This window comes from Pseudorasbora parva, chromosome 8 (genome assembly GCF_024679245.1).
Source record: "Pseudorasbora parva isolate DD20220531a chromosome 8, ASM2467924v1, whole genome shotgun sequence".
Lineage (NCBI taxonomy): Eukaryota > Metazoa > Chordata > Actinopteri > Cypriniformes > Gobionidae > Pseudorasbora > Pseudorasbora parva.
The window spans coordinates 47,042,941-47,165,440 of NC_090179.1; the positions used below are offsets into that span (position 1 = coordinate 47,042,941).

General features: G+C 41.9%; 11 protein-coding genes across 18 annotated transcripts in view; 9 read left to right on the forward strand and 2 right to left on the reverse strand.

The window, feature by feature from the left end:
• zmp:0000000529 (WD repeat-containing protein 20) overlaps positions 1–4,756 on the forward strand; it is an 8,307-nt gene extending 3,551 nt beyond the window's left edge. Inside the window, exons 3-4 of the mRNA XM_067451902.1 lie at positions 1,741–3,081; positions 4,292–4,756. Of these exons, the coding sequence (XP_067308003.1) occupies positions 1,741–3,081; positions 4,292–4,351 (1,401 nt within the window). The 3' untranslated portion in view covers positions 4,352–4,756. The remainder of the gene's footprint in view (positions 1–1,740; positions 3,082–4,291) is intronic.
• Positions 4,757–15,241: 10,485 nt separating this feature from the next.
• Positions 15,242–32,389, forward strand: si:ch1073-429i10.1 (delta(14)-sterol reductase TM7SF2). The gene is made up of 11 exons (XM_067451903.1): positions 15,242–15,366; positions 15,473–15,602; positions 15,972–16,156; positions 16,375–16,429; positions 19,663–19,860; positions 20,342–20,445; positions 20,568–20,687; positions 23,895–24,063; positions 24,179–24,259; positions 26,972–27,094; positions 32,080–32,389. Exons 1-11 carry the CDS (start codon positions 15,316–15,318, stop codon positions 32,238–32,240), a joined length of 1,377 nt encoding a protein of 458 aa, XP_067308004.1. The 5' UTR covers positions 15,242–15,315; the 3' UTR covers positions 32,241–32,389.
• Positions 32,390–35,548: 3,159 nt separating this feature from the next.
• Positions 35,549–40,199, forward strand: si:ch1073-429i10.3 (uncharacterized protein LOC100331798 homolog). Its single transcript, XM_067451468.1, has 4 exons — positions 35,549–35,696; positions 37,994–38,141; positions 38,289–38,442; positions 39,398–40,199. Exons 2-4 carry the CDS (start codon positions 38,014–38,016, stop codon positions 39,524–39,526), a joined length of 411 nt encoding a protein of 136 aa, XP_067307569.1. The 5' UTR covers positions 35,549–35,696; positions 37,994–38,013; the 3' UTR covers positions 39,527–40,199.
• A 1,401-nt stretch (positions 40,200–41,600) lies between these two features.
• eif3k (eukaryotic translation initiation factor 3, subunit K) lies at positions 41,601–50,426 on the forward strand. Of its 2 annotated transcripts, none has more exons than XM_067451905.1 (8): positions 41,601–41,803; positions 43,417–43,515; positions 43,892–44,012; positions 46,927–47,004; positions 48,487–48,553; positions 49,479–49,556; positions 49,775–49,900; positions 50,326–50,426. In XM_067451905.1, the coding sequence occupies exons 1-8, from the start codon at positions 41,742–41,744 to the stop codon at positions 50,355–50,357; spliced, it is 663 nt and encodes a 220-aa protein (XP_067308006.1). In that variant the 5' UTR covers positions 41,601–41,741; the 3' UTR covers positions 50,358–50,426. The 2 variants fall into 2 exon arrangements, with proteins under 2 accessions (XP_067308006.1, XP_067308007.1); XM_067451906.1 differs by having other exon boundaries at positions 46,930–47,004.
• Positions 50,427–51,674: 1,248 nt separating this feature from the next.
• kbtbd3 (kelch repeat and BTB (POZ) domain containing 3) lies at positions 51,675–60,419 on the forward strand. Its single transcript, XM_067451907.1, has 3 exons — positions 51,675–52,057; positions 54,962–55,127; positions 58,459–60,419. The coding sequence occupies exons 1-3, from the start codon at positions 51,765–51,767 to the stop codon at positions 59,863–59,865; spliced, it is 1,866 nt and encodes a 621-aa protein (XP_067308008.1). The 5' UTR covers positions 51,675–51,764; the 3' UTR covers positions 59,866–60,419.
• Positions 60,420–63,392: 2,973 nt separating this feature from the next.
• On the reverse strand, positions 63,393–63,945 carry LOC137085348 (sarcolipin). Its single transcript, XM_067451910.1, has one exon. The coding sequence runs from the start codon at positions 63,868–63,870 to the stop codon at positions 63,772–63,774; it is 99 nt and encodes a 32-aa protein (XP_067308011.1). The 5' UTR covers positions 63,871–63,945; the 3' UTR covers positions 63,393–63,771.
• Positions 63,946–64,977: 1,032 nt separating this feature from the next.
• Positions 64,978–76,582, forward strand: sfrp2l (secreted frizzled-related protein 2 like). 2 transcript variants are annotated; one of them, XM_067451909.1, is made up of 4 exons: positions 64,978–65,107; positions 73,175–73,653; positions 75,731–75,811; positions 76,185–76,582. In XM_067451909.1, exons 2-4 carry the CDS (start codon positions 73,284–73,286, stop codon positions 76,484–76,486), a joined length of 753 nt encoding a protein of 250 aa, XP_067308010.1. In that variant the 5' UTR covers positions 64,978–65,107; positions 73,175–73,283; the 3' UTR covers positions 76,487–76,582. The 2 variants fall into 2 exon arrangements, with proteins under 2 accessions (XP_067308010.1, XP_067308009.1); XM_067451908.1 differs by lacking the exon at positions 64,978–65,107 and having other exon boundaries at positions 72,980–73,653.
• A 1,415-nt stretch (positions 76,583–77,997) lies between these two features.
• tomt (transmembrane O-methyltransferase) lies at positions 77,998–84,319 on the forward strand. Its single transcript, XM_067451911.1, has 4 exons — positions 77,998–78,529; positions 80,274–80,548; positions 81,189–81,385; positions 83,979–84,319. The coding sequence occupies exons 2-4, from the start codon at positions 80,287–80,289 to the stop codon at positions 84,297–84,299; spliced, it is 780 nt and encodes a 259-aa protein (XP_067308012.1). The 5' UTR covers positions 77,998–78,529; positions 80,274–80,286; the 3' UTR covers positions 84,300–84,319.
• A 5,181-nt stretch (positions 84,320–89,500) lies between these two features.
• Positions 89,501–93,407, reverse strand: anapc15 (anaphase promoting complex subunit 15). 3 transcript variants are annotated; one of them, XM_067451475.1, is made up of 5 exons: positions 92,840–92,990; positions 92,166–92,287; positions 91,830–91,889; positions 91,599–91,736; positions 89,501–89,928 (listed from the first exon to the last, which is right to left on the reverse strand). In XM_067451475.1, the coding sequence occupies exons 2-5, from the start codon at positions 92,283–92,285 to the stop codon at positions 89,881–89,883; spliced, it is 366 nt and encodes a 121-aa protein (XP_067307576.1). In that variant the 5' UTR covers positions 92,286–92,287; positions 92,840–92,990; the 3' UTR covers positions 89,501–89,880. The 3 variants fall into 3 exon arrangements, with proteins under 3 accessions (XP_067307576.1, XP_067307578.1, XP_067307575.1); XM_067451477.1 differs by having other exon boundaries at positions 89,501–89,958; XM_067451474.1 differs by having other exon boundaries at positions 91,599–91,889; positions 92,840–93,407.
• On the forward strand, positions 92,249–101,186 carry folr (folate receptor). Of its 4 annotated transcripts, none has more exons than XM_067451469.1 (6): positions 92,249–92,371; positions 94,323–94,447; positions 97,392–97,521; positions 97,626–97,814; positions 97,915–98,050; positions 100,832–101,186. In XM_067451469.1, the coding sequence occupies exons 2-6, from the start codon at positions 94,428–94,430 to the stop codon at positions 101,095–101,097; spliced, it is 741 nt and encodes a 246-aa protein (XP_067307570.1). In that variant the 5' UTR covers positions 92,249–92,371; positions 94,323–94,427; the 3' UTR covers positions 101,098–101,186. The 4 variants fall into 4 exon arrangements, with proteins under 4 accessions (XP_067307570.1, XP_067307571.1, XP_067307574.1 ...); XM_067451470.1 differs by having other exon boundaries at positions 92,253–92,371; positions 94,326–94,447; XM_067451473.1 differs by lacking the exon at positions 94,323–94,447 and having other exon boundaries at positions 92,290–92,371; positions 97,448–97,521.
• A 6,571-nt stretch (positions 101,187–107,757) lies between these two features.
• inppl1a (inositol polyphosphate phosphatase-like 1a) overlaps positions 107,758–122,500 on the forward strand; it is a 65,693-nt gene continuing 50,950 nt past the window's right edge. The window contains exon 1 of the mRNA XM_067451478.1: positions 107,758–108,111. Within this exon, the coding sequence (XP_067307579.1) occupies positions 107,960–108,111 (152 nt within the window). The 5' untranslated portion in view covers positions 107,758–107,959. The remainder of the gene's footprint in view (positions 108,112–122,500) is intronic.

Here is a 122,500-nt window from a genome sequence, read left to right on the forward strand (position 1 = left end):
TTGGACTAGAAACAAGACAAAAATACTGAGTAAGAAGAGCATTTTTTGCAGTGTATAGTAAAGTGTGATTTATTCCTGTGATCAAAGCTGAGTTTATCATCATTACTCCAGTCTTCAGTGTCACATAATCCTTCTCTAATCACTCTCAGATGAGGATGCTCAAAAAAAGTTCATATTTTTCAAAAAAGTTCTGTGATGTGTTTTATTCTTCAGGATGAAAAGAGAGAATGATTATTAACATTATACATCAGTGTATAATTATCATATGGTCATATTGCTGATATTGTGTGATCCCCCAGAGATTGATTGACATCTATATTTGTTTATAGATTTTTTTTAATTATTATTATTTTTAATTATTTGTTCCCTTTGTATTTGTTACACTGTATTTAGTTGTTCCATTTGTATCTGTTTCATTGTTATTAGCGTTATATCTTGTTACATTTTTTGTTTCATTTTATTAGTTTACATTTTTTTCATTTTTTTTTATTATTTTGTTTTCTTTTTTTAACCATTCACTGAGAATTTACAGTATTTTTACAGTATTGTTTAGGAAGAAGTCTCTTCTGATGTGAATGTGTAGTAAAGTGTACACTCTAAAAACACCAATTAATAAAATGTTGGAAGAGCAAAAAAATATCTGTTGAACTAATTTTCTTACTTGTGGTTAGTTAAGAAGACATATTATATTAAGTCTGAAGAAATATATTTGAAAAACATTAAATTAATTGATATTTTCAAATCCAGTTAACTTTTAGAATTGCAAATGTATGACTGGACTAAAAAACACAAATCTAGTCAATGTTTTATATAAAAATAGGCTATTAAGGCCAAAACAATATTTTACACACATAGTTTATTACAGTAAATAGATTTCTGTTTGTGCTGTAGAAATAGGCTGTAAGAAACATTCGGTAATAGCCTATATCAGAACAACATTTGTGAAATGAGATGTATTTTCCATGTTTGTTTTTTTTATGATGGTATCTGCATTATGATGGATCCTACAACACTTCTATTACATATTTAATATAATTTTAATATTGAAGTCAAGTTTGAGCCAAAAACAATTTTTTTAATTCAGGTTACAATTTCTAGAATGAAATTGAGTGAAAGTAAAAAATCTGTGGAACTAGTTACTAAATAATAATTAGTTAAAAGCACTTCACTTTTTTTTTACAGTGTAATGAATTCCTGAGATTAAAGATGAATTTAGTACCCGCACTGCAAAAAATGCTTTTCTTACTCAGTATTTTTGTCTTGTTTCTAGTCAAAATATCTTAAAATTCTTACATTAAGAAACATTTACTTGACAAGCAAAAGTAATTGTCTTGTTTTGGGGAAAAATAACTCAAAATGAAGAGAGTTTTTGCTTAAAATAAGATAAATAATCTGCCAATGGGGTGAGGAAAATAATCTTAACTCAAACAGAAAACAAGATTATTTTTCTCACCCCATTGGCAGATTATTTTGCTTTCTTAATTTTGAGTTATTTTCCCCAAAACAAGAATATTACTTTTGCTTGTCTAGTAAATACTTCTTGTTTTAATAATTTTTAGATGTTTGGACTAGAAACAAGACAAGTAAGAAAAGCTTTTTTTGCAGTGTAATATGAAAGTTCATATTTTTCAAGAAAGTTCAGGATTCTTTGATGTAAAGAAAGCACGATTAGTAACATTATAAATCAGTATAAAACTATCATATGTTCTTATTGCTGATATTGTGTGATTTCTCCCCCAGAGATTGATTGACAAATCGAAGGTGACGTGTCTAAAATGGCTGCCCAAGTCGGAGAACCTCTTCCTGGCGTCCCACGCCAGCGGCCATCTCTACCTCTACAACGTGGAGCACCCGTGCGGATCCACGGCGCCTCAATACTGCCTCCTCCGGCAGGGCGAAGGCTTCTCCGTATACTCCTGCAAGACCAAAACGCCCCGCAATCCTTTACTCCGCTGGGTGGTCGGCGAAGGAGGCCTAAATGAGTTCGCATTTTCGCCCGACGGCGTTCATGTGGCGTGTGTGGGGCAAGATGGCTGCCTCCGTGTCTTCCATTTCGACTCTATGGAGCTGCAAGGAGTGATGAAAAGCTACTTCGGAGGCTTGTTGTGTGTCTCATGGAGTCCCGATGGGAAGTACCTAGCCACTGGCGGAGAGGATGATCTGGTTACGGTGTGGTCGTTCGCGGAAAGCCGAGTCGTTGCGCGAGGACACGGGCATAAATCTTGGGTAAATGTGGTGGCGTTCGACCCGTTTACAACGCATCTGGAGGACGATGAGCCGATGGAGCTCAGTGGGAGCGAGGAGGATCTCCAGCAGGGGGCGCTGCATTTTGGGCGCGTACGCACAAGTAGCACACTTTCCCGCCTTTCCCGGCATAGCTCGAAAGGTGGTGCGTCGTCCGTATCGTACCGATTTGGATCCGTCGGGCAAGACACCCAGTTTTGTTTGTGGGATCTGACGGATGACGTCCTGTATCCGCGGCTTCCGCTATCCCGCGCGCTAACGAACACCTTCGGCCCATCGGCGACATCCGCGGCATTAAACAACACCAGTGGAAGCAGCGGAGTCGAAGGTCACCATCATCCGCCGCATCAAACGTCTACATTGCCGCTACCTTTACCTCGCTCGCTTTCGCGCTCGAATTCCCTTCCGCATCCGGCCGTCGCGAACACCTCCAAAAGCCAGGGGGCGACAGAGAGCGTGGTCGGCACAACCGGATCCGGCGCCGGAGGAAGCGCGCCTTTTAGCATCGGCCGCTTCGCTACGCTATCCCTGCAAGAGCGAAAATCGGACAAATCCGGGGTGGGAGGGGAAAAGGAGCACAAGCGCTACCACAGCCTCGGCAACATCAGCAAAAGCAACGATAAGATCAACGTGGCGCCGCGCAGCAGCCGATTGGACGGCGCGAAGGTCTTGGGAACCACGCTGTGTCCGCGCATGAACGAGGTGCCGCTTCTGGAGCCGCTGGTGTGCAAGAAGATCGCCCACGAACGCCTCACCGTACTCGTCTTCATGAACGATTGCATCATCACCGCGTGCCAGGAGGGCCTCATCTGTACTTGGGCTCGACCCGGCAAAGCGGTGAGTCCCGGTCTGAACGTAAAGCCTTTCAAAATGCACACAATTATAGCTGCAAACAGCATTTAACAGGGTTCAGTCCTGTAACCACCTGGCAATTATCTAAGAAAACAAAGGTTTAGAAGCTTTTTACCAGTTATCGAGGTTTAACCAATAGCTTAGGACTAGTTAGTCCCGATCTAAACGTAAAGCCTTTCAAAACACAAAATGATAGCTGCAAACAACATTTAACGGGGTTCAATCCTGTAACCACCTGGCAATTGCAGGAAATTTACTAAGGAAAAATATGTTTAGAAGCTTTGTATCAGTTATCAAGGTCTTACCAATAGCTTATTACTACTTAGTCCCGATCTAAAGATAAAGCCTTTCAAAATGCACAAAATTATAGCTGCAAACAGCTATAACGGGGTTCAATCCTGTAACCACCTGGCAATTAACTAAGGAAACATAGGTTTAAAGGCTTTTTATCAGTTATCGAGGTTTAGCCAATAGCATAGGACTAGTGAGTCCCGATTTAAACGTAAAGCCTTTCAAAATGAACACATTATAGCTGCAAACAACATTTAACGGGTTTAATCCTGTAACCACCTGGGAATATTCTAAAGGAAACATTAGTTTAGAAGCTCTTTATCAGTTATCAAGATTTAGCCAATAGCTTAGGACTAGTTAGTCCCGATCTAAACATAAAGCCTTTCAAAACACACACAATTGTAGCTGCAAACAATTTTAAAGGGTTCAATCCTGTAACCACCTGGGAATTAACTAAGGAAACATAAGTTTAGAAGATTTTTATCAGTTATCGAGGTTTAGCCTATAGCTTAGGACTAGTGAGTCCCAATCTAAACGTAAAGCCTTTCAAAATGCACAATTATAGCTGCAAACAACATGTAACAGGGCTCAGTCCTGTAACCACCTGGCAATTAACTAAGGAAAGAGGTTTAGAAGCTTTGTATCAGTTATCAAGGTTTTTATCAAAGACTCAAGACCCATATTTTGCTGCTGTTATGTGACAAGTGATATTAGGACAACTGCGTCTGAAATATATCACCCGGTGGCTCTTTTTGGTACTGCAATCTTACAGGAACCTACATTTTTGTGATATCAACTTCAAATTTGGAACACAACTTGCTTAGACATGAAGTACCAATTTAAGATTCCAACTCATTTAGTGAAATGTATATAACTCGTGCTGTTTCTTGTGTTTTTGCTCTAGCATCCGCCTCAACCGCTGTCAGCACAGAATGGAAACTCGCCGAGCGGGACTGTCGTATAGCTGAAGCCTCATCCCGAAAGCTTCACCCAAATGTGTCCTCCATCCACGCTTTAGTTGCACATTAACGCCACATGTAAATGCACACGGGACCACGACGCCCAGCAAACGATCGAAGATCGAGACTCTTCTTTGCAGGAAACCCTGCTGGCCTCTTAATAACACTGCAACAGCCACGGCCATTTTACTCTTTATTTATTTATTTGATCGTTAAGTCTTCTATTGTACATATTTAGACTACTCTATAATGGAATAATTAATATATGAAGATCCTATATTGTACATAGCGACGGATGCATTGAATGTTTGCAGACTGTAGGAAGCTGAGCACTGCAAAAAATGCTCCTTATTTAGTATTTTTGTCTTGTTTCTAGTCTAAATATCTAACAATTCTTAAATCTAGATGCGGTTACTAGATAAGATATTTTTGCTTGTTTTTAAGGGGGGGCTAAATTAATCGTATTTCTGTTCGGAAACAAGAAACAATATTTCAATCAGAAATCAGATTATTTTTCTCACCCCATTGGCAGATCTTTTTGCTTGTTTTAAGTTAAAACTTACTTCATTTTGATTTTATTTTTGAGAAAACAAGGAAAAATATCTTATGTCATTTTACTTATCTAGTAAATGCATCTTGATTTAAGAATTTTTAGATATTTAGACTAGAAACAAGACTAAATGACTAAAGTATGAAGAGCATTTTTAGCAGTAAGGATGTGTTGTGCTAGCGCTTCGATGCAAAAAATGCTCTTCTTACTTAGTATTTTTTTCTTGTTTTCCAGTCCACGTATCTAAATATTCTTAAGTAGATCAGTAAAATGACATAATTTTCCTTGTTTTCTTAAAAATAATATAAATAATTAATTGTTTTTTAGCTTAAAACGGGCTAAATTAACCGCCAGTGGGGTGGGAAAAATATTATTTCTGATTGAAATCTTGTTTCCAAACAGAAACAAGATTATTTTTCTCACCCCATTGGCAGATTATTTATCTTATTTTAAGCAAAAACTCTCTTCATTTTGAGTTATTTTGTCCCAAAACAAGACAATTACTTTTGCTTGTCTAGTAAATACTTCTTGTTTTAAGAGTTTTTAGATATTTAAACTGGAAACAAGACAAAATTACTAAATAATAAGAGCATGTTTTGCAGTGTTCATAAGCTGTGGGATGGTTCGAGTTTTCCGCCTCTTAGATTAGAGATTAACACGGTTAATGTCGTCTAGAAATGGTGTAGGAATCGTGAAAGTGAGATTTTATATATATTTGGTACGTTTTTTTGCCAAGCAAGCACCATCGCCGCTGAATGAAATGGTTTTGGACTGTTCAGATTTGGCCTTGTTGAAACTCGTTTAACTCTCGTAGCATCGGCTGGTCCACACACTGCAGAAAATGCTCTTCTTACTCAGTATTTTTGTCTTGTTTTCAGTCCAAACATCTAAAAACTCTTAAAACAAGAAGTATTTACTAGACAAGCAAAAGTAATTGTCTTGTTTTGGGAAAAATAACTCAAAATGAAGAGAGTTTTTGCTTAAAATAAGATAAATAATCTGCCAATGGGGTGAGAAAAATAATCTTAATTCAAACAGAAAACAAGATTATTTATCTCACCCCATTGGCAGATTATTTATCTTATTTTAAGCAAAAACTCTCTTCATTTTGAGTTATTTTCCCCAAAACAAGACAATAATTTTCTCTTGTCTTGTAAATGTTTCTTAATGTAAGTATTTTTAGATGTTTGGACTAGAAACAAGACAAAAATACTGAGGAAGAAAAGCATTTTTTGCGGTGTACACCTGCTTATGCCTCTTGCTAAATTTTGCACATTTCCCGGTTGATTTGAGCTCGACTATATTAAGAAGTGTGTGTGTGTGTGTGTGTGTGTGTGTGTGTTGCGTCATGCAGACTTCTCGAACGGCGTTCAGCAGCAGATGGGCTTTAGCTGTGTTTCCATCGACTCTTCCTGGGGATATTGTGTAAGAAACGCTGAGATGCGCAGACGCTTAAACGTATTTTCATTATCTTTATTATGCGAAGACAGGCGTATAAACACACTACTGAATATATCCCTCACAAACTCAGGCTGTGATTGGAGGACTGGCCTAACCAACGGACCAATGGCGTCACAGCGTCTCGAATGTTGGTTTGGTGGCTCTAAAACGCCTGAGTCAAAGTGTGTGTGTGTGTCACCTGACGTGCTAAGACAACACTCATTTATTGTGTGTGTGTGTGTGTGTGTTTCACCTGACGCTCTGAGACGACTCGTGTGTGTGTGTGTGTGTGTGTGTGTGTGTGTTTCACCTGACGCTCTGAAACGACTCGTGTGTGTGTGTGTGTGTGTGTGTGTGTGTGTGTGTGTGTGTGTGTGTGTGTGTCACCTGATGTGCTAAGACAACACTTATTGTGTGTGTGTGTGTGTGTGTTTCACCTGACGCTCTGATACGACTCGTGTATGTGTGTGTGTGTGTGTCTGTCACCTGACGTGCTAAGACAACACTCATTTATTGTGTGTGTGTGTGTTTTCATCTGACACTGAGACGACACTCATTTATTGTGTGTGTGTGTGTGTGTGTGTGTGTGTGTGTGTGTGTGTGTGTGTGTGTAATGTGTGTGTGTGTGTGTGTGTGTGTGTGTGTGTGTGTGTGTGTGTGTGTGTGTGTGTGTGTTGAGGTGATGACTGCTCTCTTGAGCACATCGGATGGAAACGCTGCTTTATTCGCAAACGTTTTATGCCATATTCCATTTTACGCATAAATTATATTCGCTAGTTTGGATGTAAACACAGCTAATGTCTTATCCTGTCAGTTCCGAACGTTAGGCCAACATTCCGTTTCATCTTCAAATTATCGGAACGTTACTTTTGAATGTTCTGTGAACGTTCCGAGTTGTAACATTTAAAAAAAAATCGTCAGCTGATCGTTCCATTAAAGATGTTTCTGTGTAAACGTTTCAGAGACCAGATAACTGAAGGTGAGCGACGCACACACACTCTCACACACACATTCACACACACACACACTCTCTCTCTCACACACGCACACTCACTCACACACACTTACTCACACACACACTCTCACACACACACACACACACACACACACACACACTCACTCTCTCACTCACACACACACACACACTTACTCACACACTCACACTCACACTCTCTCTCACACTCACACTCACTCACACGCACTCTTACACAAACACACACTCTCTCACAAACACACACTCTCTCACTCACACACACTCACTCTCACACTTACTCACACTTACTCACACTCACACACACTCACTCTCACACTTACTCACACTTACTCACACTCACACACACTCACTCTCACACTTACACTTACTCACACACACTCACTCTCACACTCACACACACGCACATACACTCACTCTCACACACTCACACACATGCACACGCACACACACTCACAGACACTCTCACACTCCCTCTCACACTCACACACACTCTCTCACACACTCGCACACACACACACACACACACACACACACACACTCCCTCACACTCACACACTCGCACGCACACACACACACACACTCCCTCTCACACTCACTCACGCACACACACACACTCACACTCACTCACACTCACTCACACACACACACACACACACACACTCGAGAGGCAGCTCGTGTTTTAGCCAGAACTCATTCCCAGCTAATCACAGAACATGTGATGGACGGTGTGTGTGTGTGTATGCTTAACACTTGCGTCTCATTTGTGTTTATTATTATTATTATTATAATTGTTTTATTCTCAGATATTTTGGGACTTTAATGTAATTGTCTTTGCTGTTTAACTGGAGAGGCAGTGGAGCGATTCCTGGATTTTTTAAACTTCTGCGTAAATGACGCCACCTCTTGTGTTTTTATAATTGTTTGCTCTTCTTTTTTTGCACATCATTCCGTTCTGATGTTTTGTCTCATTGGTGTGTGAGTGTGTGAGTGTGTGAGTGTGTGTGTGTGTGCATCAGATGTCGACATAGGAAAATGGAGGATTTCAGTGAAGCCATCCCTTCACTGCAAAAAATGCTCTTCTCACTCAGTATGTTTGTCTCGTTTCTAGTCCAAACATCAAAAAATTCTTAAAACAAGAAGTATTTACTAGACAAGCAAAAGTAATTGTCTTGTTTTGGGGAAAAATATCTCAAAATGAAGAGAGTTTTTGCTTAAAATAAGATAAATAATCTGCCAATGGGGTGAGAAAAATAATCTTAATTCAAACAGAAAACAAGATTATTTTTCTCACCCCATTGGCAGATTATTTATCTTATTTTAAGCAAAAACTCTCTTCATTTTGAGTTATTTTTCCCAAAACAAGACAAAAATACTGAGTAAGAAAAGCCTTTTTGCTGTGTTGACACAGCTTTCCTTTACTATGGTTGCGTTTCCGCTGCATGTGTTTTTATTCAGCACACGGTTATATGCCTGAGTCCGGCCAATATCACAATATACAGTTTGTAAATGAGAATCTGTTATTAAAACATCAAATACTCCTGCAGTGCCGTGTTATTCTTCATGACTGCACTACAGAACACACTTCATTCAGACGAGAGGAAGCGCTTTTATTCTGCAGGTTCTCCGAGCGTTACTTGAACGTCCTCCGAGCGTTACGTGAACGTTCTCCGAGCGTTACGTGAACGTTCTCCGAGCGTTACGTGAACGTCCTCCGAGCGTCACTTGAACGTCCTCCGAGCGTTACGTGAACGTCCTCCGAGCGTTACTTGAACCTTCTCCGAGCGTCACTTGAACGTCCTCCGAGCGTCACTTGAACGTCCTCCGAGCGTCACTTGAACGTCCTCCGAGCGTTACTTGAACGTCCTCCGAGCGTTACGTGAACGTTCTCCGAGCGTTACGTGAACGTTCTCCGAGCGTTACGTGAACGTCCTCCGAGCGTCACTTGAACGTCCTCCGAGCGTTACGTGAACGTCCTCCGAGCGTTACTTGAACCTTCTCCGAGCGTCACTTGAACGTCCTCCGAGCGTCACTTGAACGTCCTCCGAGCGTCACTTGAACGTCCTCCGAGCGTTACTTGAACGTCCTCCGAGCGTTACTTGAACGTCCTCCGAGCGTCACTTGAACGTCCTCCGAGCGTTACGTGAACGTCCTCCGAGCGTCACTTGAACGTCCTCCGAGCGTCACTTGAACGTCCTCCGAGCGTCACTTGAACGTCCTCCGAGCGTCACTTGAACGTCCTCCGACCGTCACTTGAACGTCCTCCGAGCGTTACTTGAACGTCCTCCGAGCGTCACTTGAACGTCCTCCGAGCGTTACTTGAACGTCCTCCGAGCGTCACTTGAACGTCCTCCGAGCGTTACTTGAACGTCCTCCGAGCGTTACTTGAACGTCCTCCGAGCGTTACTTGAACGTTCTCCGAGCGTTACTTGAACGTCCTCCGAGCGTTACTTGAACGTCCTCCGAGCGTTACTTGAACGTCCTCCGAGCGTTACTTGAACGTCCTCCGAGCGTCACTTGAACGTCCTCCGAGCGTCACTTGAACGTCCTCCGAGCGTTACGTGAACGTCCTCCGAGCGTCACTTGAACGTCCTCCGAGCGTTACATGAACGTCCTCCGAGCGTTACGTGAACGTCCTCCGAGCGTCACTTGAACGTCCTCCGAGCGTTACTTGAACGTCCTCCGAGCGTCACTTGAACGTCCTCCGAGCGTTACTTGAACGTCCTCCGAGCGTCACTTGAACGCCCTCCGAGCGTCACTTGAACGTCCTCCGAGCGTTACTTGAACGTCCTCCGAGCGTTACTTGAACGTCCTCCGAGCGTCACTTGAACGTCCTCCGAGCGTCACGTGAACGTCCTCCGAGCGTCACTTGAACGTCCTCCGAGCGTCACTTGAACGTCCTCCGAGCGTCACTTGAACGCCCTCCGAGCGTCACTTGAACGTCCTCCGAGCGTCACTTGAACGTCCTCCGAGCGTCACTTGAACGCCCTCCGAGCGTCACTTGAACGTCCTCCGAGCGTTACGTGAACGTCCTCCGAGCGTTACTTGAACGTCCTCCGAGCGTCACTTGAACGTCCTCCGAGCGTCACTTGAACGTCCTCCGAGCGTTACGTGAACGTCCTCCGAGCGTTACGTGAACGTCCTCCGAGCGTTACTTGAACGTCCTCCGAGCGTCACTTGAACGTCCTCCGAGCGTCACTTGAACGTCCTCCGAGCGTCACTTGAACGTCCTCCGAGCGTCACTTGAACGTCCTCCGAGCGTCACTTGAACGTCCTCCGAGCGTCACTTGAACGTCCTCCGAGCGTCACTTGAACGTCCTCCGAGCGTCACTTGAACGTCCTCCGAGCGTCACTTGAACGTCCTCCGAGCGTCACTTGAACGTCCTCCGACCGTCACTTGAACGTCCTCCGACCGTCACTTGAACGTCCTCCGAGCGTCACTTGAACGTCCTCCGAGCGTTACGTGAACGTCCTCCGAGCGTCACTTGAACGTCCTCCGAGCGTTACGTGAACGTCCTCCGAGCGTTACGTGAACGTCCTCCGAGCGTCACTTGAACGTCCTCCGAGCGTTACTTGAACGTCCTCCGAGCGTTACTTGAACGTCCTCCGAGCGTTACTTGAACGTCCTCCGAGCGTTACTTGAACGTCCTCCGAGCGTTACTTGAACGTCCTCCGAGCGTTACTTGAACGTCCTCCGAGCGTTACTTGAACGTCCTCCGAGCGTCACTTGAACGTCCTCCGAGCGTCACGTGAACGTCCTCCGAGCGTCACTTGAACGTCCTCCGAGCGTCACTTGAACGTCCTCCGAGCGTCACTTGAACGCCCTCCGAGCGTCACTTGAACGTCCTCCGAGCGTTACGTGAACGTCCTCCGAGCGTTACTTGAACGTCCTCCGAGCGTCACTTGAACGTCCTCCGAGCGTCACTTGAACGTCCTCCGAGCGTTACGTGAACGTCCTCCGAGCGTTACGTGAACGTCCTCCGAGCGTCACTTGAACGTCCTCCGAGCGTCACTTGAACGTCCTCCGAGCGTCACTTGAACGTCCTCCGAGCGTCACTTGAACGTCCTCCGAGCGTCACTTGAACGTCCTCCGAGCGTCACTTGAACGTCCTCCGAGCGTCACTTGAACGCCCTCCGAGCGTCACTTGAACGCCCTCCGAGCGTCACTTGAACGCCCTCCGAGCGTCACTTGAACGCCCTCCGAGCGTCACTTGAACGTCCTCCGAGCGTCACTTGAACGTCCTCCGAGCGTCACTTGAACGTCCTCCGAGCGTCACTTGAACGTCCTCCGAGCGTCACTTGAACGTCCTCCGAGCGTCACTTGAACGTCCTCCGAGCGTCACTTGAACGTCCTCCGAGCGTCACTTGAACGTCCTCCGAGCGTCACTTGAACGTCCTCCGAGCGTCACTTGAACGTCCTCCGAGCGTCACTTGAACGTCCTCCGAGCGTCACTTGAACGTCCTCCGAGCGTCACTTGAACGTCCTCCGAGCGTCACTTGAACGTCCTCCGAGCGTCACTTGAACGTCCTCCGAGTGTCACTTGAACGTCCTCCGAGCGTCACTTGAACGTCCTCCGAGCGTCACTTGAACGTCCTCCGAGCGTCACTTGAACGCCCTCCGAGCGTCACTTGAACGCCCTCCGAGCGTCACTTGAACGTCCTCCGAGCGTTACTTGAACGTCCTCCGAGCGTCACTTGAACGTCTTCCGAGCGTCACTTGAACGTCCTCCGAGCGTTACGTGAACGTCCTCCGAGCGTCACTTGAACGTCCTCCGAGTGTCACTTGAACGTCCTCCGAGCGTCACTTGAACGCCCTCCGAGCGTCACTTGAACGTCCTCCGAGCGTTACTTGAACGTCCTCCGAGCGTCACTTGAACGTCCTCCGAGCGTCACGTGAACGTCCTCCGAGCGTTACGTGAACGTCCTCCGAGCGTCACTTGAACGTCCTCCGAGCGTTACGAACATTACTGGAATGTTCTCTAACGTTACTTGAACGTTCTCTAACGTTACTTGAACGTCCTCCGAGCGTCACTTGAACGTCCTCCGAGCGTTACGAACATTACTGGAATGTTCTCTAACGTTACTTGAACGTTCTCTGAGCGTCACTTGAACGTCCTCCGAGCGTTACGAACATTACTGGAATGTTCTCTAACGTTACTTGAACGTTCTCTGAGCGTCACTTGAACGTCCTCCGAGCGTTACGAACATTACTGGAATGTTCTCTAACGTTACTTGAACGTCCTCCGAGCGTCACTTGAACGTCCTCCGAGCGTTACGTGAACGTCCTCCGAGCGTTACGTGAACGTCCTCCGAGCGTTACTTGAACGTCCTCCGAGCGTCACTTGAACGTCCTCCGAGCGTCACTTGAACGTCCTCCGAGCGTCACTTGAACGTCCTCCGAGCGTCACTTGAACGTCCTCCGAGCGTCACTTGAACGTCCTCCGAGCGTCACTTGAACGTCCTCCGAGCGTCACTTGAACGTCCTCCGAGCGTCACTTGAACGTCCTCCGAGCGTCACTTGAACGTCCTCCGAGCGTCACTTGAACGTCCTCCGACCGTCACTTGAACGTCCTCCGACCGTCACTTGAACGTCCTCCGAGCGTCACTTGAACGTCCTCCGAGCGTTACGTGAACGTCCTCCGAGCGTCACTTGAACGTCCTCCGAGCGTTACGTGAACGTCCTCCGAGCGTTACGTGAACGTCCTCCGAGCGTCACTTGAACGTCCTCCGAGCGTTACTTGAACGTCCTCCGAGCGTTACTTGAACGTCCTCCGAGCGTTACTTGAACGTCCTCCGAGCGTTACTTGAACGTCCTCCGAGCGTTACTTGAACGTCCTCCGAGCGTTACTTGAACGTCCTCCGAGCGTTACTTGAACGTCCTCCGAGCGTCACTTGAACGTCCTCCGAGCGTCACGTGAACGTCCTCCGAGCGTCACTTGAACGTCCTCCGAGCGTCACTTGAACGTCCTCCGAGCGTCACTTGAACGCCCTCCGAGCGTCACTTGAACGTCCTCCGAGCGTTACGTGAACGTCCTCCGAGCGTTACTTGAACGTCCTCCGAGCGTCACTTGAACGTCCTCCGAGCGTCACTTGAACGTCCTCCGAGCGTTACGTGAACGTCCTCCGAGCGTTACGTGAACGTCCTCCGAGCGTCACTTGAACGTCCTCCGAGCGTCACTTGAACGTCCTCCGAGCGTCACTTGAACGTCCTCCGAGCGTCACTTGAACGTCCTCCGAGCGTCACTTGAACGTCCTCCGAGCGTCACTTGAACGTCCTCCGAGCGTCACTTGAACGCCCTCCGAGCGTCACTTGAACGCCCTCCGAGCGTCACTTGAACGCCCTCCGAGCGTCACTTGAACGCCCTCCGAGCGTCACTTGAACGTCCTCCGAGCGTCACTTGAACGTCCTCCGAGCGTCACTTGAACGTCCTCCGAGCGTCACTTGAACGTCCTCCGAGCGTCACTTGAACGTCCTCCGAGCGTCACTTGAACGTCCTCCGAGCGTCACTTGAACGTCCTCCGAGCGTCACTTGAACGTCCTCCGAGCGTCACTTGAACGTCCTCCGAGCGTCACTTGAACGTCCTCCGAGCGTCACTTGAACGTCCTCCGAGCGTCACTTGAACGTCCTCCGAGCGTCACTTGAACGTCCTCCGAGCGTCACTTGAACGTCCTCCGAGCGTCACTTGAACGTCCTCCGAGTGTCACTTGAACGTCCTCCGAGCGTCACTTGAACGTCCTCCGAGCGTCACTTGAACGTCCTCCGAGCGTCACTTGAACGCCCTCCGAGCGTCACTTGAACGCCCTCCGAGCGTCACTTGAACGTCCTCCGAGCGTTACTTGAACGTCCTCCGAGCGTCACTTGAACGTCTTCCGAGCGTCACTTGAACGTCCTCCGAGCGTTACGTGAACGTCCTCCGAGCGTCACTTGAACGTCCTCCGAGTGTCACTTGAACGTCCTCCGAGCGTCACTTGAACGCCCTCCGAGCGTCACTTGAACGTCCTCCGAGCGTTACTTGAACGTCCTCCGAGCGTCACTTGAACGTCCTCCGAGCGTCACGTGAACGTCCTCCGAGCGTTACGTGAACGTCCTCCGAGCGTCACTTGAACGTCCTCCGAGCGTTACGAACATTACTGGAATGTTCTCTAACGTTACTTGAACGTTCTCTAACGTTACTTGAACGTCCTCCGAGCGTCACTTGAACGTCCTCCGAGCGTTACGAACATTACTGGAATGTTCTCTAACGTTACTTGAACGTTCTCTGAGCGTCACTTGAACGTCCTCCGAGCGTTACGAACATTACTGGAATGTTCTCTAACGTTACTTGAACGTTCTCTGAGCGTCACTTGAACGTCCTCCGAGCGTTACGAACATTACTGGAATGTTCTCTAACGTTACTTGAACGTCCTCCGAGCGTTACTTGAACGTCCTCCGTGCGTTACGTGAACGTCCTCCGAGCGTTACTTGAACGTCCTCCGAGCGTCACTTGAACGTCCTCCGAGCGTTACGAACATTACTGGAATGTTCTCTAACGTTACTTGAACGTTCTCTGAGCGTTACTTGAACGTTCTCTGAGCATTGCATAAAATCATAAAGAATAATAATGAACCAACCATTAAAGCAATTGCTGCCCGAACTATAAAATGCTCACGGGCGTCCATGAGGGATTTGAAAGTGGAAAAGTGGAAAAGAAGGAAAAACTCCTAAAAGTTGATTTTTAACTTTTATTACCAGGGTAGCCAAACGTCAATTAACCGGTGGGAAGATTTCCTCACTGTCACATCTCTAGAGTCCAGCAGCTCCATGAAGTGTGTGAGGTTTACATCAGAGTTTCTCTCCGATTGAGGGAAGTGTGTGTAACTCAATGCTGGCGTCCGTTGAGCGCTCACTCTTGCATCAGTGGTGTAGTAACAGCTGAAGCATATAAAGCTCTCACACACACACACACACACTCTCTCTTCTGGTCTCTTCTGCATCTGGGCCGGCGTGATGGTTTTAGACGAGTTCCTTCACACACACAACCTCAATCCAGAGCTTCAGGTGAGTGTGAGAAATGAAACACGCTGTTGCTTCCAGATTATGTGTGTGTGTGTGTGTGTGTGTGAGTGAGTGAGTGTGTGTTCACACACCTCTGACTGTCCTGCAGCCGCACAGGCGCTCCAGCTCACGGATGCTCCGGCAGGAAAAAGAGAAGGAGGAGAAGAAAGATGAGAAGGAGAAGAAGAATGATGAAGGTCAGGCTGTGGTGCAGGTCCACAGTAAGTGGAACCACATCCGTAAGTGCTCTAGTGCTCATCTTACAGAGACCGACTGTTGTCTTCAGTTCACATCTGTGCGTGTGTGTGTGTGTGTGTGTGTGTGTGTGTGTTCTTTAGGCACTGGTCATTGTTTTTAAAGCACTGGTCAGTTCTGTTCTATTTGTTTCCAGAATAGTGTAAAGAAAAAAATTACAGATTTAAAATAAGTGAATATTTAATTCAACAATGCCTAATTTTATTATTTCAACATATTTGCGTGTGTGTGTGTGTGTGTTTCTCTCTGTGTGTGTGTGTGTGTGTGTGTGCGTGCGTGTGTGTGTGTTTCTCTGTGTGTGTGTGTGCGTGCATGCGTGCGTGCGTGCGTGCGTGTGTGTGTGTGTGTGTCAGATCTGTGTGTGGTGTGTGTTCTGCTGGGCGTGTCTCTCATCACTCTGCTGGACGGCTGCCGCTCCTCCTCTGAGCCGTGGCTTCTGCTGAGCTCTGCCGGCTCCGTCTGGGACTGGAGCTCCGTGTCTGTGGTTCTGCTGTTCACCGGCCTGCAGGCGGCGCTCTACCATCTGCCTGCGGGACGGGTGAGGACACACACACACACACACACAGAACCATAAACACAACCACAACTAGAACCAGAACCACAACTAGAACCAGAACCACAACTAGAACCACAACCAGAACCACAACTAGAACCAGAACCACAACCACAACGACAACCAGAACCAGAACCACAACTAGAACCAGAACCTGCAGTCCAGTATTCAGGATTCATGTTCATCAATCCTCTTTTATGCAGGTGACAGAAGGCAAGATGGGCTGCAATGGAGAACGCTTAAAATACAAGCTCAATGGTGGGAAACATCAAATATCCACATCCATCCAACATCTGACCCCTTTCATCCATCATCTGACCCCATCCATCCATCATCTGACCCCTTTCATCCATCATCTGACCCCATCCATCCAACATCTGACCCCACCCATCCATCCATCATCTGACCCCATCCATCCAACATCTGACCCCATCCATCCAACATCTGACCCCACCCATCCATCCATCATCTGACCCCATCCATCCAACATCTGACCCCATCCATCCAACATCTGACCCCACCCATCCATCCATCATCTGACCCCATCCATCCAACATCTGACCCCACCCATCCATCCATCATCTGACCCCATCCATCATCTGACCCCATCCATCCAACATCTGACCCCACCCATCTATCCATCATCTGACCCCATCCATCCATCCATCATCTGACCCCATCCATCCATCATCTGACCCCACCCATCCATCCATCATCTGACCCCATCCATCCAACATCTGACCCCATCCATCCAACATCTGACCCCACCCATCCATCCATCATCTGACCCCATCCATCCAACATCTGACCCCACCCATCCATCCATCATCTGACCCCATCCATCCAACATCTGACCCCATCCATCCAACATCTGACCCCACCCATCCATCCATCATCTGACCCCATCCATCCAACATCTGACCCCATCCATCCAACATCTGACCCCACCCATCCATCCATCATCTGACCCCATCCATCCAACATCTGACCCCATCCATCCAACATCTGACCCCATCCATCCAACATCTGACCCCACCCATCCATCCATCATCTGACCCCATCCATCCAACATCTGACCCCACCCATCCATCCATCATCTGACCCCATCCATCATCTGACCCCATCCATCCAACATCTGACCCCACCCATCCATCCATCATCTGACCCCATCCATCCATCCATCATCTGACCCCATCCATCCATCATCTGACCCCACCCATCCATCCATCATCTGACCCCATCCATCCAACATCTGACCCCATCCATCCAACATCTGACCCCACCCATCCATCCATCATCTGACCCCATCCATCCAACATCTGACCCCACCCATCCATCCATCATCTGACCCCATCCATCCAACATCTGACCCCATCCATCCAACATCTGACCCCACCCATCCATCCATCATCTGACCCCATCCATCCAACATCTGACCCCATCCATCCAACATCTGACCCCACCCATCCATCCATCATCTGACCCCATCCATCCAACATCTGACCCCACCCATCCATCCATCATCTGACCCCATCCATCATCTGACCCCATCCATCCAACATCTGACCCCACCCATCCATCCATCATCTGACCCCATCCATCCATCCATCATCTGACCCCATCCATCCAACATCTGACCCCATCCATCCATCATCTGACCCCATCCATCCAACATCTGACCCCATCCATCCATCATCTGAACCCATCCATCCATCCATCCATCATCTGACCCCATCCATCCATCCATCCATCATCTGACCCCATCCATCCATCCATCCATCCATCATCTGACCCCATCCATCCATCATCTGACCCCATCCATTCATCATCTGACCCCATCCATCCATCCATCCATAATCTGACCCCATCCATCCATCCATCCATCATCTGACCCCTTTCGTCATTCATCTGACCCCATCCATCCATCATCTGACCCCATCCATCCATCCATCATCTGACCCCATCCATCCATCCCCCCATCCATCATCTGACCCTATCCATCCATCCATCATCTGACCCCATCCATCCATCCATCATCTGACCCCATCCATCCAACATCTGACCCCACCCATCCATCATCTGACCCCATCCATCCATCCATCCATCCATCATCTGACCCCATCCATCCATCCATCCATCCATCCATCCATCCATCATCTGACCCCATCCATCCATCCATCCATCATCTGACCCCATCCATCCATCCATCCATCCATCCATCATCTGACCCCATCCATCCATCATCTGACCCCATCCCCCCATCCATCATCTGACCCCATCCATCCATCCATCATCTGACCCCATCCATCTATCCATCATCTGACCCCATCCATCTATCCATCATCTGACCCCATCCATCTATCCATCATCTGACCCCATCCATCCATCCATCATCTGACCCCATCCATCTATCCATCATCTGACCCCATCCATCTATCCATCATCTGACCCCATCCATCCATCCATCCATCATCTGACCCCATCCATCCATCCATCATCTGACCCCATCCATCCATCCATCCATCCATCCATCATCTGACCCCATCCATCCATCCATCATCTGACCCCATCCATCTATCCATCATCTGACCCCATCCATCCATCCATCCATCATCTGACCCCATCCATCCATCCATCATCTGACCCCATCCATCCATCCATCCATCCATCCATCCATCCATCCATCCATCCATCCATCCATCATCTGACCCCATCCATCCATCCCCCCATCCATCATCTGACCCCATCCATCCATCCATCATCTGACCCCATCCATCTATCCATCATCTGACCCCATCCATCCATCCATCATCTGACCCCATCCATCTATCCATCATCTGACCCCATCCATCCATCCATCATCTGACCCCATCCATCTATCCATCATCTGACCCCATCCATCCATCATCTGACCCCATCCATCTATCCATCCATCCATCCATCCATCCATCCATCCATCATCTGACCCCATCCATCCATCCATCCATCCATCCATCCATCATCTGACCCCATCCATCCATCCATCCATCCATCCATCCATCCATCCATCCATCCATCCATCCATCATCTGACCCCATCCATCCATCCCCCCATCCATCATCTGACCCCATCCATCCATCCATCATCTGACCCCATCCATCTATCCATCATCTGACCCCATCCATCATCTGACCCCATCCATCTATCCATCATCTGACCCCATCCATCCATCCATCATCTGACCCCATCCATCTATCCATCATCTGACCCCATCCATCCATCATCTGACCCCATCCATCTATCCATCATCTGACCCCATCCATCCATCCATCATCTGACCCCATCCATCTATCCATCATCTGACCCCATCCATCCATCCATCATCTGACCCCATCCATCTATCCATCATCTGACCCCATCCATCCATCCATCCATCCATCCATCCATCCATCCATCCGTTTCTGGATGTTTGAGTGTGTTGAGCCTCTCTCAGGTTGTGCTGTGTGCTGCAGGTGTGTATGCGTTCCTGCTGAGCGCAGGTGTGTGTTGTGCGCTGTGGTTCTGTGGCGTTCTGCGGGCCGGCGATGTGACGGATCGGCTCTTCTCTCTGGTCAGCGCTGGCATGGCCGTCTCTCTGCTGCTCAGCCTGGCGCTGGTCCTGTGTCCCGTCAACACACACACCTCAGCACAGGTGCACTACGACAACACGGGTAAGATGACCCTCACACAATAAACACCGGCCGGCTTGTAGTGCGCTTATTCATTCATTTGGGCGTGCGTGTGTGTCTGTGTGTGTGTGTCCGTCCTTGTTTATTTTACATTACACTTTTCAAAAGGCTTATTAATCATATAGGATGATGTTTTTTGAAAATGTAAAAGTGCAGAATGTTTCCCGTGATGGTTAGGTTTAGGAGCTCTGTGTGTGTGTGTGTGTGTGTGTGTGTGTGTGTGTGTGTGTGTGTGTGTGTGTGTGTGTGATGGGTAGGTTTAGGGGCAAGGGCAGTGTAGGGGGATAGAATGTATAGTTTGTAAAACCATTACGCCTATGGAGAGTCCCCACAAAGATAGTGAACCAGACGCGCGCGCGCGCGCGCGCGCGCGCGCGCGCGCGCGCGCGCGTGCGTGCGTGCGTGCGTGCGTGCGTGCGTGCGTGCGTGCGTGCGTGCGTGCGTGTGTGTGTGTGTGTTATAGCGAGTCCCCTGCTGAAGTTCATTCTGGGTCAGAATATGGATCCTCATGTGGGCATCATCGACGTCAAGCACTTCGTCATGGTCAGGATCGGGTTCATTGGCTGGGTGAGTGAGTGTGTGTGTGTGTGTGTAGCCGTTGTTCTGACCGCAGGGAGCGGCCGGTGGCTGATGTGTGTGTGTGTGTGTGTGTGTGTGTGTGTGTGTGTGTGTGTGTGTGTGTCCTGCAGGCCATGATGGATCTGATCTACCTCCTGACCGCTATAGAGTCGAGGAGCTCGCTGTCTCTCTCTCTGGTGCTGGTGATCGCCTTTCATCTCATTTACATACTGGACTTCCTCATCGATGAGGTCAGCGCCGTACTGATTTACTATTGGCTGATTATGTGTGACAATGATTTCTGTGTTTCCGTTATTTATTCTTGTTTTAAGCACAAATTAACTTCATTTTAATGACTTAACACCAGCGTTGGGTAAGTTACTCTAAAAAAGTAATGAATTACTAGTTACTAATTACATCTTCAATAGTGTAATTAGATTACTGTACAAATTACTCCCGCCAAAAAGTATTTAATTACTTATTACTAATTACTTTTTAATTACTTTCTAAATCCTATATCAACCTCGAGTTAAGCGATTCAAGGTTAGACATAAAAACTGCTCTTTTAATTCATTCAGATACACATTATAAAACTACATGAATTACTCTTATTAACTGACCAGAGTATTACAAATGTGAGAAGGAGACATAAAAACATGCATTTTAAAGTTAGACTTTAAATGTTGATGTTATGTCCACTATTGGATTATGTATAATTATATTTAGTATTTAGTTTAATTACATCAGAAGTAACTGAAATTAAATTACAGAAAAAATAAGAGTAATCCCTTACTTTACTTTTTCAAGGGAAAAGTAATTAAAATACAGTAACTAATTACACCAACACTGCTTAACACACACATCATAAATGAGTGTCGTCTCAGAGTGTCACACTTCTGGACAGAAATGTAATAAATGTAAATATAATACCTTTTTTTTGATTGCATCTCTTGCTTTTAATTCTGTAAGATATCAAATACACTGCTGATCAATAACCTCTAATATCTATAATATTTTTCTCCTATAATTTATTGGAACGTCAAACACTTGTGCATTTAAGTATCCATAGATTTTATGCAATGTAAAAAATAATAATAGCTGTTCTCTTTAAAGGGGCGGTGAAATGCTGTTTCCTGCATCCTGAGCTCTTTACACTGTTAAAGATTCCCATCCTAAACATAGACAAAGTTTCAAAAACTAATGTTGGACGTTTGATGGAGTATTTCTGTGTTAAAAATACTCCTTCCGGTTTCTCACAAGTTTCGGAGAGTTTTTTCAAGTATGGCTCGGCTTGACGTTAATAGAGCGGAAGGTCCTTGTATGGGCCGTACGGGCTCTTCTCCCGGTAGGGTGTGTGTGCGCGTGACTAGAGCGAGAGAGGAAACGCACGCCCATACACACTCTCAGCTGCAGATCCAGTCGTCCGTGAACACTTCTGTCGTTATAGTCCGCGCCGCGCTCCACTTTATTCCTATGGGTGACGTCGAGCGACTTCAACGCTTCAGCACAGCATTCTGGGAAGGCAGCGCTGCATTTGAACCGATTTGAACGCAGAAATGACGGGAAGCTTCACAACATCGCTTCAGTCGCGTCTCAAAGTGGATCTCCACGGTCACTGCTGTCAGGACTTCACCAAATCATACCAAAGAAGTGTGTTTCTGACGGAGCGGTCCCAGCGATAAAGGTTCGGTCCTGCTCTGGAAGCAGCCGGTGAGTTAAACTGCTTCAGATGTCTGTGCTGTCGGCTATCGTCGCGTGAGTAGACATCAGTAAACGACACGATCGCGTGCTTCGTCAGTCAAATGCGCTAACGGACTCCATTGCTGTTCTCTGTATAACGTTACACTAGTCTGACGTGCAAAACCGTTTTGCTTGCTACTGCTAAGGTTTAGTCGCATACAATAGTCCATAAACCGAATCATGTCCTCATAAACTGCGAGTAAACACACACAAATGTTGACAGGCCACTAAATACAGTCCATACCACAGAGACGGACGTCCTGCTGTTGCCGTTTCTCCTGTTCAGTTTATTTCAGCCTCCGGATCTGATTCTGGATCATTATCTGTATTAGCTGAGATAGCCATGGGTTTCTCCACGCTTGAGGACGTCACCGCTTTGGGTGCGCTCGTCATTCTTTAGCTCCGCCCACACGATACGCCTCTTCATTCTTTAGCTCCGCCCACACGATACGCCTCATCCTTCTTTAGCTCCGCCCACTCGATACGCCTCATCATTCTTTAGCTCCGCCCACACGATACGCCTCGTCATTCTTTAGCTCCGCCCACTCGATACGCCTCATCATTCTTTAGCTCCGCCCACACGATACGCCTCGTCATTCTTTAGCTCCGCCCACTCGATACGCCTCCAGGCGCTCGGTTTTTTCCGGAAAGACTCGGTACAGCCCATATTTCTTTTATAAATATAATAAAACTAAAGACTTTTCGGAGATATGAAGGATGCAATACTACTCTATAGGTACTCAAGATTGACATGAGATTGACTGAAACTGAGTGTTTCACCGCCCCTTTAATATAGTAAAGTGTGATTTATTCCTGTGATCAGCTGATTTTATCATCATTACTCCAGTCTTCAGAGTCACTCATCATTCTCATGAGGATCTGATGCTCAACACACATTTATGATTATTGTCAGTGTGTAAAAGTTTTTATGGAAACCACCACACCATTATAAAATTTGTGGTACAATGAAAAAAGAGATCTTTTTTATTTTTTTATTTTTTTATCAGACATGCATTAAATTGGTCACAAGTGATATTTTGAATATTACAAAAGATTATTTATTTAATAAATGCAAATAATTGCTGTCCATTGAAACTTTCTATTCATCTAAGAATCCCGAAAAATAAACTGTAGGCCTGTCATGGTTTCCACAGGTTTTTTAAGCAGCACAACTGTTTTCAACATTTTTGGTAATAATCATAAGTGTGTGTTGATGATCAGATCCTCATCTGAGAGTGATTAGTGAAGGATCATGTGACATTAGAGTCTGGAGTAATGATGATAAACTCAGCTTTCTGTTTCCATGTTAATACACCTGCCTGTGACTTTAAGAGGCGCGCTGTAAAACGAGTTTGGAGGAATCTGTTTTTAAAGTTAACTTTCCCGCCGCCGCGCAGGTAACGCCGGTTCCAATCCCGCTCGGAGCGGGTCGATTAGGATCGGTGAGACCCAGTTAAAGTGCGGCGGACGAAAATACATTTTATGAAAAGTGCGGAGAACATGTCCCCCCTGTCCCCCACGAAATCTATGCACATGCACACACACACGCACACACACACACACGCACACACACATGACGCCATTGGTCCACTGGTCCAGTCATCCAATCTCAGCCGTGTGTGTGTGTGTGTGTGTGTGTGTGTGTGTGTGTGTGTGTGTGTGTGTGTGTGTGTGTGTGTGTGTGTGTGTGTGTGTGTGTGTGTGTGTGTGATGTTCAGGGCTCTGTGCTGACGACCAAAGAGTTCACAGACGAGCCGATCGGGTTCATCATGATCCTGGGCGAGTTCATCTGGATCCCGTTCTTCTCCAGCCTTCCGGTTTACTTCCTGCTCCAGAGGCCCAATCACATGCCAGTCCTGTGGGCCGCGCCCATCTGCCTGCTCTTCGGTGAGCGGCACACACACACACACACTCACTCCAGATAACACACACACACACACTCTACCTTTAGAGAAACACAGTATCACAAATGAAAAGCTCTAAAAGCTCAGTGTGTCCACAGGGATCGGCTTCCTGATCTACTACCTGTCCAACGAGCAGAAGGACGGCTTCCGCAGGAATCCCAGCGACCCAGCGTACACTGGTACTTTATTTATAGAGGCGATCCGTATATTTGGCTTATTTAAGGGCAAACATGGTCCAGATGCAGTTTTACAGGTCCATTTGCAACCCTATAAATTGTTCCTAGGATGTAATGCTCTGTTTTTGCCTTATTTGGAAGGGTCATGAATATTAATGTTGAGCTCTGCTCTGATTGGCTCATTTCAGCAGCTCACAGCAGTTCAGTGAAGCGGCTTGTGAGTCCTGACAGAACACAGACCGACTGAAGGACACTTACAGCAGCACATCTCAAACGGAGATTGATCAAATGCAGTTTACGGGTTTATTGGTGTTTTCAGATCATCTGCGAGAGAAAGAGCTCGGTTGCCAGATTTCAGTAGTTAAGGGTGCGTTCACACTTGTCATGTTTGGTTGGATTAAAACGAACCCTGGTGTGATTGCTCGGTTAGTGCGGTTCATTTGAACACATGTGAAGGCTGCCATCTGAACCCTGGAGCGCACCAAACCAGCGGACCGAGAGCGCTATAAAGACGGGTCTCGGTCCGCTTCCAAACGAACTCTGGTGCGGTTCGACTGATATATGAACGCAACACGGACCAAAGACATGTAAACAGACCAAAAACAGGACGTAATGTCACAAGATGAGACGCATAGTCAGCTGATTTGACGACGCGGAAAGATCGGTGTATCCAAAATGAGTAACGTTAACGTTAGAGGGCAAACGTGGAGCAACGAGGAAGAGCCTCATTATTATTTGGTCCGACGAGCATGTGTAGAAAATGCTAGAAAAAACACACACAAGCAAACCTGGCTCTTCTCATCAGAGGACCTGTTGGCCATTAGTCGGTACAGACGACAGAACGGCCGTCTCTTTTCTGCACAACGGAGGATATCCTGCTGCTGTTTTGAATGTTTTGAACATTTTATGAGCTCTTCATGAGTTCTCAGCGGGTAAATAATGCTATATGTACACGCATAAAATGCCCACGCGTGTAATCCGCACACAGCGTTGTTCTGAATGTTCGGTAAGCAGCTCCTACGTCATATAAGCCGACCAATCAGGTTGTGAGCGTCTCCCTGTGCCTTTGGTTCGGTAACTTTAGGTTCGCTGTTAAAAATGCCCGTGTGAACGCTAAGCGGACCAGGACTATATGTTTGGTTTTGTTTTTTGGTCCGGACCAAACGAACCAAACGAACCGAACTACAAGTGTGAACGCACCCTCAATCCCCCAAACAGAGCTTTTTTGTGGAAAAAAAAACCCCTGTATGCTATCTGGTGTTTTTACCTAAACATGTCCAATCTGGCAACCATATGCACCATATCTCTCTCTCTCTCTCTCTCTCTCGCTCGCTCTCTCGCTCTCTCTCTCGCTCTCTCGCTCGCTCTCTCTCTCTCTCTCGCTCTCTCTCTCTCTCTCGCTCTCGCTCTCTCTCTCTCTCTCTCTCGCTCTCTCGCTCGCTCGCTCTCTCTCTCTCTCTCTCGCTCTCTCGCTCGCTCTCTCTCTCTCTCTCTCTCTCTCGTTTTCAAGGCTAACGTTACGCAGTGACCTGTGATGTAGTCTAATCTGAAACACAAATAGGCAGAAACATCATACTTCAGTTCTCAAAAATATAGATATATAACTTATATTTTTCCTAAATGAATAGCCTTGTCAAATGACTGTCGTTTTAACTGATATGGTGGAGAAGGTGACGTTTGCTAGAAGGATCGAGTGAACGATCTGTAAGCGAAGTATCTACGGCTGTATTTTGTAATAGAAAATTATATTCCCCTTTGTCATCAGACACACTATTTAGTTTGGTATGGTACTTGCCGTTTCCTATTGTTACTGTACTAGCATCTTCCGTTATCTAGACAATGCTGTCTCTCTAAGAAACTTTCAATTTAATCAGAAATTGTTTAAACAGTCAATAAGTGGATAAATCGCTGCTCACTGCTGCAGGAATACAGTCTCCCTTTCTTCAGTTTAAGACGCTGAGCGAAGCTTGAAATGGGCCGAACAAACGAACGATCTTGAATTAAATTGTGTTGAGTGACTGTTGAGATGTTTTATCTGTGGGACGGGTAGACGAGTCTCCTGCACCGCCTGAGCATGACGTGTGTCCGTGAGCAGCTTGTGTTGATGATTCGGCTCCGTCAGTTCCGCCTGATAATGAACATGTTCGGACAGATGCAGATGTTGGGGTCGTGCATATTAATGATCCCCAGCGCTCGCGTCACGGTTGGGTTTATGTTGAGAAGCACTTATTTTCCCGTGGTGTTTTTGATTTACGAGATTTACATCAGAAGGAGGAGCCCAATGGTGTCTGAGACTCACAGTGTGTGATGTCTGCGTACTGAACTCTTATTATTCCACCATGGCGAGGTTAATTACATTCTTCATTCTACAGCACCTTTAAGTCAGAATTTATTCGTATCATAATTTGAAAAAATTTCATAATTTCGATCTGTCATAATTTACTTTTTAATTCATAATTTTGTAATTATTTCGACTTTATTTTTGTCAGTGACTTTTTACTGTCATAATTTCATTTTGACTGTCATTATTTTGACGTTTTGTCATTGACTTATGTCAGAATTAATGTATGTGTATCATAATTTAAAAAACGTTTTTAATTGATAATTTGACTCGTTTTCCCGGATCTGTGTGAACGAACCGGTCCCGTTTTTCCACAGTGTTGCCGTGTACCTTTGACCTCAGCAGTTTGTCTTTTCTTGGCCGCTGTCCCGCAGGTCTGCAGACGATCCGGAGCCCGTCTGGAAGGCCTCTGCTGGTTTCTGGATGGTTTGGATGGGTCCGACACCCAAATTACCTGGGAGACATCCTAATGATGCTGGCCTGGTGTCTGCCCTGCGGTACGGTCACACCTGTGAGCTCATCACACACACACACAAACACACACACACACACACACACACTGCCCTGCCCCTAAACCACATCCAATACAAAGAGTGACGTCCTACAAATACTGGGTATTTGGTTGGATGATAAATATCTTTTGCGGTGCATATTGAGAGCCTTTTAAAAAAACTCAGACCCAAGTTAGGGTTTTATTTTAGATTAAAGGGATCCCCTGGTGTTGAGACTTGTATGGCTTAATGTAACATAAATGATGTCTCTTACTGAATTATGTAGTAGAAAACCCATGAAAGATCTACGTTATTTTAAAAATCGATTTTATATTTGGACCATGGGCGGCGCCATTTTGTTTGCGTTCTAGGTTGATGACGTAGAATGGTTGCACTCCTCAATCAGCTGGCGTTACCCGTAGCTATTTTTACCACAACGCAACTCGAAAATTGTTTCAGAGTTAAACAAAACCAATGAATTCCTTTGTAATTGTACTTAAAACACACTCAAACATACATGTGCACACAAACTCACCTACACAAGTCACAAACAGATCGGCGGCCGGGCACACACACCTGACAGGCGCTGTCTCAATCGAGATTTTGGGCTGCTCAGTCTCCACGACAGGGGCTGAATCTGAAATCGACCCCCTTTACCCTGAAATAGGGCATTATTTGAAGGGACGGCCATTTGTAGTGTTGTCCGACACCATAGGGACATGTTCGAGTGCAGTCATTCAGTCTCACGTTCACCGCAATAACGAGTGTACAGCCGATTTACACACAACAGCTGTCCGACTTCACGCACTCGATCGTCTTCATTCACTCCTTCAAGTTGTATTAGTGAACAAAGGTAGGGAATGTTATTTTTGTCTTAAAAGTGAAAGTTTAAAGATTGAGGTTAATTCACTGAGCTTGTGCTCAAACTTTAATGCACAAACAATCCCATGCATCATCACCAAAACATCCTGCCTCTCTTCCTCATGCCCCCTATCACATCGTCCTATAGACCCTTTTACTGTTTGTATACAATGATGACGTAGCAACGAATGCGCGCGCATTTTGGCAACAAACTGTGGCGAGAATCAGCAGCATGTCAAGCTACGCGAGCGGATTAAGCAACACAAACCGCGAAAGTTATTTTAAAAAGTTGACTTTATCAAATGGTATTCGGCTACCAGATCTGTGTACTATAGTGGAGTGGAGAGAAGACGTTAGCAGATGGCCAGATATTACGTTAGTGGTCGGATATATACGTATTTAGTTGAGAAACCGAGCGTGTACACCCGAGACAAGCATATAAATCACCGGATGCTTATGAATACGTTGTCTGTGGGCATGTAAGTTACAGAATGTCCAATACAATTTTCTACATTTATTCTTATTCTTCACACAGACATACATTTATCATTTTCCTTACATTTTATGTTATTGATTCGTGTCGACACTTCTGTTTAAAGTTTAATTTTGTAATGCTATAACGTTAGTACTTTAAAGGTGCACTATGTAGTATTTTTGCAGTAAAATATCCAAAAACCACTAGGCCAGTGTTATATATTTTGTTCAGTTGAGTACCTACAATATCCCAGATGTTTCCAACTGTTTGTAAATTGTGAGAAAATTGCTATTTTAACTGAGGACCGGGACGTTTCAGCATAGCGTTTGAGGGAGTCGCCTGTCAATCGCGTCATATCTGCGTTACCCTCGGTTTCGGGTTTTATTTGGCAGGAGCGCTTTACTCTTAGCAGTGTGAACAAGTGAACGCACGGAGTAACGTCATAACATCGTTTTAAACACACTTAAATGTATCTAATATGATAAACAGAGCTCCATTACCTCAAAATCATAACCGGAAGAGCGGATCAGTGCAGGCGCCCGGCGACTGTGTCCCGTCCCGTCATAATAAAAGTCCCAGTATTCGCAAGGCGGGTATTTGTTTAACAATCGCTCCAGCAGCCGTGCTCAGCTCCACAACACTCAGTCCTGCTCTGCTTTACACTACAGTAACGTTAATAACCGCATGCATGAACGTGATTTCTGCCTGAGTCCTATTTTCCACCGGCTGTGATGTGAAGACCACATCTCCCAAGATGCTGCGCTCACACTTGGCGTCATCAAACTACGCCTTTGTTTTGCATAGGCGCCCTCCAGTGGACAAAAGCTGCATAGTGCACCTTTAATAGCAACTATGTTGCTTGCATACATTTCTCAGATGGTTATTTTGCAATTAAACTATTAATAAAATCATTACAAATGAAGTTGATAAGTACTGTGATTATTGATATGATAATCTGGGGGTGGGGGGTACATTATACACACCAGTGGCAGCCAATGTTGGGAGGTTATAAATAATTAAGTTTCAAGTGCAGTAAATGTTTTACAAATGAATTTTTTTATGCGAGCATTTTTATGTCTTCGTTCCAATCAATGCATTTAATCGCCTGCGTACCGCCGGTTCTTCTGAAACGGCCGTGATCCTGTCGGAATTATATAAAACTGAAGCCCATTGGTGGAATAGCGATTAGTGCAACCGAAAACGCAACAGCCAGATGCTGGGAATACATTTTGATGCTGGGAAACCGTTTTGATAAACTTCGGAGTTGCTAACACGTTAGAACCACTAGGGAACAACACCACTTCCGTTGCCAAAATGCGCACGCAACTCTTTGATCACGTGGGCTGTAAAAGGGTCTATACCTAGATATTTCCCTCTGCTGGATACATTAGGCATTACAGTTAATCTACTATCAACAGTCTATCTATGATATCAACACAGGGAATAGATTGAGGGTTATGTATGCGCGCACGCAGTGCGTGTGTGTGTGTGTGTTCGCGCCGATCTGTTGGGGTGTGTGTGACTCTGTGAGAGAGAGAGTTTGTGTGCACGTGTGTTTGAGTGTGTTTTAAGTACAATTACAAAGGAATTCATTGGTTTTGTTTAACTCTGAAACAATTTTCGAGTTGCGTTGTGGTAAAAATAGCTACGGGTAACGCCAGCTGATTGAGGAGTTCAACCATTCTACGTCATCAACCTAGAACGCAAACAAAATGGCGCCGCCCATGGTCCAAATATAAAATCGATTTTTAAAATAACGTAGATCTTTCGTGGGTTTTCTACCACATAATTCAGTAAGAGACATCATTTATGTTACATTAAGCCATACAAGTCTCAACACCAGGGGATCCCTTTAAAGAAGTGCTTTCCTTATTCTGCAAGGAAAAGGTCGGTGCAGAGCACATTTCTATCAGTTTTTGATTATGGTGATGGTAGATGCACTTTACTTCATTTTTATTTAAAAAAACTAGATGTACTAAACCACTCAGCCTTACGTTTCATTACAGGTGCAGCTAGGACTCACCGCTGCACTTTATATGACACTGTACAGTGGTCCTTCCTCTCCCTCAGAAGGAAATACAATTTATTGATTTTTATTGCTAAAGCACTAATGGATAAATTACCCATCTAAATCTCTAAAGCTCCTTTCATGCACGTCGGACCCGCGATATTCCCGGAGCATTGCCGGGTCGCCTTCTGTGTGAAAGCAGCACGTCCCGGGATTGATTACCGAACTGAACCCGGGTCGGGGCTCTAGTAATATTGCGGTATTCGACCCGGGACGAGCGCTGTGTGAACAAAAGCCGAAACTAATGCCGCAGCGTGTGCGTAGTTATCGTGCGACTCCTAGAGCTTGTTTTTTCAATAACACAACCCTGCAGTGCCAGAAGAGCTCGTCGGTGTTTTAAACGCAGAGAGTGTTCGTCTACAAAAGAAACTAAAATTAAACAAGCAGAAATGAGCGCAAACTGGACACAAGTCGAGACCACGGAGCTCCTTACTATCCGCGCTGAAGCGGAGATCACTCGCCGTTATACGTCACATCCGGATGTCACGTGTCAACTCGACCCGGGACCGTTACGGGTTGTGTGTGAAAGCGCACATATTACGGTATTTCGCTGGCAGTGTGAATGGACCAAATCTAGCGGCCCGGGAACAAATGCCGGGTCACATGATCCGTGTATTTGCCGGAATCGCAGTGGGAAAGGGGCTTAATTTGCTTATTTACCAAAATAGTGTTTACAGGACAAGGTCGTCAAAGAAAATAATATTAACTAAAAACACATTCTCATCATTTGCACCAAACATCTAGCCTAGAAATCTAGACGCACCCTAGCGGCAGCAAATCTAATCTGCCCGCGAGTGTCGTCTAGCAACTCTCAATACACGTCTGAGCTGTATTTGCCAAACTCTGGACGGCCCAATCACATCGTGTATAGAGTCGGTGGGCGGGGCCATAATGACGACGGCCGAGTTGCGTTTGTGTGCTTCTAGTAAACACAGAAACTGGCGAACGGCGGTCTGTCGAATCAGCTTTGACCGCGACTCTGGAAGACTTGAGTTCAGCTTTTCTCTGAGAAAAGAACAAAGAACGGCACTGAAGTCATTCTGGAGAAGGGAAGATGTGTTCGGAGTTTAGCCGACCGGATACGGCGAATGTTTAATCAGCGAGCTCTGCTTCACCTTCGTTGCTCTGGTTGGTGTAGCGCTATCCTATCGCGTGCAGAGGGAGTTTGACAGACAGCCGTTTATCCGCCCGTCGGATTGAGCCGTCAATGGAGAGTTTCCAGACCAAACATCTGGATGTGGATCTGGCTTGTCAGGCTACCAAACATCTGGAATGAACTTCAAAATACCTTAAACCTAGAATCACTTCCATCTATAAATACTTGTCAGCTCTGACTGAACAGTGCACTTGTATGCTTGTATTAGATAAACGTTAAGTACAATGACGCGTTTGTGTAGTGTGTGTAGAGAAAGTAGTGATGTATTGTGTAATCTCTGCCTTGTCTTTTTTTTGTATATTTTATTTTCTTGAAACTTTTGGCGGCCAGTCTTGGCCAGCTCTCGCTGGGAGAAGAGTTATTGTAACTCAATGGGACTTTCCTGGTGAAGTAAAGGTTAAAGTTAACCCTGTCCCTGTGCTCCTCCTCAGGCTTCACCAGCCTCCTGCCGTACCTGCCGGCGCTGCAGTGCGCTAACCTGCTGAGGCAGCGGGCCAATGAGATCGAGGGGGCGTGTCTGGAGAAGCACGGCCACGCCTGGAGGGAATACTGCCGCCGAGTGCCGTATAAACTAGTGCCGCATGTGTACTGAGCCCGCTGGGTTATCATCAGGAAAAACAGCTGATCAGTCACTGATTACACTCTAAATGTTGGGCTGTTTTAACCCAATGTTGGGTCAAATATGGACTAACCCAGCGATTGGGTTGTTTTAACCCAATGTTGGGTCAAATATGGACTAACCCAGCGATTGGGTTGTTTTAACCCAGCGATTGGGTTAAATATTTGCTTAAGACAACCCAATCGCTGGGTTAAAACAACACAATTGCTGGGTTAGTCCATATTTGACCCAACATTGGGTTTTTTTTTTACCCAGAATTTTTTTGAGTGTACAGCTGTATTAGTTTCTTTCCTGTTTCTTCCAAAATTATGATGAGAAATATTGAATTTATGCAATAAAAGGTCAAAATTATGGCATTCTGTGATAAATTGAAAGTGTGACATGAATCTAATTGTCATGATTGAGTTCATTCATAACTCCAAAATCTGTCATCATTAAAATGTCATCATTTTTGCTTTAAGTCTGAATTTAGTTTTTTGTCTTTGACTTTTTATTTGATAATTTCGAAATTTGTCATAATTTCAATTTATGTCGTAATTTACTTTTTAATTCAAATTCAGAAATCTGTTATTATTATTTTGACATATTAAGTCGTAATTTTGTTTTTTTTGTCATACTTTTGAGTTTTCCTTATGAATTTAATTTGTCATGATTTGCTTTTTAATTCATAATTTTGTCATTATTTCGATAATTATTTTTGTCATTGACTTTTTCAGTCAGAATTAATTTTTTGTCATAATTGCGACTTTTTAATGTCATAATTTCATTTTGACTTTCATAATTTGGACTTTTTGTCATGATAGACTTTTTCAATAAAAACACTTGATCTAACTATATTAGCGCCTTTCCTGTGTCTTCCAAAACTATGATGAGAAATATCGAATTTATGCAATAAAAGGTCAAAATTATGGCATTGTGTGATAAATTGAAATTGACATAAATATTAATTGTGGTAATTGAGTTCATCCATAACTCCAAAATGTCTCATCATTAGTATTTCATCGTTTTGACTTATTTTGTCAGAATTTAGTTTGTCATACTTTTGACTTTTTAATGCATAATTCCGAAATCTGTCATCATTTTGACCTTTTGTCATAATTTACTTTTTAATTCATAATTCATGATGTCATTGTCATTATTTCGACTTTAGAAAGTTTTTTTTTTTGTTATTGACTTTTTCAGTCAGTATTTTTGTCATAATTGACATTTTAATTCATATTTCATAATTTTGACTTTTTTGCTTATGACTTGTCATAATTTAGATTTTTTTATGTCATAATTGACTTTTTAATTCATAATTTCCGAATGTTGTTATCATTTTGAAAAAGTGTCATAATTTCGACTTTTTAATGTCATAATTTTTTACTTTTGGTCATTATAACTTTAAGTCATATGTTTTTGTCATAATTTCAACTTTTTAATTTTCGAATTTTGTCATTATTTCAATTGTGTCATAATTGTTACTTTTTGTCATTAATTTTTAAAGTTATAATTTCAATTATCATAATTTACTTTTTAATTCATAATTACAAAACTTATGCCATTATTTCAACTTAGTGTGTCATAATTTTGAGTTTTTGTCATTGCTTTAAATCAGAATTTAGTAATGTCATAATTTCAATTGGTCATAATTGTCTTTTAATTCATAATTCTGAAATTAGTCATTTTGATTTAGTGTTCTATAATAACTTTAAATTTAAAACAGAATTTGTTTTATCATATTTTGTGTGTGTGTCAATTTCAGCTGTTTGTCATGTTTTTGTTCATGTTCATGTGTTTGTCAATTTCCGAAATTTGTTATTTCGAAAAAGTGTCATAATTTCAACTTTTTTGACTTTTGATGATCCCGAGTCTGATCATTTACACAGGAGAAGGCTTATTGTAAAATAAAATAAAAATATATATATTTTTAAATAAAGTAAATATATAAATAAAACAAATCGACTTAAATACACTTGATTAAAATAAATAAAAACTGATTAAAACTAAATACCGGTATATGATTTAAGGAACTAAATAGAATTGGTTTAAATAATGAACACAAATACACACAATAAAACAAATAATTGATTTATATGAAATAATGCAATTGATAAATTAATGAATATATGAGTAAATAAATAAATCGATTTAAATATATACATTTAATATATATATATATATATATATATATATATATATATATATATATATATATATATATATATATATATATATATATAAAACATAATAAACTGTAAAAATAACATTGGCTAGTATAAATAAATAATAAAACTTATATAAATAAATGTATCCAAACGAATAATAATAAATTAAAATGTAAACATATTTGATTAAAATAACAGAAATGTATTTAAATAAATAACAGAAATTTATTTAAATAAATATATTTTATGAAAATAAATGATTAAAATAAATAAAACTTGATTTAAATAAATTGTGAAAATAAATAAAAACATTTTAAAAACAATAAAATTGACTTAAATGCATTTAATTAAAATAATTCATATTTATTTATATAATTGATAAATAACATTGGCTTAAACAATTTATTAAGATATAACACTTGATATTATTATTAATATAAAAAAACTAATTTAAATACATTTTATCCCCAAAACATTTTTTAACAATATTTGATTAAAAACAAACAATAGAAATGTATTTAAATGAATACATTTCATAAAAATAAAAACTGATTTAAATAAAATGGACACATTCATAAATAAAAAAAATCGATTTAAATAAATACTATTTTTAATAAAATAATCCAAATGGATAAATAACACTGGCTTACACATTTCATTCAAATAAATAATAAAAACAATCATAAATAGAAATTGATTTAAATAAATAATATACATTTATTTAAATGAATACATTTCCTGAAAATAAAAACATTTAAATAAGACAAATTAATAATATAATATAAATGGCCTGGAATACATTTGATGTAAATAATATCATTTAAATAAGTACATTTTATAGAAATATATTTGATTAAAATAAAATAATCATTGTCAAATAAAATAAAAAATCCAAGTACAGTGCTATAGAGATCAGGAAACCATAATAATGTAAAGTATATATAATATTTTACACATTTATTATGTTATTTTGTCACAATATCGGGTGTTTATGAATGAAAATAGCGTCTTTTACATTTAAGAATGAGGGTTGATCGCACAATGACGATCATATATGACCCAAAACCCTGTTTTAAAGAGCATAAACAACCAATATTATATTATTACCATCCGTGGGTTCAGTCTCACACACACACACACACACACACACACAGCAGAGACTCCGCCGCGATGCATTGTGGGAGCCGCCGATTGGCGCATTTCCGCTGCCATTGTGCACGAGAGACGGTAAATAACACTGAAGCTCAACTCTAAACACTCTTTAAACACAATTTACTCCAAGGTAAGACCGTCAACGCCATAAGAATACACATGTGTGGTGTTTAATTGTTATTTTAAGCTGAGAAAATCGCGTTGTGCGGTATTTCGAGTGAATTTGAGCGGGTCTGCGTTTATATCAGAGAAATAATGAAGCGCTTCAGCCGCGCGCGCTCTAAAATCCATCCCAAATAAACGGATGTTTCACAAACGGAAAAAATCCACATAAACGCCTACATTCCCGCTTTAAACGTCCGATAAAGCGTCCCTAAAGTGTTTTCTGTGCTGTCCGAGTGTGATTGGCGAGAATAATGGAGCGATTCCGAGTGAAATTGTCGAAGTTTGGTCGTTAGTTCGGTGTTTTCTCCCTGTGTTTTCGGTTCGTATCAAACAGGCGCCATGATGTTCGCAGATGAGGGGCGGGGCGAGCGACAACCGTGGGGTTTATTTCCTGTGCTCTGATTGGGCGGCTCATGAATATTAATGACCTGAGGGTGAAATGATTGACGTGATGAACTTGATGTTGTTCAAACGCGATCCTGAAACGTTTGTGATGGATTTACACTTCAGAAATAGTGTTATTCTTATTAAAGGGTTATGTAAATTCTGTCATTAATTCCTCTGTTCATTAATGATGGGCAGAATGAGGCTTCGTGAAGCCATCTAGTGGACACTTGCGTGTGTTTATCTGAAATAACCTTGACAGTGATCATCTACTGTATGTACAAAACAAAAACACGTTTTTAACATCTGTCTGACAACTACTTGGTTTTGTAACCTGTAGCTTCCTCATTGTAAATAACTTTAGTCTTTTGTTTTTTGTCATGAAAAATTACGATTATTAAAGAAATAAAGCCACAACGTGTCGTTACATAACATTTTTATTCAAAAACTATGAATTGCTCTGCTGGTGAAGGATTTAATCAACTTTATATATGTCAGGTTCGCGTCAGACCTCCGCTCATCTTCACACACAGATGAAGATATTAGTGTTGAAATCCGATGGCTCAGAAAGGCCTTCATTGACACCAATGTCATTTCCTCTCTCAAGACCCATAAAGGCACTAAAGACGTCGTTACAAAGCCCATCTCACTACAGCGGCTCTACAATCATTGATGAAGAGGCCAGAATAGAGTTAGTGCGCAAAAACACTAAATAACGACTTATATAGTGATGGCCGATTTCAGAACAAAGCTTCGAACCGTTATGAGTCAGTGAATCGATTCATGATTCGAACCGTTATGAGTCAGTGAATCGATTCATGATTCGAACCGTTATGAGTCAGTGAATCGATTCATGATTCGGACTGTTATGAGTCAGTGAATCGATTCGTGATTTCAGCAGTTTAACAAGCGATCCGAATCATGAATTGATTCACTGAGTCATAACTGTTCGAAGCTTTGTTTTCACTGCAAATTACTTACTATTTTTGTCTTGTTTTGGGGGAAAATATTTCAAAATGAAGAGAGTTTTTGCTTAAAATAAGATAAATAATCTGCCAATTTCAAACAGAAAACAAGATTATTTTTCTCACCCCATTGGCAGATTATTTATCTTATTTTAAGCAAAAACTCTCTTCATTTTGAGTTATTTTTACCCAAAACAAGACAATAATTTTTACTTGTCTAGTAAATGTTTCTTAATGTAAGATTTTTATTATATTTTGACAAGAAACAAGAAAAGCATTTTTGTAGTGAAAACAAAGCTTCAAACCGTTATGATTCAGTGAATCAATTCATGATTCGGATCGCTTGTTAAACTGCTGAAATCACGAGACGAAACATGAATCGATTCACTGACTCATAATGGTCCGAATCACGAATCGATTCACTGACTCATAACGGTTCGAATCATGAATCGATTCACTGACTCATAACGGTTCGAATCATGAATCGATTCACTGACTCATAACAGTCCGAATCATGAATCGATTCACTGACTCATAACGGTTTGAAGCTTTGTTCTGAAATCGGCCATCACTATATAAGTCGTTATTTAGTGTTTTTGCGCACTAACTCTATTCTGGCCTCTTCATCAATGATTGTAGAGCCGCTGTAGTGAGATGGGCTTTGTAACGACGTCTTTAGTGCCTTTATGGGTCTTGAGAGAGGAAATGACATTGGTGTCAATGAAGGCCTTTCTGAGCCATCGGATTTCAACACTAATATCTTCATCTGTGTGTGAAGATGAGCGGAGGTCTGACGGCTGGCCAACCACAGGAGGAATTAATCACACTATTTACATTTATCGCTGAACTAACGCTTTACTGGTCACTATTAGTATGTTCTTAGTGTCATGTGAATGTGTGTGTGTTTGTGCAGTTTGAGGTGTGTGTGTCAGGATGGCCCGTACTAAGCAAACCGCCCGTAAGTCGACTGGAGGCAAAGCTCCGCGTAAGCAGCTGGCCACTAAAGCGGCCCGTAAGAGCGCTCCGTCCACGGGCGGAGTCAAGAAGCCGCATCGCTACAGGTGAGCTCCGGCGGGGACACACATCTGAGGCTAAATCTGGGTTTGTTGAAACAATCGGCATTGTAGAAGTGCGATAGAAATAAAGTTGATTGTGTGTGTGTGTGTGTGTGTGTGTGTGTGTGTGTGTGTGTGTGTGTGTGTGTGTAGGCCCGGGACCGTGGCTCTGCGTGAGATCCGCCGTTACCAGAAGTCCACTGAGCTGCTGATCCGCAAACTTCCCTTCCAGCGTCTGGTGCGAGAAATCGCTCAAGACTTCAAGACCGACCTGCGCTTCCAGAGCGCCGCCATCGGAGCGCTGCAGGTGTGACGAACACACACACACACACACACACACACACACACACACACACACACACACACACACACACACACACTACATCACACACACACACACACACTACATCACACACACTACTACTACCCATCACACTCACACACACATTACCCCTACACATCACACACACACACACAGCCCCTAAACCTACCCATCACACACACACACTGACACACATACACATGTTTGTTTTTGTTAAATGTGGGGACTCTCCATAGGCGTAATGGTTTTTATACTGTACAAACCGTATTTACTATCCCCTTACACTGCCCCTAAACCTACCCATCACACACACACACACACACACACACACACACACACACACACTAACCCTGCCCCTAAACCTACCCATTACACACACCCACATTCTCTAAACCTACCCGTCACACACACACACACACACACACTACCCCTACCCATCACACACACACTAACCCTGCCCCTAAATCTACCCATTACACACACCCACATTCTCTAAACCTACCCATCTCACACACACACACACACCCACATTCTCTAAACCTACCCATCACACACACACACACACACCCACATTCTCTAAACCTACCCATCACACACACACACACACACCCACATTCTCTAAACCTACCCATCACACACACACACAGCATTTTTACTTTCTCATAAAAACTCCTCCTGTGTGATTTATAAGCCTTTTGTAAAGTGGGGCCATGGGTAATGTCCTCATATTTCACCCTCTCCTGTAATACCTGTGTCATACCCATGGCATTATACACATTTGGGTCCTCATATGTCACAAAGACAAGCGCACACACTCCCTACATCACACACTCACTGACATTATCCTAAAACAGCGCTGCCGTCTCTGATGTGTTCAGGTCATGTGACCCGTGTGTGTGTGTGTGTGTGTGTGTGTGTGTGTGTGTGTGTGTGTGTGCAGGAGGCCAGCGAGGCGTATCTGGTGGGTCTTTTTGAGGACACTAACCTGTGTGCCATCCATGCCAAGAGAGTGACCATCATGCCCAAAGACATCCAGCTGGCGCGCCGCATCCGTGGAGAACGCGCCTAACCTCTTTCATCCCTCTCTCTCTCTCCTTCATCCCTCTCTCTCTCTCTCTCTCTGTTTGTGGGTAGTTTAGCGTGCGGTGGGGTGATGTACGTGATCGTCTCTCTGTTTTATGGCAGCAGACTATTAGGGTACTTCCTGTTTGCATGTACCAGCTGGTGACTGATCGACACACACACACACACACTTCACACACACACGAAGCGGTCAGGGCTGATGTCTGCGTTTAGGGTGTCAGGGCCTCTCATGCAGGGTGCTAGAACAGCCCTGACCCTTCCCAGAATCCCCTGCTCTGTCCACCGCGAGCACACGTGTGTGTGTGCGTGCGCGATCAGTCCGAGCATCTCTCCAGCAAATGTTTAATATTGCAATATTATTATAAATTGTTTCTTTTTTTAAAATGAGCTTGTGTAGATCTAGAGCGTATTTTTCAAGAGGTGGAGATTCTTATAAAGACGTTTTTACATCACGAATCATGTTTATTTTCTCAAGGCAGTCGGGAATAATAATAATAACCCCACACACACACACACACACACATGGGCTTGTTTTCTACTCTCATCCCGTCACAGGATTCCTCAGGCAGATCATTAGCATTAACCCTTCAGGTCTTTAAATAAACAGATCTTTGTAATTCGAAGTTTCTCTTAATTGCGTAATAAATTGATGTGTCACACTTCTCTGTTGGTTTGTGTTTTATTGTGCTGATGATGTTTCATTTTAATAATAAATCTTTGGTGTGTGTGCGATATCACACTGAATATGAGCACGGCTGTGATTCGGCCGTCGATAATCACTAATAAATGCTCATAACGCATGGCTACGAGTGTGATATTTTATTTATAACACACTTCATTCTGAAGAATCGCAGTGCAACAAGGGAAAAGTAACAATAATTAATCAGTAAACATATAGAATAATACAAACAATCAACATATAAAAGCCTTTCTGAATAGAAAAGTCTTCAGTTCTGCGTTTATGCAACAGTTCGACGGCACACGGGAGTAAATAAATAAGAAACAACAACTGAGTGTGTTTAAAAACCATAGACTGTATAAAAAACACTATATTTGCGCGGAACTACTTTCTTCCGCCACGGATTCACATCTCCAGTTGAGCCCAAGCGACCGTTAATAATCCTTAAAGCGTGACGTCACTTTGGCGCCGAGCAACGAGATCTTGAATCTGATTGGCCGAGAACCTTTTCCACTGGAGCCGCATCACCGTGTGTATCGCTGCGCTTGCGGCAACGGTCGAGATATCCATCACAAGTTTTATTAATATCACGGTGGTTGTGTCACGAAATGTAGTTTTTAGGCAAACATATAGTTATGTAGACCTTAAATATGTGCCTCATATGATAACTTAAGCTCCAGCGGTCGGTCAGCGCTCGTGCCCGCGGAGAGTCACTTCATCTCGGCCAGCCCTCAGGGAACTTACCGCTGGCTCATTTTTTTATTTATTTATTTATTAAACGGGACGTTAATCGACATTCATGAATGTGAATGAACCCAAAGTAGTTTACATTGGTAGTCCCTTTCCCAGATGTTATTAAACTAGAGAAAATAAATGAGAAAACGACAACAGTATAAAACCATGGTGAATAAACATGATAATTCATTTGGGGTTTATCAAACGGCCAATCTTTGTTCTTATTAATCGATAACATGTTCCAGAGCAAACTGATTTAGGTTAAGGGGGAAATTAAGTTTCATAACTTTATATTTAGGCTCTATTTAATTGAATCCTGTACTATAGGCGCTGGTTTGCTTGTGTGTATTTCCTATTGTCGTTCATGGCTTGTGCTGTTGATTAAAATATTATTGTGCAATAAATATTATTTTATATAGTAAACAGCGACTTTACGAACAATTTACCACACGGGACTTGAATAAGGCTTGTGATTAAACGTACACCCTCGTGAAATGTGAGTTTAATTGCTGACACTGATCCAGAGTGCGGTGTTTTGTCGATATTGTTGTGTTTTGTTTGTGCAACACGCATTTGTTTGTGCAATCACTCCGCTCGTGCACGCGGCGGCGCTCTTCGCCTGAAGCTTGGAGTCGCGTGACCGTCGCGCGGTTGATGACGTCGGTCTCTGCCGCCCGCACGCGCCGCTGTGTCGCTCGTGAGGATACGAGTGTCTGGAAAAAACACCAAAAATACATAAAAACGCACATTAATCTTTTTTAGATAAATATATTTATATAAACACATCATGGCCACGACATTTGAGCAGATGAGGGCGAACGTCGGCAAGCTCCTGCGCGGCATCGACAGGTGAAGATCGGCGCTTTATTATTCATCAATACTAATGTCGGACAACTGAGCCTGGCACTAACATAACGGCTGGTCTAGGGTGGTCTAGGCTGGGTTAAATGGGGTTTGGACAGTTGGACAGTTTTTATTTGGTCTAGGTTGGTTTTAGACCATTTTAGCTGGTTTTAAATGAAGTTAGGACAGTTTATAGCAGGTCTAGGCTGGTTTTAGCAGGTCTAGGCTGGTTTTAAATGGGTTTGGACTGTTAGCGGGTCTAGGCTGGTTAACTAGGCTGCTTTTGAATGGGGTTTGGGCAGTTTTTAGATGGTCTGGGCTTGTTCTTGAAAGTTTTTAACTGGTTTAGGCGGGTTTTAAAATGGGGTTGGACAGTTTGAGCTGGTTTTAGAGGGGGTTTGAGCTGGTTTTAGAGGGGTGTTGGCCAGTTTTATCTGGTCTAGGCTGGTTTTAGAGGGGTGTTGGCCAGTTTTATCTGGTCTAGGCTGGTTTTAGAGGGGCTTTAGACAGTTTGAGCTGGTCTAGGCTGGTTTTTATGAGGCTTTGGACAGTTTTAGATGGTCTAGGCTGGTTTTTGAGGGGCTTTTGACAGTTTTAGATGGTCTAGGTTGGTTTTACAGGGGCTTTAGACAGTTTTAGCTGGTCTTGGCTGGTTTTAGAGGGGCTTTAGACAGTTTGAGCTGGTCTAGGCTGGTTTTTATGGGGCTTTGGACAGTTTTAGATGGTCTAGGCTGGTTTTTGAGGGGCTTTTGACAGTTTTAGATGGTCTAGGTTGGTTTTAGAGGGGCTTTAGACAGTTTTATCTGGTCTAGGCTGGTTTTAGAGGGGCTTTTGACAGTTTTAGATGGTCTAGGCTGGTTTTAGAGGGGCTTTGGCCAGTTTGAGCTGGTCTAGGCTGGTTTTAGAGGGGCTTTGGCCAGTTTGAGCTGGTCTAGGCTGGTTTTAGAGGGGCTTTGGACCGTTTTATCCGGTCTAGGCTGGTTTTAGAGGGGCTTTGGCCAGTTTTAGCTGGTCTAGGCTGGTTTTAGAGGGGCTTTAGACAGTTTTAGCTGGTCTAGGCTGGTTTTAGTTGGGCTTTAGACAGTTTTATCTGGTCTAGGCTGGTTTTAGAGGGGCTTTAGACAGTTTTAGCTGGTCTAGGCTGGTTTTAGAGGGGCTTTAGACAGTTTTATCCGGTCTAGGCTGGTTTTAGAGGGGCTTTAGACCGTTTTATCCGGTCTAGGCTGGTTTTAGAGGGGCTTTGGCCAGTTTTATCCGGTCTAGGCTGGTTTTAGAGGGGCTTTGTCCAGTTTGAGCTGGTCTAGGCTGGTTTTAGAGGGGCTTTGTCCAGTTTTATCCGGTCTAGGCTGGTTTTAGAGGGGCTTTGGCCAGTTTGAGCTGGTCTAGGCTGGTTTTAGAGGGGCTTTGGCCAGTTTGAGCTGGTCTAGGCTGGTTTTAGAGGGGCTTTGGCCCGTTTGAGCTGGTCTAGGCTGGTTTTAGAGGGGCTTTAGACCGTTTTATCCGGTCTAGGCTGGTTTTAGAGGGGCTTTGGACAGTTTGGTCTGTTTTCTTTAGTAGGGTATTTCTGAAAACGCTTCAGTATCTCTGATTGGTCATTAATGAGCCACCCATCCGCACAGGTATAACCCTGAGAATCTGGCCACACTGGAGCGGTACGTGGACACTCAGGCCAGAGAGAACGCCTACGACCTGGAGGCCAACCTGGCTGTGCTCAAGCTGTGAGTGGACCCGAGGAGAGAGAGACTCACACACACACACACACACACACACACACACACACACACTGCAATGGGTTTATCACACACACACACACACACACACACACACACACACACACACACACACACACTGCAATGGGTTTATCACACACACACACACACACACACACACACACACACACACACTGCAACGGGTTTATCACACACACTGCAATGGGTTTATCACACACACACACACACACATACACACATCTGTGCACATGTGTTTGGTGTGTCAGGTGTAATAATGACCGTGGCTGTGTCGTGTTTAGTGATTCTTCACACGTGTGTGTGTGTGTGTGTGTGAGATTAACAGGAAGTGCCCTTGTGTCCTCAGGTATCAGTTTAACCCGGCGTATTTCCAGACCACCGTCACGGCTCAGATCCTGCTCAAGGCTTTGACCAATCTGCCTCACACTGACTTCACTCTCTGCAAGTGCATGATCGACCAGACCCACGTATCCTTCAGGAGACAGAACGTGTGTGTGTGTGTGTGTGTGTGTGTGTGTGTGTGTGTGTGACATATGAGGACCCAAATGTGTATAATGCCATGGGTATGACACAGGTATTACAGGAGAGGGTGAAATATGAGGACATTACCCATGGCCCCACTTTACAAAAGGCTTATAAATCACACAGGAGGAGTTTTTATGAGAAAGTAAAAATGCAGAATGTGTGTGTGTGTGTGTGTGTGTGTGTGTGTGTGTGTGTGTGTGTGTGTGTGTGTGTGTGTGTGTGTGTGTGATGGGTAGGTTTAGGGGCAGTGTGTGTGTGTGTGTGATGGGCAGGTTTAGGGGCAGTGTGTGTGTGTGTGTGTGTGTATGTGTGTGTGATGGGTAGGTTTAGGGGCTGTGTGTGTGTGTGATGGGCAGGTTTAGGGGCTGTGTGTGTGTGTGTGTGTGTGTGATGGGTAGGTTTAGGGGCTGTGTGTGTGTGTGTGTGTGTGTGTGTGTGTGTGTGTGTGTGTGTGTGTGTGTGTGTGTGTGTGTGTGTGTGTGTGTGTGTGTGTGATGGGTAGGTTTAGGGGCTGTGTGTGTGTGTGTGTGTGTGTGTGTGTGATGGGTAGGGATGGGTACCGAAAACCGGTATTAAACGGGCCCCGGGGCTGAATTTTGAAAGACCGTTGTATCGATAAGCTCGGACGTTATCGGTTCTGCTGTCGGTACTTTTGAAAATACACGTGACGAGAGAGAGAGAGAGAGAGAGAGAGAGAGAGAGAGAGAGAGAGAGAGAGAGAGAGAGAGAGAGAGAGAGAGGGAGCTCCGCAAACGACAGCCGAGGACAGAACCAAACATTCAAACGTAGCCTGGTTACACTTTAGATCTGTGATAGTCTGCTTTTATTTTAGATTTTGTCTTCCAAGGATTATAATAATAATATTTATGTCTAGCCCAACTTGATTCCCTTTGCAGCAGTAGCCTACGCTGTCATTTCTCCATAAAACTCAAACGTAATGACAGAATCAGCACGATCAGTTATTGTAGTAAAATACAGTCTAGCCACTGTTGGTAAATTGTGGGACGCGTTTAATAATAAAAAGAGCGATTAAAAGCACAAAAATGTGCGCAAGAGATTGTTCCCAAGTCGACGCGCGCGCTCTGAAACAGCCCGCGACGAGACGAGCAAATTACACTTTCGGTTTCACACTCGCGTCTAAACGATCAAATGAACACAAACATATGTGTCAAAATGACCGGCTTGGAGAGTCTCTTAAACACAACACAGTTTGTGTCTAAAATGGACGTAGTTATTATGGATATAGTCAGGAGAATATATAGCTCATCTGCCTATTATCAGTCGCCTATAGATCTGCACGTCTGTCTTAAAGAGGCAGCGGTGTAAATAAACATGCTGACGGATTACTGCGAATTAAACAACCAAATGCAAAGAGAAAATCACTCACAGCTCTTGCATGAATAACTTCAGCTTTAATAAGCATTAATTTGGCTATTTATGATGAACAGTGTTATTTTACATTTGATTAGTAGAATTCTTCCAGAAATGAAAGCACTGCATGTGTAGGCTGTGTATTTTTGTTAATTGTGTGTGTGTGCATATATATATATATATCCTATATATAAAATCTCAAAAAGTACCGATAAGAATACCGTTAAAGTACCGGACCGATAAGCAGTATCGATAAGAGTAGTAATACCGTTAAAACCTTAACGATACCCATCCCTAGTGATGGGTAGGTTTAGGGGCAGTGTAAGGGGATAGTAAATACGGTTTGTACAGTATAAAAACCATTACGCCTATGGAATGTCCCCACATTTCACAAAAACAAACGTGTGTGTGTGTGTGTGTGTGCGTGTATTCAGCAAACATCAGTAAACGAGAGGCTGTCACTCTCTCATACTCTTCTGCTTTGTTTGTAAAGCTCAGATTAGGCCACACCTTTCTTCACTCTTACAAACAAGTCTGACAGAATAAAAGGGATTTGGCCCGAACACACACACTGCAGAAAACGCTCTTACTCAGTATTTCTGTCTTGTTTCTAGTCCAAACATCTAACAATTCTTAAAACAAGAAGTATTTACTAGACAAGCAAAAGTAATTGTCTTGTTTTGGGGAAAATAACTCAAAATGAAGAGAGTTTTTGCTTAAAATAAGATAAATAATCTGCCAATGGGGTGAGAAAAATAATCTTAATTCAAACAGAATCTTTGTGAATGTCCATTGGTGTTTACGATCCTCCACTCTGCTGATTGGTTGACAGCTGGCTGGAATGACATCATGATTGGGTGGATCATCTGAACATCCTGAGGCCTGTTGGATGAAGCTAGAGCAGGTCTAGATGGAGTTCAGCCGTTCCTCAAAGCTCGGTGTAAACGTCCTCCGTCAGCTCGGGTTTAATCCAGAGTTAGCGATCGACTCTGAAGCGCGAGCACCTGAGAGTGTGACACGTGTGGCAAACAGCCAATCACAGCGGGCGCTTGATTCACTTCTCTTCTGAAGACTGAGATCATTTTGAAAATGATTATGAAATTTAATCTGTTTATGCGGCAGGAATAAACACCGCTGCGGCGGCGAGAGTTTGAGAAGGCGCTGAAGGAATATCTGACTATGTATAGACATGCAGGGGGCGTGGCTTTAGTGCGTCTTTACTGGCTGCTGATTGGCCCAGTGTGGGTTTGCGATCTCTAACCCAGAATAAGCCTTAGCTGTGTAGTGTGTGTTACCATGGCGATGAACACCGCTAAAAACCAATCCAGCTTGAGCCCGAGGAACCAGAGTTTGCTCAGACTAATCTCGAACTGACCTTTGGGGAACCGGCCACTGGAGTTAGTTTTTTAAGAAACAGCATTTGTTGTTATTATGGGCTGTCGTGTCTCTGGAGTGATGTCATAGGTTTCCTTGACTACGGTGTCGCAGCAAGAGGAGCGGCCGATAAGACAGATCCTGTATCTCGGCAACCTGCTGGAGACGTGTCACTTCCAGAGCTTCTGGGTAATACACACACACACACACACACACACACACAAACGCACACACACCTGCACATACACACATCCTCTCACACACACACACACACGCACATACACACATCCTCTCTCACACACACACACACACCTGCACATACACATATCCTCTCACACACACACACACATGCTCACACACACAAACATGCACATACACACAAACACACTCATACAGTCATTCTCACACACACTCACACTCAATCACACACACAAACACGCACATGCACTTATTCTCACACACACACACTCACACTCAATCACACACACAAACACGCGCATACACTCTTTCTAACACACACAAATACACAGACACACACACGTTCACACACGTGCTCACTCAGACACACACACACACGCACAAACACTCGCATACACTCTCTCACACACACGTTCACACACATACTCTCACACACACTCACACTCAATCACACAAACACGCGCATACACTCTTTCTAACACACACAAATACACTCACACACACACGCGCATACACTCATTCTCACACACACAAATACACACGCACCCACACACGTACACGCGCGCGCACACACACACGCACATACACTCATTCTCACACACACAAATACACACACACACTTACACACACAAACACGCACATACACTCATTCTCACACACACAAATACACACGCACATACACTCATTCTCACACACACACTTACACACACAAACACGCACATACACTCATTCTCACACACACACAAATACACACACACACTTACACACACAAACACGCACATACACTCGTTCTCACACACACACACAAACACGCACATACACTCATTCTCACACACACAAATACACACACACACTTACACACACAAACACGCACATACACTCATTCTCACACACACAAATACACACGCACATACACTCATTCTCACACACACACTTACACACACAAACACGCACATACACTCATTCTCACACACACAAATACACACACACACTTACACACACAAACACGCACATACACTCGTTCTCACACACACACACAAACACGCACATACACTCATTCTCACACACACAAATACACACACACACTTACACACACAAACACGCACATACACTCATTCTCACACACACTTACACACACAAACACGCACATACACTCATTCTCACACACACGTACACACACTTGCTCACATAGACGTGCTCACACACACACACATGCTCACAGCACGCATGTGCTCATTCTCGCACACACATGCTCACACACACACTCACACGTGCTCACATGCACCTTTACTCTCACTCACTCTCTCACTCACTCACACATGTACTCACACACACGCTCACCACACTGTGTTAAGTAACAGTAGTCTAGTTCTGCTTTGTGTTAAACTGTGTGTGTGTGCGTGTGTGCGTGTGCGTGTGTGCGTGTGTGTGTGTGTGTGTGTGTGTGTGTGTGTGTGTGTGTGTGTGTCTCAGTCCAGTCTGGAGGAGAACCGAGATCTCATCGATGGAATCACAGGATTTGAGGAATCTGTGCGCAAATGTAAGTGATTTAAATATTATATTATAGGGAAACAAATGATTGTGGGATATAAAGTCACAATCACTATGGAAACAAGCTTCCATACTACACCGATCAGGCATAACATTATGACCAGCCGAATAACACTGATGATCTCTGTTAGTGGGTGGGATATATTAGGCAGCAAGTGAACATTTAGTCCTCAGAGTTGATGTGTGTGAAGCAGGAGAACCGGCCACAGGGTCATGGGCGGCCAAGGCTCATTGATGACCGTGGGGAGCAGATGTCTATTATGAGCGACGGATGAAACTTCTGTTTAATGAGTTTATAGAATAGAATAGAAGTTTATTGTCATTACAAATGTACAAGTACACAGCAACGAAATTACGTTTGGAGCAAGCCTCCGGGCTGCAGCCAATTGCGGCGCTGCCACGCGCTCTCCGGAGAAAAAAATGCAGATTTTTGCAAAGCATAGCATACGTACATACAAGAAACACAACACAACATAACACAGCACACGTGGTCACGTGATGGGATTTTTAGTTTGGTTTGGGTAAGGGAGGAAGAGGGAAGGAGGCAGACGGATGGAGGGGGGATGGGATCGGGGTGGGTGTGTATGGTGCGAGTAAGAGTCTGAGTTTATAATGCCGTATTTTCCGGAGTATCAGTCTAAAACTGCCTCATGAATGGGACAGAAGTGTGTGTGAGACTCGTTCCTCCAGCTCTGGCCATCTTGCTTTCCGTCCGCGATTAGCTTCCTTCCTGCCGCTCTAGCGCCCCCTCACGCCTGTGGAGCTAAATGTTTAATCTGTCCGTCAGTAAGAGTTCAATTTGATATAAGTCGCAGGACCAGCCGAACGATGAGGGAAAAGTGCGACTTATAGTCCGGAAAACACGGTAATCGTAGTTTAATAAAAATATTAATGTCCAGTATTTCTGTCTCTAGTCATCTGTCATGTTGTGGGAATCACGTATCAGAACATCGAGCACAGACTCCTGGCGGAGATGCTGGGAGACCCTCTGGGTGAGACACACACACACTGCACCCATCTCTCTCTCCCTCTCTCTCTCTGTCTCTCTCACACACACACACTCTCTGTCTCGCACACTCTCTCTTTCTCTCACACACACACTGCACCCATCTCTCTCTCTCTCTCTCTCTCTCTCTCTCTCTCTCTCTCTCTCTCTCTCTCTTTCTCTCTCTCTCACACACACACACTGATGGTGTTCATCTCTCCGCAGACACACAGGTGAAGGTGTGGATGAATAAGTACGGCTGGACGGAGAACGAGGACGGTCAGATCTTCATCCACAGTCAGGAGGAGTGTGTGAAGCCCAAGAACATCGTGGAGAAGATCGACTTTGAGAGTGAGTGAGTGTGTGTGTGAGAGAGTGAGAAAAATGTGTGTGTGTGTGTGAGTGAGTGAGAGATAGAGATGGAGTCTGTGTGTGTGTGTGTGTGTGTGTGTGTGTGTGTGTGTGTGTGTGTGAGAGAGAGAGAAAGTGCGTGTGTGTGTGAGAGAGAAAGTGCGTGTGTGTGTGTGAGAGAGAGAGTGCATGTGTGTGAGAGAGAGAGTGCGTGTGTGTGTGTGTGTTTATTTGACAGAGAGAGATAGACTGTGTGCGTGTGTGTGTGTGCGCGCGTGCGCGTGTGTGTGTGTGTGTGAGTGTGAGAGAGAGTGTGTGTGTGTGTGTGTGAGTGTGAGAGATAGTGTGTGTGTGCTTGCATGTGACAGACGGTGATTTGCTGTTCCTCAGAGTGTGTGTGACTGATGTTGTGTTTGTGTCCACAGGCGTCTCCAGCATCATGGCCACATCGCAGTGACGACACACACACACACACACACACACACCTTTTCGATTCCCCAATAAACCGGTTTGAGTCCAGACTCTGCTCAAGTCTTCATTTGCTCTGTGTGTTGCTCTCAGAGGAGTGTGTATTGTGCTTTCTGCTCATTATGTTTGAGTGTGTGTGTGACCGCACCAGCGTGATCTGGTCTGAGGACAGATGCTGCTCTTCCCTGAGGTTTGAACACACACACTCACACAAACACACATGCTATCACACACACATGCTCACATACACACACACTCACATACACACAAACACACATACACACACACAGACGCGCACACACATACACACACTTTCACACACACGCACACAGTCACACACACTATCACATAAACACACTATCACACACTCACATACACACACACACTCGCAGTAACACACTCACGCATCGTTTCTGCTGCACAACAACATAATGAGCTTTGATCAATCATAATCGGTTATCGTTTACTCAGCATGTCCTCATTTTATTTTAGCATGTCATAATTTAGCCTTCGTCTCATTAATCACTCGTTTCCTCTTTAAATCGTTATTTAGACTTTCGTTCCTTCACTCGTCGTCATATTTATCTTTTGTTCATCTTAATTTCGACTCATACTTTAGATTTATTTTGTCATGTTTGTATTTTTTATCCTTTTTCTCATGAATTAGTCGTAATTGTCCTTTTAAAGTCATAATTACTCATGATATTTTAAGTTATAATTTAGACTTTTTCAGGATAATTTTGATTTATCTTCTCAGTTTTTGTCTCAGACTTTAGACTTATGTCATAAATGTCCTAAATCTGTTTCGACTCATTAAGATCATAAACTTAATCTCATAAATGACTGCCATAATCGTCCTTATTTCCATTTAGTATTTCATAATTTAGACTTTTTATAATTAAGACTTTTTAAAATCATAATATAGACCTTGTCCTTTTTATTTTATTTTTTGTCAGTCATAATTTAGACGTTTTATCATAATTTTTATATTTTCAATCATAATTTAGCCTTTTCATCTCATAAATTACTGTCATAATTGCCCTAAGTCCTTATTTCCATTTAGTATTTCATAATTTAGATATAATTCATAATTATTTTTTTTTTTTTGTCATTTTATGAGAATTTAGATTTTTGTCATAAGTAATAATTTAGTCTGGCATATGATATTTTAAGTTGTAATTTAGGCTTTGTATGTCAAATAATTTAGTATGTCATAATTCCGATTTTTGTCACATTTGTCTTTTTAAAACTTAATTTTGACTCATAAACACGAGAAGAGAGCCAATCATCAAGCTCGGAGTCACGTGTTCCGTATTCTGAGCTTACATTCTGCGCATGCGCGGTGGAGCCGCAGCGCTGTCCTGCGTGCTGAAGTGTCGCTTCTTCCTCATCATTTATGAATAAGTGTGTGTGTGAGACGGTGTGTGTGTGTCTGGATCAGCTCGCATTAATAACGCTGATAATCATCGCTCATAATGTCAACACACGAGCCTGTGCGCGGAATCTGATGGACGGGCGTCCCGAGGCGCGCTCCGTGTCGCTGGAGTGCGCGTCACACGGTCAGCGCGTGCTCGCTGTTCTTCAGGTCATGCGGGAGCGGCGCACGCTCTTCGACTTCAGCATCCGCGTGCACGAGGAGACGCTCCCGTGCCACCGCTGTGTGCTCGCCGCGTGCAGTGACTTCTTCAGGTACTCACCGCGGAATACACGGAGTAACGGATACCGTGTTCCGTTACATTACACGCGTTTAGGAATAATAAAACGCGCACAAGAAGGAAACAATTCATATCTGTGGTGTGTGAACTTTATGAATCAGATAAACAGGGTAAATTCATCCTATAAATTAGAACATTTACAATTATATAACTAATAGGTATTATAATATGAGCATACGGTAATTATGTTTTATGGTATCATTTTGATTTGTCAATTTAGATTTTGTCGTAATGTAGATTTTTCATTTCATAAATGACTTAGTAAGTCATCATTTGGATTTTGTCACATTTGTCTTTTTTAAATCTTTGACTTTATCATAAATTATTGTCAAAATTACATAAATTGATTTTATCATAACTATAAACTCATAACTTCAGTCATAATTTTGACTTTTCATCTCATAAATGACTGTCATAATTTATTTTAAGTTGTCATAATAATGTCATAATTTATTTTAATTTGTATAATAATGTCATAATATATTTTAAATTGTTTAAATAATGTCATAATATATTTTAATGTCTTATGTCATAATTTATTTTAAATTATCATAATAATGTCAATTTATTTTAAATTGTTTAAATAGTCATAATTTATTTTAAGTTGTCATAATTTCATAATTTTTTATATTGTTATAATAGTTATAATTTATTTTAATGTCTTTTTATGTCATAATTTATTTTAAATTCTCATAATATATTTTAATGTCTATAATTTAGAGTTATAATTTAGATTTTTTTGTCAAATGTCAATTCTAATTTTGATATTTTAAGTCATAATTTTGTCTTTTCGTCCTATAACTAACTTAGTAAATCATAGTTTAGTCATTTTAAGTCATAGTTTTGACTTATCATTTAAATTTTTAGACTTTTGTCTTAATTTTGATATTTTAAATAAAAATTTAGACTTCAAAAATACATAAATTGATGTCATAAATTTTAGACATTTTATGTCCTAACTATATTCAGTCATAATTTAGACTTCTTATCATAAATTACTGTCTTAATTGTCATAAGTCCTTATTCCCATTTAGTATTTCATAATTTATTTATTTTCTTTTTTTTGGTACATAACAGATATTAGTATTTCAATGTTGGTGATTTAACATTATTTCAGTTAATGAAATATGATTGTTTACTGTGAACTTAACTCAAATCTGTAAAACCTAAAATGTTGCTACTGTATTTTTTATGGTAAACAGCTGCCACACTGTAAAAAAAACCCTGTAAAATTTACAGTAAAAAAAGGTTCCCAGAACTTTACAGTAAAAAAAAGGTTGCCAGATATTTTTCAGTAAAAACGGTTGCCAGAATTTTACAGTAAAACAACGGTTCCCAGATCTTTACGGTAAAAACGGTTGCCAGAACTTTACAGTAAAACAACGGTTCCCAGATCTTTACGGTAAAAACGGTTGCCAGAACTTTACAGTAAAACAACGGTTCCCAGATCTTTACGGTAAAAACGGTTGCCAGATCTTTACGGTAAAAACGGTGGCCAGAACTTTACAGTAAAAAAAGGTTGCCAGATATTTGTCAGTAAAAATGGTTCCAGATCTTTACAGTAAAACAACGGTTCCCAGATCTTTACGGTAAAAACGGTTGCCAGAACTTTACAGTAAAACAACGGTTCCCAGATCTTTACGGTAAAAACGGTTGCCAGAACTTTACAGTAAAACAACGGTTCCCAGATCTTTACGGTAAAAACGGTTGCCAGAACTTTACAGTAAAACAACGGTTCCCAGATCTTTACGGTAAAAACGGTTGCCAGATCTTTACGGTAAAAACGGTGGCCAGAACTTTACAGTAAAAAACGGTTGCCAGAACTTTACAGTAAAACAACGGTTCCCAGATCTTTACGGTAAAAACGGTTGCCAGAACTTTACGGTAAAAACTGTTGCCAGAACTTTACAGTCAAAGCGGTTCCCAGAACTTTACAGTCAAAGCGGTTCCCAGAACTTTACAGTCAAAATGGTTGCCAGATCTTTACAGTAAAAACGGTTGCCAGAACTTTACAGTAAACAACGGTTCCCAGATCTTTACGGTAAAAACGGTTGCCAGAACTTTACAGTCAAAATGGTTGCCAGATCTTTACGGTAAAAGCAGTTGCCAGAACTTTACAGTAAACAACGGTTCCCAGATCTTTACGGTAAAAACGGTTGCCAGAACTTTACAGTAAACAACGGTTCCCAGATCTTTACGGTAAAAACGGTTGCCAGAACTTTACAGTCAAAATGGTTGCCAGATCTTTACAGTAAAAGCAGTTGCCAGAACTTTACAGTAAACAACGGTTCCCAGATCTTTACGGTAAAAACGGTTGCCAGAACTTTACAGTAAGCAACGGTTCCCAGATCTTTACGGTAAAAACGGTTGCCAGATCTTTACGGTAAAAACGGTTGCCAGAACTTTACAGTAAGCAACGGTTCCCAGATCTTTACGGTAAAAACGGTTGCCAGAACTTTACGGTAAAAGCGGTTCCCAGAACTTTACAGTAAAAATGGTTTCCAGAACTTTACAGTAAAAAAAACAGTTGCCAGATCTTTAAAGTAAAAAGCGGTTCCCAGAAATTTACAGTAAAAATGGTTCCCAGAACCTTTCAGTAAAAAACGGTAGCGACATTTTAGGTTTTACAGGACAGCACAAAGTTTGCTGTCTATTTTATAGTTCAAACCTGTATAATTTAAAGGTTTATATTGTAATAATTACAGCTGGCAGGTTTTTTTAACTGTAAATTTAACAGAATGTTTTTTACAGTGTAACTAAGCTACGTGTTTCGTTTCTCCACAACCCTGACCACAAGTCACATGTATCCGATGTGTGCGTGTGTGTGTGTGTGTGTGTCCTTGTGCGTGTGTGTGTGTGTGCGTGTGTGTGTATACAGGGCCATGTTTGAGCTGGACATGCGGGAGCGCGGCGATGGCACCGTGACCCTCAGTAACCTCTCGACCCCGGCCGTACGCTCCTTCCTGGACTTTGCCTATTCCGGAGAAATAGAAATCAGAGAAGACAATGTGGACGAGCTGTTTCAGCTGGCAGCTTTCCTGCAGGTCAGGCAGAACTCATGACCACAGGATTCATATGAGAACTACACAAGTCAAACCTTCCTCTTTAAAGCTCCACTGTGTGATATTTTCCCCCATCTAGCGGTGTAAAGGTTTATGACCATCCAGTGAATATTAGTTTCTGTTCCTCTCAATTCTGATTTCGTTTTAATTCCTACGGTGGCTGATTTAGTCCAAGATTAACATGGCTTCCGGTTGGACCTCGTCCGTGAGTGTTCCTTCAAGTGATGAGGTTACTTTAGAACAGGGGTTTTCAAACTTTATGTTGCCAAAGACCCCCAATATGATGAACCTGAGGCGTGGCTTTCATATTATGACACGTGTCGCTCTGTCTGTATATAGTTCTCTCTGTGAGCAGAGATCAGTTGATGTGACGGATGCCACTCCAATATTCCCTCCTGTCTTGTTGATTTGCCCGTTGCGTGGCCGTCTTAGTTCTCTTATTCGCTTCCTCTGCGACTCTGATACATATCCTCGAGAATAAGAGTGATCCTCCATCAGCAACAGACTTTCAAAAAGGCTTTCAGGTTTTCATAAAGCCCTCTTCACATTCGACACGGTGCCATCGAGTGTTAAAACGCGAAAGGCGAAGCTTGAATTTACGGGTATGTCCCTCTTTGGCTACAGTACTTTCAAGATGGAGGAGCAACATGGCGGCCGGCATTTGAACCCCTCACCCGTATGTGTTTTCAATGGCATATTATAAACTTTCGAGAATACTTTATTACTTGAAAGAAGTAAATATACAATAATGAGCACATATATTTTTGAAAGAACTAAGTGTTTTTAGCTAAGAATAAACTAAAAGAGTTACACAGTGTAGCTTTAACAATAACTTTAAAAACCTTAAAAGTACGGTAAGTGCTCTAGTCGAAGGCTTCAGTCTGTATTATTAACCGTATTTGTTGAATAATCATGTTTAACAGCAGAGTTCCTGACACATTAACTGTAATTATTACACGGCTCTGTGAAATACTTGACTCTGATTGGTCAATCGCGCATTCCAGCGGTGTGTTATTTCCAGATAACACACACCGCTCATCCGGGTACTGCGAGTTATCTTGACCGGTTCTACTTCTGTGCTTAACGCTGGCGCCATCTTGTGGCTTAAACAGCCGTGGGTTACAATGGAAGACTTCAAGGCGGGTTTCCTTTATAACGTTTTAAATATGGATATTTTTCTTACACAAACGCATCGACTGGAATCAGACGGCTCTATTAACCCATCGGAGTCGTGTGGAGCGCGTTATTTGACGGACAGCTGCATTTAATGGACTTCAGAAACAGCTCCAACTACTGCTGGGATTAACGTTAGCCTGGACTTTTTAAATATAACTCTGATTGTATTTGTCTGACAGAAGAATGTCATAAACACCTATAATGACCTGAGGGTGAGTAAATCATAGGCTTGGGTTCATCTTTGGCTGAACTAACCCTTTCAGCATTCATTCTCAACATTTAGCAGCGATAGATAAAGGCTTAAAGCTGTCTGGAACTGTTTTTCTTCGCGGAAGCTTTGCGTACGAGCTGATAAAATATTTAATCTCGAGACAATATTTAGTGTGTAATTTATTTGAGACTAGTAGCCGTGTAATAAGCGGGATAATGTCCCCCCAGCCGGTTGTTATCGCAGAATAAACCCCTTCAGAGTGACGCTCCGCTTCGCCTCGGGGTCCTGATCACTCTGGAGGGGTTTATTCTGTGATAACAACCGGCTGGGGGGACATTATCCCGCTTATGAGCCCGATTTAAACCCGACCATTGTATAATACGTGAGCGTTCTGACGAGAAGAGCCTGTAATGAGCGAAGCGGATCGGTGTACTTCACTCAATAATCTGCCGATAAAATGATGTTCGCTCAAATCCAGCTCAGACATTTATCTGTAGCTTACTATACTGCTATAGCCATTAAACAACGTTTCATATTTAGGTTTAAATATTATAATATTTTTAATTCAATCTGATTATGATGAGTGCAAAGATTCAAGTGGGTCAGAAATGATTTTGGTGGTTATATTTTGTTTAGTGTTTTGTTTTGTTGAAAGCTTTTCTTTAAAGTGAATTTCGTTTTGTATAAATTGTATCTTAATTTTAATAAAGGTTTGTTCAGCCAATTACCTGTTTTTAATAAATAAGAAGCAGATATCAGACTATAATCGTGACCATGGGCGTCGGAAGCAAATAAAGAGTGTGTGGGTCAGTAGCGGCTAGGACAAAATATGATCGGTGGGGAAATAGTTTTGCGGGGGGTCTGGGGGTTCTCCCCCCCATAAAAATGATTTCATAGATGTGATTTCCTGCATTATGGTGCGTTTGAGGCCATATCCCTTTCCTATACCAAAAGAGACCTCAAACCAGTCAATACCAATAGTCTAATAAAAGGCTATATTCATCTAACTGCCATAGACATCAACAGTTTCACAGATAATGATAATGTCCAGACAGAAGAAGTGCCGTTTACTAAACGATTGATTGGGCCAGACAAAATGACAGAAATCACTGAATTACTTACCGTGGCTATAATGTAGGGGTAACACGCATGGCATCAAGTTGACGCATATCGCGAGCATTTGTTCGAATCCGGCACACTCGCTCTACTCCCTTTCCCCATCACATATCAGATCAGAAAGGTATTTATTTTCAATTTAAAAAATAGAAAATATTAGAAAAGGGGAAATAAAGCGTTTAACGTGTGTTTAATAATAAGTTTCTCGGTTAAGGGGTAGTCAATGTAAGCAGACATGAGCTGAATTAGAGACGATACAAGTGAGTGGGTCCAATATCATTGGTCTTAAAAAGTGGGTGGGTCTTGTCCCACACACACAATGGTTCCGACGCCCATGATCGTGACACTTCCATCTGCGAGTTAAAAAGTCTGAATGGCCTAATTTGGTGATTTGATTTCGCCCGGCAACTCAGTCTGGAAACCTGTACATTAATTTCTACTGGTTCTGGTAGACTTTTGTGGGAACCAATCACAGACTGGCCTATCCACCTGAAGCGCTATTGGCGGATTTAACACGATGACGGATAGAGAAGCGATGGGTCGTTGATCACTTTATTAGCTTATTTTAAGCAAAAACTCTCGTCATTTTGAGTTATTTTTTCCCAAAACAAGACAATTACTTTTGCTTGTCTAGTAAATACTTCTTGTTTTAAGAATTTTTTTGATATTTTGACTAGAAACAAGACAAAAATACTGAGTAAGAAGAGCATTTTTTGCGGTGAAATTGACTTCTCTTTTCGCTGTTGAACTCTATGGGGTCGCTGTGTCCATTTCTTTATCTGTCTATGGTGTTTCCTCTTGTGTTCACAGGTCAGTTTCCTGTCACATGCTTGCGCTGACTTCCTGGCCCAAACCCTGTCGCTGTCCAACTGCCTGCAGCTGTTAGCGTTAGCGGAGAGCTACGGCTCTGCGCACCTGCAGCGCCGCGCCAGCGACTTCATCACGCAGAACTTCCACACGCTTTCCTCCGCGGCGGAGTTCATGGAGATGCCGTCGCGCGTGCTGGAGCGCTGCCTGGAGTCTGACGCGCTCGCGGTGCCGGATGAAGCCGCCGTGCTAATCGCGCTCCTCCGCTGGACACGACATGACCCACGGACGCGCGAGAACGTGCTACCGAAGCTCCTGCCGCGCGTCCGTCTGCACCATCTGCCACTCGCCGCGCTGGAGGAGGCCGCACGCGAGCCGCTGCTGACCCGTAGCGTTAGCACTGTTAGCGAAGCACTCGCCCGCGTCCGAGAATCCAGCGGGTTGTTTGATGACGCACGGCCTTCGACCACGTCTAGCTACATTTTTGTGCATAAAACGGATGAAAGCGCGGGGATACGTTACGCGTTCTGCTACGATGTTAGCGGCGATCGCTGGATGGAGCTTCCCGGAGACGCGCCGCGGATTATAGACCTACCCGGTTCGGCGATCGTCGGCTTCGCTGAAAAACTGTTCGTAATCGGCGGATGCCGCGGGAATTGTAGCCGCGCAATCCGCCTGCACATCGCCGCGCCGGCGCATGACGCAACGGATGAGGTTTGGTGCTATTGTCCCGTCGCACGTAACTTCACGCCAGTTCGTCGAATGCACCACGCACGGAGCATGCACACCGCGGTCGCCGCGCTACGTCGCATCTATGCAATTGGTGGGAAAAACGTCCTGCACGTGGAATGCTACGACCCGCTAAACGACACATGGACACGCGTTAGCCCGCTTCCAAAGCAAATTTATTTTCCCGAGGCGAGCGTGTGCGGAAGCGTTATCTACACTCTCGGATCCGAAGTGGAAATATCCGACGCCTTTAATCCGTCGCTGGATTGCTTTTTCCGCTACGACGCGGCCGTGGATCAATGGAGTCAGCTAGTGCCGGAATTTGGCCGTTTTTTTCACGCCACGCTCGTGAAAACCGTGTCCGTTAATGCCACGCTGTTCCTGTGCGATCTGTCCAGCTATAAGCTCTGCAGCTTCTGCGCGGACGGCTGCGCGTGGACCGATGAAGGCTCGTTCGAGTGCGCGGGCTTTAACGCGGCCACCATTGCCGCGGGCGATCAGATCTTCGTCCTGGGCGGAGATTATTCTCCTGGCGAGATCTCGGACGAGGTGCAGGTGTTCGACCGCGAGCGTGCCGAGTGGCGGGAGCTGAGCCCGATGCCCCGCCCACTCACAGAGTTTACCTGCCAGGTGCTGAGCTTCAGCCGCTACAGAGACCCCTGGAGGACCAGTGCAGACTAAACACACACACACACACTCTCTCTCTCTCTCTCTCACACACACACACTCACACTAAACACACTCACACACTCTCTCTCTCACACACACACTCACAAACTCTCTCTCTCTCTCACACACACTCACACTAAACACACTCACTCTCTCTCACACACACTCTACACACTCACTCACTCTCTCACACACACACTCACACTAAACACACTCACTCACTCTCTCACACACACTCGCACTAAACACTCACTATACACACTCACTCTCACACACACACTCACACTAAACACTCACTCTACACACTCACTCTCACACACACTCTACACACTCACTCTACACACACTCTCTCTCTCACACACACACACTCCCACTCTAAACACTCTCTTTCTCTCTTTCACACACACAGACTCACACTCTCTCTCTCACACACACACACTCTCTCTCTTTCTCTCTCTCACACACACAGACTCACTCTCTCTCACACACACACACTCTCTCTCGCTCTCTCACACACACACACACACACACTCACTCTCACACACACACACTCACACTAAACACTCACTCTACACACTCACTCTACATACACTCTCTCTCTCACACACACACACTCCCACTCTAAACACTCTCACTCTAAACACACACACACTCTCTCTCTCTCTTTCTCTCTCTCACACACACAGACTCACACTCTCTCTCTCACACACACACACACACACACTCACTCACACTCTCACACACTTACACTCACTCTCTCTTACACTCTAAACACTCACTCTAAACACACTCTCACTTTACACACACTCTCACTCTAAACACACACACTCACTTACACTCACTCTCTCTCACACACACTCACACTCTCACTCTAAACACACACTCACTTTACACACTCACTTACACTCACACTCTAAACACTCTCACTCTAAATACACACACTCACTTTACACATTCACTCTCTCACACACACACTCACACTCTAAACACTCACTCTAAACACACACTCACTTACACTCACACTCTCTCTCTCACACACACTCCCTCACTCACACACAAAACACTCTCATACACACTCTCACTCTAAACACACACTCACACTAAACATACTCACTCTCACGCACTCACTCTAAACACACAAACTCACTAACACTAAACACACACATACTCACTTACTCTAAACACACTCACCCTCACTCACACACACTAAAAACACACACACACTCACTAACACTAAACACACACAAACTCACTTACTCTAAACACACTCACCCTCACTCACACACACTAAAAACACACACACTCACTCACTCACTAACACTAAACACACACATACTCACTTACTCTAAACACACTCACCCTCACTCACACACACTAAAAACACACACACTCACTCACTAACACTAAACACACACATACTCACTTACTCTAAACACACTCACCCTCACTCACACACACTAAAAACACACACACACACTCACTAACACTAAACACACACATACTCACTTACTCTAAAAACACACACCCTCACTCACACACACTAAACACACACATACTCACTCACTAACACTAAACACACACATACTCACTTACTCTAAACACACTCACCCTCACTCACACACACTAAAAACACACACACACTCACTAACACTAAACACACACAAACTCACTTACTCTAAACACACTCACCCTCACTCACACACACTAAAAACACACACACTCACTCACTCACTAACACTAAACACACACATACTCACTTACTCTAAACACACTCACCCTCACTCACACACACTAAAAACACACACACTCACTCACTAACACTAAACACACACATACTCACTTACTCTAAACACACTCACCCTCACTCACACACACTAAACACACACATACTCACTCACTAACACTAAACACACACATACTCACTTACTCTAAACACACTCACCCTCACTCACACACACTAAAAACACACACACACTCACTAACACTAAACACACACAAACTCACTTACTCTAAAAACACACACCCTCACTCACACACACTAAAAACACACATACTCACTCACTAACACTAAACACACACATACTCACTTACTCTAAACACACTCACCCTCACTCACACACACTAAAAACACACACACTCACTCACTAACACTAAACACACACATACTCACTTACTCTAAACACACTCACCCTCACTCACACACACTAAAAACACACACACACACTCACTAACACTAAACACACACATACTCACTTACTCTAAAAACACACACCCTCACTCACACACACTAAAAACACACACACACACTCACTAACACTAAACACACACATACTCACTTACTCTAAACACACTCACCCTCATTCACACACACTAAAAACACACACACACACTCACTAACACTAAACACACACATACTCACTTACTCTAAACACACTCACCCTCACTCACACACACTAAAAACACACACACACACACACTCACTAACACAAACACACAGATACTCACTTACTCTAAACACACTCACCCTCACTCACACACACTAAAAACACACACACTCACTAACACTAAACACACACATACTCACTTACTCTAAACACACTCACCCTCACTCACACACACTAAAAACACACACACTCACTCACTAACACTAAACACACACATACTCACTTACTCTAAACACACTCACCCTCACTCACACACACTAAACACACACATACTCACTCACTAACACTAAACACACACATACTCACTTACTCTAAACACACTCACCCTCACTCACACACACTAAAAACACACACACTCACTCACTAACACTAAACACACACATACTCACTTACTCTAAACACACTCACCCTCACTCACACACACTAAAAACACACACACTCACTCACTAACACTAAACACACACATACTCACTTACTCTAAACACACTCACCCTCACTCACACACACTAAAAACACACACACTCACTCACTAACACTAAACACACACATACTCACTTACTCTAAAAACACACACCCTCACTCACACACACTAAACACACACATACTCACTCACTAACACTAAACACACACATACTCACTTACTCTAAACACACTCACCCTCACTCACACACACTAAAAACACACACACACACACTCACTAACACTAAACACACACATACTCACTTACTCTAAACACACTCACCCTCACTCACACACACTAAAAACACACACACTCACTCACTAACACTAAACACACACATACTCACTTACTCTAAACACACTCACCCTCACTCACACACACTAAAAACACACACACTCACTCACTAACACTAAACACACACAAACTCACTTACTCTAAACACACTCACCCTCACTCACACACACTAAAAACACACACACTCACTCACTAACACTAAACACACACATACTCACTTACTCTAAAAACACACACCCTCACTCACACACACTAAACACACACATACTCACTCACTAACACTAAACACACACATACTCACTTACTCTAAACACACTCACCCTCACTCACACACACTAAAAACACACACACACACACTCACTAACACTAAACACACACATACTCACTTACTCTAAACACACTCACCCTCACTCACACACACTAAAAACACACACACTCACTCACTAACACTAAACACACACATACTCACTTACTCTAAACACACTCACCCTCACTCACACACACTAAAAACACACACACACACGACTGCATCATCAATGAGCTGTTTATTAAAACAATACATTGCTAGTCTTTCGGCTGTGAGTTACTCTAATTAATCATCCAGATGAGCAGATGATGGACGTCCTGCAGAAACATCACTGGAGCTCGTGATCAGCGGACCGTCAGGAAGAGGAGGATGAGGATGAGGAGGAGAGGAAGAGGAGGATGAGGAGGAGCTCTTCATGAGTCCTGATATTGTTTGACCAGTAGCCACATGAGCAGGACTGTGATCAACACAACCATAAAGTTCAGGAACAGCTCCTGTGCGGATCGGTCCATCTGAGCCCTTCAGAGACAACAGCTGTGTGTGTGTGTGTGTGTGTGTGTGTGTGTGTGTGTGTGTGTGTGTGTGTGTGTGTGTGTGTGTGTGTGTGTGTGTGTGCGCGTGCGCGTGCGCGTGCGCGTGCGCGTGCGTGTGTGAGAGAGAGAAAGAGGTGGAATAATGATCAGTATGTTGGTCATTATGAATATAATCTTGCCGTCCATCTGTCTGTTCATCCATCCAAGTCTTGCCACATTTCAAACACAAATCTATCATCTGTTTAACTGCTGTGAGTCACACACACACACACACACACACACACTCGCTCACACACTCTCTATCTCTCTCTCAATCACTCACACACTCTATCTATTTCTCACTCTCTCTCACACACACACACACACTCTATCTCTCTCAATCACTCACACACTCTATCTCTCACTCACTCACTCACACACACACACACACACACACACACACACACACACACACTCTATATTATTTTCGCGATCATAGACTCCTATCGCTTTTGTATACAAATCATTATAATAAATTATAGAAAATAAAACAGCATTTTCGTTTGTTTTTAAAACATGTACGGTGATGTTCAAAAGCTCGAGGTGTGTGTGTGTGTAATATTCCCTCAGTGTAAATCATCTGTTCTCTGTGTGTGAATATAGTAAAGTCTCATTTATTCCAAAAGAACAGCATTTATTTACATCTTTGCAACATTATAAATGTCTTTTCTGACACTTAAATGAATCCCAAATTCCAAAATAATATGATAAGAAATGTTCTCCTCAGAGTAAAACTAAACACACACACACACACACACACGTTTGTTTTTGTGACATGGGGACATTCCACAGGCGTAATGGTTTTTATACTGTACAAACCGTATTTACTATCCTGCCCCTAAACCTACCCATCACACACACACACACACATTCTGCATTTTTACTTTCTCATAAAAACTCCTCCTGTGTGATTTATAAGCCTTTTGAAAAGTGGGGCCATGGGTAATGTCCTCATATTTCACCCTCTCCTGTAATACCTGTGTCATACCCATGGCATTATACACATCTGGGTCCTCATACGTCACAAACACACACACACACACACATGCTCGCTTCAGGTGAGTCTTACCTGCGCAGTGTTCGGGTCTGCGGATTAAAGCCTCCGCGAGTCCGGCGGGCTCTTAAAGCGGCAACACCGGACCGAAGCGGATTGGACCAGCGCTCAGTGACGTCATGGGTATTTATATTATTAGTATTTTATATTCATAATGTATGATCATTTTAAAATTAAATGTGCTTTTCTAATTATATTTTTTATATTGCTATTTAGGTTGAATTTATTGATATTTATTTGTGTTTTTGTTGTTTTTATTTCCATTTAATTGTCGTCTCCAACACTCATCACTCTGTTCTGTTAACCCTCACCCTCCCTTTGAGTATAACTTAAATGATTGTAATTCATTTTATTTTATAATTTATGATAATTTTAAAATGAAATGTGCTTTTCTCGATTTTTTTATATTGCTATTTAGGTTGAATTTATTTATATTTATTTGTGTTTTAGTTGTATTTATTTCCATTTAATAATTTTAGTGCTTCGATTTAAAGTCGGCATTAAACGGAAGGTGAGATCGTCTTTTTCTCCTTATTGTGATGTATACCCGAGTGAAACGGCCTCTGAAATTAGAAAAAAATGTAGGGCGGGGCTTGTTTTCGTACTTCGTGATTTGATTGGATCGTTGGAAGTTGGGCGTTGCTAACAAATGGAGGCAGATTTGAAGCGACCGGCGTCTGAGAGGCGGCGAAACGAGACGGAGCGTGATAGCCATATTAATGTATTTGATTAAAGATTATAAGGGTAAATAAAAATTTTAAAATTAATGAAGTGCACAGATAAATCATTTATAGTAAATATTACAGTATAATATAAAAATACGAATTGTAAAATTTGATTTTATGCCGTTTTTAAAGCTGTGTAAATTATTTTTATTTCAAATTGAACATAATTTTAAATCGTGGGAAATTACGCACATACATCATACGATGGAATTCATCCCCAAACGTTTTGGACTTTCGTGAATCTTCGTGAGTCTGAGGCCGCCTCCCACGCCGGAGACTCGGGTTCGAATCCTGCTGATAATGCTTAACATTTGCAGATAAATAACGTGACAGCAATACCCTATTTGAATAAACGATTTGGTTTTTAATGTACGGCTCCCATAAACATGCATCCGTAGGGGCGGCCATTGTTGTTTCACGGGATATGTGACGTCAGAACCATAGACCGTAAATAAATATGGCCGTAGTGTCCGTGACGGATTCTGATAAGCCGTTCTGAAGCGTAGAGTAGAGACGAGCTGGCCGCCATCTTGTGAGCGAGTCATCACGTGTCACTCCCGGATAACAGAAAATGGGCAAAGGGGCGGGATGTGGGCGGGGCTTAGGTGATGCAATGACTATAGACGGCAGATAAATGGCTATCCACATGTCACTCGAAGTAACCACGCCCTTAATTATGCAGAACTTTAAGGCTTTATATAACGTAAACGAATGAGTTATAAATAAATAAAAATCACCCCCTCACAGTCGTCATGAAGGGCAAAATTAGTCATATAGACCAAAACCACAATTTAAACCAGACTGTAAACATGTGTTTTTTTGCTGTAAAGTTGGGAATTTTAACATGAGGCTCAATGAGATTCTGCTCCTTCTGGAGCCGCTCTAGTGGCCAGATGAGGAACTGCAGTTTACACTACATCCGTATCGGCTTCATGAGAGATCGCGGGAGGTGACGCTTGGTCAGAACTCGTAACTAAGATGTAGAACGATATAGTACGAGTTCACGGGTGGAAAGTCACGAGTTTAACGGGCGTTCCGGTGCACTTTTACAGGTAGAAAGTTGGAAAAACACGGGTTACGGGGATGCTTGGAACGCGGCATAAAATTCCCTAAAACACCGTGACGCGTTAAGCAACTATTTTTTTTTTTTTTTTTTTTTTTTTTATTTAGTTCTTTTTGGTCAACAATCAAAATTCCAGTTGCAATCATTTTACACAAAATAGCACTAGTCATATGGGTACATACATACAATACTGCATATGCATGCACACATACATAACCATAAAATAAATACATTTTTATTAAATTACATTTTTTTTAAACAAAATAAAAAATAAAATAAAGTTTACACTCTTATTGACCAAAGGTGTAGGCTGAAGCTAAAGTTTATTATGCCTACCCTTAACTCCACACAAGCTGCACTAATTGACATTAATTTAATACATCAAATATAAGATATTCTCAATGTGTGTTTGGAAGAACATACATCGTTATTATTATATTTTTCATATTTATTATTATTATTATTACTATTATTATTATTACCATTATCATTTCCATTACCACTACCGTCAGTCATCATTGCCATCATCATTTGTTATATTTTTTCATAACTAGTCCTTTATAAATTATTTTAAACTGTATTAATGAATTAGCCTTTTTTAATTCATCAGGGAAGCTATTCCACACCTGAACACCTTTATATGATGGGCAGTTTCTTCTTAAATTGGTTCTACAATATGGTATATCAAACACATATGTCCCTCTAAGAGCATAATTACTGTCTCTCAAATTAAACATAGCTTGCAAGGACTGTGGGAGTAAGTGTTGCCTTGCCTTAAACACCAATATAGTAGTATACAAATCTACCATATCATAGAATTTTAATGTTTTCAGCTCAGTAAACAAAGAATTTGTTGGGGTATTATATGGAGAATGTGTGATTATTCTTATGGCTTTTTTTTGTAATAGAAAAACTGGAGTAGTTCTAGATGTATATGTATTTCCCCAGATTTCTATTCCATATGTTAAATATGGAGTGATGAGAGTACTGTACAATATATATAATGCACTTTTATTCAAAATATATTGCAATTTATATAAAATTGCAATTGTTTTTGATATTTTCTTTTGAACATTTTGTATATGATATGTCCATGCCATTTTATGATCTATAATCACTCCTAAAAACTTAATGTAATTAACTCTTTCTAATATATTATTATCAATTTTAAGTTTAATATCATTTTCTATAATTTTATTACTAAATACCATGAATTTTGTTTTAGATAAATTTAAAGATAATTTATTTGAATCGAACCAACTCTTTAGTTTGTACAGTTCTCTCTCCACTACCATTACCAACTCTTCCAGATTTGGACCTGAGCAAAAAACACTGGTATCGTCAGCAAACAAGATATAATTGAGTACATCAGACACCTTACAAATCTCATTAATATAGAGCAAAAATAACTTGGGTCCCAACACCGAGCCTTGTGGAACTCCACAACTTATTCTCTGCAAATTACTAAACTATTGACTCAACCAATCATGTGAGTTTGAAGGCGGGGCTAGGTGTTTGCTCGACCAATGAGCAATGAATTGGGAAACGTAACTAGCAGTTGGATTGGACGCAAGCTACAATTAGTTCTGGAAGATCCAGCGAGGCCAACTTTCCTGAAACCGAGCGGATCCACAAATAGATTCATCTACATTAAAGCGTTAGTTCACCCAAAGAATGAAACTTCTGTCTTTAACTCCTCCCCCTAATGTCGTTCCACATCCGTAAGACGATCAGCGAATTGATTCAGATCGCCAATGTCTCGTGATTTCAGCAGTTTGACTCGCGATCTGAATCATGAATCGATTCACTGATTCATAACCGTTTGAATCTTTTTTAGAGGATTGAACACAAACCCAGAAGAGAAGCCAATGCTGAATAAAGTCGTAGTTTTTGTTATTTTTGGACCCAAATGTATTTTGGATGCTTCAAGAGACTCTAATTAACCCACTGATGTCTCATATGGACTACTGTGATGATGTTTTTATTCCCTTTCTGGACATGGACAGTATAGTGTGCATACACTTGCATACGCTCTCGGACTAAATATAAAATATCTTAAACTGTGTGTGAAGATGAACGGAGGTCTTACGGGTGTGGAGCGACATTAGGGAGAGGAGTTAATGACAGACATTTCATTTTTGGCTGAACTTACCCTTTAATCCAGGTCTCTCGTTACATAATCACTCATGGTGAGCCAATCCAGTGATTCTAATTCAAGATCAGGTCATGGATTGATCGTCCATCATTTCTATTATCATGATGGTCAGAATCGGGCAGTTTATTAAAGATGACCACTGAACTTTAGACCCGGTCTGTTTAGTGTTAGTACAGTTGGCAGGGTGTTTGATCTCACTGAATGTCTTTCACAAATGCTTTGCTGCATACCTCGGTTGTAACGAGTGGTTATTTCAGTCAAAGTTGCTCTTCTATCAGCTTGAATCAGTCGGCCCACTCTCCTCTGACCTCGAGCATCAACAAGGCATTTTCTCCCACAGGACTGCTGCAGACTGGATGCTCTTCCCTTTTCACACCATTCTCTGTAAACCCTAGAAATGGTTGTGTGTGTAAATCCCAGTAACTGAGCAGATTGTGAAATACTCAGACCGGCCCGTCTGGCACCAACAACCATGCCACGCTCAAAACGGCTTAAATCACCTTTCTTTCCCATTCTGACATTCAGTTTGGAGTTCAGGAGATTGTCTTGACCAGGACCACACCCCTAATGCCCTGAAGAACTGCCATGTGATTGGCTGATTAGATAATGGCATTAATGAGAAATTGAACAGGTGTTCCTAATGATCCTTTAGGTGAGTGTGTATGGAGTAATTATAGTAAAATTCCCTACGCGTTTAGCAACTTCTGACTCGACCAATCATGTGAGTTTGAAGGCGGAGCTAGGTGTTTGCTCGACCAATGAGCAATGAGTTGGGAAACATGTAACTGTAGAAGTTGGATCGGACGCAAACAACGATTAGTTCTGGAAGATCCAGCGATGCCAACTTTCCTGAAACCGAGCAGATCCACAAATAGATCTCCATTAAAGGTGACATTAATCCGGGTCTCTCGTTACATAATCAGATTGATGTCGGATTCAGGAGCCAGTCCGGTTATTCTCATTCAAGATTAGCTCAAGGATAATTTCCATAATCATGATGGTCAGAATCGGGCAGTTTATTGAAGTATTAAAGATGACCTCTGAACTCTAGACCCGGTCGGTTTAGTTGTTGTACATTCGGCAGGGTGTTGCTAGTGTTTGATCTCACTCAATGTCTCTGGTGTCCGACTATAAATACCGCTATGATCTTCTGCTATCGCTGTTCCACGGGAGTCTCGAGAGACGAGCTCTATTTAAAAGCCTGGCGGTTTTTACACGAGGATTTGCCAGAATAATCAACACATGCCGGAGATCCGCTGGCAGCGAGACAGAACGTCACCCCACTGAGGGATATGGGTATTAATATAGTTGTGCTGCTTCAGATGTTTGTGTAGGCTCTTATTTATTCCAACATTTTGGATTATAGTGTACACATTTGAAGCTGTGATGTCATCTGTTAGTGGGTGGGATATATTAGGCAGCAAGTGAACATTTCGTCCTCAGAGTTGATGTGTGTGAAGCAGGAGAAATGGGCAAGCGTAAGGATTTGAGCGAGTTTGGCCAGATTGTGACGGCTAGACGACTGGGTCAGAGCATCTCCAAACTGCAGCTCTTGTGGGCTGTTCCCGGTCTGCAGTGGTCAGTATCTATCAAAAGTGCTCCAAGGAAGGACCAGTGGAGAACCGGCCACAGGGTCATGGGCGGCCAAGGCTCATTGATGCACGTGGGGAGCGAAGGCTGGCCCGTGGGGTCCGATCAAACAGACGAGCTACTGGAGCTCAAACTGCTCCAGAAGTTAATGCTGGTTCTGATAGAAAGCTGTCAGAATACACAGAGCAGCTCAGTTTACCTGAGGAACACACGGCCCCAGGATGCACTATGGGAAGAAGGCGAGCCGAAAGGCAGTGTGATGCTTTGGGCAATGTTCTGCATGTTTGAACATATTAATGTGTGCCTGCTAAACGACATTGCATACATGAAGATGGAGGAGCTTCTTTTGTCAGCGGGGCGTTTGATTGGAGGAGGATCCGAGACCGGATGTCTTTTACGATTCCACCCCGTATTATTTGAGTATAATGCTGCCTTCGCGTGCTATCGGAATAATCGTAGTTTAAAAAAATTAGGACATGACGCCCTCTAAAGTGAAAATTTGAATGCTAGGTATGTCAAAACCTATGACTTCAGAAGTGGAGGAAATCTCTGATCATTAAAGTCACACACTCCTTTATAAAGCCACACATTTAGTCGTGTGTGTTCCTACCACATGTATCCAGAAACCCCCGCCGCTCGTTCTCAGTAAAGGCTGACAGGCTTTGGGAAGCTCGATATCAGATGCGGATTGTGTTTGTGGGTTAAATATAAGCCCCTTTCACACTGCGATTCCGGCAAATACACGGATCATGTGACGCGGCATTTGTTCCCGGGCCGCTAGATTTGGTCCATTCACACTGCCAGCGAAATACCGTAATATGTGCGCTTTCACACACAACCCGTAACGGTCCCGGGTCGAGTTGACACGTGACATCCGGATGTGACGTATAACGGCGAGCGATCTCAGCTTCAGCGCGGATAGTAAGGAGCTCCGTGGTCTCGACTTGTGTCCAGTTTGCGCTCATTTCTGCTTGTTTAATTTTAGTTTCTTTTGTAGACGAACACTCTCTGCGTTTAAAACACCGACGAGCTCTTCTGGCACTGCAGGGTTGTGTTATTGAAAACACGAGCTCTAGGAGTCGCACGATAACTACGCACACGCTGCGGCATTAGTTTCGGCTTTTGTTCACACAGCGCTCGTCCCGGGTCGAACCCCGCAATGTTACTAGAGCCCCGACCCGGGTTCAGCTCGGTAATCAATCCCGGGACGTGGTTGCGCTCACACAGAAGGAGACCTTTCACACAGAGGTCCGAAAATCATTACTAAAGCCCCTTTCACACTGCACGTCGGACCCGCGATATTCCCGGAGCATTGTATATATGCAAATAGACGTGTTTATCTCTGGATGCGTATCTCAAGCCAGAGTCGCTGGGACTGGATTGTGTATTTTTGACTGTACAGAGTTTACAGCACACAAACACTTTCACTATCTGCACTCTAAAAAATTATGGGTTGTTTTAACCCAATGTTGGGTCAAATATGGACTAACCCAGCAATTGGGTTGTTTTAACCCAATGTTGGGTCAAATATGGACTAACCCAGCAATTGGGTTGTTTTAACCCAATGTTTTACTCAGAGTTTTTTAGAGTGTACACACTCCATACAATGTGTTTGACACACATCCAGCCGTTCTTTATGCGCTACTCCGTTATATTTTATTTTACTTTATTTATTAGGATCCGCCATAATCATTTTATTTCGGTTTGACTGATTTAACCTCTGCTTTCATTGTATGTTGAATGTGTCCATCTTGTGGCCATCGTGAGGAACAGCCACTTCAGAAATGAAGCTGGAGAATGAATATCACTATCATCACAAGAAAACAATCATTTTCTGTTTGACACGTCATTGTTTTCCGGATTTTTATTATTTTTAATTAGTGCCGTCAATTTGATTAATTGCAATATATACACTCTAAAAAAGGCTGGGTTGTTTTAACCCAATGTTAGGTCAAATATGGACTAACCCAGCAATTGGGTTGTTTTAATCCTGCGGTTGGGTTACATTTTTACTCAAGACCAACCCAACTGCTGGGTTAGTCCATATTTGACCCAACATTGGGTTGTTTTGTACTCAGAATTTTTGTATGTGTGTACATTGGTCCTTTAATTAAACGATATATCTATACATACTATTGCAATTAATCAAATTTACGGCACTAATTAAAAATAGTAAAAATCTGGAAAACAATGACGTGTGTGTGTGTGTTATATTATTTTATTATTTTTTATTATTGAGATGTCTTAAGCAAATATTTAACCCAAATCGCTGGGTTAAAACAAGCCAATTACTTTGCTGGGTTAGTCCATATTTGACCCAACATTGGGTTAAAACAACCCAGCATTTTTTAACGTTTGCATATTGGATTGGGACCATTGAGGACCAAGATTTTAGTAATTCATAAATTTATCAAGCACAGGGCACTTTCTAGTGGTGTGTTTTTAAAAGCCTGAACTAAAGAAGATTCCCAGAGACCAACGCTTCACACGGGCCTCTCAAGTGTTTTACTGCCGGTAATAAAGACCTGATGCGTTTGATTCACAGGATGTGGAGACGCCACACACACACACACACACACACGTAAGTGAGTTTGCACGCGCGTCTCTATGATGTTTAATATTAATTCTGTGTGTGTGTTTGTGCTGCTGGTTTCCAGTCCGTCCAGAGCAGCTGATGATCCTGATGAAAGTCTCCCCGTGTCTGACGTCGTCGCGTCGGCGGAGATCGGCGCGGTGCGCTCGGTGTGTAAACCGGTTCCGAGCACGATGGGTTTGTGCTCCGGTATCGGCTACGGAGAGATGCGCGTGCCCAACCTGCTCGGTCACGACAGCGCGAGGGAAGCGCAGCAGCAGTCCGCCGCGTGGATGCCTTTGCTCGGTAAACACTGCCACCGGGACACGCGGCGCTTCCTCTGCTCGCTCTTCGCGCCCGTGTGTTTACCGGAGGTCGCGGCCTCGGTTGGCCCGTGCCGGAGTCTCTGTGAGGCGGTGCGGGACGCGTGTCTGCCCGTCATGAGCGCGTTCGGGTTTCCGTGGCCGGAGATGTTCAACTGCAGCCGGTTTCCGGACGGATCGGAACTCTGCATTCCCGGAGAAAGAGACGCCAACCGGGCTGAAAGCACCGACGCGCCAAAAGGTTTGAACAAGTCACGTTATACCATGTGCCGGTAACAAATTTTCATGTTGCGATTATTTGCTGAAGCTTTTATCACGGTATACGGTATTATCACGATATTAAAATAAGTTGCAAAAAAAGTGTTGACAACATATATTAATTTAGTAAATGTCCCGTATAAATCAAAATGGCATACGTTAGATAATATTTATAAATTATTAATGCAATTCTCTGGAAAGTAGAGCTGTGCAATATATCGAAATTAACGAAATATCGCAAATATACATATCGCAACGGCACGCAATATCTGAATGATTTTAATAGACTACTTCAACATTGTTTAAAGTGTACGCTTTAGGTCGACGATAGAGTAGAGAATAGACTGGGCACACGACTGCTAGTTATGGGACTTGCTTGACGTTAAAAAGAGTTATTAAACACAATAATTTGTGGAAAAACAATAACTTGCGGTCTCGCGCTGTCTGACACACGCACACACACACACACCGAAACGTGAACGGTTTGTGACATAAATGTTTGCTAAAAAACTGCTGGTCACTTTCAGAAGTTGTAGCGATGCTTTCTTTTGAAACACAAGAATGTGAAACACAAATTGTTTCATTCTCAGTTTTTAAATAATCGTTTTTTTATAGATTTTACACACTTATAGCAATATCGCATCGCATATCGAATATCGCATTATTTAACAAGATATTGCATATCGCATTTTTCTTTAATATCGCACAGCCCTACTCGAAAGTTATGAAGACCGGTGGACCAAATCGCTACAACATTCTCCGTCGGATAAACTCGCGACGTCTTTTGAGGACGATCCCATAACGTTTCTGGAACGTTAGCCAAAATTTTGAAAAATTGAACTTTACCACAACGTCCTCACAACATAAAGTAACTAACTGCCGACGTTGCCACAGCGTGCTGTGTTTGCTCGGTAACCGCTTTAAGAACTCTTTTTGTAATAACAAAAATAACTAAATGTTTAAATGCAATAATAAAATGCACCAAGAATATATAAAAGTAACATTTTCAAACAGATTAAAGTGCAAACGAATTAGGCTATAACGAACAGCAGGTAACGATGCGGTCTGATTATTTAACGCATTAACTAAGATTGAGCAATAGCTACATTTGTGACAGAAAGTGTTATTTTTTGTTAACGTTAGTTAAGAAATACAAACGATCATTGTTAGTTTTATCTTCGGTCCATTAAATAAGTTCCTTTGATTTTAGTAATGGAATTAATTAGTAACTAAAATTAATAATACTTAGAATAATTGATTGCCAAAATAATACATGTTCCCGCTGCTTCAGAATGTGTTAAAGAGGCGATCTGGCGATGGTGCAGATTTGTCTTGTGTCTCGTGCATGTGCAAACGTCACAGACAAGCGTGTGTGTGACAGCTTAATCTAACGCTTAACGCCGTCGCAGAGACTTTCTATTCGTTCCGGTGAAATCAAGATTTCACACTCGTACGACACTGTAAAAAAATATTGTTGGTTTAACTTAAACAGTAAGTAACCTGGTTACCTTAACATTTTAATTCATTGAAAATAATAATTTGAGTTGATACAATGAAGGAAATTGGTTTAATGAATAGAAACTCAAAGTATTATTGGATCTGAACCACATAATTAGCACGATTTGGCTGCGTCATCACAAATAAAACACACACACACACTTACCCAATATGCTTACAAAATCTTTTAATAATATTAGAAGGTTGTAGATTCTCAAAAATGTTAATTGTAATAACTCAACATTTTAATTTCAATAAACTCAAAATTTTATGGCAACCAGGGAACTTTTTTAAAGTTTTTTTTTTACAGATCACATCAAACGAACTCTAAGCCTAATCCTAACCCTATAGTTAAGTTCATGAAGTTATTTAATATTACTCCATAACCAGATTGTTTACAGTGCATTATACGCGTTTTCGTGAGACTGTCCCACCCACTTTTTAAAACAAAGTTACGCCACTGAATCTCGGGCTGAAACAGAACCAGTACATTACCAGTATTTGATGGCAGAGTTGTGATCAGTTTGTGCTCATCTTTTGGTGTGTGTGGCTCTTTTCTTCAGGCTCTGTGATCTGCGAGGCTTGCCATCCACAGTCAGGAGGAGAGCGAGAGATCCAGCAAAACTTCTGCAAAAGTCCATTCGGTGAGTCTCGTCTGCAGTGTCCAGAATAACCCAACTAATGCACTCACATGGCTATTAATGTTAACCGATAGGACCTTAGTCCACATCCAACTTAAAGCATTTGTTCCGGCAGAAATATAAATTTAAAAATATGAATTGCTCTGCTTGTGAAGGACTTGTGTGTGTGTGTGTGATGAGCAGGCTGTGTGCGTGTGTGTGTGTGTGTGTGTGTGTGTGATGGGTAGGTTTAGATAAATACGCTAAAACGCGATTATGTGTGTTGATCGCACGCCAAAACTGGCTTACGAATCTTTCATGAGATCAGTCTGAATTAATGACAGAATTTTCATTTTTGGGTGAACTAACCGTTTAAATTCGCCCTCTCCCCCCCCAGCGTTCCGGCTTCGGATCGGCTCCTGGTCCCGGATTGGCTCAGATGTGTGTGTGGTCCCTCAGGGCCGCAGTCGTGTTCTCCGCTGGCTGGACCGTGAGGCGGCGGTGGGTCAGAGCGCCCTCTGGCTGCCGCGGGGCCGCCACTGCAGCTGCCCCGCTCTGGAAGGGCCGCTCTCGGGCTCCTACATCGGCCTGGCCCTCCTCCACAGCGGCCGCATGGAGCTCACGGCACTGCTCAGATGGCCCCGCGACGAGAAGGAGCTGAAGAAGTTCATCAGGACGCTTCTGAGGCAAGACTGCTGAGGTCACGACCCCTGGACGGACATTCATGAACGAATGAGATGCAAAAACATCAGAAATGTTTCATTTTTACAGACTTTTTTACTCTTTTCCAAACCAATTTTTGTCATAAAAGTGTTAATATGTGTATATATTTGTACGCATTTAAGTGTGAGTGCGTGCGCGTGTGTGTTTGTTTGTGAGAGAGGCACACACACTCTATATTCACACACTGTAATGTTATTTGCAGTTAATCATGATTAATTACATCTAAGTTTTGTATATATATGTAATATCCACTCACCTAAAGGATTATTAGGAACACCTGTTCAATTTCTCATTAACGCAATTATCTAATCAGCCAATCACATGGCAGTTCTTCAGTGCATTTAGGGGTGTGGTCCTGGTCAAGGCAATCTCCTGAACTCAAAACTGAATGTCAGAATGGGAAAGAAAGGTGATTTAAGCCGTTTTGAGCGTGGCATGGTTGTTGGTGCCAGACGGGCCGGTCTGAGTATTTCACAATCTGCTCAGTTACTGGGATTTACACACACAACCATTTCTAGGGTTTACAGAGAATGGTGTGAGAAGGGAAGAGCATCCAGTCTGCAGCAGTCCTGTGGGAGAAAATGCCTTGTTGATGCTCGAGGTCAGAGGAGAATGGGCCGACTGATTCAAGCTGATAGAAGAGCAACTTTGACTGAAATAACGACTCGTTACAACCGAGGTATGCAGCAAAGCATTTGTGAAGCCACAACACACACAACCTTGAGGCGGATGGGCTACAACAGCAGAAGACCCCACCGGGGACCACTCATCTCCACTACAAATAGGAAAAAGAGGCGACAATTTGCACGAGCTCACCAAAATTGGACAGAAGAAGACTGGAGAAATATTGCCTGGGCTGATGAGTCTCGATTTCTGTTGAGACATTCAGATGGTAGAGTCAGAATTTGGCGTAAACAGAATGAGAACATGGATCCATCATGCCTTGTTCCCACTGTGCAGGCTGGTGGTGGTGGTGTAATGGTGTGGGGATGTTTTCTTGGCACACTTTAGGCCCCTTAGTGCCAATTGGGCAGCGTTTAAATGCCACGGCCTACCTGAGCATTGTTTCTGACCATGTCCATCCCTTTATGACCACCATGTCCCCATCCTCTGATGGCTACTTCCAGCAGGATAATGCACCATGTCACAAAGCTCCAATCATTTCAAATTGGTTTCTTGAACATGACAATGAGTTGACTGTACTAAAATGGCCGCCACAGTCTCCAGATCTCAACCCAATAGAGCATCTTTGGGATGTGGTGGAACGGGAGCTTCGTGCCCTGGATGTGTATCCCACAAATCTCCATCAACTGCAAGATGCTCTCCTATCAATACGGGCCAACATTTCTAAAGAATGCTGTCAGCAGCTTGTTGATCAACGCCACGGAGAATTAAGGCAGTTCTGGAGGCGAAAGGGTCAAACACAGTATTAGTGTGTGCTCCTAATAATCCTCTAGGTGAGTGTGTATATACACACACACACACACACTCACACTATATATATTTACACAATTTTATGTTAGATACACTTAGTCGTGATTAATCATTTTGACCGCACTATTTTTTTATATTTTATTCTATTACAAAAAATAAATAAACAACACAAATAATGTCAACAAAAACAATCAATACAAAGGAAGCCGAAGTCATTTCTTTATTATTATTAATAATACTTTTATTCCTCGTGTATTATTCTAAAGCCATTCCTTTTGCCCATCTTTTGAGTTTATGCTGTTCTGCGTATTTTGTACTGACAGGCTTTATGTGCGATTAAAGAATATTGAACCTTTTGGTGGTTTTCTTTCTGCTTCATTATTCCGTGTGAAATGTGTGCTGTGACGTCATGACCTCAGGTCACGTGACCCTCCGGCTGAGCTGCAGGTGTAAGAGGAGGCGCTCCATCCATTATTCAGACGGAGGGCTCTGATTGGCTGCTGAACACCTGTGGTACTCACACAAGGGTCTCTTCTTTCTGTCTTCAGAGTGTGTGTCTCGCCGGTCGAGAGAGTCCCGGATCTGGTAAAGTTATCATCAGATGTTTTATTGTGTGTGTTGGTGAATGAGTGTCTGTGTTTTATTGTGTGTGTTGGTGAATGAGTGTGTTTTATTGTGTGTGTGTGTGTGTTGGTAAATGAGTGTCTGTGTGTGTGTTTGTGTTTGTCTGATCTGGGATCAGCTCATGTCTTCTGGAAAGCCAGCGTGTTCTGTCACGTCGAAACAAAAGCGTTTGAATTATTAATGTAGTGTTTTCATAGGCTGGATGTGAAGTGTTTGCTGTGTAGAGCAGTTCTCACTGTAGTGCTGATAGTGGTTGCTATGGTGTTCTGAGTGTTTGTGTGTTGCTATGTGGTTGCTAGGGTGTTCTGAGTGTTTGTGTGTTGCTATGTGGTTGCTAGGGTGTTCTGAGTGTTTGTGTGTTGCTATACGGTTGTTATAATAATAATAATAATAATGCGTTCGATTTATATAGCGCTTTTCTAGGCACTCAAAGCGCTTTACATTGAAGGGGGGAATCTCCTCAACCACCACCAATGTGCAGCTCCACCTGATGATGCGACGGCAGCCATTTTGCGCCAGAACGCTCACCACACACCAGCTGATTGGTGGAGAGGAGACCGAGTGATGAAGCCAATCAGTTTATGGGGATTATTAGGAGGCCATGATGGACAGAGGCCAGTGGGCAAATTTGGCCAGGATGCCGGGGTTACACCCCTACTCTTTTTCCGAAAGACATCCTGGGATTTTTAATGACCACAGAGAGTCAGGACCTCGGTTTAACGTCTCATCCGAAGGTTAGGTTGTTTGTGTGTGCTATGTGGTTACTAGGGTGTTTTGAGTGTTTGTGTTGATATGCGGTTACTAGGGTGTTTGTGTGTTGCTCTTCTATTGCTAGAGTGTTCTGGGTGTTTGTGTGTTGCTATGTGGTTGCTAGGGTGTTCTGGGTGTTTGTGTGTTGCTATGTGGTTGCTAGGCTGTTCTGGGTGTTTGTGTGTTGCTATCGGTTACTTAGGTTTGTAGCTATGTGGTTACTAGGGTGTTCTGAGTGTTTGTGTGTTGCTATGCAGTTGCAAGGGTGTTCTGAGTGTTTGTGTGTTGCTATATGGTTGCTAGGGTGTTCTGAGTGTTTGTGTGTTGCTATGCAGTTGCAAGGGTGTTCTGAGTGTTTGTGTGTTGCTATATGGTTGCTAGGGTGTTCTGAGTGTTTGTGTGTTGCTATGCAGTTGCAAGGGTGTTCTGAGTGTTTGTATGTTGCTATGTGGTTGCTAGGGTGTTCTGAGTGTTTGTGTGTTGCTATGTGGTTGCTAGGGTGTTCTGAGTGTTTGTGTGTTGCTATGCAGTTGCAAGGGTGTTCTGAGTGTTTGTGTGTTGCTATGTGGTTGCTAGGGTGTTCTGAGTGTTTGTGTGTTGCTATGTGGTTGCTAGGGTGTTCGGAGTGTTTGTGTGTTACTATGTGGTTGCTAGGGTGTTCGGAGTGTTTGTGTGTTGCTATGTGGTTGCTAGGGTGTTCTGAGTGTTTGTGTGTTGCTATGTGGTTGCTAGGGTGTTCTGAGTGTTTGTGTGTTGCTATGCAGTTGCAAGGGTGTTCTGAGTGTTTGTGTGTTGCTATGCAGTTACTAGGGTGTTTGTGTGTTGCTATGCAGTTACTAGGGTGTTTGTGTTTGCTTTGTGGTTACTAGGGCGTTTGTGTGTTGCTAGGGTGTTCTGAATGGTATCTCTGATCGTCTAATGTTGAAGTGACAGTATAGCATGTCTGTGTTTGCAGGTCAGAAGTGAAGATGGTTTCTCCAGCGATCGCTCTGGCTCTTCTTCCTCTGTTACTCACGCTGATCATCCGCTATCGTTATTTCTTCGTGCTGCTGTACCGCGCGGTGCTGACCCGCTGGGTGCGCGACTGCCTGACGGGCCTGAGCCGAGAGGAACGGGCCTTCCAGTACATCCTGACCCACGCCACGCCCGGAGACTCCCAGAGCATCCTGGACACCTTCGACCAGTGGTGCAGCAAAGTGGAGTTCATCAGCAACATCGGGCCCAAGAAGGGTACACACACACACACACACACACACACACACAGCGCCTAAAATTAACACTCGCTAAGTGCCAATGCAGTACATGAAATGGTGTCAATTGCCAGCTGGCCTTCTGATTGGCTGTCGCTCTGGCTCGCCGTGTTCTGATTGGCTGTTGCACTCGCTTACCGTGAACTAATTGGCTGTCCCGCTCGCTCGCCCTGTTCTGATTGGCTCTCAAGCTCGCTAGCCCTGTTCTGATTGGCTGTCGTGTAACCCCTACTGTTCGGACCGGGACTCGAACCTTGTCCGCCGGCATGAGAGTCGGACGCTCTAACAAGGAGGCTAAAGGCTGCAACCTCTAGCGTCAGTCGCTAGAGCATCTCTTGAGGTCAGAGGAGTGAGGTTTACTCGCACAGCAACTTCTACTAACTGGCCTCCGTTACAGTCGCTCTCGCTCGCCTAGTTCTGATTGGCTGTCCCACTCGCTCGCCCTGTTCTGATTTGCTGTCGCGTTCACTCGCCTTGTTCTGATTGGCTGTCGCGCTCACTAGCCCTGTTCTGATTGGCTGTCGTGCTCACTCGCCGTGTTCTGATTGGCTGTCGCGCTCACTAGCCCTGTTCTGATTGGCTGTCGCGCTCACTCGCCGTGTTCTGATTGGCTGTTGCAGGTAAGATTCTGGACCGGCTGCTGCTGGAACACTGTCCAATCACTGTGCTGGAACTGGGCACTCACTGCGGCTACAGCACCGTCCGCATCGCCCGCTCGCTGCCCATTGGTGCTCGGATCTACTCCATCGAGATGGACGAGCGAAACGCGACAGTGGCGGAGAAAATCATTCGTCTGGCGGGCTTTGATGAAGACATGGTGAGTTTGTCTGCATGTATTTTTCGTTCTTAACTTGATTTGTAAAGCAGAATTCAGCACAGCCACACTTGACAGACATTGGGGAAAGTTACTTTAAAAAGTAATGCGTTACAATATTGCGTTACTCCCTTAAAAAGTAACTAATTTAGTTACTTAGTTACTTTTAAGAAACGTAATGCGGTACGTTACTTTTTATCATCTTTGTTTTTTATTACAAAAAAGTTCTATTTTTGTGCAAATCTAAAGATCTCTTCAAACCAATATTAGAATAATAGACCTCAGGCTGAGGTAAAAATGCTAATTCACGCATGTACAGTAGAGGGCGCAACTCAAACGAACCTTTCAGCTGCGCTGCCGTTCTTGATAATGGAAGAATAGGACGCAGGAGGAAAAAGTTTAACACTCTTACTTCACCAATAAAACACAGATCTAAAGTGAGAAAAATAATTTCAAGATTTCAATCAGAAATAAGATTTGGCAGATCATTTTGCCTGTTTTAAGTAAAAACTCACTTCATTTTGATTTTATTTTCAACAAAACAAGAAAATCTGGTAAATGCATCTTGATTTAACAATTGTTAGATATTTAGACTGGAAACAAGACAAGATTACTGAGTAAGAAGAGCATTTTTTGGCAGTGTAATGATGATAAATGCAGCTTTGATCACAGGAATAAATCACACTTTACTATATATTCACACAGAGGAGGAATATTTCACTGTTTTACTGGATTTATGATGAGGCCATAAATGAGCCTGATGTTGATCTGCTGACCCCCAGGCCATCATAGGTGTGTTTGTTTCTTCAGGAGAACACAAATGAAGGTTTTTAACTCAACCGTTGCTCGTATAATGATGTGAATGGGGAACAATTCTATGAAAGTAAAAAAACAAAACAAACCTCACATGCTCGTGACGACACACTGATATCTTAAGACACGAACCGATCGGTTTCTGAGAGAAACACAACAGTATTTGTGTTTTTTTTTACCTCATATCAGGCGAATCTCATCTAGTGTTCCCATCCGCTATTACTGCCGTCTGATGAGGTCAAACCGGCCCGATCATAGATATATATATTCCTCATTAGTGCCTGTGCGGATCGGTCGTATGAGGCATCTACATAATATATATCTATGATTGCACCAGTTTGACCTCACCAGACGGCAGTAATAGCGGATGGGAACACTAGATGAGATTCGTCTGATATGAGGTAAAAAAAAAACACAAATACTGTTGTGTTTCTCTCAGAAACCGATCGGTTCGTGTCTAAAGACATCAGTGTGTCGTCACGAGCAGCAGGGTTTGTGTGTGTGTTGTCTAAGCATGTTTTAAAATTGTTCCCCATTGACATCATTATACGAGCAACGGTTGAGCTAAAGATCTTCATTAGTGTTCTCCTGAAGAAACACACACACCTATGATGCTCTGGGGGTCAGCAGATACACACCACAGGCTCATTTATGGCTGAACTATCCCTTTAAGGGTCCCTCGCTGTAATTTTAAAACGAGAGGCGAGTGCCCTTTTTCAGTGGTAGGTCTGAAACTCTGGAATAGTCTCTCACTCTACGTGAGGTCCGCTTCTTCAGTTGCCGTTTTTAAGTCTTATTTAAAACCGTATTTATTGATTGTTGAGTTTGCTTGGCTGTATTTGACATTAAAGGTTGTTTTAATGTTTTCATTTTACCTCTGGAAAGCACTTTGGATCAACAGATTAACAGTTTAACAATGTGCTTCACTGCAAAAAATGCTTTTCTTACTTAGTATTTTTGTCGTTTCTAGTCAAAATATCGAACAATTCTTACTTTAAAATTTTAGTTCACCCGAAAATTATGTCATTAATTACACCCCCTCATGTGGTTGGACACCCGTCAGACCTTCGTTCATCTTCAGAACACAAATGAAGATATTTTAGTGTAAAGCTGAGAAAGGCTTCAGATAGGCCTCCATTGGCATTCAGTCCATTCCCACTCACAAGACCCATAAAGGCCCTAAACACATCGACACACAGCCCATCTCACTACAGCGGCTGGACAATCACTTTACAATGAGACGAGAATAGTTTTTGTGCGCAAAGAAATCTAAATAACGACTTTATCGGCCGAGTTATTGCCGTGAACTCGACGCATGCGTGCGAATATGACGCAGCTCCGCCGTTCATGACACAGAAGAGGAGGAGCGAGACCGACACGGAAGACAATAACTCGGCGGATAAAGTCGTTATTTTGATTTTTTTTGCACACAAAAACTATCCTCGTCTCATTGTAAAGTGATTGTGCAGCCGCTGTAGTGAGATGGGCTGTGTGTCGATGTGTTTAGGGCCTTTATGGGTCTTGTGAGTGGGAATGGACTGAATGCCAATGGAGGCCTATCTGAAGCCTTTCTCAGCTTTACACTAAAATATCTTCATTTGTGTTCTGAAGATGAACGAAGGTCTGACGGGTGTCCAACCACATGAGGGAGAGACATTAATGACATAATATTCATTTTTGGTTGAACTAACCCTTTAAGAAACATTTACTAGACAAGTACAAATGAACCACTGAAGTTAATGTGAGCATTGAGTGTGAAGGGTTTGTTTGCCGTCTCCGTCAGGTGGAGCTGATTGTGCGTCCGTCGGATGAAGTGATCCCTCGTTTGCGTGAGGATTTCGGCGTGGAGCGGCTGGACTTTGTGTTCATGGATCACTGGAAGCGATGCTATCTGCCAGATCTGCAGCTTTTGGAGGGAAGCGGCCTTTTGGGAGAAGGCTCCATCATCCTGGCCGATAATGTCATCTTTCCCGGAGCGCCAAACTTCCTGCGGCACGCCCGCCGCTCCGGCCTGTACGAGGTCAGAGTTCACCGCGCCACGCTGGAATACATCCGGGGCATCCGGGACGGCATGGCGGAGCTCACCTTCCTCGGGATAAAGTAAAACATTCCCGTGCTTCTCACCCCGGGGAGCAAAAAATGCTCTTCTTCCTCAGTATTTTTGTCTTGTTTCTAGTCTAAATATCTAAAAATTCTTAAAACAAGAAGTATTTACTAGACAAGCTAAAGTAATTGTCTTGTTTTGGGGAAAATAACTCAAAATGAAGAGAGTTTTTGCTAAAATAAGATAAATAATCTGCCAATGGGGTGAGAAAAATAATCTTAATTCAAACAGAAAACAAGATTATTTTTCTCACCCCATTGGCAGATTATTTATCTTATTTTAAGCAAAAACTCTCTTCATTTTGAGTTATTTTTCCCAGAAAACAAGGAAAAATATCTTGTCGTTTTACTGATCTAGTAAATGCATCTCAAATTTAAGAATATTTGGATATTTGGACTGAAAACAAGACAAAAATACTAAATAAGAAGAGCATTTTTTGCAGTGCATTACTCTCCCTGGTGTTGTTCCAAACCTTTATGAGTTTCTTTTTCTGCTGAACACAAAAGAAGATATTTGGAAGAATACAGAGAGAACAACCATTCATTATCATTAAGTTATTCAACTAAATATGCAAATAAAATTAATTAATTAGGTCTTATTTAATTCTCTAAACTATAATACTGATCTGCCAACATTGTCTCTCTCTGATAAATTAAAATAAGCTGATAACATCACTGTTTACTCCAGAACGACTGTACAGCCTAATCTAATTCTGCTGCAGTATTGTCCTGTTTAAAGGTCCCGTTCTTCGCGTGTTTTCGAAGCTTTGATTATGTTTACAGTGTGCAATATAACATGAGTTCATGTTTCGCGTGTAAAAAACACAGTATTATTCACACAATTGACTTATCTGTACAGCGCTGTTTCCTCTGTCCTAAAAACCATAGATATCCATAATAAAGGCTAGATGTCTCGTGCGCGCTGTTGGCCAATGGAGGTCGCCGTCCGCAACTGGCGGCCATCTTGTCACTGGCGGCTCGCTCACTGGTAACAGTGTGTTTTAATGGTGCATGTACTTTTAAAGAACCATAACTTGCTAAATTTTCAACCGATTTTCAAACTGTTTCGTTTTGTTATAAACACCAGAGATGTAGTTATGACACTACATACTTATGAATAATTATAACCATGGACTTCAATATGAAAGTAACATTGAACAGAACAGATAGTTGCAATGAAAAAGGTATTTATGTTAAATCAATATATAGGCTGCTAAAACTGTGTACCGAATGGCAACATGAGAAATGTATATACACTTTTATAATAAAAATATCACTATTACTATCACAGCAACTCCAACAGCAACATTACACACTAACTAAAGTTTGAAAGATGGGATCGCGAAGAACGGGACCTTTAACACGGAAGCTGCTTTGACACAATCGGCATTGGAAAAGCGCGATATAAATAACGTTGATTGATTAATTGTATGTAAAATGTAATAGTATTTTTCCCCTACTATAGTAGTGAATGGTGGTTCTATCAGCTTGATTATAAACATTCTTGTGTTCAGCAGAAGAAAGAAACTCACACAGGTTTGCAACAACATCAGGGAGAGTAAATGATGGAAGTATTTTCATTTTTGGGTGATCTATCCCTTTAATATGAATCGTCCATTAATGAGCAACTAGATTCGTCATTGTGGAATGAAATTCACTTATTTCTAAATGTCAAGTCAACTTTATTTCTATCGCTCTTCTCCAATGCCGATTGTGTCAAAGCAGCTTCAGTGTTAAACAGGACAATATTACAACAATTAGATTTGGCTGTACCGTTGTTCTGGAGTAGCCTAAACGGTGATGTTATCAGCTTATTTTAATTCATCATATGTGGGCAGATTAGTGATATACAGTTGATTTAATAATTTTTTTTGTGTGGATATTTAGTAGAAAACTTTAGTTGAAATGTTAGTCTCCCCAACTTGCGCAAGCCAAGCTAAAAGGCGACAATAGCAAAGAACCGAAACTAAATAAACGAGAAAAATAAACCTTGGGAGAAACCAGACTTGAAAACGCGTCTTATTGTGAACACTTCATCCATGCACGGGTTTATTTTTATTGAAATGTTTTTACCTTATAATGTTAAATCAAAATAACTGGATGTTCCCGTGAAGCGTCTTCTCTCAGGACTCGCCAATTATTTAGTGCACATAAACCCCGCCCCCTAAAAGCTCTGAGAGCCACACCCATATTTCAACAGCCAATCAACAAAGGATGCACATAATCAAGTCCCGCCCTACATTTATTTTACGATAATCCGTTACACTCTGAAATGTCACAATATGAACGACCATCATTAAATTACTCTATATATGCATCATTAACAATTTATGATTATATATCAATAACTATATTATTATTATTATTGTAAATGTATTCCCTTGTGGGTCAAAATGACCCGAAGCCTAGAAATTATACCTTTTTTTTTAAATGCATTTTTTAAAAACATTTTGTTATTTTATTTACCTCTATATTACTAGTTTTTATTATCAGTTTAAGTATCAATAGTTAATAGTAAAGTTTCAATATGAATTAAATTATATAACACATTCTTTCACTTAAATATAAAATAACTTGCATGAAAAAACATCTCAAAGTCTGACTTTTGGGTGATCTCTTGTGGAAAGATGTTATTTCATGACTTTTGCCACCAGATGGCCTTATAGCTCTATAAGGAGCGGATGAGCGGTTCCGCTGGGTCTTAAAGTCCGTTCCTTTTTCAGTTTTTCTCTTCAGTAAGCATTCAGGTATATATTTAGACACTATAAAATCATTTATTTGGTAAAGTTTTAACAATTTTTGTTTCAACAAATTTTGGGCATTTTTTTAGGTTTGTGTTTATACTGTAGTGTCAGGTTTAGTAATTATTTAGGGGGAAATCAATCTTACGTTTTTTTTTATTTTTATTAAAATACATTTTAAAAAATATTGTGTGCAGTCTGCATTGTAACTGATTGGTCTGTATTTGGAAAAACATTTTTATATGACCCACTATTCATTTTAATGGGAGTTCTTAGGCGTGTGTGTGTGTGTGTGTGTGTGTGTGTGTGTGTGTGTGTGTGTGTGTGTGTGTGTGTGTGTGTGTGTGTGATGGGTAGGTTTAGGAGCAGTGTAAGGGGATAGAAAATACGGTTTGTACAGTTTAAAAACCAGTACGCCTATGGAATGTCCCCATATGTCACAAAAACAAACGTGTGCGTGTGCGTGTGTGATGTTCTATAGTCTCATGATTTCATTTGTGTGTTTGTTCTGGATTGTGCCAGATTTTTTTTTTTTAAATTTTGACAAATAACCCCCCACTTTTCCCATCCATTCCTAAGTAAGCATTCAGGTATATATTTAGATATTATATATATATATATATATATATATATATATATATATATATATATATATATATATATATATATATTAAAAAAACCTGTTGGTAAAGTTTAAAAAACAATTATCTTAATTTTAAACCATTTTTCTTAGGTTTGTTATATTGAAGTTTCATGTGGTTTAGTCTTAATATAAGTTAGTAAGGAGGACAGCAATGGGGGGACAAGTAAAACCTTGAAAAGTATTTATTTGAAAATTAAAATTTGTATCAAAACAAAATAAAATGCTTTTATAATATGTCTGCAGTCTGCATTGTAACCGGAATTCTTAGGTGTGTTTGTGTGTGTGTGTGTGTGTGTGTGTGCGTGCGTGCGAGTGTGTTCTGCATTTGGGATTGTTCTATAGTCTCATGTTTACATTTGTGTGTTTGTTCTGGATTGTGCCAGACGTTTTATTTTTTTTGGACAATTTTTATTACATCTACATAAACTAAATTGAATCCTGTCTTTGTGTGTGTGTGTGTGTGTGTGTGTGTGTGTGTGCCTGTTTATGTGGTTTATGAGGACACAAATTTGTATAACTACATGGGTATTACACTGGTATTACACTATAAATGTGGTTTATGAGGACATTTCAAATGTCCCCATAATTCAAATGGCCTTAAAAACATACTAAATGATGTTTTTTTTGAGAAAGTAAAAATGCAGAATGTTTCCTGTGATGGGTAGGTTTAGGGGCAGTGTAAGGGGATAGAAAATACGGTTTGTACGGTATAAAAACCATTACGCCTATGGAGAGTCCCTGTAAACCACATAGACCAACATGTGTGTGTGTGTGTTCCAAGTTCAAGTGCGACAAACGTCCTAAGTTCTTGGACCACTCCAATGAACACTTAATTAAAAAAATAATAAAAAGCGCACTAAGCCAAAAATTCGCAATTTCAGTTTTATTTCGGTATGAAATGGAAATCGATTTTCTGTTAAAAATGTCAAAACTGGATGTAATTTAATAAACAGAGTGTCTATTCACACCAAGTGCAAATAGCGTACCTTTTTGGCTAGTGCTATTTGCACTATCTTCACCTAACAATGCCTGGCTGTGCTAAAAAAGATGGGGGAAAACAGCCCATAATTCAGCATCCTCAGTGGCACAATCAGTAAAGCATATGGCTAATAGATCACTTTTTTGTTGCGACTAACATTGGTTCGAATCCGCCTTTTGCAAAGCTTGCTCTTCTCTTTTTTCTCCTCACAAATCACATCAGAAAAGCTTTTATTTTCAATAAAAATTAAGAAAATGTTCTAAATGTGGAAATAAAGTGCCAAATGAAATGTTTAATAATGAGAAAAGCATTTATTGGGTAGGGATCGGTTTAAGGAGGGGTTTTATTGTCCCTTCAAGGCGGAATCCGGAAACAATTTTATTGTTGCATCCTGTTACAATACTGAGGTGCAAATAGTATCTGTCAAAATAAAGTATAAATTACATGTAATTACTATTTACATGGCAAATAACTGCTACTTTTATATAGTGTAAATGGAATATATCACTATTTTCACTTAGTAAATCTACAGCTATTTGCACTTAGTGTAAATATCATCTATCGCTAAGAAAACATGTTGATTTCACTGAGTGCAAATAGCCGCTGCCTTAAATATAATGTTAATGACTTCAAAGTGCCCTCTATTTGAGACCTTATGATAAAAACATTTAGAGCACTGGTTTATAGCAACATGACGGTGAATAAATGACAATTTTGTCTTGAATGATTTAAATATACAGTACAGGCCAAAAGTTTGGACGCATTAGTATTTATGTTTTTGAAAGTTCTATTGAAACAGGGTTAAAAAAAGTGAACAAATCAACCATTTGCACAAGATGAATAATTGACTAGAAATTTATTTACAACCTCAAAGAAATATTGACACAAACATAAAACCATCAGCGGTGATGTAGTGCTGTAAATCAGACGTGACACATGACCTGCTGAAACCTGACACGCGTTTGGATGACATGCAGAAATGCCCAGTAACTCAGTAACTTTACTGACTCTATACTTTCCACAAGCCTAAAAAAAGTGACAAAAGTTCAGTGCTGCTTTAGAGAAATACAGAGAGTGTTTCTTTAGTAACTCTGAACACTTGGGCTGAAAGTAAGTCTTGTGTGTGAATCAGTAAATAACAGTCTTTTGAGTATTTCAGCTGCACGCTTCTTTCCATCACAAGCACGATCTGGTTCATCTTCTGGCTGATGAATCTGGTCTAGATCATCCACTGGTCCTGGTCTTGATCGGCTCCTTCCATATCGACCTGTCAGTGAGCGACACTCACGTCATTCACCTAAAATCAGAACTCAGATCTCTTGAAACTGAATCAGTGTTTTTCATGTCAAATATTTAACTTGTTGATCTCACACACTTCCCCAGCTGACTAAACAGAACCTTTAAGAGAGTGCTTTTGCATAACAAGTTTTCTGAAATGTTTAAATTCGCAAATGAGGCATTTTCTAGTTAAATATGCACTAATGTGCATATCTCCTGACGATAAATCTGAACATTGGATAAAGGCAGGTTAAAAATTCTTGTTTGATTTTGTTGACACATTAGATTTAAGGGTTCTTAGTGAGGGGATTTGGGATTTCTCTTTTTATCACTCCATAAAAAAATAAGTTTTTACCATGTTTTTAGGAGTAAAATATTATAAAAACCAAGTGAATGATGTTATGAAAAAATCCTTCACAACAATCCTTCAGAATATAGATATGAATAAACCTCTAAGTTTTGGTGTGTGTAAGTGAAGCAGAAGTGAAGGAACAACTCTTTAAATATATGAACTGAGACTGAAATATTCAGACGCAAATAGAGAAAGTGCTATAAAAGATACACTCAAAAATGTGTTTTGGATGTTAGATTTACATTAATTTCCTAAAGATAAACCTGAACATTGGATAAAGTCAGGTTCAAAATTCTTGTTTGATTTTGCTGACACATTAGATTTAAGGTTTCTTAGTGAGGGGATATGGGATTTATCTTTTTATCACTCCATAAATCTGAAAATACTTTAAAACGGCCAGAAAAATATGTTTTCAACATGTTTTTACGATTAAAATGTTATAAAAACCAGGTTAATGATCTTATGAAAAAATCCTTCACAACAATCCTTCAGAATATAGATATGAATAATCCTCTAAGTTTTGGTGTGTGTAAGTGATGCAGAAGTGGAGGAACAACTCTTTAAAGATATGAACTGAGACTGAAATATAGTGACGCAAATAGAGAAAGTGCTATAAAAGATACACTTAAATGTTGCAATCAAAGCTCAAGACTGGCCTCAAGTATTTTTTCATGAAATATGTTTTACTTTCAACTTAAAATGTCAGGAGATAAAGCTTCCAATAAAGTGAGTGTTGGCAAAAGCGGTTGTCATTTCTATGTTTTGGTGGCAGGGGTGTTGTCGGAAAATGCTTAATGTAACTAATAAAGTAACTTGTAATTTTAGTTACTTTTAAAATCAAGTAATCTGTAAAGTAACTAAGTTATTTTTAAGGGAATAATCAGTGATCAGATTACTGTTTCAAATTAACTGTGGCTACACTGTTCATTATATACACATCAATCAATTTGTGATTTTAAATTCGCTAGTTTTGCTCTGAGAAGAAAGTGTGTGTGTGATGGGTAGGTTTAGGGGCTGTGTGTCTGTGAGGGCACAAATGTCCTCACTTAGTAAAATATGAAAACAACTCAGTAGTTTGGCATTGGACTGGTCCTCACTAGTTAAAAAGGCTTATAAATCGGCCAAAATAAGTTTTTATTTAAATCTAATGTTTTGCAGATGTTTTAGGGATAGGGGTTAGGTTAGGGGATAGAAAATATAATTAACCTGATATAAAATCAATGGAAGTCTATGTAATGTCCTCACTAATATTGTGAAACAAACGTGTGTGTGTGTGTGTGTGTGTGTGTGTGTGTGTGTTTCTTGACCTCATTAATTTCTCCATCATCAGGAAACTCGTTGTAGATGTTCATGTCGTCCATGTCCTGCATATCTTCATCGTCCTCTGAGTCTTCCTCGCTGTCCTCCTCGTCTTCATCGTCCTCCTCCTCTTCCTCGTCGAAGGTCTGGAAGAACAGAAGATTATGTTTGATATTCTCATGAGAGAACGCGTTAGTTATTCTCATTCGCCGCGTCGGATCTAAACCTTCCAATCTCACCTCAAAGATGGGCCGTCCAATGGGCATCAGGTTATTATCTTTCTCAGCGATGTTCTGCAACTGAAGACATGAAGCTTCATCAGCACACACACGCCCAGTATTACACACACACACACACACACACACACACACACTCTCTCTCACTCACACAATCTCTTTCACACTCTCTCACACACATTCAGTCACACACACACTCTCTCCCTCACACACATACACACACACACACACACACACACACAGACAGTCTCTCACTCATATACACACACACACAGTCTCTCTCTCTCACACACACACACTCACTCTCTCTCTCACACACACACACACACACACACTGACCCAGGTCTGGTGCTGCTGTTCCTGTTGGTGCAGCTCGGCTTCATCCACACATGGACGATCCAGATTAAACCACAGAGACTCGGTCACACGCGGGAACAGAGATGGGAAGAGGGTGGACATCTCTGGACACACACACACACCAATAAGGACGGCAGTAACACCATGTTTTAACCACATAACAAGTTATCTCTGAATACTACGTAAAGGTAGGGCATCACAAAAAAACACCATGGTATTACCATAGTGCATATAAAAAAGCATTTTAATACCATGGTGTCTTTTAATGCCATACACCATAATCAAAGAAATACAACATACCTAAATATTATTTTATGTAAATGCATAGCATCATATAACCATGTTTTTTCACATCTAGCCTACTACAGTAACACTATTACCATAGTATTCTTTAAAAAAAATATTTGATTACGATGTAAATACACTACCGTGTACTGTGGCATCAGCAATGCCTCGTTTTTCTGATTTTCTTATAAAGACACTATGGTATTAACGTGTGGTATTATATGAAAAACATGGTAATGCCACTTGTCATGAAAAAGTAAACAAAGTACTGTGTAAATGCAACACCGAAAGGACACATAGTTCAGTACTGCGTGTGTCAATAGCTTATGAATTTTAAAAGTGGCGTCTTTATTATTTATGATTTATGTTACCTGAAGATCCGCAGAAAGTTCAAATGTAAACACACGGCGGCCTCTGGTGCTGCACCGGATGTTCCTCCCCTCGGAAACGCCATCCTTCGGTTTTTAGTTCCGCCCTTTTTCCACACGCTCAGAACTAAGAACTTATAAAGCGGTTTACGAGTTAAAAATCGTATAAATGTCGTGTGAGATCACGCGGGTTCCTCGAGCACATCACCGCAAGTGTGACTAAACACTCTCAATAAACCCTGAGCTCACAGTTCGCATCAGATTTGCTGATTACAGGCATATAACATCATGAGTAACACTGATGATCTCTTCATCACGGCTCCTGTTAATGGGTGGGATATATTAGGCAGCAAGTGAACATGTTGTCCTCAGAGTTGATGTGTGTGAAGCAGGAGAAATGGGCAAGCGTAAGGATTTGAGCGAGTTTGGCCAGATTGTGACGGCTAGACGACTGGGTCAGAGCATCTCCAAAACTGCAGCTCTTGTGGGCTGTTCCCGGTCTGCAGTGGTCAGTATCTATCAAAAGTGCTCCAAGGAAGGACCAGTGGAGAACCGGCCACAGGGTCATGGGCGGCCAAGGCTCATTGATGACCGTGGGGAGCGAAGGCTGGCCCGTGGGGTCCGATCAAACAGACGAGCTACTGGAGCTCAAACTGCTCCAGAAGTTAATGCTGGTTCTGATAGAAAGCTGTCAGAATACACAGAGCAGCTCAGTTTGAGGCGTATGGGGCGACATAGGGTGACCTCTGACCCCTGACCCCACCGAAAGCACCAACAGTGGCACGTGATCATCAGAACTGGACCACGGAGCAATGGAAGAAGGTGGCCTGGTCTGAGGAATCACGTGTTCTTCTACATCACGTGGATGGCCGGGTGTGTGTGTGTGTGTGTGTGTGTGGCTTACCTGGGGAACACATGGCCCCAGGATGCACTATGGGAAGAAGGCGAGCCGGCGGAGGCAGTGTGATGCTTTGGCCAATGTTCTGCTGGGAAACCTTGGGTCCTCCATCCATGTGGATGTTACTTTGACACACTCCACCTACCTAAGCATTGCTGAGACCATGTTCAGCCTTTGATGGAAACGGTATTCTGGTGGCTGTGGCTCTTCCAGCAGGATAATGCTCCTGACACAAAGCACAAATGCTTCAGGAATGGTTTGAGGAGCACAACAACCAGTTTGAGGCGTTGACTCGGCCTCCAGATTCCCCAGATCTCAATCCAATCGAGCATCTGTGGGATGAGCCGGACAAACAAGTCCAAACTTACAGGACTTAAAGGATCTGCTGCTAACATCTTGGTGCCACAGCACTCCTTAAGGGGTCGAGTGGAGTCCGTTTCTCGACGGGTCAGCAAAAGGGGGACCAGCTCAATATCAGGTCATAATGTTATGCCTGGTCTGTGTGTGGCAGATGCTGTGTTATGAGTCTAAAGGGCAGGTCGCAGTGAGCTGATAGCGCGTCTCTTTACTGTACTCACGCTTCTCAAGCAGTCGTTAGGTAGACTTTGGTCGAGCTAAGCCAGCGAATCTGACAGTCCAGAAACTTCAGCCGAAGCGAGGAGAGCAAGAGGAGTTACTCCAGCCAAACTCAAAATGGACGCTTTACTTCACAGGTATGTTTCTATGAAAACTACTTTATTGATTTTTTTTCATACACAAAAGTCAGAGAGTTAAGGTGCTCCTCTTTTTGGCTTGTTCGCTGATTTATAAAAGAAAATGTATAATGAAAAGTATGAATTTGGGGAAGGTCTCAGTATTCAGTGTCTCTTAAATGACGTTTGATTATTCACATAATAATGCAAAATCTCAAATATTTATTTTGTTTAATAAGGGGAAAAACGATAACCATTTTACTTTCAAGGTATGTTTCTATGACCGCAAGATCTAATTTTATTTAATTTTTCATATATATATATACACTGTAAAAAGTTAAAGTTAAACTTTTGAGTTTATTGAAATTAAAAATTTGAGTTGAAACAATGAAGGAAATTAGTTTAATAAATAGAAACTCAAAATATTATTGTATCTGAACCACATACAATTTTATTTGTGATGGCTGCGTCATCACAAATCAAACACACACGATTACCCAATGCACTTTAATAATACAAAATCTTTTAATAATATTTGAATAAAGGTTGTCGATTCTCAAAAAATTAAAAAAAATTGCATTAACTCAAATTTCTTATTTCAATGAACTCAAAATGTTAAGGCAACCAGGTTACTTACTTTTCAAATAACATTTTACAGTATATATATATATACTCTAAAAAAAATGCTGGGTTGTTTTAACCCAATGTTGGGTCAAATAGGGACTAACCTAGCAATTGGGTTGTTTTAATCCAATGTTGGGTTAAATATTTGCTTAAGACAAACCAATTGCTGGGTTAGTCCATATTTGACCCAACATTGGGTTGTTTTTACCCAGAATTATATATATATACACAAAAGTCAGAGAGTTTTTTTATTTGTTTGCTGATTTCTAAAAGAAAATGCATAACCTTAAATATGTCTTTTGTTTTATTTTTTTTAATAAGGGGAAAAACGATACCCATTTACTTTCAAGGCATTTGTCTTTGAAAGCAAGATCTACTTTTATTTAAAAAATCATATTTCCATCAGCAAACTAACAAAAACATTGACTCTCTGACTTTTGTGTGCACTCTAAAAAATTCTGGGTAAAAAACAACCCAATGTTGGGTCAAATATGGACTAACCCAGCAGTTGGGTTGTTTTAATCCTGTGGTTGGGTTAAATATTTGCTTTAGACAACCCAATCGCTGGGTTAAAACAACCCAATCGCTGGGTTAGTCCATATTTGACCCAACATTGGGTTGTTTTTTCCCCAGAATTGTTTAGAGTGTGTGTGTGTGTATATATATATACACACACAAAAGTCAGAGAGTCAATGTTTTTGTTAGTTTGTGTGATTTATAAAAGAAAATGCATAATGGAAAGATTAAATGAAGATGAATTTTGGGACGGTCTCAGTATTCGCTGTGTCTCTTTAATGACGTTTGATTAAGGTTAACGTTAATGCAAAATCTCAAATATGTATTTTGTTTTAATAAGAAGGGGGAAAACGCTAACCATTAACCCTCCAGTGTGTTTATTATCTATCCGCTTTAGTTGCTGGTTAGGCGTCTTATCTTTTTATAGTCATGTCATTCATACACTGGACAATTAATAATATACATCTAAACTTAGTTATTACATTATTATATTTGTTCTACTCACCATAGTACACTCTAAAAAAATCTGGGTAAAAAACAACCCAATGTTGGGTCAAATATGTACTAACCCAGCGATTGGGTTGTTTTAAGCAAATATTTAACCCAACCGCAGGATTAAAACAACCCAATCGCTGGGTTAGTCCATATTTGACCCAACATTGGGTTGAAACAACCCAATTGCTGGGTTAGTCCATATTTGACCCAACATTGGGTTAAAACAACCCAGCATTTTTTGGAGTGTAGTGTACTGTTAAATATGTGTTTTTTGGTTATTTAATTTTAATCTAATTTTATTATATTAATCAAATATTTATATAATTATTTTAAAATATTAATTGATTTACTCATATATTGACTTGTTGATTTTTTTAGTTATTTAATTTTAATCTAATTTTATTTATCTTAATCAAACATTTATATATATTTATTTATTTTAAAATGTATGGATTATTTTAATCTAATGTAGTAGAATAATAACTATTTGTTTTTATTTTAATATTTTGTAATAATTAATATATTTTAAATCTAATTTCATCTGTTTAATAGATTAATACATTTGAATGTATTTATTAATATATGTATTTTAATCTAATTTAATCTGTTAATGGATCAATAACTATATACATTTTTTAATGTATAAAATATTTATTTATTTTATTTAATCTTATTTATGTACTTATATATTTAGGCTTATTGTTTATTGTATATCATTTTTTACTTGTTTATATTTTTATACTCACTTTATTAGTGTACTGTTAAATATTAGTTTTTTTTAGTTATTTCATTTTAATTAAATTGTATTTATCTTATTAATCAAATATTTATAGATTTATTTTAAAATGTATTTAATATTTTAAGGTCATTTAATAGACTAATTACTGTTTGTTTTTATTTTTATATTAAAAAAATATAAATCTAATTTAATATATCAATACATAAATCACTTTTTTAATATATAAAATGTTTTAATTAAATGTTTATATATTTAATTAAATTTATAAATTTACTTACATATTTAGACTTATTATTATAATTAATGTATATTGTATTTTTTAAGTACCCCTTCACACTCTTGCGTAGTATCAGAGTGTGTGTGTGTGTGTGTGTGTGTGTATGTGTGTTGTGACTGAACAGAACAGAATATCTTGATTTCACCTTGAAATAATCTTTATTGATATGTCTGTCTCCTCTCTCTCTCTCTCTCACACACACACACACACACACACACACACACACACACACACACACACACACACACACACACACACACACACACACACACACACACACACACACACACACACACACACACACACACACACAGGCTGCTGTTGGTCCTGGTGTGTCTGATAGCGCTGCCGTCCTGTGTTTCTTCTGTAGACAAACTCAACATGTGTATGGATGGAAAGCACCAGATATCTGAGCCGACAGCGGAGGGAGCGCTGTACCAGCAGGCATGAGACACACACACACACACACACACATTGTTGAAGACACATGAAGATTGTCATGTTCTCCACAATGGCTCTTTAATGCTTTGCTGTTTCCGCTCTCTCAGTGCTCTCCGTGGAAGGACAAGGCCTGCTGCACAGCCAACACCACAGAGGAAGCTCATCAGGACAACTCGTACCTCTACAACTTCAACTGGAACCACTGCGGCGTCATGAGCCAAAAGTGCAAGAAGCATTTCATCCAGGACACGTGTTTCTACGAGTGCTCTCCGCACCTGGGGCCCTGGATTCAGCCGGTACTCCTCTCAAAACACACCGCTTCACATGTGGTGTCAAACGTGAGACTCACTGTGTGTGTGTGTGTGTGTGTGTCTGTGTGTGTGTGTGTGTGTGTAGGCAAGTGAGTCGTGGCGTAAAGAGCGAATCCTGGACGTGCCGTTGTGCTTGGAGGATTGTGAGAGCTGGTATGAGGACTGTAAGAACGATTACACATGCAAAGAGAACTGGCACAAGGGCTGGGACTGGAGCACAGGTCAGAAATCAGGCATTCCCCACACACACAGACACCTCTGGCACTCACAAGAGCACCTGTTCCGCTTCTCTAAAGTGTGTAATGTTGCTGTTTGAGCATAAGGAAGCTTTATAATGTTCCAAAAGTGCTAAAAGTTCAAAAAGCTCTAAAAGGGCTAAAAGTGCCAAAAGCTCCAAAAGTGCAAAAAAAAATCACAAGTTTCAAATGCTACAAAAGTGTCAAAAGTTCCAAGATTCAAGAAGCTCCAAAAGTACCAAAAGAGTATTTCTTTTTTCAAAAGTGCCAAAAGTTTTAAAAGCTCCGAAAGTTCCAAAAGTGAAAAAAATATCAAAAAAATGTGCCAAAAAATTTCAAAAATTAAAAATGCAAAAAAGTTCCAAAAGTTTCAAAAGTTCCAAGATTCAAGAATCTCCAAAAGTACCAAAAGTGCATTTTTTTCAAAAGTGCCAAAAGTTTTCAAAAATTCAAAATGCACAAAAAGTTCCAAAAGATCAAAAAGTTTCAAAAGCTCCACAAGTTCCAAAAATTCAAAAAGCTCCAAAAGTGTCAAAAGTTCCAAAATTGTCAAAAGTTCCAAAAGTGTCAAAGTTCCAAAAGCTCCAAAAGTGTCAAAAGTTCCAAAATTGTCAAAAGTTCCAAAAGTGTCAAAGTTCCAAAAGTGTCAAAGTTCCAAAAGTTCCAAAATTGTCAAAAGTGTCAAAGTTCCAAAAGTTCCAAAATTGTCAAAAGTTCCAAAATTGTCAAAAGTTCCAAAAGTGTCGTTTTCAAAAAATTCAAACACACAAAAAGTTCCAAAAGATCCAAAAGATTCAAAAACTACAAAAGTTCCAAACATGCTAAAATTTTCAAAAGCTCCAAAAGTTCCAATATATATATATTTTTAAAAAGTTCCAAACATGCTAAAACTTTTCAAAAGATTCAAAAGTTCCAAAAGATCAAAAAGTTTCAAAAGCTCCACAAGTTCCAAAAATTCAAAAAGTTCCAAAAGTGTCAAAAGTTCCAAAAGTTCCAAAAGTGTCAAGTTCCAAAAGTTCCAAAAGTTCCAAAAGTTCCAAAAGTGTCATTTTCAAAAATTTCAAACACACAAAAAGTTCCAAAAGATCCAAAAGTTTTAAATGCACCAAAAGTTCCAAAAGATTCAAAAACTCCAAAAGATTCAAACATGCTAAACTTTTCAAAAAATCCAAAGATCCCAAAAAATTCATAAGTGCCAAAATTTTTAAAAAATTCAAAATGCACAAAAGATCCAAAAGTCCCAAAAGATCCAAAAGTTCCAAGATTCAAAAACAGCTAAACATGCTAAAATTTTCAAAAGCTCCAAAAGTTCCAATATATATATATATTTAAAAAGTTCCAAACATGCTAAAACTTTTCAAAAGATTCAAAAGTTCCAAAAGATCAAAAAGTTTCAAAAGCTCCACAAGTTCCAAAAATTCAAAAAGTTCCAAAAGTGACAAAAGTTCCAAAAGTTCCAAAAGTGTCAAGTTCCAAAAGTTCCAAAAGTGTCAAAAGTTCCAAAAGTTCCAAAAGTGTCATTTTCAAAAATTTCAAACACACAAAAAGTTCCAAAAGATCCAAAAGTTTTAAATGCACCAAAAGTTCCAAAAGATTCAAAAACTCCAAAAGATTCAAACATGCTAAAACTTTTCAAAAAATCCAAAGATCCCAAAAAATTCATAAGTGCCAAAAGTTTTAAAAAATTCAAAATGCACAAAAGATCCAAAAGTCCCAAAAGATCCAAAAGTTCCAAGATTCAAAAACAGCTAAACATGCTAAAATTTTCAAAAGCTCCAAAAGTTCCAAAATATATATTTTTTAAAAAAAGTTCCAAACATGCTAAAACTTTTCAAAAGATCAAAAAGTTTCAAAAGCTCCACAAGTTCCAAAAATTCAAAAAGTTCCAAAAGTGTCAAAAGTTCCAAAAGTTCCAAACGTGTCAAAAGTTTCAAAAGTTCCAAAAGTGTCGTTTTCAAAAATTTCAAACACACAAAAAGTTCCAAAAGATCCAAAAGTTTTAAAAGCACCAAAAGTTCCAAAAGATTCAAAAACTCCAAAAGATTCAAACATGCTAAACTTTTCAAAAGATCCAAAGATCCAAAAAAAAATCAAAAGTTTTAAAAAATTCAAAATGCACAAAAGATCCAAAAGTCCCAAAAGATCCAAAAGTTCCAAGATTCAAAAACTCCAAAGTCCCAAACATGCTAAAAAGTGCCAAGTTTTCAAAAATTCCAAACACGCAAAAAGTTCCAAAAGATCAAAAAGTTATAAATGCTCCAAAAGTGTCAAAAGTTCCAAAAGATCCAAAAGTTATAAATGCTCCAAAAGTTTCAAAAGTCTCAAAAGTTCCAAGATTCAAGAAGCTCAAAGTTCCAAACATGCTAAACATTTTCAAAAGATTCAAAAGTTCCAAAAGTGCCTTTTCCCCCCCAAAGTTCTAAAAAACTCAAAATCTCCAAAAGTTTCAAAGTGAGTTAAAAGTTCCAGTGGGAGTTCTTCTCTATATCGTTGTCAGTGTTCCTGAACTCCCTGAATCTTGAGTTTTGTTAGGCGTGTTGAAACTGGCAGTTATGTTAAGGGGCGGGACATTTCCCTAAACACCAATCACAACACACCGCTCCAGCCGACCAATCAGAGCACAGAAGGCGGGGCTTCATAGAGACAGAGCGTTACTGAAAGACTGGGAAAAGAGGAGCCGCAACAATGGAGAATATGAGGAATAATCAACACTCAAACCTTTGCAAACGGGTGTAATATGGCCGTCTCTTTCTCCCAAACCTACAGGCATGAACCGCTGCCCGGTAGACTCTCAGTGCAGGATCTGGACGGAGGTTTTCGCCAGCCCTCGGGATATGTGTGAGAAGATCTGGTCAAACTCCTACAAGTACACGAAGCACAGCAAAACCAGCGGCCTCTGCATGCAGATGTGGTTCGACGGCCCGAACCCCAACCTGAAAGTGGCCGAATATTACCTGAACGGCGATGCGGAGACCGTCGCCATAGCAACAGGCCTGCACCTGTCCGCACTCCTGGTGACGCTGCTGCTCTGACATCACGAACACCTGGACCTATTCCTCTGAAAATGGCACAATCCACCAGAATCTGAGAATACATGTTTTGGAGGAGTGTTGATTTTTCTTTTTTTTTTTTTTTTTTTTTGTGTGCATGTAAAGCAGAATTAAACATTAAATATGATATTTATAATCAGTGTGACTTTATTTCTACGCTGTAAAAAATATAAAAAAAATAAGTAACCTGGTTGCCTTAAAATTTTGAGTTCATTGAAATAAAAATTTTGAGTTAATACAATGAACATTTGAGATTTGACAACCTTTATTAAAAGATTATTAAAAGATGTTGTAAGCATATTGGGTAATGTGTGTTTTCTTTGTGATGACGCAGCCGAAGAGTGCTACTTTCAAGATTTATCACATTTTTCATGTGGTTCAGATACAATATAACAATAATATTTTGAGTTTCTATTTATTAAACTGGGTTTCTATTTATTCTATTTATTAAATTGGGTTGTTTTAACCCAGCGATTGGGTTGTTTTAAGCAAATATTTAACCCAACCGCAGGGTTAAAACAACCCAACTGCTGGGTTAGTCCATATTTGACCCAACATTGGGTTGTTTTTTACCCAGAATTTTTTAGAGTGCACACAAAAGTCAGAGAGTCAATGTTTTTGTTAGTTTGCTGATGGAAATATGATTTTTTTAATAAAAGTAGATCTTGCTTTCAAAGACAAATGCCTTGAAAGATAAAATGGGTATCGTTTTTTCCCTTATTAAAAATAAATAAAAATAAAACAAGAAATATTTAAGGTTATGCATATGATTATGTATTTTCTTTTATAAATCAGCAAACAAATAAAAACATTTACTCTCTGACTATTGTATTGTCACGGATCTGCTGGGCTCCTCCTCTTTGCTCTTTCCTGTTCATTACGTCTCCCCTACAGGTAATGGAGCACAGGTGTGGTGTGTTGTGCTGGTGATTGCCTCAAGGATCGCGTGTGATTGATTCCAGTATCTTGGGCTTTAAAGATCTCTCCAGAGCTGGTTGAATGGCCGCCGCTTCTTCTTCTCTCCCGCACCATTTTGACATTTTTGTTTCCTTTTGCATGACACTTCAACTCACTTATTGCATACATGTTTTATTTCTCAACCTAACATATACACTGACTTTATTTAACTTGCGTTGTTCATTATTTATCTTTAATAAATATATATTTCTTTAAACGAACACTCCGCGTGGTCTTCCCTTTCTGTTTACATAGCCTGGAATAGGCAGAATGTAACAGTATATATATAAAAATAAGTTACCTGGTTGCCATAAAAATTTGAGTTCATTGAAATTAAAATTTTGAGTTAATACAATGAACATTTTTTGAGATTCGACAACCTTTATTAAAATATTATTAAAAGATTTTTGTATTACTAAAAGCAAATTGTGTAATTGTGTGTTTTATTTGTGATGACGCAGCCAAATTGTGCCTTTTTCATGATTTATACATTTTTTATGTGGTTCAGATACAATAATATTTTGAGTTTCTATTTATTAAACAAATTTCCTTCATTGTATCAACTCAAATATTTAATTTCAATAAACTCAAAATGTTAAGGCAACCAGGTTACTTACTTTTTTAAGTTAAACCAACAAAAACCAACAACAATTTTTTCCAGTGTCAGAGATTTACTAGGTTTTCCTCCCAAACAGCTAGATGTCTTGTCTTGTCATTAATGTAATGTATAATAATTTGGCTACATATAGAGTAATCATTTGAAGCACACAGCGAAAATATCCAATATGCTTACCAAATCTTTTAATAAGGTGTGATGGAGAGCTTTTGTCGTAGTGTTGTTAGTATGTATGTTTTTTTATTTTTCGTCTTTTCTCTTCTTCTTTTTTGAGGTCCCCTTGAAAACGAGATATCATATCTCAAGGGGTTTTCCTCATAATAAATAAGTTTCAAATAAAAATGTCATATTATGCCGCCTTCACGTGCTCTCGGAATTATCATAAATATGAGTTTCCTAGGTAAAAATTGCACATGAACACGCTCACATTTCAAAATTTGAATGGGATGAGCTCCTAATCACGACTTCAGAAGTGGGAATTATCAAATTTCCGTTAGCACGTGAAGGTGGCATAATTTTGATACCCAAGTTCCCGAGATGGGCGTGGCATAACCATTAAAAATGGCCGAAGGGAGACGAATTTCTGCTGTGGCAGGTGTTTTATTAGGGGTAAAATGTGTGTTATTTTGGTAAGGTTGCTGCTAAAATTGGCATTCCTGGGTCTATAGATCCCATAATTGAGGTCACTTCAACTCGTGGACATGAAGAACAACGGGCGGGAAAACCGCAGACTTGGCAACACAATGCAACTCTGTTGACATTTGACATCTAACGTTATGCGTCGCTCCGCTGCTCTGATTGGTTGTAGGTTTATCCAATCGATGTCTTTCCTGGTTCGGTTGAAACACACCCCATAATCACAGCCCAATGGAGCATCAGACCATGGTGCCAAGTCTGCGGTTTTCCCGCTGTATAAGGCTACTTTAACACTGTTTCCGCAGGTTAATGTGACCCCAATTATGAGATATTTAGCCCCAGAAATGCTAATTTAAGAAGGGGACCCTGCCAAAAAACATATTTTACCTACCAGAAAGCATTTTTTTACCAGGGAAGCCTGGGTAAGCGATTGGGCTTGTTTTGGGCTAGTTTTGAGTTGCAATTGGAGGGGTTTTGTTGTGAAAACCTGGCAACCCTGCCTCAGACTCATATTCTGACTAGAGCTGAGTATGAACTCGTCAGGCTAGATGAAGTCAGCGTAATTCACCCAAAGTGTCCAGATGGGGTCAAACCACAGTGATTATTACTCATTTAACACTTCTAATGGAGATCACAAGTTTACTTCTCAGGAAGGAGTGTGTGGTTCAAAACAGCAAACGCTCAGCTATAATGAGAACCGGCTCCCATCTGGGATCCTTTTCTTTAGTTTCATTTCACTCTCTCATAGGCAACGCAAGTTTATTTGTATAGCACACGTCATACCCAATGGCAATTCAAAGTGCTTTACACTGCACAAAATGCTCTTCTTCTTGTTTCTAGTCCAAACATCTACAAATTCTTAAAACAAGAAGCATTTACTAGACAAGCAAAAGTAATTGTCGTGTTTTGTTGGAAAATAACTCAAATTGAAGAGAGTTTTTGCTTAAAATAAGATAAATAATCTGCCAATGGGGTGAGAAAAATAATCTGCAAATAATCTTGTTTTCTGTTTGAATTACTGAGTAAGAAGAGCATTTTGTGCAGTGTAGTCTGTTCTGAAGTGTGATGTGTTATTTTACCGTCAGCTACTTGTACTGCGGTATTACCATCATTATTGCCCAAACTGATACCCACACAAATGCTTATTTGCTCAATTCTCTTATCCAATATTACATTGTTCCTGTTGAGTAAAGTGAACACAATAACTGACAAAAATCCTTTACTATCTTTATGGTGCCGATTAAATTGACCCTGATTACATTTGATAGGCCCATAATTCACTAAAAACCACACGATAAAAACAAACAAATAATAATGAAAACAGTAAGCCATTAACATGAATCATTCTCACACATGACAAGAGGTAGGATTTGTTTAAACATTTCACAAACTGCTATATTGTAACTATATATATATATATATATATATATATATATATATATAGAGAGAGAGAGAGAGAGAGAGAGAGAGAGAGAGTTATTTTATAAATATAAATAAATTAAATATTTTATATATAATTATATAAATTAAATATTATAAAAAAAATATTATAAATATTATAAAATATTATAAATTAAATATTTTATATATAAAATTTACATGTATATATATATATATATATATATATATATAAATTATATATATAAAAAATATTAGTTATATATATAAATGTTAATATATAAGTGTATATATATAATTTTAAACAGAAAAAAATATTATTCTGTGTGCCTTCCTGAAGCTCAAACTGTAAGAGCCTGTCGCTCGCAACACCAAGGTTATGAGTTTGATTCTCAGTGGAAACTAATGCCATTATTGACCCGCAAACATCATAATCATATTCCACAACACATCAGACTGATGAAACTTCACATGCAAGACCAGTGTGGAGGAAGGTATTTCTAAAAGTAATGTGTTACAAGATTGCGTTACTCCCTAAAAGTAACTAATCGTTTTACTTAGTTACTTTCTGTGGAAAGTAATGCTTTCAATTATTACATTACTCTTTAAAAAGTAACTCACTGTGTTACTTAGTTACTTTTTATGGAAAGTAATGCGTTAATATTGTTACTTCCTAAAAAGTAACTAGCAGGGGTGGTAAGTAATCAAGTAAAAATACTTTGATACTTTACTTAAGTATTTTTTTCGGGGATCTGTACTTTACTAATTTTATTTGCATCTACTTTTACTCTTACTCCACTACAATATTAAAGGCAAAGTTTACTTTTTACTCCAATACATTTCCCCACGCCCGCTCCAAGTATTAAGTATTTATTACACTTGATTTCCAAACCGGTCTGGTCGGTCATGGATGATCCAGTCGGGTATAGACTTGGAAAAGCTGACAAGTCAGGTTTGCCACACTAACGTTAGCTCAGTGTTTCCCCAACTTTTTTATTTTGCGGCACACAATTTACAATGAAAACATCAGTAACATTTTACAATACAGGTGCACTATTATAATTCATGCCTAACTAATGCACAGATAATCATGAGTTAATGTATTACTAATGAAGAACTAAACCATTTATTAATGATTACTGCATCAGCAACTAATGAACATTCTCTATGATTAATAGATTAAGTAATATATGAATTGCTATTGACATCATTAATTCCCTAAAAACATATTACATTAACTAATAATGTAAATTCATGTATTCATGTATCCGACTCTCAGTTGTGTTTAATTCATCATTAATCATAACAATTGGCAAAATTATAGTATGACTTTACTTGTTGAGGCACATGACTATTAACTAATTGTTACGTAATATGTCATTGTGGTTATGGCTTTTGAATTAATTTTGAATTAGTTAATAGTATCTTGCTCCTCATCTGTTTTATGGAGCTAATGTTATGGAACATGTCTATTTTAAGTTTAACCCCTATACTGCGTTAAGGTGCTTCATTGTCTCCTATTAATTGCAAATCTAACCAATTCTTAATTGCAGTATCTAATCTTATCATTTGTTCAATTAAATTACTGTTCAATTGTAAATATCAATAATTAATTATCTGCTTAATTATTGATATTTACAGTTAATTTGAATATTTACTTTTCACTTTCGGTACTTGAGTACGTTTTAAATCTGATACTTTTGTACTTTTACTCAAGTGATGTTTGAATGGAGGACTTTCTACTTTTACTGGAGTATTTTTTTATTTAGGTATATATACTTTCACTCGAGTATAACTTTTGAGTACTTTTACCACCTCTGGTAACTAGTCGTGTTACTTAGTTACTTTCTGTGGCAAGTAATGCTTTCAAATATTACATTACTCCCTAAAAAGTAACTAATCATGTTACTTAGTTACTTTTTATGGAAAGTAATGCGTTAAAATATTGCGTTACTCCCTAAAAAGTAACTAATTGTGTTACTTAGTTACTTTTTATGGAAAGTAATGTGTTAATATTGTTACTCCCTAAAAAGTAACGTATTGTCTTACTAGTTACTTTTTATGGAAGTAATGCATTACAATTTGTTATTTCCTAAAAAGTAACTAGTCATGTTACTTAGTTACTTTTTATGGAAAGTAATGCTTTCAAATATTACATTACTCTTTAAAAAGTAACTCACTGTGTTACTTAGTTATTTTTTATGGAAAGTAATGTGTTAAAATATTGTGTTACTCTTTAAAAAGTAACTAATCATGTTACTTAGTTACTTTTTATGGTAAGTAGTTAAAATATTGCGTTACTCCCTAAAAAGTAACTAATCATATTACTTAGTTACTTTTTATGGAAAGTAATGTGTTAAAATATTGTTACTCCCTAAAACCTAACCGTGTTAGTTACTTTGTATGGAAACGATTACTTAACTCACATTACCGTACTTATAAATGCATTACTTTACTAATTACCGTAAAGTAATCGGATTACTTTACTCACATTACTTGTAATGCATTACGCCCAACACTGGTCAAGAATGAGAAAGATCTGGGGGGCAAAAATCGACTGACCAATTAAAAGTATCATAATATTTAAAACATTTGAACTGTTGCAAAGTATGTTTTATTTTCTTGCAGCTTTATTGGATGTATTGTCTGTTTGGCATACGCTTTGATTTTTTTAAAATGTAAATTTACCTTTGACAGACTATTTAAAGTTAATTTGACAGTGTTCACACACTGCAAAAAATGCCCTTATGTCTTGTTTCTATTTAAAGTTTTTTGCTTAAAATAAGATAAATAATCTGCCAATGGGGTAAAATAATCTCTTCATTTTGAGTTATTTTTCCCCAAAACAAGACAATAATTTTTGCTTGTCTAGTAAATGTTTCTCAATGTAAGAATGTTTAGATATTTTGACTAGAAACAAGACAAAAATGCTAAGTAAGTAAAGAATTTTTACAGTGAATAAACCCCTCCTAAGAAATATTAATTGAGTGTGTGTCAGATATAGCGTGTGTGTGCGTGCGTGCGTGTGTGTCGTGTCTCCGTGCGCCCCTGCTGTTGGATGTGAGCTGCTGTTGTGTGTGTTCTCTCTCATGGAGGTTTTTCAGGAACTAACAGGAAAGCAGGAGAAACTCTAAAAACTTTAGACGCTCGAGCGGTGCGTGAGCGTCTGACGCGCGGCCCCGCGGCGCGTTTCCAGTGGATCGGGAGCGAGTTTTCGGAGGATTACCGTGTTCCGCGATGGCCGGAGTGACTCCCGTTCCTCCGTTATGGTATCACCGGGATCTGAGTCGCGCGGCCGCGGAGGAGTTGCTCGCTCGAGCCGGGCGCGACGGGAGCTTCCTGGTGCGCGATAGCGAGAGCGTCAACGGCGCGTACGCGCTATGCGTCCTGTAAGAGTCAAGCTTTTACCCTTATACACATAAATGTCACGTTATCTATCCAGCATGCATTATATGTAGTGTGTTTGTGAACTTTCTTGCTTTCTTTCTTGTGTTCACACACCCTGAAAGCGCGACGCGTCTTTATAACAGGAGCGTTGTGTATTCACGCGTGCGTGTGAATGAATGCACGAGCAACATATTGCTTTTATAAGTTGTATGTTAGTGTTTAGACGATTTAAAAGAGATGTTTAGTGCTCAATATGGCGTTTGTTTGGTGTTGTTGTGTGTGGTGTGGCTGTGAAGCAGAGCGCTTATGAGGGTTTATGTACAGTAAATTTCACTCCCAGTGTACTAGTTTAAAATCCAAACACTTGAGTTGGCACGCGGGAGCCGCAGAGGTCACGTGACCAGTGTGACCTCCACCTCATCATGCATAAAAATAACCACACACAGGCCAGTAGCACTGCATTCTGCCCATTGGTCATGGAAAACACTTTCTGGAGTTGTTCTGCATTGCACGGAAAAGACGCGTTTAACGTTTTAGCACAGTCTGCTTGCAGAGCTTAAGCTCATTTACTCGAGTCCTGTACTGAAGTTCACTGTTTGAGTCTCTGTGCTTTACTGGAGTATTATTTTTTCTGTAATCTTCTGACTTTAACTTCACTCCATCTGAAAGACAAATATCGTCCTCTTTACTCCACTACATTTCTATCAAGGTCCTCGAAGTGGAAAGTCGTTTCTGTCACAGCTTTGAAAGTCAGTGATGATTTTTTTCTTCTTTAAAAGATGTTTGGGTTTTTGCAGAAAGCCTTTCAGGAATCACTCTTGTAGAGTCTCGTGAAGTTCAATGATTTCACAGCATTTATTAAACACTGATTTATAGTTTAGAGCAAAATGGAAGAAGACGGATGTCCAAATGCTCATTTAGTGGAGTATTCACATAAACAAAGTTGATTCTGTCTTCAGTGAAGGTGAACAGTGTGAGAATATCAGATGTGTATCAGTGTATTGGATCCGTGCATTCGGCCTTAAAGGGACAGCAGCTTTGTAACTTTTCTACAAGTATTTAAATGAGTTTAAGTTAGTCGTCTGCTAGTGTGTCAGATGGAGCGTCACTGACTGGCTTAAACCATGATGGCATAATGTGCATTTATACAACTATAATACAATAATGCGGCGACATACAGAAGGACATTTACTTTTGATACTTAAGTACTTTTGAAAACAAATACTTCTCTATTTTTACTTAAAGCTGCAGTCCGTAACTTTTTTGCGATCTAGTTGTTAATAAACAGAACTGCATGCGTGTTGCGGAAGAACATTGCAGCCGGATCTACTTCTCTGTGTTTATGTCTATGGCGGATCACGCAGGGACTGTGCTCCTCCGCAGCGGTACCGACCAGTCTGGCCTGAAATAGTCCCAATATAAACATCTATTATAAGTGGACCATAATTAGAGCCCTGCATGGGCCTCATATCTAGGCCCTAGCCCGGCCCTGGCCCGAGACGCTGAGGCCCTCGCCCGGCCCTGGCCCGAGACGCTGAGGCCCCTCGCCCGGCCCTGGCCCGAGACGCTGAGGCCCTCGCCCGGCCCTGGCCCGAGACGCTGAGGCCCTGGCCCGGCCCTGGCCCGAGACGCTGAGGCCCTGGCCCGGCCCTGGCCCGAGACGCTGAGGCCCTGGCCCGGCCCTGGCCCGAGACGCTGAGGCCCTGGCCCGGCCCTGGCCCGAGACGCTGAGGCCCTGGCCCGGCCCTGGCCCGAGACGCTGAGGCCCTGGCCCGGCCCTGGCCCGAGACGCTGAGGCCCTCGCCCGGACCTGGCCCGAGACGCTGAGGCCCTGGCCCGGCCCTGGCCCGAGACGCTGAGGCCCTGGCCCGGCCCTGGCCCGAGACGCTGAGGCCCTCGCCCGGCCCTGGCCCGAGACGCTGAGGCCCTCGCCCGGCCCTGGCCCGAGACGCTGAGGCCCTGGCCCGGCCCTGGCCCGAGACGCTGAGGCCCTGGCCCGGCCCTGGCCCGAGACGCTGAGGCCCTGGCCCGGCCCTGGCCCGAGACGCTGAGGCCCTCGCCCGGCCCTGCCCCGAGACGCTGAGGCCCTGGCCCGGCCCTGGCCCGAGACGCTGAGGCCCTGGCCCGGCCCTGGCCCGAGACGCTGAGGCCCTGGCCCGGCCCTGGCCCGGCCCTGGCCCGAGACGCTGAGGCCCTGGCCCGGCCCTGGCCCGAGACGCTGAGGCCCTGGCCCGGCCCTGGCCCGAGACGCTGAGGCCCTGGCCCGGCCCTGGCCCGAGACGCTGAGGCCCGGCCCTGGCCCGAGACACTGAGGCCCTGGCCCGAGACGCTGAGGCCCTCGCCCGGCCCTGGCCCGAGACGCTGAGGCCCTGGCCCGGCCCTGGCCCGAGACGCTGAGGCCCTGGCCCGGCCCTGGCCCGAGACGCTGAGGCCCTGGCCCGGCCCTGGCCCGAGACGCTGAGGCCCTAGCCCGAGACGCTGAGGCCCTTGCCCGGCCCCGGCCCGAGACGCTGAGGCCCTCGCCCGGCCCCGGCCCGAGACGCTGAGGCCCTGGCCCGGCCCTGGCCCGAGACGCTGAGGCCCTAGCCCGAGACGCTGAGGCCCTCGCCCGGCCCCGGCCCGAGACGCTGAGGCCCTCGCCCGGCCCCGGCCCGAGACGCTGAGGCCCTCGCCCGGCCCCGGCCCGAGACGCTGAGGCCCTCGCCCGGCCCCGGCCCGAGACGCTGAGGCCCTCGCCCGGCCCCGGCCCGAGACGCTGAGGCCCTCGCCCGGCCCCGGCCCGAGACGCTGAGGCCCTCGCCCGGCCCCGGCCCGAGACGCTGAGGCCCTCGCCCGGCCCCGGCCCGAGACGCTGAGGCCCTCGCCCGGCCCCGGCCCGAGACGCTGAGGCCCTCGCCCGGCCCCGGCCCGAGACGCTGAGGCCCTCGCCCGGCCCGTGTCCGACAGCTTATCAAAATTCTCGGCCGGAGTCCGACTGTTTTTTTCTTTTTTTTAACATTGTTGCAGCCATTAAAATAGTTCAGTTTTGTTTTTACTGTCAAAGTAGTTATATTTCGTTTGGTTTCTTTATTAAGTTAAATTAGAAAAATGTTTAGAGCATTTTTGTGTTTGTTAAATTAAAGTTTAAATTGTTTTAAGTGATGACCAAGCGGCCAGCGGCTGACAGTGAGTTAACAACGTTTAATCTATTTAGTCTCTCAAATCAACTCTTGACTTGTCTTGCCTAAAATAAAATCCACAGATATAAAACACTTCAAGCATCACAATGTTAGTTAATTTCACCAACTATTACCACCACAGTAAAGGCATATCTGACGAGCTGAGGCAGGCGGATTCTCTCGCAAACGGAGCTAAACAAATAAAAATAAAAAAAGAACATGCAGGTTGTCTTATACCTTACACCGACGCAAATGAATATAAATCCGATCTTCAATTCCCGCGGTATATGCTCATTTAACGGAGTTTACAGCAACGGAAGCAAAAGATTAAGATGCATTTTATTCAGCAGCTCATTTCAAATTCAACGACCACATATGAGAGCGCGACCCAAATGAAGTGGCCCAAATCTGATGTTTTTGGGTCAGACCTCTTCAGAGGAAGTGTGAACACTCAAATCTAGCCCAGATCTGATTTATTCCAATGCGGCCGCAGAGTGAACCACCAAAGCGGATATGATGCGACTTTTACATCAATCTATGACGACATTTGTCACAAGTATACGTCAGCGACTTAGCCCAAGACACAACAGACACAGACAGTAACATTAAAAACCAGACTAGATCTGGAGAGCAGCGATGGAGCGAGTCAGTGGAGGGAGAGGGAGGTGTTAGACCTCATTAGGATATGGGGAGATACTTCAGTTAAAGCTACGCTAGAAGCATCCTACCTTAACCGCTCCGCTTCTGAAAGCACACGAAATGGAAGAACGGGGACAAACGTGGCTTCAGTGCCAAAGGAAGGAGACAAAAGGCCAAAATAACCAATTTTGCTCTCTTTCTTTTCGTTCTTCTCCTCTTCAGCTCTGCTCATTAATGTTATGGCTTCCATTACACAAATAGGTTTAAATAAAAGTGAAAATGCGTACTTCCTCCATAACCTCCTGAGCTTTAGTGTAACAGTCTGATGATATTGTTCTTTTGCACATGCGGGTTAGTTTGAAACCTCAAACAGTTCACACTGGAATCAGATATAGGCCACATTTTAAAAGGTAATGTGAACAGCCAAACAAAACATCAGATCTGAGCAAAAAATCAGAATTGAGCATTAGGACTTGCGGTGTGAACTTATGGTACTTAGACTTATTTTAAGTTTCATTTACGGCCATTTGCGTTGGCTTGCTTTACTCATTTGCAGCAATGAGTGTTGCAGCGCCATCATATCTATCTGACTACAACTTATAGCCCATAACACGCTCTCACAGGTTTATCTTTTAACCGTTTGCCAGGAGTAAAATTTATACATGTGGTTTAAACAACCAGATAGGCTACATTTACATTTGTCCGCTTTCGTGTGATTGGAATTAAATGGGCTACGTCTCGAAAGAATCTCGGGACTACTCCTGGTCATTTCCCAATCAGATAAATACCTGGTCAGAGAAAACCAATGAAGGAACCAGCTGCTGAAGGCCATAACTCTAGCAGCTGCTGAAGAAACGCGCGGTGCTGCTGCTGGCGCGGACTCTGGACCTCTGCTCTGAACACTGCGAGCCATATCTTGACAGTCGCGTTAGCTATGATGGTCTCGTGTTGTTTCCACCAGCGCAGCACATCTCATTGTTCCTTTTAATTAATAAAATAAATATAAAACGAAGGAGAAGCCTAAAAAAGGCCCGAACCCGGCCCGCGTTTTAGGCATGACGTGAAAAATGCCCGAAGCCCGGCCCTAGGGGCGTAAAAAAGTCGGGGCCCGTCGGGCTCGGGCATTAATGCAGGGCTTTAACCATAATGATTCAGGGTAAGATAAAAACACGTCTGGAAAATAGATTCATCTTGTACATTCTCATTATATAATTTTTGTAATTCTTGAACACAAAAAAAGTTACGGACAGCAGCTTTAAGTAAAAATCTCTTTTTACAACTTTCACTTGTATCGGAGTAATATTTGACCAGCAGTACTTTTACTTCAGCTCCAGTAATCCACCTCTGTCTGCTTGTGACAGAAACTATTGAGATGTCTGACGTCAAAGTGAATCGATTGGTGCTTCTCAGTGCATAAATAAACGCTTTTCTTACTATTTTTGTCTTGATATGGGGGAAAATAACTCAAAATGAAGAGAGTTTTTGCTTAAAATAAGATAAATAATCTGCCAATGGGGTGAGGAAAATAATCTTAATTCAAACAGAAAACAAGATTATTTTTCTCACCCCATTGGCAGATTATTTATCTTATTTTAAGCAAAAACTCTCTTCATTTAGAGTTATTTTCCCCAAAACAAGACAATTACTTTAGCTTGTCTAGTAAATACTTCTTGTTTTAAGAATTTTTAGATGTTTGGACTAGAAACAAGACAAAAATACTGAGTAAGAAGAGCATTTTTACAGTGTTAAATCAATTACTTGGAAAACAACATGCAAAACATTTTCAGTTTTTTTACAAAATCTGTTTGTAATCACAAATGACTGACAGAGAAAGTCCGACTCGATCTCATAAAAAATAAAAATAAATAAAAAGCAAAAAGTATCTTACAAGGTGGCGATAAAACATAATCATAGAGGCGCTCTAACCGAACCGTCAACAAGCAGATACTACAAAAACAAAACAAGATTCAGTTCATGTGTGTGTGTGTGTGTGTGTGTGTGTGTGTGTGTGTGTGTGTGTGTGTGTGTGTGTGTGTGTGTGTGTGTCTCACTTTGAGGCTCTTTAATAGTTTTAGGTGTCAGAGATCCTCTTATCAGCGTTCGGCTGAGTTGATTCTTGACATTCTTGGAAGTTCTTGATGTTTAATTCTTGTCTTCAGCTGACATTTTCACTCAGAGCCTCGGCTAACGTTCTGGTAGAGTTATGAACAAATGTTCTTCCAGTAATGTTCGTTTTAAAGTTATCTGGTCTTTAAAGGAACACTCCAGCGTTTTTAGAAATAGGGCTTATTCAGCTTCTCTCCTACATTTAGATATGTGGGCAAATGCATTTGTGTCTCAGTGCATTGTTTTAGTTTGGCTAGCTTAGCTTAGCATAATGAATGGTATCCTATGTTGCCAGCTACCATGTCCCTAGTAAAAGTTATCAAAAACACCCCACCCTATTACTTTTTGTGTCCTGCGTATTCACAACTATATTATGGTGAAGCGCAGGCGAAGCAGAGATAATATTCTATATTCCCCATAATATAGTCCCGATATCTGCCGAGGAAATCGCCTAGTCTTAATCTGCAGCGCTATTTGTACTCGTTGTGAATATGCAGGCCACAAGAAGTAATTAGGTGGAAGTTTTTTTATCACTTTTGCTCGGGACATGCTAGCTGGCAACATAGGATTCCATTCATTATGCTAAGCTAAGCTAGCGGCGACCCTGCCAAACTAAAACAATGCACTGAGACAAAAATGCATTTGCCCACATATCTAAATGTAGGAGAGAAGCTGAATAAGCCCTATTTCTAAAAACACTGGAGTGTTCCTTTAATAATGTTATTTAAATGTTGTTTATGCTAGCCTAGATATCTTGACGCACTAGCGGCAGCAAACGTAATTTGCAGCCAGGGTGTCTAACAACTCTTCGTTGGCTTATGAGCTTGAAAAAGCAAACTCTAGGCAGGCCAATCACATTGCGTATAGAGTCGGTGGGTGGGCTGGGCGATACGGCCCCAAAAAATGATCACGATATAATTTTCCATATCAGTCGATATCGATAAATATCACGATAAATGTAAAATCTTAATTTCTTTAAAGTTTAAAGGCATATTTTTGCTCCTGAGTATAAGATGTAGAAAACAGACAGCTAACTGTGGTTAACTATCCTTTATTGTCAAAACATGACAAACACTTCCCAAACAGATGAACAATTTATTAAAACTGAGGTCGATTTATTTATTATTATCTTAATTGTGGTCAGCATTTTTTACTCTACACTTTATATCAATAATTTCATTACTTATTGTGTAAGTAGTAAAACAATAAAAACGCAAACAGGCAACAAAAAAAAATCAGTTTTAAGTTGAGAAGCATTTTGAGTCCGCCCTCTCGCCTCTCAGTGGATTGGTCCACCGTGCATCTCACACACACACACACACACACACACACACACACACACACACACACACACACACACACACACACACACCTCACCAACAGTGGGCTGGTCGGGAGAGAGCAGAGTTCAGTATTTGTGGATCTCCAGTAAGGGCTGTCGAGTCTATTTTATTCATTTTAAACATCGGATGAAATTATTTCTCTTTTGATACAGGCGATGCCGAGTCATTAATACATCACCAAAGACAAACGATTATGATAGCGATGTACAAGTCCGATGTTTTAGTGATTATAGTTTGGTAACGTTAGCCTGTAAGTCACCCACTACAGCTAACAAAGTGCTAAGCCTGTGTGTGAATGTAGTTAATGTAGATTTACTGCTGTGTTGGGCTCAATGGTATATGGAAGAACTTCGAAGCAGGATAATTAAATAATTAAATTCCATGTGGTGAACGTCAACCTAAGCAAGCAGTCCACGTACGGGATAGCCAAAATATCCCCAAACCACTGAAGTTGAGCGAACTAACTTGTCAGTGATATCTGTGTCCTCCGAGCTGGTTGTGGGCTCTGAGTTTTCTTCACTATCGCTCCTTTTTATCGCTCCGCTTCACTCCGATCCTCCAATCCTGTCAGTCACTGACTGTAAACAACAGCGCGTGCGGCACCCAGACGCCCGGTCTGCAATACGCATGCGCAGCATTACGCATAACGCGTAAGCATTATATCGAGAATTTATCGAACTGTTTTATCGAGGAAAATTATATTGTGATAATTATCGTTATCTTTTTATCGCCCATCCCCTAGCTTAACATAATGACGGGTGAGTTGTGACGGTTCCGTGTGCTGCATGTAAACAAAGAATCTGGCGAACAGCGGCCTTTCGAATAGGCTTTGGCTGTGACTCTGGAAGACTTAGAGTTAAGCTTTTCTTTGAGAAGAGATCAAAGAACGGGCAAAAAAGGAATGTGTTCAGAGTTTTGCCGACCAGATACTCTAGAGTAACGCTCGGAGAACACTCTAGAGTAACGCTCTAGAGTAACGCTCAGAGAACGCTCTAGAGTAACGCTCTAGAGTAACGCTCAGAGAACGCTCTAGAGTAACGCTCTAGAGTAACGCTCAGAGAACGCTCTAGAGTAACGCTCTAGAGTAACGCTCGGAGAACGCTCTAGAGTAACGCTCGGAGAACACTTTAGAGTAATACTCAGAGAACACTCTAGAGTAACGTTCAGAGAACACTCTAGAGTAACGTTCAGAGAACACTCTAGAGTAACGCTCAGAGAACGCTCTAGAGTAACGCTCAGAGAAAACTCTAGAATAATACTCAGAGAACACTCTAGAGTAACGCTCGGAGAACGCTCTAGAGTAACGCTCTAGAGTAACGCTCAGAGAACACTCTAGAGTAACGCTCAGAGAACACTCTAGAGTAACGCTCAGAGAAAACTAGCGTAATACTCAGAGAACACTCTAGAGTAACGCTCGGAGAACGCTCTAGAGTAACGCTTTAGAGTAACGCTCGGAGAACATTCTAGAGTAACGCTCGGAGAACGCTCTAGAGTAACGCTTGCAGAACACTCTAGAGTAACGCTCGGAGAACGCTCTAGAGTAACGCTCGCAGAACACTCTAGAGTAACGCTCGGAGAACGCTCTAGAGTAACGCTCGGAGAACACTCTAGAGTAACGCTCGGAGAACACTCTAGAGTAACGCTCAGAGAACACTCTAGAGTAACGCTCGGAGAACACTCTAGAGTAACACTCAGAGAACACTCTAGAGTAACACTCAGAGAACACTCTAGAGTAACGCTCGGAGAACACTCTAGAGTAACGCTCAGAGAACACTCTAGAGTAACGCTCGGAGAACACTCTAGAGTAACGCTCAGAGAACACTCTAGAGTAACGCTCAGAGAACACTCTAGCGTAACGCTCAGAGAACGCTCTAGAGTAACGCTCAGAGAACACTCTAGAGTAACGCTCGGAGAACACTCTAGAGTAACGCTCAGAGAACACTCTAGAGTAACGCTCGGAGAACACTCTAGAGTAACGCTCAGAGAACACTCTAGAGTAACGCTCAGAGAACACTCTAGCGTAACGCTCAGAGAACGCTCTAGAGTAACGCTCAGAGAACACTCTAGAGTAACGCTCGGAGAACACTTTAGAGTAATACTCAGAGAACACTCTAGAGTAACGTTCAGAGAACACTCTAGAGTAACGTTCAGAGAACACTCTAGAGTAACGCTCAGAGAACGCTCTAGAGTAACGCTCAGAGAAAACTCTAGAATAATACTCAGAGAACACTCTAGAGTAACGCTCGGAGAACGCTCTAGAGTAACGCTCTAGAGTAACGCTCAGAGAACACTCTAGAGTAACGCTCAGAGAACACTCTAGAGTAACGCTCAGAGAACACTCTAGAGTAACGCTCAGAGAAAACTAGCGTAATACTCAGAGAACACTCTAGAGTAACGCTCGGAGAACGCTCTAGAGTAACGCTCTAGAGTAACGCTCGGAGAACATTCTAGAGTAACGCTCGGAGAACGCTCTAGAGTAACGCTTGCAGAACACTCTAGAGTAACGCTCGGAGAACGCTCTAGAGTAACGCTCGCAGAACACTCTAGAGTAACGCTCGGAGAACGCTCTAGAGTAACGCTCGGAGAACACTCTAGAGTAACGCTCAGAGAACACTCTAGAGTAACGCTCGGAGAACACTCTAGAGTAACACTCAGAGAACACTCTAGAGTAACACTCAGAGAACACTCTAGAGTAACGCTCGGAGAACCCTCTAGAGTAACGCTCAGAGAACACTCTAGAGTAACGCTCGGAGAACACTCTAGAGTAACGCTCAGAGAACACTCTAGAGTAACGCTCAGAGAACACTCTAGCGTAACGCTCAGAGAACGCTCTAGAGTAACGCTCAGAGAACACTCTAGAGTAACGCTCGGAGAACACTCTAGAGTAACGCTCGGAGAACACTCTACAGTAACGCTCAGAGAACACTCTAGAGTAACACTCAGAGAACACTCTAGAGTAACACTCAGAGAACACTCTAGAGTAACGCTCAGAGAACACTCTAGAGTAACGCTCGGAGAACGCTCTAGAGTAACACTCAGAGAAGGCTCTAGAGTAACGCTCAGAGAACACTCTAGAGTAACGCTCAGAGAACACTCTAGAGTAACGCTCAGAGAACACTCTAGAGTAACGCTCAGAGAACACTCTAGAGTAACGCTCAGAGAACACTCTAGAGTAACGCTCAGAGAACACTCTAGAGTAACGCTCAGAGAACACTCTAGAGTAACGCTCAGAGAACACTCTAGAGTAAAACTCAGAGAACACTCTAGAGTAACGCTCAGAGAACGCTCTAGAGTAACGCTCAGAGAACGCTCTAGAGTAACGCTCAGAGAACACTCTAGAGTAACGCTCAGAGAAGGCTCTAGGGTAACGCTCAGAGAACACTCTAGAGTAACGCTCAGAGAACACTCTAGAGTAACGCTCAGAGAACGCTCTAGAGTAACGCTCAGAGAACGCTCTAGAGTAACGCTCAGAGAACACTCTAGAGTAACGCTCGGAGAACGCTCTAGAGTAACGCTCAGAGAACACTCTAGAGTAACGCTCAGAGAACACTCTAGAGTAACGCTCAGAGAACGCTCTAGAGTAACGCTCAGAGAACGCTCTAGAGTAGCGTTCTAGAGTAACGCTCGGAGAACGTTTTAGAGTAACGCTGGGAGAACGCTCTAGAGTAACGCTCGGAGAAGGCTCTAGAGTAACGCTCGGAGAACGCTCTAGAGTACCGCTCTAGAGTACCGCTCTAGAGTACCGCTCTAGAGTACCGCTCAGAGAATGCTCTAGAGTAACGCTCTAGAGTAACGCTCTAGAGTAACGCTCTAGAGTAACGCTCGGAGAACGCTCTAGAGTAACGCTCTAGAGTAACGCTCTAGAGTAACGCTCTAGAGTAACGCTTGGAGAACGCTCTAGAGTAGCGTTCTAGAGTAACGCTCGGAGAACGTTTTAGAGTAACGCTGGGAGAACGCTCTAGAGTAATGCTCGGAGAACGCTCTAGAGTAGCGCTCTAGAGTAGCGCTCGGAGAACGCTCTAGAGTAACGCTGGGAGAACGTGTTTCCATAATATTTGCAGAATAATAACATGGAATGTTTCCTTAATGATCACATATCCAAGAAAAAGACGTTTTTTTTAAAATACTAAAACAACTGCACATTCAGATATAATTTGAACATTAACAAAACGTTCTTAGAACATATGGTCAGCCGGGTAGAACTAGGGAAATAAAGGGTGAAAGTGTGCATGCGTAGCTCATGTTATTCTTCAGAGCCTGTTGTTTATGTTGATGATGCTGATCTGAGGAAGGTTTTGAAATGCAGTCGGTGAAATCAAGGCGGTGTTTTTACAGTGGCGAGCGCGTCAGAACACGTCTGCATTTCTGAGTGACGGCGCTGTTGGCGGTTCACCAGAGGGCATGAAAGATCCTCCCGCATGTGCATGCTGGGATACTCCAGCCAGAACACGTTTTTGTGCCTGTGTGTGTGTGGCCATGTTTTTGTGACATATGAGGACACAGATGTGTATAATGCCATGGGTATGACACAGGTATTACAGGAGAGGGTGAAATATGAGGACATTACCCATGGCCCCACTTTACAAAAGGCTTATAAATCACACAGGAGGAGTTTTTATGAGAAAGTAAAAATGCTGTGTGTGTGTGTGTGTGTGTGTGTGTGTGTGTGTGTGTGTGTGTGGGGGTGGGCACTATTTTAAGCAGTTGATGCATCTCTGCCATCTGTGATAAACATATTTTTTTCGTGGCAAATCAGGAATCAAAAAGGCATTACGTTTGACGAAAATGTCAGTGATTTTTGACCAGGCAAAATATTTGCCTCCCTTTTAATCTGTGTTTCGCCCACTTCACCGCACTGAAACGCCTTTATATCGGTAATAAATGACCTGCACTCTATACTTCAACTACTCCATCCTCTGCATCAGATGTATTTTTGGTGTTGTCCTTTCTTGGCTTTCCTCTTTTCCCAGTTTTACATTTCACTGTGGGTTTTTGGATCTCCTAATGCTTAAACAGGGTGTGCCTCAGGGTTCGGTCCTTAGTCCGCTTTTTTCCCTTCATGCTCCCTCTGGGTCAGATTTTACATGGATTTAACTGTCATTTCTATGCTGATGATATCCAAATCCATGCCATCTGTAAGCCTACTCTATCCAGTCAACGTTTCTGCTAGTGTGAATGAAATAAAAGATGGTCCAACTCCAGCTTTCTGAAACTAAACATGGACAAAACTGAGATTATCATCACCGGATCTCCCTCACTTCGTCATGCCTCATCATATCATGTATTATATCTATGGAAAGGCGCTATAAAACCTATTATTATTATAACTCCTCGACATATAATTCACATCTGAAGCTCAATCTCCCTGGAGGTTTCAGCACATCACTATCAGTGCTACTGCAAACCGTCATTATGATACACAAGTGATGTTTTCACAGGAAATATGGGTGTTATTTCAAAACATTCGCTTCTTACATCCATTTCTTTATTCTTTCGTGTTTGAGGAAAGTTTGTGTTTCTCGCCAGATTTTCGACCCAGTGTTATTTAAGATACTATTATAGTTTTTATTAATATTTGGAGTTATTTTATATATATATACATAATATATATATATACAAAATATATATATAACTCTATACATATATTCCATTTTAAATTCAATTTTAGTAGTTTTGTGTTTATCTTTACTTGCTTTCTCTTTAAAGAACGTCTATATAGTTTTTATTTATTTTATTCAGTTTTTTAACACATGTTGCCTTGGACTAATAAGATAAATAAATGTACATTTTTTTGAATATCTTAGTTTATTATGCGTTTTATTTTATTTAAGTAATGTATAGGACTGGCATGATCATAAATTTGTCCTGATAATGATTAATTGCCATTAAAATAATTATGAGTTCATTCTGTTATGTTCATGTTACTTATAGTGGAAGTACTTGGAATCATCTATAATATATCATTATATTATATTATATTATATTATATTATATTATATTATATTATATTATATTATATTATATTATATTATATTATATTATATTATAGTATATTAATTATATTATAATCATAATAAAATAATACAAATTATAGAAAAAAATATTTACTTTAATGCTGAGGAAATCAATAGTAAAATAATATAATGGTATAGTAAACAGTAAATGGACTGCATTTATATAGCGCTTTCAACAGACCATATGAACCACTAAGCCACTACCGCCCCACGGTTTATATAATATACAAATTGATTGATTGCTTTTAATCACATTTGACATAAGTTTGTAAATATAAACATTTTATAAACATAAAATTGTGTGTGTGTGTGTGTGTGTATATGGGGGGGGGAGGATTTTGAACCTAGACCACTGTGTGTGTGTATGGGAGGCTTTTCAATTTGGGTCGGCCAAATCCAGGCGGAAATGGCACCAGAGTAATTTAGTGTAAATACATTACTTTGTGTAAAACAAATGCCAAAGTGATGCATATCTCCAGAAAGACGAGACTCTAAGCTTTCAAATGGTGCCTCATATGAGGTCAGAGCTCCTCCACAGACATATAAAATGGAAAGAATATACATGACGATGTCATTCCCCACCGTTTAACGGCTCCACAGAGTTTAGGTGGATAATCCCCCCTCTACTAAACGTTACACTTGGCACACTGCAGTCAGGCGAGTCCCGTTCTCCTGGCGACCGCCAAACCCAGACTCGTCCATGGGATTGTCAGACTGAAGCGTGATTGGCCGCTCAGAGAACACGTCTCACTGCTCTAGAGTCCAGTGGCGGCTGCTTTACTCCACTGCATCCCACGCTTTGCATTGCTCTTGGTGATGTAAGGCTTGGATGAGCTGCTCGGCCATGGAAACCCATTCCATGAAGCTCTCTCCGCTGTTCTTGAGCTCATCTGAAGGCCACAGAAGTCTGGAGGTCTGGAGCTGTTGACTCTGCAGAAAGTTGGTGACTTCTGCGCACTGTGACCCTCAGCATGCGCTGACCCCCGCTCTGGGATTTAACACTTCGTGGCTGAGTTGCTGTTGTCCCCAATTGCTTCCACTTTGTTATAATCCCACTAACAGTTGAGCGTGGAATATTTAGTTGTCCTTTTAAATGAATCAAGGCCTTTGGCTTTCTTTGTGTGTGTTTGT

Coding starts and splice junctions, on each gene's coding strand:
- eif3k (XM_067451905.1), top strand. CDS start 41,742: ATGGCCACGACATTTGAGCAGATGAGGGCGAACGTCGGCAAGCTCCTG. Junction 41,804..43,416: donor CTCCTGCGCGGCATCGACAG/GTGAAGATCGGC, acceptor CCATCCGCACAG/GTATAACCCTGAGAATCTGG. Junction 47,005..48,486: donor GTCACTTCCAGAGCTTCTGG/GTAATACACACA, acceptor TGTGTGTCTCAG/TCCAGTCTGGAGGAGAACCG.
- sfrp2l (XM_067451908.1), top strand. CDS start 73,125: ATGATGTTTAATATTAATTCTGTGTGTGTGTTTGTGCTGCTGGTTTCC. Junction 73,654..75,730: donor AAGCACCGACGCGCCAAAAG/GTTTGAACAAGT, acceptor TCTTTTCTTCAG/GCTCTGTGATCTGCGAGGCT. Junction 75,812..76,184: donor CTTCTGCAAAAGTCCATTCG/GTGAGTCTCGTC, acceptor CTCCCCCCCCAG/CGTTCCGGCTTCGGATCGGC.
- tomt (XM_067451911.1), top strand. CDS start 80,287: ATGGTTTCTCCAGCGATCGCTCTGGCTCTTCTTCCTCTGTTACTCACG. Junction 80,549..81,188: donor CAACATCGGGCCCAAGAAGG/GTACACACACAC, acceptor TGGCTGTTGCAG/GTAAGATTCTGGACCGGCTG. Junction 81,386..83,978: donor CGGGCTTTGATGAAGACATG/GTGAGTTTGTCT, acceptor CGTCTCCGTCAG/GTGGAGCTGATTGTGCGTCC.
- folr (XM_067451469.1), top strand. CDS start 94,428: ATGGACGCTTTACTTCACAG. Junction 97,522..97,625: donor AGGGAGCGCTGTACCAGCAG/GCATGAGACACA, acceptor CCGCTCTCTCAG/TGCTCTCCGTGGAAGGACAA. Junction 97,815..97,914: donor TGGGGCCCTGGATTCAGCCG/GTACTCCTCTCA, acceptor GTGTGTGTGTAG/GCAAGTGAGTCGTGGCGTAA.
- anapc15 (XM_067451474.1), bottom strand. CDS start 92,285: ATGTCCACCCTCTTCCCATCTCTGTTCCCGCGTGTGACCGAGTCTCTG. Junction 91,890..92,165: donor AACAGCAGCACCAGACCTGG/GTCAGTGTGTGT, acceptor TCATGTCTTCAG/TTGCAGAACATCGCTGAGAA. Junction 89,929..91,598: donor ATGATGGAGAAATTAATGAG/GTCAAGAAACAC, acceptor GCTCACTGACAG/GTCGATATGGAAGGAGCCGA.
- kbtbd3 (XM_067451907.1), top strand. CDS start 51,765: ATGAATAAGTGTGTGTGTGAGACGGTGTGTGTGTGTCTGGATCAGCTC. Junction 52,058..54,961: donor GCGTGCAGTGACTTCTTCAG/GTACTCACCGCG, acceptor GTGTGTATACAG/GGCCATGTTTGAGCTGGACA. Junction 55,128..58,458: donor AGCTGGCAGCTTTCCTGCAG/GTCAGGCAGAAC, acceptor TTGTGTTCACAG/GTCAGTTTCCTGTCACATGC.
- si:ch1073-429i10.3 (XM_067451468.1), top strand. CDS start 38,014: ATGGCCCGTACTAAGCAAACCGCCCGTAAGTCGACTGGAGGCAAAGCT. Junction 38,142..38,288: donor AAGAAGCCGCATCGCTACAG/GTGAGCTCCGGC, acceptor GTGTGTGTGTAG/GCCCGGGACCGTGGCTCTGC. Junction 38,443..39,397: donor CCGCCATCGGAGCGCTGCAG/GTGTGACGAACA, acceptor GTGTGTGTGCAG/GAGGCCAGCGAGGCGTATCT.
- LOC137085348 (XM_067451910.1), bottom strand. CDS start 63,870: ATGGACCGATCCGCACAGGAGCTGTTCCTGAACTTTATGGTTGTGTTG.
- si:ch1073-429i10.1 (XM_067451903.1), top strand. CDS start 15,316: ATGGTTTTAGACGAGTTCCTTCACACACACAACCTCAATCCAGAGCTT. Junction 16,157..16,374: donor ACCATCTGCCTGCGGGACGG/GTGAGGACACAC, acceptor TCTTTTATGCAG/GTGACAGAAGGCAAGATGGG. Junction 24,260..26,971: donor CAGCGACCCAGCGTACACTG/GTACTTTATTTA, acceptor GCTGTCCCGCAG/GTCTGCAGACGATCCGGAGC.